Source organism: Fundulus heteroclitus, chromosome 7 (assembly GCF_011125445.2).
Source record: "Fundulus heteroclitus isolate FHET01 chromosome 7, MU-UCD_Fhet_4.1, whole genome shotgun sequence".
In the NCBI taxonomy this organism is placed as follows: Eukaryota; Metazoa; Chordata; class Actinopteri; order Cyprinodontiformes; family Fundulidae; genus Fundulus; species Fundulus heteroclitus.
The window spans coordinates 17,701,180-17,842,553 of NC_046367.1; the positions used below are offsets into that span (position 1 = coordinate 17,701,180).

At 41.2% G+C, this 141,374-nt stretch overlaps 2 protein-coding genes across 4 annotated transcripts; one reads left to right on the forward strand and one right to left on the reverse strand.

Annotated features, from left to right (window-relative positions):
• The first annotated feature begins 47,235 nt into the window (after window positions 1-47,235).
• On the forward strand, window positions 47,236-54,576 carry klf5b (Kruppel-like factor 5b). Its single transcript, XM_012864309.3, is given in 5 exon segments — window positions 47,236-47,660; window positions 50,155-50,586; window positions 50,589-51,030; window positions 51,129-51,188; window positions 51,523-54,576. Coding segments are annotated over 5 exon segments (1,290 nt in total). The 5' UTR covers window positions 47,236-47,483; the 3' UTR covers window positions 51,702-54,576.
• Window positions 54,577-60,962: 6,386 nt separating this feature from the next.
• Window positions 60,963-121,654, reverse strand: klf12b (Kruppel-like factor 12b). Of its 3 annotated transcripts, none has more exons than XM_021317376.2 (6): window positions 121,517-121,654; window positions 95,976-96,058; window positions 86,497-87,055; window positions 78,488-78,623; window positions 64,846-65,003; window positions 60,963-62,391 (listed from the first exon to the last, which is right to left on the reverse strand). In XM_021317376.2, the coding sequence occupies exons 2-6, from the start codon at window positions 96,039-96,041 to the stop codon at window positions 62,210-62,212; spliced, it is 1,101 nt and encodes a 366-aa protein (XP_021173051.2). In that variant the 5' UTR covers window positions 96,042-96,058; window positions 121,517-121,654; the 3' UTR covers window positions 60,963-62,209. The 3 variants fall into 3 exon arrangements, with proteins under 3 accessions (XP_021173051.2, XP_012719764.2, XP_035994963.1); XM_012864310.3 differs by lacking the exon at window positions 121,517-121,654 and adding an exon at window positions 121,252-121,489; XM_036139070.1 differs by lacking the exons at window positions 95,976-96,058; window positions 121,517-121,654 and adding an exon at window positions 121,252-121,490.
• Between the last annotated feature and the right edge of the window lie 19,720 nt (window positions 121,655-141,374).

Genomic DNA, 141,374 nt, shown 5'->3' on the forward strand with positions numbered 1-141,374 from the left:
CCAACAATCTGCATCCTTTCCCACACAAGAAACCAGGACGACACAGGCGGTGTTGAACCCCCCCACCCCCTTTTCCTCCATACCCAAGTACTCCTTTATATATTCAAATTCACTTCAGCAGCATAAAATTCTCCCAAGAGACAGCATTGTCCTCCTCCTTGTCCCTTGGGCTTTCCTTCTCTCAGTAACATCTCTTCACTCCACACAATTTAGCCCTATACCTAGAAGACAGGCCTTTTTTTTTCTCCTCCCTCCAACCCCCCACACAACACCCTCTTTCTAAATAGTTCAGTGCAATTTAATGAAATTAATCAAAACGTCTTTTAAGGCAAGTGCTGAATACTCGGAAGGTTTCAAACACTCAGGGCACATTATTCAAGTTTTCAGGGTGAAACAACTGCAGTGAATGGCTTCGAAAACCCCGAGTAACAATCTCGGTCGTGTTATTATGTGTGAAAACAAAGGTGTACCCACATTTTCTTCCCCCCCTCCCTCTGCATCTTATTGCCTTGGGGAAACTTGGAATGGCAAATTTGACACCGATGGCTGAGCTGCAATTGCAGTTACGAATGTATGAGCACCGAAGTTTTATAAGAGCGCAGACCAAATGTTTCAAAAAGCGTATAGAGGTCTGCTCTGATGAACTTGAATGTGTGATTCTTGGTGCAGAAAGTAAGCATAATGCCAACTCTACAGCGAGGAGGCTTTACTGAGTGAAATGAAAAGCCTAGGGCATTAATACAATCGCACAAGAGAGGAACGGAAAGATAAAGAAAAAAAAAATGAAACACAGAGCTAAATGAGTTGTTCAGCGGTGAAATGAACGTTATTCTTCGTGTTTTTTTTTTTTTAAGAAGCGTTTCATAAAGTGCCTTGTAAAAGTATTCTTGCCTCTTAAACTTTTTCACATTGATCGAAGTGGGAGGGAAAATATACACGAATTCCTTTTTGTTTTTTTTTACAAATAAAATCTGAAAAGGGTGGCAGGCCTTTGTATTTAGCTCATCTTTCACTGCTACTTTTGTTCTAGAGCTACAGGGACCGCAGGGCCATTCTAGCACATCAACATAATCAGATCTAAACCGTTGCGTTGTACCTCTGGCCGTATTTTTAGGGCCGGTCTCCTGCTGGAAGGAGAAACTGAAACCTTTCTAACACACGTTCTTTTATTATTGCCTCTTATTTAACTCCAGCCGTCTTCCTGTCAGCTCCCACTATCTTTCCTGTCCTGCCGACGAAAAGCATCTCCACAGCATGATGCTGCCACCACCATCTGTAATTTTATTGTATGCTCTCTTCGTACTTGGAGGTCAGAGTTTTCAAGTTTCTGGTTGAGAATACAACAAGAATACCTGTGAACGTTTAAGCTCATTGAACACCCCTGACTTTAATGGATATAGTGCTTTTCCTTGAGATGTTTTTTTAAATATTATTGTATTTAATTATTTGCATCCTTTTATTTTCTCTTTGTGATACTATTTTAATGTCAATCTCTTTAGACACTTTGTCAAGCATTTTGTGATTTCTGTCAGTGAAAAATTTACTGACTTGCATTATGGCGGCAGCGCATTTCGCATGTAGTGTAAGCTGTTGCGTAAACTATTTATTAGCACAGCTCAGGGTTCGTATTATATTAACCCAGTATCATACAGTAGCCTACTGGACAAGCTCTTACCACATTTCTCTAGTGTCTGAACACATAAAATAAAGATAAAAAATTTTTTATATTGACTTGTATCAGCAACCCCAGAAAGGTGCTAATTTCGCTGCTTTCTCACTTTTAAGTGAAATCTCCTCAAATCAGGCGTAACATGGTTCCCAGCTCTGCACTCTGACTTCCACGACAAATACTGTCGGTGTCAGTGTTAGTTTTCAGCCATACGTACCATTTTGCATGTCAGCCGTACCTCCAACAAGAGAACCATCCCTAGCATTCTGTGTACCCTCAACGCATCTTGTAACAAACTTTAAACCAGACCTTTTATGCTTTCCTTCTAAGATTATCTTTTCTTGCTGTTATTTTATGAAGGCTGGTTTTGTGGGGTGCAGCAGACACTCCCACCTGAGCAGTGGATCTCTGCAGTTCCTCCAGATTTTGCAGTAGTGCCATTCACATTTTACTTCTAGATGATGGAGTGAACAGTGCCCTGTGACATTTTCAAAGCTTGGGAGTTTGATTAGGAACTTGAACAAACCCCTGAGGCCTCTACAGAACAGCTGTGTTCATACTGAGAATAGATTATGCATTTGGGCTTTTTTTTTTCTTTTACTAATTATAGGTTGCGCAGGATTTCATTCGGCGGTATCAGAGTGAAAGGGACTGAACCCAAATGAATATCACCATTCTCAGATTTTTATTTAGACAAATATTAAATGCCGTGTGTTTCCTTCCACTTGGTAGTTAATGCAGTATTCTGTGTCGGTTTATCACAATAAATTGAGGTTTGTGGCGGTAATGTAACAGAATGTAGAAAGGTCTACAGGTTATGAATACTTTTGCAATGGACTGTAATTTGTAATTGTTGGGGGGAAAAAAACAGATGAATAGAAAACTGAGGAGAGGACTGATATTGTGAGGAGTTCTGCCAAAGGGTGTTCACCAAAGAGGGCGAGAGAGAGAGAGAGAGAGAGAAAAAAAAAATCATTATCACATGAAACCACTTTTGTGTGACTGAATTTATCACACTCTAAATATCCCAATATTATCATATCTATTCACTGCTGGCATGATGCAAATAGGCTCAATGACATGGTTGCCGCTACAAAACTCTCCCACAGGGTTCTAATAAAACAGAACAATTTCCCCACTCTCCATTCTCCCTCGGAAACGGAGCAGTCTGCGAGGCCCTGTGATCTGCCACAGACAAAATGAGACGCAGCAGCTACAACAGAACCGAGACGCAGGCAGAGTATTCCCCCTGCGCTCCCTGAATAGATAATGCTTCCCTTCACATTCCTTTTATTATTTCAAAAAGCAGCGCATCAGAGGCCAAATATTAATTCTTCTCGTCATATGGAGGAGCTACACAAGTGGCGTGCTAGGATGGGGCCTTTTGAATGATTAAGGGAACACATAAAGGGTTTCTTGTGGCGCTTTGAACTTTCCGTGGAGTTCTGAGCACCCTCGACCTATTCCCTCGCTCTGCAGGAGACTTGATGTTAAAAGACAACATTAATGAAAGCTCTGTAACAGGTAGAGACAGAGGGATTAATGCAATCTAAACACAGGAAGCCTCTCACAACTCGCTCCGTCCGGCCAGCGGGCAAATAGAGAAACGCTTTTCCTCCCTCCATGAATCCTTTTTAGAAAAATGCCAATAGATCTGATCGCCTAATTCTCCGTTCCCTCCCTCCCCAGGCCCATAAAGATGCACGCGCGGATGGAGGGGGGCGGCGGGGGTGCCGTAGGTGGGGGAGAAACACTTCAAGGAATGACATTGACAGGGGAAGTGCTGACTTGCACCGCTGTTTGTCTTTTGATGTGAGAGATCAAATCAATGTACACGCCATTCTTGGAGCAACGCGCAGGCAGATTAGCATTAGCCTGAAGGTGCCTGCTCGGCCTCAATCATTAGCATTTACATGTGACTCTCCAAATAAGCAGCATGCACTTGATAGGTGCAAAAAGCGATCGGACCATTCGGGGTGGAGTAAAGTGTAGCGGCTGTCGTAACGAGACCCCAAGCCAGACGCAGACGTTTTAAAAAAAAAAAAAAAAAAAAAAACGGTTTGAGCCGCATTATTTGTCACTGGTCTTGTGTGCAACGGTGCCTTCACATGGAAAATACAATGATGAGATCTCCTGAGTGCTTAAGTCAGATGGATTGAATGCTCTTGAGGGGCTGATAAAGGTTGATTTCGGGTTGGACCAACATTATTGTGGCAAAACTAATGCAGAATAATTATCATATTTTTTTTTTTGCCCTGTCAAAAGCCAGAACAAGGACACTCTTAATGCTCCGTGTGCAAGAAATGCAAACAATGAGGTCATGTCTAAAGATTTAGGTCCTGGTGCTTCATACTTTTGTAGATTTAGCCGACTCAACAACGTTTTGCAGCAGAAAACGGAGCAGTCCTCTAGGTACTGACCATACGTGAGGTCCTTCTGCCAGGGGTGTGTTTTTGTGTATTTTACAAATAGTGATTAAAAGTAAACGTTTTTAGTTTACTACAGTGGAGACAAAAATTGCTCACTTAAGATAACTTTAGCGTTTTACCTACAGACTAGGTGAAAAGAAACGTGTGCTAGCTATGGTCGACATTCACACTTTGGCCAAAGCAACTGAAGTGGGTGTTGAAAATGGGGATATATTTTATTCCCATATATAGTTTATCGCTTCTATGGTATTTTTGGTCACTTATTGCATTGATAAAGATATTAAAAGCAATTTTCCAAGGACAAATGCAAAGATTATTAAAAGAAAAAATCATGTCAATCTCATATCAATCTATTGTACATTGCATGCGTCAAATAAACAGATAGGGCACTAAAACTTGCTCATGCCCAGGGCCCCACATTCTCCTAAATACGGCCCTGGTTGAAGCCTCAAAATTACAACACAGTGGTAAAACCAAAAGAATCTATTAAGAGGTGAAAGTTTTTAGATTAAAAGGGCAAAAAGATCTTGACCGGGTATTTCTGCTACATTTGAATTCACACTGTTTCCCTGTAACTTCATGCTAATGATCAAAGTTGCAGGGGAGGGGGGAATGGGGGGGGGGGGCAGAGTGATTCTCTTGAGTGCAAGTTATGAAGATGAGATGAGGAGAGAGAGGGAACGGGTTAGAGAGAGAAACGGCTTTGCTACCCTGCTTTGAACACTTTTACACTTTCCAACAAGCTTTGTTTTTTAATTGGCTGAAATTAATCTTAGGGATGTAGATGCCTGATTTGCATTCATTAAAACCCAACCAAAAGAAAGTCATGCTTAATTCCAATCAAATTTGCTTAATTATGCATGGCGAGATATTCCCAAATGAGCTGTGGATTTTTTGTTCGAGTCTCTCTCTTTTTTTTTTTTTTTTTTGTTGTTTTCTATAGCAAATAAAATGTAATGAAGCTGTCTTTTTGTGTTTCGCTGAATGTTGAAGAGCACACGAGGAGCACCTTGAGCCCGGGCTGAGACAATATTACTGCTAAAGTAATTATGAGGAATCTGCATTTTTCATTGTTAATTGTGGATGTCAGTGTCATTAATTTTAATTTACGGCGGGCAATAAAATTAAGAATAGTTTGTGCTGATGTTTTAAATCATGCCTGTGAAGGGGACACATAATGCAACTTAAATCTCCAGCAGATATTGATTGGAGCCGATGGTCTTTTCTATGAATCTTAAGCAGGCAGTCGCTGGGAATCTGCTTGAGACTTCACTTTTACGAGTTAACTCCGGCAGCAGATAGCGCGGGCGCAATACAATTAAAGAACTGTCAGTTCGTGCGCACGCGCTCGTCCGCACGCACGCTTAATCACTTAACTGCCTCACAACAGAAAGATGTTGAACGAGATAACAGCCGTCAGAAAGGGGGTAAGATGCAATAACAACGCCGTCTAACTGGGACTAACTTCTTCATGAGGGATTTTTTGAATTGGCCGACTTTCCTTTTCTTTCAGCGACACTCGTCTTGACAGTCGTATTAATTAGATTGTCGGACATTGTCGGAGTGTTTGCGCAGGCAGGGGTTGAAACCCGAACGCGGGAGCTGGAGGTATGCGGCCTACAGGGGATGACATTATGTGTTTCTGCTCCAACACTTGATTTATAGCTTCATTTGGACCGTGCCCGTACAAAACACATCCTGCTGCTGCGGGAGCTTTAGTGCATTGTAGTTTGAAAACAAAGGAAGAATAAAATTGATCTTTGTGGACACACACAAAATCGATGAAGGGCTATTTCCTGTTCCACGGCGCGTTAGTCCGACTGACTTGCTCAATCCTTGAACTTTCTGCTTATCCTCGTCGCTGGAGAGGAAAGGTCCTTGGAGTTCAGAGACAAACTCCAGATGATGTCATTTCAGATGACTTGGATTTCGTCAAGTCCCCTCGCCTTGACCCTGGAAAGACAATATTGGAAGGCCCCTCCGGTTTGGTCAAAATGCATGCAGGCCTTGACTGCCTAAATTCCTCATGCTCACCTTTTATTCCAAAGGATGTGTTTGTACCTGTTGTACAATGTGTTCCCCCCGCAAGGTGATTATGTTTCCAGCGCAGAATGACTCTACGGCGATGTTCAATTGTTCTCCTTCAAGCTGGCTGTTAGCCAACGACTCCTTCATGACACACGGAGCTGGTACTATCAGCCGCCCCCCCGCCCCCTTCTTCTTCCTGCCCGCTTTCCTGTCGGTGACTGAAGCAAGTCACTCTAATGCAACAATGATGGTGATTTCGCTCTGCTTATCGGAGCGAGTAAGTACTTAAGCAGCTGCTTGTACTTTGATCCAATTTACTTCCCGAATGTGTGCTTCCTCAGGCGCGGTAAACAGGCCTGCCTAAGTTGTCGTTAGTTCAAAGCCATAGCAAATAGTTCACATGATTATTGTTTGTGCTTATTTTCGGGGAGCTCTGTTAACAGAGTTGAGCTGATGCAGGCGACAGGCCGTCTAAATTTAAAACGTACGGCACGGATTGTTTTGTACACTGCGGGCGTCGGTCCCGATTCAATATAGTCACTGGCGCTCCTGAGGTTGAACGCAAAGCCACGCGCTGAACGCCCCAACCTTTAACATCCCCGCGCGCACGACTCGTCCCCAAGGACAGGACAGATAAAAGATGATCAGTAGGAAAATTGATAGCACTGATTTAATAAACATCCTCGAAAATGATCTCCGTGACCCGCAGGTAGCGCGGCAAGTCTCTCGTACTTTCCCCCCCGGGTTAAAGAATCAAGCGAGATGATTCATTTGAGTGACTGAGGTAGTTGAGTTTGATGGATCATTCCTAAAAGCATCATTGCTAATCTTCAGCTCCTCTTTTTTAGGTTATTCACAGATCAGTGAGTTTTCCGGCTAATCCTGCACCTGACGCCGCTCTTGTCTGTGTACATGGCATTCATCATGCGCTGACAGGGAGAGTCCTTCAGACGACAAATAACCTTCAGAGAGAGGAGGCAGGCGAAGCAGTAGGTGTGCAGTTATTTTGGATACATTTCACAGCGGAGTGGGAAAAGCTGCACGGGGAGATGTATGGTGTCCTTGTTGGATGCGCAGAGATGGACCCCTCCGCGTTTCCTAGCATAATCATTCTGAGCCTCAGCCATGCCTTCGACAACTCAATCAGACAGCCCTCTACCTGTAAAGTGGCTGGGTTGATTTGATTGCCATTTTTATTGGATCCCGGTCACATAAATCAAACCAATGGGGACGGCTGTACAGACGTGACCACTCGTCATTCGCCAGTAGCCTTGGAAACATTGTTTCGGGGGGCCCGCGCGGCTGTCATCGGAGGTAAATCAGTGGATCTGAAGTTTCTTTCCTCCAACACAAGAGCACGGAGTTAAATCATCTTGAAAATTGATGTCACTGCGTGCAAGTGTTTTCACCTATCCCTTAGATAGAGTCCCATCAACTGGTGACAATGTCAGCTCTTTCACCCTTCCCTCAAAGAAAGGATGTTTCCTGTCTTCGGGCCTAAAGGCCTGTGGTGCAAGATAAGAGCTGTTCTGAGTTTGCTTTTCTGGAAGTGGTCTGTCCTCGTTCCCAAAGATTTAACAACGGCTTTGTTACTTTTCCTACCAGCTTAAAACTCATTCAGTTCCTATTAAGGGTCACCTGTGCTGGCTGTTATAGGGGAAGAAGGTGAGTACACCCCGAACAGATTACCAGTCTACAGCAGGAATGAACAGAAAAGTTGAAAAATATTTGTATATCTATCCACCCACTCACCCAACATGTATTAGTCATCCATCCATCCATCCATCCACCCACTCATCCAACATGTATTATCCATCCATCCTGTCATCCATCCATCCATCCAAAAATTTTTATCAATCCATCAGTGCATCCATCCATCCAGTCACCTATCCATCATCCATCCATCCATCTAGTCATCCATCCATCCATCCAATCACCTATCCATCCATTTATCCATAAATCCATCCACCCACTCATCCAACATTTATTATCCATCCATCAGTGCATCCATCCATCCAGTCACCTATCCATCATCCATCCATCCATCCATCCATCCAGTCACCTATCTATCCATTTATCCATCAATCCATCATCCACTCATCCAACATTTATTATCCATCCATCCTGTCATCCATCCACCCATCCATCCAACATTTTATCCATCCATCAGTGCATCCATCCATCTAGTCATCTATCCATCCAGTCACCTATCCATCAATTTATCCATAAATCCATCCACCCACTCATCCAACATTTATTATCCATCCATCAATGCTTCCATCCATCCATTCTTATAGTATACATATTTTCATGTCATATTTTAACTCTGATCACTATGAAAAAATCCATAAATCCATAGTGAAAAATTAATTATTCAACCCTTCATATAAATAATTTAAACGCCAGAAAACCTATTTGGAAAATTATGGCATTTTGACTTTTAAAAATGTGCATGAACCTTGCAAAAATCAAATCATCTTGACAGAACAAAGCCTGATTCTGATTGATCTCTTATGTCCAACAGCTAAAAGGAGATATCTGGGCCTAAGTGACCTATCAGACCATGTACATTTAAGTAGGACACCATTCTAGGTGGCAAACTCACTCTTTCAGAGTGAATACATTGTCCAATGCAAAGCACTGGTGAGCATTTTGATTCAGTGCGAAGTGATTAAGTATATCATGTCCACCAGCGCTTACAGTGGGACTATATTAGATTAAATACAGGTAGCTAATTTCCTCCTCTGCATGGGTGAGTGGGAGTATGAATGAAAGTGATGTAAAATTAATTTAGACCTCTAAAATTTTGATCGCGCCGAGGCTATTTTGGCTCTCATCATGACAAGTAATAGGGAGCTGTTGCTTTGCAACCTCGCAATATTAACCGTGTTTGCCTATAGGGCTTTCAGGATCAATTTCATTCAGCATAAATATCGCTTGATCTGCGAAACAAATTAGAAATAATAAAAGCCATAAGTGGGCCCAAGCTCTATTGAGATGTCCCTTCCAGCCATGTGTCAGGACTGAAGACATTAATGATACACGGAGGAGAGAAAATTACCATCTAGGATATGTCCGAACCAGTAAACTGGTAAACAAGCTGGCCGTTAGGAGTAGGGATGATTTGAATCAACAAGGGTGAACAGATATGGATACTCGACGCATTAGTGTTAATAGGAATAGATTATGGAGGGATTTCGTGGAGTGACCTTCAGTGCACTAATTGAAATAGTATTCCGAGTCAGCAGTGGAGTAATCAACTTAAACACAGAATCATAAATCATCATGAAAAGCGCTGTCACAACCAAGCCATTAGCCTCGTGTTTTTTCCCCCAGCAACCTCATGAAAATATCTGCCACAACGATCTGTAGGTTAATAGGAACAGAAATGGCATTTAGAGTCTATTTGGATCAAATGTACTGCGAGCTTGAAAGTAGAACTTTGCTAATTTGCAGGTAATGTGAATTGATGGAGTGAGGCTTGGAGATAGTTCAGGCAACGAGTCAACACAATGTATAACTCTGTTGGAAAAATGCAAGAGCTTGATAAAGCCTTGATCATAATACAGCTTTGTGACAAGTCCGCCGCTCCTGTTATGACCAGGGGAGCCAGCAGTAGCCAGATATGTTATCAGGCAGGGGTTAGGTAATCATGTCGGCTTACTGTGACCTTTGTCTTTTGTTATTAATTACAGCTGACAAAAAATGCAATAAATTCTGGGACCAAAGCGCTAGACTTGTTTCCTCTGAGGATGTATAGGGAGCAGCTATGGTGATCACTGCACACTTCCTGACAGCACCATGGTTGGCTGTGTAGGGCTGTTTGGCAGCCGGTTACTCTTGTGGATCTTAAAGTGAAGACTGTGTAATGGTGTAACAAAAGCCCGGCTGCATAGTTGTGCGCACCCTTTCACATGTAGTTTGTTTAAGCACATTTTATTTAAGCATTTAGTTGCTTGTTTCGTTTGTTTTGTTTTTTTGTTTGTTGCCAGTAATCTGTGCACATCCTACATGTTGACTTTGGATGGAGAATATGAAAAAGATATCTAACTGCGACACTATCAAAATCAGTTACAGTTAATCTAAAAAAAATGTCCAGGTATTTTTCTTTCTTTATCATGACACAATATCAAAGCAACTCAGCATGAACTTTAACATCTCAGCTACTGAAAATGAACATCAGGTGTGGGTATTAAAGACTGTTAATGTTCACCCAACAGCCCCAATATAAAAATTTATCAATACTGCATGCAAACAGCACTTTCTGGTTCTGATTTTGCTGTCATTGATGCAATGATGATTGCAATTTAAATATTGAGGAGCTCTAATCTCGAAAAGTTATCCAAATCTGTCACATTGTGAGGACATCTCAGAACCCTCCGGTGGCCCCACAGATTTGAAAAAAAAATAATAATATAATAAAAAAACCTACTGATCATGTCATCGATTCCATCTGCAGAAATGTTTTCCCACAGCATAATGGTTCCACCACCATGTTTCACTTCTGGTATGATGTTCTTTCTGTGATGCACAGTGATGTTTTCGTTCTACAAATACCTTTTGGTAACATGGTCAAAAGTTCAACTTCTTACATTCCCCAACAAAGATTTCAGGAGATTTTGGTCTTGCCCGGCTCTTGTTTTTGGAAGGAACTGTACTTTTTAGTCTTGAGATGTGGGTACAGGGGATTGTGCTGCACTTACAACCGTAAAACCATTGGTTTGTACCTCTGGCCGTATGTTTACGGCCGGTCTCCTGCTGGAAGGTGGAACTCAACCATTTTTTAACACGCATTCTTTTATTATTGCCTCTAATTTCACTCCTTCCATCTTGCTGTCAGCTCCAACTATCCTTCCTGTCCTGCCAAAGAAAAGCATCTATACAGCATGATGCTGCCACCACCATCTGCAATTTTATTGTATGCGCAGGGACTTTGGGCTCTTATGAGCATAATAACTCTAGGAGTCCCCAGGAGAAGATACAAAATGTGGGGTGAATCATTCGATTGCTGTTTTTGCTCCTACGCTCTGAAATTCCTTACTAACAGAGCTACGATCCAGGTATCTGTCACTTACCTGGATGTGTCCATTCTGACAATATCTTTACATTATAGTTTTTATACATTACTCAATGCATTTTTCATATTTTTAGATATCTTTTTTCATTTTAAATTATATCAATATGTTTTTTTTTTAATATTCTCTTCTTCACTTTTATTCTTTCTTGTCTGAGCACCTCCAGCATGTAAAGCACAGTTGAACTGTTGCAAAGTGTTATATAAATAAATCATTTTCATTCTTTTGCTTCAGTCAAGGGATCCATATCAAAGCATATAGAAAAATCCAGTTGGGTTGGTTGAACTGTATTTTAAGTTAACCCGATTAACTATAACTGATAGCAGGTGTTAACTGAATGCTGAAATTGAATCAAACATTGGCTCAGAGAGGTATCAGTTTAAGGGTGTGCACACTTCTGCTACCAGGGGATAGCAGCTATTTTATATATTTCCTGCTTTCCCGTCTGAAAGATGTGTTGGTTTTTCTACTAAATTGTATAGGATATGTGTCATGTTGTTTGGGAGAGGTTTTTAACTATGCATTTTTTGTTTCATTTTACTAAAACCCGGCATTTTAACAGGGGCAAACACTTCTGAGATACACTATCTTCATTAGACATAATCCTCATAATGTAGGTTTTGTTCCTATTATCACTTAATGCCACATCTATTTCAAGCATCGCCACGAAGTGCTTTGTCAAACTTAACAACATCTATATTAATATCAACAAGTGTTCTCACGGTAAATAGCTTTTTAATTGCATCTAAAGTGAGCGAATTAGATACTAAACAGTCGCTTAGCGTCAGTAAAACGTCTTTCACACCACAATACACAGCAAACTTGTCAGAAATGCTGATAAGAGGGCCGATCCTGAGCGCTTACACTGCATTAATCAAATAGAAGGTCTAATTAAAAGCGCTTTAAACAAAGATTTTTTTCTAAATGTTGCTCAGGTATGGCAATAATTTTTGATCAGCCAAGCCTGGAAGACAAATAATTAGAACTGCCACAGCGGCCTGATGAGTGATGTCAGCATCTCCGAGTGACCTTCCCCTACTAATTAATTTTCATTCCAGGGGAAAAAAGGCCCTGTTGTTGCACATTATTAATTGAGTTCATGAAAAGATGCACCTGATTAATTTTTGTTGATAATACTTGTCATTCTGGCCGCCGTTCGTAATCATTTTATGGGTTTTCATCTTAGTGTTTTTCAAAGTTAATCTAAGTCATCTTTGCTGGAGATTAATTCATCCAAAGTAGAGCTGCCCTGTCCTCAGAAGACAGCAGTGTTTCACTATATCTCACTTGGATACCTGCTAAACACATATTTCCTCCTTCAGTCTCAGATTTTTTTCTAATGCTTTTTAACACATTTATTTTGCAGACACTGCCAGGAAATTTTACTCTCACACTACTTGTGATTGTAAACATATTCCATAGCAACGTTTATGAGCACTGGGGTAATTTAAATCAGCTACAGCTTTGAATAAATACCTTTTATGCAATCCAGGATGCCAGTAGCTACAATTCAATAAACAGTGCTTAGCAGAACTTTTCATACCCCCAGAGAATTTTCTCATTTCATGTCAGTATATTTTATTGGGATTTCGTTTAACAGACCAACACAAAGCAATCTAAATTGTGAAATGGAAGAAAAAAAGATGGGTACTTTTTAAAACTTTCTTGCAAATAATATTCTTAGAATGCATTTGCATTCGGCTTCTGTTATTCTTATACCCCTAAATAAAACACACTCCAAACATTTGCCTTCAGCAGCCAATTCACCAGTGAACAAAATCCAGCTGTGTGCAAACAACTGGAGCAGGAAGACCATAAAAAACATGGCAGCCACATCAGAAATACTTTTTAAGGAAGTTTAAAGCAGGGTTAGGTAACAGAACAACAACTTAAACTTTTGAACATCTCACAAAGCACTGTTCAGCCACCTGTTCAGCTGTTCAGAAGCAGCCTGGAGGACCTTGGTAACTGGAGGAGCTGCAGAGAGCCACAGCTCTGTAGCGAGAATCTGCTGAAAGGGTCACTTTTAGTCATGATCGTCACAAATCTGGCCTATAGAAGATAAGCCATTGTTAAAAAAAAAAGCCATAAAAAAATAGTCATTGCCACAAACCATTTCAGGTAAACAGCAAAAACGTGGAAGAAGGTGCTCTAGTTTAGAATTTTACTTTTGGGTTGCATGTAAAACGCTATGTGAGGGGAAGAAACAACAAAAATATGTTGCGATGATTTTCTTCAAAGGACGGGAAAACTGGAAGAAACGGAAAGAAAACCTGTTAGAGGCTGCAAAAGCATTGAGACTGGGGAAAGTATCCCCTTCTTGCTGGATGACCGTAAACATACAAACGGGGCTACAAAGCTTGTTTATGTGTTGGGACGGGATGGCACATTAGTCCAGACCAAAAACCCATAAAAAAATGTGCCAAGTTTTGAATGTTGAGGTCCACAGATTATCTTCATCATTCTAGACTGAGCTTGTTCTGTTTTTACAAATAATAATGGGGCAAACATGTCAGTCTGTAGGTGTGCAAAGCTGGTATAGGCATACCGCCAATTTCCATGCATTGTGATGAAAAGGTGGTCAGTTCAACAATCCAAACTTTTCAGATGGGTCTTTGTAACAAAAAATTGAAAAGGGTGCATAATTTCTCATTTAGCTTTACAGTTATGCACTATTTTGTGCGGCTCTTCAAAATATCCATTAAAAAAATGCTAAAATATGAGGTTGTAACGTGTTGAAATGGGAAACAGGATGCTAAATGAAGATTCTTGGCAGAGCACTTGATTAACGTCACCAGAACTCTCAAGGAGTCTCAAAGGTCTGATTTTATGAATCAGTTTGCCCCTCATATCCTGAGTGAGGTGACATTAGTAAAAATATATGGTGAGGTGTTGTTTTCCAGTTGAAAATCAAGACATTTTATAAGGCAACAAGCATCACTCTACATTCAGCTGGCCTTGTCATGTTATTTTTGGGATAATTAAATAGATGCACAGCTTGTTGAGTTTACAGTAGACAGATTGTATGGTGCAAACGCTCTACACACTACAGTATATTGTTGCATATACAGTATAAAATTATTGCATCTAGTCCAATTAAGCTGGCATAAGAAACCATACATCAGATTTAAACATGTACACATAGACTAATGGCTCTAGTTTTATTTCCTGTTCTCATTTTAGTTCCAACACACAGTGAACAGAAAAGCAGAAAAAGTACTTGCAAACGTGTCCATCATTATAGAAATGAACTGGCAGAAAGGTTAAGTAAAATAAAGAGTACACTCCATAAATGACGGTAACATGAGTGAAAAATGAGGAAATTTATTTACAGCAGCAGTATTAGACAGTATGCTGTAAATATAAAGCCATAGCTCATTGCCCTTCACTATAAATCTGAGGACGTTACAGTGTCTTCATTTTGTCGTTAGTTTGGCACATTGTGTACAAAATCCAATTTTATAAATGCTGCTTTCAGCCAGAGTTGCAGTGTCTTCCGTAGTTCATGTATATATATATATATATATATATATATATATATATATATATATATATATATATATATATATATATATATATATTCGGTTGCTTCAATCAGTCACGTGGCACCAACTTCAGGCGACGTGGGGGAGACAACTTGCTGGAGTCCATACCAAGACTGGGAAGAAAACAGGGAATTTAAGTGACTCTGAATGTGCCATAGGATTTTCACGCACAACCATTTTGAGGGTTTGCAGAGAATGGTCCGAAAAAGAGAGAATATCCAGTGAGCGGCAGTTCTGTAGGCGCAAATGCCTCGTTGATGCCAGAGGTCAGAGGAGAATGGTGAGACTGGTTCGAGTTGATAGAAAGGCCACAGTAAATGAAATAACCACTCGTTAGAACCAAGGTACACAGAAGAGCAACTTTGAATACACAGCAAGTAGAACCTTGAGGTGGATGTGCTACAGCAGCAGAAGACCACACCTGGTGCACATGCTTACCAAAATTGGACAATAGAAGATTGGAAAAACGTTGCCTGGTCTGATGAGTCTCGATTTCTGCTATGACGTTTGGATGTTAGGGTCAGAATTTGGCATCAACAACATGAAAGCATGGATCCATCCTGCTTTGTATCAACGGTTCAGGCTGGTGGTGGTGGTGTAATGGTGGGGGGGATATATTCTTGGCAAACTTTAGGCCCCTTAGTACCCGTTGATCATCGTGTCAACGCCACAGCCTACCTGAGTATTGTTGCTGACCATGTCCATCCCTTTATGACCACAGTGTACCCATCTTCTGATGGCTACGTCCAGCAGGATAACACACCACGTCATGAAGCACGAATCATCTCAGACCGCTTTCTTGAACATGACAATGAGTTTGCTGTACTCAAATGGCCTCTACAGTCACCGGATCTCAACCCAGTAGAGCATCTTTGGGATGTGGTGCAACGGGATAATCATATCATGAATATGTAGTTTTGAAACAGCGCTGCTTTGATTAGAGTGATAGGTGATGTTTCTTTAGTTTCCACTCAGTTACTGTCTGCGTTTTTAACAGTTGTAGTGTATTTAACGTGGAACTACAATGCTTTGGTCTGAATTTCTTGTTAATTTACCCCCACCTTCCCCCTGTTCCCCCTGTTCTGAGGTGCTTCTGTGAGCAACTCGTTTTGGTTTCCGTCTCTAAAATCTATAGGAGGCACTTTACACCAGCTCCACTGCAAGTTCTGTGACAGAATACGTTCAACTTTTATGCACTCCAAGAGACTCCAAGTACACAACAAATAGCATTTAAGGGCTAAAAAAAAGTGGACTTTGCATGATATGTCCCCTTTAAGATGCTGATGACAACCTTGAGCCTAAGCACCTTCCTATTATCTCGGTAACAAATGGCAGGAAGTTCCCCCCTCGGTGTGAATGGCAGCTCCTGGTGTGGTTGAGTCCTTTCACAATCATCACAGTGTTGTAAGATTTAAAGCTGTGCATGATAAGTGTACTTCTATGACTGTAAAGAGAGCCTAGAAAAACATGACAGCCTAGCTACATTTTGCAAAGTTTCATCTGAACTCACTGCAGGGCGTATAGGGAAAAATGCCCCCTGGACAAAGTGAGCATTAGAGCTCACAATGCATGATAATAACCTGAGACAGTATGGCTAAACTTATACCCTAATTTTAACTACTATGCATGTACTGTTGGTGATTGGAACCTATTTTCCAACCACTTTTGTCTAGCAGCTGAAACTTGGTCCAAGGGGTTCATCCAAAAGACCAAGCCATTAAGGTTGAAAAGAATGGTTATATAACAAGAATTCAACATTATAATCATCCAGTCAAAGTTTGAACATCAAACTATAATCACGCAGGACAAATCGATTGAATAAAGTCTATAGCATGTGTTAAATAAAATAAGAGCTTCTAGTACCTTTAGTCTTGCATGTAATTCTAGTTTGTCGTCTCTCATCTGGACTCCTGCCACTGCAGGCAGATCAGTGCTAATGGGTTTAAATCTAACACAACAACAAATAAATGAGGCGAGAAATCTGAATGTGGCCAGAAAAATTAAAAGGGTCTCAGCTAACAGATTTAAGAGATAAAATCTAAAACTGAAACGGGAAAAACAAAAGATCCAAAAAATGAAAAGAAGACAAGATTTGCTTGTGCTATTCGTTTCAAAACTAAAATGCAACATATATTCCACCAGTTTCGCATGTATTCCAAATGCACAAACATTTTGGCACAAATGAAACTACAAAGGGGGTGGCAAACTCCTGCAACAAACAGAATATAATTTGGAGAACAGAGTTCAGGCCCAACAGGAAATTGGACTTCTGCTGCTTTAGCTGAGATAGCATTGTTCCACTCTGTGATTAGACTGCTCCATGGCACATTTTTTTTTTTTAGCTTTTTTATCGTGTTGATGTTGTTGATTTCACCATGAGGTGTGCGTGTAATTGTTTTGGGTAGGTGAATATGTATTGTTATAGTTATTGCTGTTCTGAGCTGTTGGACAGGAAACGCGTGCAAAAAAACAAAATGAGGCTTTAAATGCTACACACAAATGATGTTAATTTGCCATTCCATAAATTATAGAGCCTCCTTTTGACCTTTTACTGGCCTTGCAGGTATTGATGCACATAGCGCCGATTTGCAATACGCTTGCGTTATTGTTTTTTTGTTGTTTTTTTTGTTTATGTGTGTAAAGTGCTTCGAGTTGAAATTATTGTGAACTGGTGCTAAATAAATGAAATGAATTGAACTGAATTCTATTTGTCTTTTCATTTCTGTTCACTTGTGATAGGTGAGATTAACTGACACATAGCTGTATTTACCTGATAGTAAATAAAGTAGTTTGTGAATGCAGTTGGATCCGCTGAATTTCTTTTAAAGTCTAAGTTGCACGTAAAATGTATTTTAACGAAGATGCATTTAAATAGTCACCAGACTAAAGAAATGTATTGCTAATAATAATTATATGTGAATTATGTGCGCCGTTTGGAAGTAATTTCGATAAAACTTGCTGTATATGCGAATGAGCCCGAACATTCCTCAATCGGTCGATCTGGTATGTAACGTCATACAAAGAACGAGTACCGTGCATCCGGCAATAACACTGTCTGCTAACACTATGACTTTCCTCGCTCGTGAAGTGTGAATTGCATAAAACACTTTTGTCCCTGCCGGCAATTCAGTCCTTTCGCGTTTCTTTTACAAATTTATCCCATTTCTTTCAGACCTTTTGATCCACCGGCCAAGTATGTAGCGATACTTTCTGGCCTACACTAGACCGCGGTGAAGTTGGTTTGACAGTGGACATTCAAGCTCCGCGGAGTCAGCGGAGCACTCTTGAGAAACAAAAATCAAATCAGATTTGTTGACGGAGTCCTTCAACCGGATCAACCGTGAGTTAGATCCCGCTGACTCCGCGGAGCTTGAATGGCCAATGTCAAACCAACTTCACCGCGGTCTGCACTAGGCCTATAAGCGACACTACAGCCACCAACTACGCATCTAGAAGGCATTTTATCTTGTAATTAGTTTGGCGATATTTTTTATACGCGCTTGCTCAAAGTATACGTGGATCCGCAGATTTGGTGTGTGAAAGAAGATCCCGGAAAACATGCATATATATCCTGGTTCGTTGTACCGGTTATACAATGTAAACAATGTGTGTTTCTATGCAAGTTCGATTTGCGCGTTCTCGGTATTCTTGAACTGACGTCACACGTCGGAAATGGCCGATCGTAAACGGAGGCAGCACTCAATCACGAAATACCATAATCGGTGTAAAAAATGTGCGATATTTCATATTTAAACTTAATTTAAACACTTTTGATACATGAATATTCAAAGTTTACCTTGTTCTTGAAGTTATTCAACGGTTTTCAGGATATTTTTTCGGTACAAGACTTAGACTTTAAGTGAGCTCAGTGTGGGCAAATTACATCATTATGGCTACCACGCCCCTCCATGCGCCCAAAAGTGTCTGCTCTGTGCACCTAGAAAAAGTTCTAACGATGCGGAAAGTCCCATGTGGAAAAACATGGCAGACAAGCAAATGCTCCTTCTAGTGGAAGATTGTAAATATTGACATGTTTATGATTTGGCTCAAAATCCCCATGATCAACAAATTTGTTAACAATTCCTACACTTCGAAGAATGCAATAGGCTTTAAAATGTTGGAAACAACTGCATTTTCTAGTTCTACATGTAGTGGGGTGTAGTACGCTTGCCGTTGGAGTGCAATACTGCCCTCTAGAGTCTAGGAGGATAGTGCTACTTGAGAAGAAGAACCACACAGAGCATAAATGCTGCAGACATTGTGTCCACATGTCTAATTTCCACGCAGAACGTTCATTCATCAAACATAAAGCAACCTTAAGGGGGGTGGATATAAATGTATGCCACACCTTTCAGATTCTTTGTTTCCTGTTTTTTTTTTTTGTTGCTATATGACATAAGATCTTGATCAAATACATGAAAAGCACCTGAAAATCCTTTAAGCTTTAAACACCTGTAAACATAGACAAGAATAAGTCATATTTGTTGTAACAATAATATTAGAAATTAATGAATAAATGAATATATATCTTTTCACTTTACTTTTTATACCCTGGTTTGTTCCAACAAACAGTTTTTCAAGGATCGGCGACTTACGGAAGCCTCTGAAAAGAACAATTTTTAATACATGACGACCATATACAGGCAGATTTGCATGCCGCTACCGTCTCATAATTTATTGTGTTTGTGTTCTGTGTCATGGTTTCATATTTTAATGCAATAAAAACAAAGAATCCTTCACTTGAACGTGCAGGGTGATTTTATTCATCTTTCACTAAATGGAAAATACCTTTGCAAGCCACAATAGCCTGCTTTTCTGTGATAAGCTGCGAGCAGAGAGGAGTCTGAAAATCCATTTTGAATTAATAGTACCAAAAGCAGCCTTGTTAATGAAAATTTGTAATTGATCTGAAGAGGCACACAGTCATCTTTGAAACGGGAGATGTCACCGAGCTGGTAAAAAATGCAGCTTTTAATGGACACAGTGACAGCGCCGCAGCATTGTTCTTGACACCGGAGTTTTATGTGAATGGCGTCGCTTGTCATTGTTGTGAAACTATTAATAGATCTGTAATTATGGTAGGGAGAACTGTTGATTTTTTTTTCCCTTTTTGTTCCTCTGTGGTATTTGATATGCTCAGCACAACGAGGAGAAGAATTAGTACTAATAAACAGGTCTCATGATTCTGTGTTTAATTGGAGGATCATTATGTCTCTTCCAGAGAGATGCCCACAGCTAAAGCCTTTAACAGCACTATTTCAAACAAGACACAAAGGCCTTAATGAATACTCCTGTGACTTCACAGAATCTTTCACAAAGGAAATCACATATACTGTTTTTTTTATCTTACACGTGCTATAATTGTTGGACTGGGTTGCTGGATCATTCCCTCTTCCCTTGGAAATCATACTAATTACACTGGGGTTGGATTTTTGAGCGACAAAGCTAAAAGCATTTATTTGATGGTGTGCTGGAAACTAAAAATGGATGTGGTATCATAATGCAGTAATAGAACCCTCCATATTTATTGCCACCCCTAGTAGGGTGTGTAAAAAGAATTAGAGTAAACACATCTTTCTCTGCAGTAACATAATTCAATTCAATTAAAATATGTATTAATCCCAAAGGGAAATGAAATAAATAACAAATGTCCTAAAAATGAAAAAAAAAAAAAAAACACCATTAAAAAAGCCTTCAAGCAGTACAGTATCCAACAACAGTTGAGAGAAATCTCTCTCAGCTTTTGATCCACAAAAACGAGCAATTGAAGTTCCTTTAAAATATTTGCAAAATAAAAACAATAATCATGGGGTAGATAAACTGCCGTAGTTCTCTAGCAGTGAATGTTCATTGAATTATTCTTTTTTTTTTAAATCTTCCTTACCATCCTCCTCACTGTGATTGGTTATATGATGAACGTGCCTCCTTGTCCAGCCCAACGTATCGGTTCCAGTTGTTTTGAACTATCTAAACCAGTGTCTTTCAAAGCAGGGGGGCTGCAAATCTCTGCAGGGGGGCCAGGGGGATGAGGGAGTGGGAGGGAGCACCAGGATGCACTAGGGAGGCTTTCTACAGGAAAACAGGACATTGACATGCCTTCTGCCTTTTGCAACCACCTACTTGTGTGAATCTGGTTTTTCAACTTTAAAGGTACTCAAAACAAACCACAGACCACATTTACTCTTGGTCAATGACATGCATGTGGCGCTGACAGACATAAAGCCCCCACTCTCCCTCTACACACACATTTGAGAGGTTTGATTTATTTTATTCTTATCATCAACAGTTTGTTAAAAGGTTTGCTACTGGGAATATCACACAGTGTTGGAAAAAAAAAGTTAGTTGACATTCAGATGCTAAACAAATGCAACAATTATTGAATAGTAAATAAAAGTAAGAAAAACATTTGAAAAGTGGATTTTTCTTTACATATTTTGTAGTGCTGTCTGTGGGTTTGCAAAAGTGGGTCCCTGGCCAGAAGCTAATGCTGTAAATGAATATAAATGATTTAAGCATTGCTTTGACAGTAGATGTAGGCAAATTTAGTAGAGATGCATCGGTCAGACTTCTCCTGACTTATATCAGTTACCATGTTTTTTTTGAAGTCTGGCCTTCTGATTTGATTGTTTTCCTAGAACCATAAAAACCTTGAAAGACGGTTTAGTTTTGAATCAAAAAGAAAAGTAAGGAATTCACTTTTTTCTGAATTTCACCAAAGCCAAAAAAAAGTAGATTTTTATACAGTTTCATTGTATAATTCTTCTTAATTATTCTTAAATGACAGGAGTAGCATGCTGGAAAGGACACGCTGTTGGTTGATGAAGTGACAACCCGAAAATAGCGAGAGCTCTTGTTCACATGAAAAGGGTGAAGAGTTTTTGTATTGTATTCTTGCTGATAAACAATTAGAGCTGATCAAGGATAAAAAGGTTCTTGCGGCCATGCTCTGACTTACGAAGCTCCAAACATATTTTTCTTATATACCATATTTTTCGGACTATAAGTCGCACTTTTTTTCATAGTTTGGCCGATTCTGCGACTTATATCCGGGTGCAACTTGTATATCAAATTTAATGGTAATTCACATTGACCAGTAAGAAACCAAGGGGTAAACATTACTGTCCATAGCCACAAGAGGGCTAACTAGGCTTGTGAAAAGTATCCTTTTCTTGTACCACCTAAAAATTAATTGAAACATTAACTTTTAGACAACAAAGACTAAACACTTGTTTGCATGTTCTTTCGCTGATTCAGTATGCATTCATGCAGCAGAAACGTTGCGTGGTGCAACTCAAAGGGCTAAGATCGCGACAGAACCCCGTTATTGGGCTGTCTGACAGCTGTCTGACAGCTAGCGCTAGCTTACAGGTCTGTTGTCCGGGCGGTTTACATACTTCACTGATGCACATGAGCTTTATGATGCTCTGAAACATCCGTGTCGTACTGTTAGCTTAGCGCGTAGCACTGTTGCGCTCACAGTCTAATTTAGGTGTAATTTTGACAACTTTCAGCATAACGGCCTGTTACGCTGAAATGCGCTGGTTAAAACCTTGGTGGTTGGATGTGCTAATTTACCCACTTCATCCTCCCAGGTATGTTCCACGTCTGGTTGTGGATACTGCTGTGTAATTTAATAAATTGGCTTACCAGATTTAATGTCAGTTTTTAGTCTTGGATTGTGTGAAATGAATGTCTAAATAAATGCATAAAGTTTGGTGCAACCTATAATCTGGTGCGACGTATAGTCCGGAGCGATTTATGTATGTTTTTTTTCCTCTTTATGATGCATTTTTTTAACCTATGTGACGTACATTCCGGAGAAACTTATAGTCCGAAAAATACCGTAAGTGCCATGTTCTCTTGTCTTTCCCATTTTGAAGAGTGGAAAAGTGAAATGGACCTCTGTTTTACTGGATGACGAGAAAGCACTGATTACTGTTAACAAGTTATTTGCTATTCCTATCATTTAAAGAAATTAAAGTGTGCAATGGAACTGTGAAAAAAATGATAAATGAATTTCTTTGACTATTTTAGAAATGATAAAGTTTGGATTAGTCATCATTTTGTTATTTCTTGTTATCTGGAGGTCAACACACATTTACCTTGTTTGTAAGGTCTGTTTTCGTTTTTTTCCCCCATATTGTGGAAATGAGTAAAGGCCCCCTGTGTCACATCATATCAGTGGAAAACAGGAAGTCTTAGGTTACTAATTTAAAGAATCAAGACACTTTAATTAACTTGAGAAAAGCAACACATAAATTACAAAAATCTGGCTTAAACTTTTAATTTTGTTTAAAAAAACAATATATATATATATATATATATATATATATATATATATATATATATATATATATATATATATATATATATATACAGACGTTTGATTTTTTTTCCACATTGTTGATTGTGAGATTATGCTTCCGAAAATAACAATTTATTTGAAATCATTTTACACATCTTCTCCAGGCCAGCCAACAAATGTGGAGGTCCTTGACTGCCTTGTTTTCAAAAACGTTACTAAACAGGACAGAAATCTATTCTTTATTGTTAAAGTGAAATGTTTTACAAAGTGCATGCACGCGCACTCTTGTTACTATAACTTAAACATTTAAAGCAAATATAATGCAAGCAGTGGGAATGTGTTTGAATCTCTCGGTGCCATTTGTTCCCATCAGTGTCACTGATAGAGTCATTAGAGGGCTGCAGCAGCGCGGCTCTGGAGTCCCTAGCTTGTAAATGGCTCTGCTGGATCGGCGAACAACCTTCGCGTGGTTCTGTGGCCTCACAGCACTCCAGCAGAGCTAATAGGTCGTGGCTGCACAGACGGCTGACAGGAGAATGATGGTTAACAGAGGTTAATGCTGTAAAAGGGCCGAAGTTATCCGGAGTTCCCTCTGAACAAAAAAAGGATCATTTGGATTTATGCCACATTACCTTTCTTTTTATATATTTTTCTGTTAAGTTTGTACAATTATACATACAATTATACGTACCCCCCCTCCCTTTCCATGCTGGAAAAAAAAAAAGAAAGGGTCCTTTTTTGCAGCCTCTGACTAAAGTGATTGCTCTTTAATGGCTGGAAAACCAAAAGTGCTGAAATCGTGTAAATGACGAGCTGAAGGATCCGCGGGGGTCTTTGCACATCACACCACCATCCATGGCTTTAAGCGAAAAGGTGATAGAGGTCAGCTCAATCTGCATATAATTTGGGGTCACATTTGAAGTTCGGGTTTTAAGCCTCTTTAATGAAAGACAGCTATGAATAAATGTAATCTTTTTTTGCACACATTTGGTTCTTTTCCAGGAGCTTAGAATAAAGAGAAAGTCTCTACGTTCGCACTCGCTTATCGATACGCATTATGAATGATTCCTTGGCTTTCGCTGTGTTTCATAGAACACTAAATAAATGCATTTTAAGAAATATTTTTCCTTGATTTTAAAGGGGATTCTGGACGAACAAGTGAACGTGAAAAGTTTAGGCCACAGTGGGGGAACTTGTTTGTTAACCAAGGAGAAGAAACAAAAAAAAACAAAACAGGAAGACGAGGGCAGACTGTCAAAGGACCGAACGGCATTCATCTGCTAACCTGTTCAAGGTGTGCCTGGTTGATGTCCTCCTCTGTGGTGGGGAACATATGTCCACAGCAGCTGTGCCACCATGAATAGGCTGTGATTGTGTGCTAGCTAACTGCATTCCTGGGAGCCAGGCCAAGTCTGAGTGGAGTGAGCTGTCCCATTTTTGATACCAGCGCTCCACCTGATTTTCATGTCTCTTTTTTTATACCACACACACACACACACATACACACAAACGCCCACCCTCCACAGAAATAGCGGACATTCAATCGGGCCAAAATATACTGCACCTGACTTCATCTAATGTTTCTCCGAACAAAGATACTAAAAAGATGATTGTGTGACATATCAGATGAAGCTGTTACGAACGGATTTGACCAGCTGTGTTTCTCTACCCTCTCAATGATGCGCTTTCCCAAACCCGAAAAACAGCTTTTTATGGTTAGTTTTCTGTCGAATCCCTTGAAAATCAAAGGGCTTTTCTGTCTTTCCCTTTGTTATTTTTGCCCAGTAACTGTTTTTAATCAGCCCAGTGCTGTGCCATTACGCACAGTTTTAAGTTATTTAATGTTTATTAAATAACCCTCCGTCTGTTAGGTATTGTCCGGTGAACATCAGCCCAAACAGCGGATATTCTGGCATTCTTTTAACATTTACTCATTATTCGAGAAAATCACATTTTATAGAATGATTTGCTCATTGAAATCAATACCTTTAGGACACTTGATTTTATTCATTTATTTTTATTTATTTTCATTTTAATTTATTATTAATAATTTCTCCAGGAAATGATCAAGGCTCGAATTAGAAATTTATTATTAAAACATGAAGTTAATAACAACCGACCGGAGATGAAGTTGTTTGCAATGTTTACATTAGCTTGAGTTTAATCCTAACATTACACAAGCACCATTAAAATCGACATTAATCTTCCATATTAATGCTGTAGTGATACTCATAGCATTATTGAAGCAATGGCAGTGCTAAACGAACAAACATAATATTTAAAACTGTCATGATGCAGCCTGAAGGCTGCATTCTGAACATATTCTGGCTCCTTCCCCAGTGTAGCCTTGATTGGGAACACCTGGCAGGCTGCAATCATCTTGGACTCATTCCACCTGCTCATCCTACTATATATACTCACCTTAGTCTCTCCCTGATCACCGGTTCGTCTGCAGTCTTCTGACCATCATGCCTGTCCTGTTCCCGTTCGTCTCCTGGTCCTGGTCCTGTCTGCGTCGGTCAGTTTCTGTCTGCCAGTTCCTGCATCTCTACAACTCCGTCTGGTAGAATGACTCTGGCTTCATCATCCACAACCTGCTGTCTCAATAAACTCTGGAAACCAGCTCTGTTTGTGTATGTGCTGTGTCCGGGTTCATCCAAGACAAATCATGACAAAAACGAGCCGCAGCTGCGTTTACTAGGGCCATAGCACTAATGTTACCTGGGAAGCTAATAGCGCCAATGCCAACAGACATTGGCGCTAATTTAAAAATACTTATACGCTCTATTTAGTCGAATGAGTGGACCGGAAAACACAAACGTTAATATCCTCTTGGTGTATAAAACCCTTATGGAACTAAAGTTTGTTATGACCGCAACAATACATACAAACACATCAGGAAAGCTTCATTTCCAGTATGATAACAGGGCTACCATGTTAGCTCGGTCAAGCCTTAAAAAAAACTGTGAAAACACATCAAGTAAACCACTTTACTTTCCCTGCCTAACTCTGCCAAACCTGTCTGTGCCTCTGTGTCAGTTCTCTGGAGGCTGCAGCTTTCCTGAAACGGCTGAGAAAAATCATAAGGCTGGTTTCGGTATAGACGGATTCTTTACTCCGGTGTCTGATTACGCAGAAGTTAGGCTGCAGACTTAGCTCCATTCCCAGTTGAGCAACTTTGTGGGTATTCGAACCCCATGCGGATCCTCTGCAGAGGAGAGTGTTCTCCCCAATGCTGCTCCAACGTAGCAGCGGGCAAAAGAGAGCAACTGTGGTCATGGGGCTTTATACAGTGGCCCCCCCTCCTGTGAGAACAGTCACTCGGGAGGGGTGACTGCAACAGTCCCTTACATTTATTGTGACCTTCGATCAGCTTTAGAGTTTGACCTCACGTTATTTTCCTGTTGGCTGATTTCACGACACCAGGAAAAAAAAAACAGTTTTAGTTAATCTGTCCTTACCTAATTTAGCAAAAGATGATATGAAATACAACATAATAAGATGTGGTGTGACACAATATGGTGGGAAAATATGGTGTAATATGGGTTCCTTTAAATCAAGCGTTGTTTGTTGTTGTTTAGCGTCGCCTTTGAATGTTAATGTTGAAGTCCGTAGTCCCACTTGTCTTATATCGTAACCTGCTGCTACTATTCCACAGCAATATGCTTTTCTCTGTAATGTTTTCTCTTTTTATGTTCTGTTCATGTACAGCCCTTTGTATAGTCTGATTACTGAAATGTGCTATATAAATAAACTTGCCCTGCCTTGCCTAAAAAGCAATGTGATACAATACCAGACAATACGACATGAGGCAATATAATGGACTAGACATATCCTTTATTGTCCCTTAGTCTGGCAGTTCAGGTGCACATCCAGCAAATTGACATACAAGCTGAAGCAGGCAGATTCACACAAAGGTAAAAGTATAAAAACAGAATGTAAGAATAAAAGCGTGTACAGTAAGAGCAAATTCACAGCATAAGAAAAACATGTAAGGTGTAATTTGATGCAATAAGTTGAGATGTGATGAGATATGTGATAAAATACTATAAAATTCAATATGATATGATAAGATGATATGTTATGATATACTACTGCACTAGCAAGGAGATCACAAGCAGTTAAGACATCTGCTTATACTTGACGCCAGCCATGGATGACATCAACATTTATTCTTTTTTTTTATGTTTCAAAAGCAAATTATATATTGAATATTCAAGTTCTCTTTAGGTTTAGAAAAACTTTCTAATGGCGACTGAAAGAAAAAAAAAATTTTTTTTTTTCAAAAAGACACCTTTAAGTATGTTTTAATTAAACAACAATAGGTAATAACTTGTTCAAAATTGGACAGTTTATCAAGAAACTTCTGCCATTTTTCCCCATTCTGTTATGTACTTTAATAATTTAAAACCCATTAAAGTACAAGATGTATTTTAATGTGTATATATATATATATATATATATATATATATATATATATATATATATATATATATATATATATGTGTGTGTGTGTGTGTGTGTGTGTGTGTGTGTGTGTGTGTGTGTGTGTGTGTGTGTGTGTGTGTGCATGTGTTATGAATGTCAAAGTCAATTGGTTAAATCGAAACATTGTGGTCTTCATTATTTCATAAAACCCTGTCACATGTGAATCTTTTAGGTTACAGATTAGGAACGGACGTTTTGGGGGAGTATTAAAGAGAAAGTTACTAATATGAGGGAAAAAAAGTCCTAGGACAATAAAGTAACAAAAAAAGATAACAGTGGTAACATTATGAGAAAAAAGACATTATGAGATTTAAGTAGGGACATATCCAGAATATTCAGTTAGATTCACAGTTAGGGCCAGGTTAGATTCTTTTCATTATTTTTGTTCTTTACGAGTATTAAGTCAGGAGAATGAAGCCAAAGGGATACGAAAAAACACTTGTAATATTGCAAAAATAAAAATATTCCGAATATAAAGTATGTTCTGAGATTAAACTCCCTCTGATACTGTTTACATGACTCAGACTAACTGCAGATTTACCACATTAAACATGGTGGACGCTCTGACGCATCCGCAGCATGGCCAGAACCCGTCCGACGAGGCGTCTACGTATATGATGTCTATGTGTGGGACAACCAATAGATAAGGTGATCACCCCGGAACTTGAGGGATAGAGGAGAGAGCAGGAACAAAATTATGACAAATGAAAGTAGTTAGAGTTTTTACAGGCCTGTAGCTCCCACGGAGATCTATTTTTAACCTCTTTTTTCTGAATACATAATGTACTGATTACTTTCAGGATGGAAGAATGATTTTACCCAGTATAACAAAAAGTGTTTCAGAACAGGATCACCAACTATAGCTTTAATTCCTTACTTACTTCATGTTAATCACATGGAATAGTTGCAAAAAGGAGCAGAAGAAAAAAAAGAAAATCCCTCTGCATTCAGTCATTGTTTTCAGGTTGGACATTTATCTTTGGGACAATAAACCGAGGCACCTGTAATTGTTATCAGACAGTTGCACAGGAAAACGGGAGCTGTGAAGGCGCTGTAAGAGCAAACATGAAAAGGCGCTTGCGAAATGGAAAACGTCCTCTCCGGGCTGTGTGGGCTGATGTCTGATCACAAACAAACAATAGACATCTGCAATATTTCTCCGCGTCCTATCACCAGCCTCCATCCCATGAGGAACAAGGTCAACACAGGAGCTACAAATGGGATGGTGATCCCAAAAATAACAATCCCCCCCCTCCCCTCCCGCCCCCCCCTCCTCTCTCTTAAAACACAATCACACAATCAAAGCCTTTACTGCCTTTCCCTCATTGTTTAATTTCTGCTGGTTATCTTTGATATCTCTGTGGCTGTTCTTATCTTTGACCTTCAGCTTGTTGCTTTGTCTCCCCCACCCCATCCCACCACACCCCACCCAACCCCCCCACCCCAAACACCACACACGCTCACCACCCCTCACCCGTCAACCCACCTACCTGCTCCCACCAACCCACCCCGGCGCTCCGCGACCTTCAGAGGGGTGTCATTATTCCCCTGACCCATTTGACGATCCCCTCATGTGGAATGTGCATATGCCGAATCGGCGAGGATCGGCGCAGTATGGGGTGAGGTGAAGTACTTACAGAAATATGACTTGACACGCTTTATCAAATGGGGAAAGATGAAGACGAAACAGCTGCTGGTGCTGTCGTAAGCAATCTGGCCGTGATTGAATAAAAGTGTCAGGAAAAGGGCCGCTTGATGGTCTTTTGTTCTCCCCCCATCCAGCTTGATGTTAGTTTGAGCTGTCAGGAGGGAATCACAGCTGGGTGATTTATCAATACTTGGAGTGACCTTGTAGCCGCACCGCTGTGTGTGTGTGTGTGTGTGTGTGTGTGTGTATCTCTGTGTGTGTGTTTGAACACTCTTGAATCCATGTGTGGCTTTCATGTATTAAAAAGACACAAAGTGGAATATTTTGAAAATAGTTGGCACGCGTAGACAAAGACTTGGCTCGACTTGGAACAGAACTCTCTCTTCTCTTAAACGCAGTACAGTAAGTGGATTGTTCTGCCAACACGATAAGGGTATTTTTCTCAACATCAGAGCAAATGTTTGGTAGAAGTACGTCTCTTTTAACTAACTCTCCTTTTGAACATTTTCTTTACTCTCTTTATGCCCCCCCCCCCTCCCAAACCTGCTCACACTGGCTCCTCACCTCACTACTTTCTTTGAGATGTACTTTTCATTGATATGGACAGCCTGTTTTCACAGCAGCCATTGGCTGTCTCTGTTGTGATTAAGCAGATGTTTTATTGCGGACTGGAACAGTCATTACTGCCATAAACCCATCTGTGGGATTGCTTTTTATGCAAATTTACAAAGCATGTGCATAAATAAAGTTCTAATTAATACCTTTCTGTAAAACCTCAGCGCTCTTTGATTCCAAAGCGTTCCTAATTGTGTACAAGCAGGTAGAAAGTGCAAATCCAAGCTTGCAACATGGGGAGGTTTTTAGAGCGCTTTCAGTCTGATAATACCATTAAATGCATACTTTGTTGAAAATGCGTGTTGCAGATAGATAGATAGATAGATAGATAGATAGATAGATAGATAGATAGATAGATAGATAGATAGATAGATAGATAGATAGATAGATAGATAGATAGATAGATAGATAGATAGATAGATAGATAGATAGATCCAACAGAGGGATATATTTAAGGGATTATCTAGGCTCATTTTTTATGGATATGGATTAAAATTCAGTTTCTCACCTAAATTCAAACATCAAAAAATACAAATAAAAAAGGCTTTTTAATGCACATTTGCATATTTGCACTGAACATGACATGCCCTACACCAGACGTCACCAACCTTTTTGAAACCGAGAGCTACTTCTTTGGTGTTGTGTCATACGAAGGGTCACCTGTACTGACCTTTGAACTAGAAGAGTCACCTTCACCTTAACCTTTTGTAAAATAAAGTAATGTTTCATGCTTTGTTATAGATATTGCCATTTTAAATCTACATCAATGCAAGTGTGAATAAACAGGAAGTGTAACCCCCGAGCACATGTGGTCCTCGGGGGCATTCCACTCCACCCTGATTGGCCATTTTTGTAGGATGCTGGGGGACAGAATGACGAACAACCAGAAGTCCATAACCTTGTTAAGCAGCTCCACGGAGAACACTGTGATGTAATTGTTCAAAAGACGTAATAGAAAACAAAGGAAATTGATGACTTGAAAAATATGGGCCAAGAATGGTACACAGATATCTATGCAGGACCTGGACAGACTACATTCAAATATTCTGCACTCCCAGAGACTCAAAGAAAGTACACAACAGAAGGTTTGTAAGGGCTAGAAAAGGGGGGATTTATCTCCCTTAACACCTCAGCAGAGCCAACAGGCTGAATGCCTTCATGCCATGCTGCATTAATGCAGGAATTCATGCAAAAGGAGCCCTGACTAATTAAAGGGCAAATATACATACTGTATTGTAAATAGACATATTCAGAAGGTCCACATGTCTGCATTGAAGGCATGCCAAGTTTTCATTAGATGTGAGATATAATCATCAAAAATGACCAAAAATAAAAGCTCAGGAATGTCAGTCTGTGTGTAGCGTATCTATATAATAAACGAGTCTCCCTTTAGAAACTAAATCACCGTGATAAATGTACTTTACAATTGCAATATATTAAGACACACCTGTACATGTTAATTATTAACAAACCGTTGCTAAAGAAAGGACAGCCAAGGATTACAATCATGCAAAGTTGCAGTGAGCAGCACTTCGCAGCTCCTGCTGCAGGTTACAGGGGAAATAAAACAAAATCTGCTGCTACCGGTTGATTGGGAACTACTGAAGAGTAAAGTTTCCCCGAGAACATTACGGCTGCTTTATAGATCCCTTTGTTGTGAGGGTGCCAATGGAAGCTCATTAATTTCCCCAGGTTTTTAATGGGGAGTGTTGAACATGTGGCAAAGCTTGTCTTGGTGAGTTGCTCTCCTGCTGCTGAGAGGATGCTAGACTTGTTAATTGTAAAGGCGTCCCTTCGCTAAGCAACGAGGTGCCTTTTATTGTTTTGGAAACTGGACAGCACTATTCCTATACGCCTGATTAAGGATAATTCGGATGTTTTCGGTTTTAACATGAATGATTTTTTTTCTGTCGACACTTTTTGTTCGTGTCGGTTAACCGGCGTTGTAACTGCAAGATAATTATAAAAATTTACACACATTTCCCTCATTTCATCATTTTCAACAAGTGTCACTGTAACAGCTAAAAACATGCATGCACAGATAACCTTTTCCACTTTTTCATAATGACGTAGAACACATAAAAAGCTAAACAGCGTTCAGAATGAATTCATGATACGTCTCTGTAGTCACAAGAAGAAAGGAAATTCCTGAAGGAAGGTTCTAAGCTGTGAGCAAAGAGGAGAATGTGCAGCCTAACACCTGAGAATGGCCCCAGAAAGCAGATTTAAACCGAGGTATGTCTGGATCTGATGTTTATTTCACTGACACTTAGGAAGCTGGTTTTCAGGATTGTACTTCCAAATGTTCCTGTTCAGTGCAAAACAACTAATCCTTTCAGGTTGACTCACTAGATGGCAGTGTCATTTTTTTTTTTTTACACGCACAATTAGCTCTGGGTCACAAGTGAGAAATCTAAGCTTTTATTTGTGTGGCTACGTATCAATGTAGAGGGAACTGAATGTGATAAACATTGGTGCACTAAATCCGTATGTAAAATCTGTGCTCAGGATTTGGTATAAAGTCCTCACTTGCCACCAAGGATGGAAATTGTAAGTTTTCAGTTAAGGTCAGGTATTAATTTGCCTGTCAATAGGTGGGGTAGAGCAGAGAAACTGAACAAGAGAAGAAAAGTGAGGCAGCTTCATGCTTCTGGAGTATAAATATAAGAAATATACGGTGAGTTCTCACAATTTCAATTCATTTTAAGAGAAAACTTTGTTCTTTTCACAAATAATTATCCAACAGGGTTTATCGGGTCTTATGATCAGGGTTGAAATAGTTTTTATTTGCTTGTGACTTATTTGATTAAAATGTACTAAATAGTTTTGAATGTTTACAACCATGCTCCGTTTAATTTAAACAAGGTTCAATGTCATAATTAGTGTTTGGGGTTTACTGTGAGGGCTTTCTACCTCAGGGTCACTTAAAGACTAAATGTTTATGCTGTGAAACAAGAATAACTACGGAGAACTAAGTTGGTTCCTTATAACCTACAAGTTATAACTTTTACAGGTTTTTTTTTCTTTCTTTAAAATTCAAAGGTTTAGAATATTATTGTGTTCCAAGATCACAGCTTCAAGGAGTAATGCACTGTGCTCCAGCATTTTTTTATTTACTTAGCACTTAAATAAATAAGTAATGGTACAAAGATCCTTTTGGTGTCATACATTTAAAAGAAACCCTAAAAAATAACTTGATAAGATGTTCTGAAAACCTCGCATTTAATTCATAAATAGCCACAGGTGGCATGACAAACAAATAGGCATAAGACTGAACAATGTTATGTGGAAATAACACATTTCACAATTAAAGTGTATCTTTCCCCATCATCACAAAATAAAGTAGTGCTTGAAATTTTCTTAGATGTTAGATTTATGTGTGTGTACTCAAAATCATTTTGAGGGGTAATTTATAAAAAATATTAAAACTTAAAATATTAGTTTGGATTAAAAAAAAAAAAACTGAGACCAGTGAGTAGAAGTAAGCAACAACCACAGAAAGAAAGAAAATAAAGAAATGAAACAAGACTGTTGCATTTTAACATTCTTACAGGGAACATTTGTCTTCAAAATGTTAGAGTGAGAGATTGCAGTCTGTGTTTTTTTGCTTTTTTTTGGGGGGGGGGGCGCTGTGGCCCTTAGAAGATGACTACTAAAGTCTTGTTTAATCTAAAGGGTGTTAACTATTATATTTTCTTGTCATGAACCAGACAAGGTGTTTCTGAAATGCACAGAGAAGATTCACCAGAGGCAGAGCCGGCCCAATACATCACGGGGCCCGATGCCCGGTTTGATTCAGGGGTCCACTCCCAGTAAAGGCCAAACCAACCAGCTTCTAGTACCAACCCTAATGTCTCTTTGAAATTGTCCAGGCTTCATTCTTTGTGTGTTGCACATTTAACATTCCTATTTTTTCCATTTACTAGTAATTAAAAAAACGTAATTACCAATATGATAAATGGCTTGTACTTGTACAATGCTTTAACCAGTCCGACGACCCAAAAGCGCTTTACACTACAAGTCATTCACACATTCACACCCTGACGGTGGTGAGCTACGTTAGTAGCTACAGCTGTCCTGGAGAAGACTGACAGAGACGAGGCGGCCATACAGGTCCTCTGACCTCTGACCACCACCAGCAGGCAATTCGAGTGAAATGTCTTGCCAAAGGACACAACGACTGAGACAGTCAGAGCGGGGGATCAACTGGTGGACAAACTCCCCAACTCCTACGCCACTATCGCACGCATATTTTCTTTAACCCAAGAATTAGTTGTTTTATATTATTTACAATGTAAATAGCAGGAAATACGTTCTGGAAGATGGTTTAATTTTTACTGACTTGCTCATGGAGGGTATGTCTGGTTTGCAGAGGAGGCAAAAAGGGGGACAAGTTCAATTAGATGTGCTAAGAAGTGGGACTCCAGAGTAGATGCAAGTGGAAGAAAAGATTACATTTAGCAAATAAAATAATGGCATAACCGCCTAACTGAAGATTTTCTCCCGTACGGTTCCAGCTATTTTCTATAAAATATTAAAAAGACACGTCTTTGACGTGCGTGATGCAGAAAACACAACGGATTTTAACAAAGCGGGCCAAATCGAAACATGGTGTTGGTTACGCTACACTTTCTTCAGCTGGTGAGATCTAGCAACTTTTAGCATAATGAATTTAGCAGGGATCCCTTTACCACACAGCCCATCAGGCCTACCATCTAGGAGATTAAATTATGTCCGTAAGCATTAAAGATCTGATGCTGTATTTGGGCAGCATGCGTGCATCCATTTGCAAAATTCTTTATAACAAAATTAAAAACATGGACACCTATAGAAAATGCATTGGCACCACCAGCACTTAAAGCCAGCCTCTCCAAACAGGCTGCTGACTAATGCATTTCTAATCATTTCTGTGATCAATGTTAGCCACTGTGCAATAAGATTAATCAGCCATATGCAAAGCTGGGATCACCTTGAACAGGGCAAGATAAAAGTTGAAAAAAAAAAAAAAAACAGAAGATAAAAGGAATGAAAGAAGGCGCCTCGCTGTTATGTATGATAAGCACAACATGCAGAGGAGAGGAGCACCTGCATTATTCAGCTTTTCCCCGGTTTTATATGTGTTTCTGCAGCATTACACCGTTGTGCTTCCCTCAGCTGTGCTTTGGCATCTGTGCACGGCCATCTCGCTGCTGAATAGCTGCCTGATTATTCCAAATCGGAGGGAATATTCAGACAAGGCCGATAATGCATTCTTCCATATGATCCTCCAGAGCTGGGACAGCTGTTCACCGGCTTTCAGTGCCGTGCTCAGAAAGGGACAGATTTCTCCGCTCTATTAACAGGCCCCTATTACGAAAATCAGTGGCTTCACCAGGGCATCGCTATATTATAGTTCCCCCCCCACCCCCTTAAATCGACTGTCTTGTATGCCTAATATTTTTATGAGTCAATTTAAGCGAGCCAAACAACAAGCTTAGCTGAGTTGGAACAGTTATTCGTTTATTTATAACAATATCCAGAGGGACACTTTTCAAATGGCTGCCATGCACTCCTGACCTTGCCCTCAATTGACACCAGAACCACATATTTAGGTCTAAAATTGGGGGAGTTACAGAGGCTAAAAACACATGCTGTTACATACAGTGCTGGTTGTTGGATGAACGCTACAGTAGATGAGCCACCACCCATTGTTGCACCGGACATCCTGGTACATAAGAAGGTTGCGTGGTCCGTCTGGTTTAACAGCATGTTTTTTTCCAGTACTCACACTCCACAATACCCTCACACATTTGGTATTGGGATACTACCGTATTTGGCTACCATTGGCAAAGCCAAAAGAGGAAAGGTAAGAAAAAATGAGGCGAAAAGTTGCTTTGTCTCAGAAAAAGTCTCACACACAATACATGGACCGTGGACATTTTTTCACATTACATCCAAAAGTGTCATTCAATTTTTACTGACATCTTAGCTAGTTATACTAAAGTCCCACTAAAAGTGTGCCAAGAGTCAAGTAGTGGAAACCGCGAGCAGGTCGAAGAACAAGACCTGGTCAGAGGAGACCAAAACTGCACCTTTGGACTGCTTGCAAATTGCTATGTGCGGTATGCTAGACACACCCCAAGATTCCCCATTGTGGGACAATAAAGGAATTTCTTACACCATTCTCAAGATGAAACATAGTGGTGGTAGCATTATGCTATGGCAGTGACAGAGAATCCAGTCAGACTTGATGAGAAGATGGATGCAACGAAAAAACATCAAAGTAATACTGGAAGAAATACTGTTAGGGGCTGCAAAAGATTGCAGAGGTTAATCTTCCAGCAGGATAAGATAAGAGATTCATTTATATTGTCCCACAGTCTGCAAATTTGGAGCGTGACAGCGACAGAGTTACACACAATTTTTAGTAATAAAAAAACAAAACAAAAAAGCAGGACAATGACCAAAACATACAGCCAGAGCTGCAATGGATGCATGTGTCAGAATGGCCTGGTGGAGCCTCCAGTCTATAGATGAGCAAAGCTGGTGGAGAGGTATCCTAAAAGTCTCGCAGCTGTTACTGCACTGAAAGGTGGTTCTGGAAAGCACTGAACGCACGATGGAGGCCTCACTTTTTCTTTTTAAATTTCAGACTAAAAACATTGTTGGTATTGGTCTACAAAAAGAATATACCAATATGTTAATGGTTGAAATGTGAGAAAAGGAGGCGAGTTCAAACGACGCGAGTTCTTCCGCAAGGCACAGCAGCCGAGAAACATCTACACGTTAACGAAAACGATTAACGTTTAACCTGATGATCAATGGCCACACAGGACCCCTAGCCGCGCCGTGAGCAAACCGAGACGCACAAAGCCCGCTCTATCCGGGCGTTTACATTTCTGGACAATAACTGTCAGTACGTTTGTCACTTTATGGCCATCGGAATTAAACAGATTACAAGCAGAGCAATTGCACAAACCAGGGCGACAACATGATAAAAGTTTAACGACAAGAATTTGTCAGCTGCAGCGGACAGGAGGAATTACTGGAGATCAGCGTCTCTTTGTTCGTCTCGCTCCGTCCACTCAGGGATCTGAGAGCTCAGGGCGGTGCTGATGTGTGGGTGCCTTGTAAAGTTTCAACTGGGCAGATGAATTCTTTCAGACCACCTCTCCCCCCCACCCCCCACCCTCTCTCTCGAGAACAACGGGGAGCTTGTCTGTCCAAGGACGCACCTGTAAGGTGCAGGCCCTCGCCGGGGCTTACCTCAGAGGCCTCCGCTTCTGTACTCAAAAGGCAATTATTCCCTCCAGAGAAGATATTGCACTGTCAACTTCAAACAGAGGACATTCTTTAGGCAGATTAGGCCAAAATTATGTTTTATTATTTAGGGCCCTGAAGAATGAATTGGACTATTCGGATCGTCTTTGTGGTGAAATCTAAGACAGTTTAAATGGCGGTGGTATGTTTGGAGTCAGGGGGGGTAATACGCCGCTGTCGTTATGAAAGGGCAACGGAGAGGATCAGATTAGAGGCTGAACAGCGAGAGTCTTTCAGAGCGGCTCCGTATCATCTCCGTCTTCTTGTCCCCTGCCTGTAGAGAGGTTAAATTAAATGGCTGTAATAAATGTTTTGGTAATGCTGATGCAGTATGGCCGGCTATCAAAAGAAAAAAAAAACACAGAGGAGAGAGAAGGCACGGTGGAAGATCAGAGACGGGAACAAATGGAGGGCGGGAGAACTATGTCAGCACATTACCAGCATTAGAAACGGACTTGTTTTCACTTAAACCTCAATTATGATGCCGGCTTCAAAAAACAATTATATTGATGAATGCTTTCTAAGTTACTGTAATTAAATTATTCCATTTAATTAACAGATTATATTGAATTTCTCCCCAGAGGATGGCATTAGCCTCATCTGCTGTTTTACAAACAGGAGTCCTCTAATGTTGTGTGCAATTGAAATGATTACTAATGCCTAATGAAACAGTGTCAGATCAGATAAACACCGTCCCGAGTTAGGGGAGCCGAGCGGGTAACTCAGCAGAAAAACTACTTGAGACAAAACAATAAAGTCGCAGAAGAAATTATTGAAATGTGGGTTGTTGTTTTTTTTTTTTTTGGGTGTTGTTGTTTTTTTTTATTTCCAAGGGCAGGCTTTGTGAAGCTGACATCAAATGAATTATAATGCTGAGGGCCTACTTGATGTTTTAAAGAGAACACAGAAAGCTAGATGAAATATGCATTAAGCAGGTTTCAAAGCATAATTGTCCTTGGATCAACCCGTAAGTGCTGATTTGAATGTATATTGAAAATGAGCACTTTAAAAAAGGGGGAATTTGTTTGAGTCGCAGTGGTACATTGGTTTTGAAGGGAGCTTAAAGAAAACAGCATCATGCGCACACTTAGTACTTATAGGAGGTAATTATACTCAATATAAAGCTGCGGAGCACATACAACAGTTTCTCTGCACAGAAGCATGGTTGGAAACTGCGGTGAGTCACCTGTAGCTGACCATTGCCCTCTGGTGGGAGGAACAAGCACCTGCTGGAAGAGGGTTAAATACTGAGATTTCTTTCTACGTTTTGTCACAAATGTCCCAACTCTAAAACTCATCTCTAGCCAAAAAATACAAAAATAAAAACAAACAACAAATATTTTTGGTATTGTTGAAATCTGATTTATTACAATGTGAACAAAGTAAAAAGATATTTACAGATTAATTCTAAGTCGACCCTTTCCCTTGGGATCCAACCAAGAATAGGCCTCTCTCAAAAAGATTTAAAAACAATGTAAAAGGAGTAATAATTTTCAAGAAAAAAAAAAAAATCGGAATATGTTTGCATCCACATTTTCAAAAGAGCAAAACTTAGCAATCAGTGAAAAAATATATCCATTGTTAATACAGCAATAAAACCCTTCTTGCAGCTGCTGACCAGCTTTTTGTGCGTCCCCTCTGGTATTTTGACAATTTATCTTTGGTGAGGAGCTCCAGGTTTTTGGCGCTGGAAAGTCTTTTTGTCATCACTCTAATCTTTACCTCCTTCCACAGATTCCCTTTCAGTTTCAGGTTAACCTAAATCTGCCCAAGGAGTAGTCAAATGTGTTTAGCATTCTTTTCATTTATTGTTAATTTGTCTGAATTTGATTTAAATATGCATTTGTATTATGATCCTTTTTATTTATTTTTATTTACTTATTATCTATTTCAATTTTTTTTGCACCACGTTTGTGTTTTTGTAAACTTTTTGTGCATTGGTGGTCTGCATTTATTGTTCTGCTGTTAGTTTCTTCTTTTTTTGCATTTGCAAGTAGTTCCTCACATAATTGCACACTCATTAATGCCATAATCCATTTTAAGCACCAGTTCTATGTGTACATCAGTACACCATAAAATGACAGGATTTCTTGAATTTGTCTTCTTAATTTCATAAAAATGTTCACAACCAGATCTTTTTTTTTTCCTTGAAACTGCCCCCTCTCAGAAGATGAAGCAGCAGCAGAAGCACCGTCCTGTGGGTGGCGTTTATTGTCCAGGGCCCTTCTGGCCAGACCATATTAGTCCATGTGAGAGGACGGATGAGTTGTGATGCTGTAAGCACATACCGAGCATTCTCCCTCCTCTGCTGTGCAGTTGTTGGGCATATTGTGAGTTTTTAAACGCGGGGTGGGGGGGCAGATATGGAGGATGGCTCAAATCACACTCACCGTACAGGAACGAGCGGCGGCCAAGAATGGCAGTTGCTTCTCCGGGGGTTGAGACCATGGCGGATTTAAGTTGCACTCTGAAAGGTCAGCACATGACAGGGCGGTTGGTCTGCTCCCAACGTGATCATCTGAACTCGGCGGGATTTATTTCAAATCACTTTTCACTCCATTATGGGAAAATAGGAACAAGCGAACGTCTTACTGGAAAAGAGTCGGTGTCACGGCGTGGAGCGCTGGCACGTCTGAATTCAAAGCACACGTGTTCCACACCGGAACAACTCAAAATACGTTGGCACCAAAAAGCAAACAAAAAAAAAGGCGTTGGCATACAAAGTAGTAAAGCTAGTAAATTAGTAAGAACCATTGAAGTGATTATTGGCAATTTGCTGTTTAACTAAAACAAGTTTTCCTAGCAAAACTCCACCAAACCAAACACCGCCTTTACTTTACATCGCACGTGTCGACAAATAACCGAGGAGCAAACAAAGGATGAGAAACTGCTATCATTCAAAGACAGGACATATTGTGAAAGCTGCAAAGATGTGGATATCCCCGTCTTAACAGCCCGTGAGCTTCACAGTCCTAATAAAACTGTCCGATGTGTTGCCAACAACAAACTAAAAGAGAGAAACCTGTAAAGGTTGCCAATTGTGAGAGAGAAAAAAAAAGGAAAGATAAAAGGAGAAAACACCAGCAAGACATGTGAAAAGCTTCAGGCTGAATGGAGCGCTGCTTTTTACTGCAATCTAACACTTTGCATCGTGTTGAACCGAGCAGGACCGTGTAGGTGGAGGCCAGGCAGGAAAACACTTGAGAAGCAGTTTTATTTTATCAATAGACTTTTGTGAAGGGAGTTCAGTGAATGGAATGAACCAACATATAGACGCTGTGCTCCCTCTGAGATAAAAGACGAGTAAAAAGTCATCATCATTGAACTGGACGAGACATTTCAACAGAGCTTTTTATCATATTAAGAGTGCCATTTAATAGCAAACTATAGGCACGCATTAAATATACTTTTAATTACAGACTCAGTTCTTTATCAGTTTTTTTATTGGTCCAATATCTTTCTCTTAAATAATCTTAAATGTTGTGTCGTCTTTAGGCATGTGTGTGTGTTTAGATAGATAGATAGATAGATAGATAGATAGATAGATAGATAGATAGATAGATAGATAGATAGATAGATAGATAGATAGATAGATAGATAGATAGATAGATAGATAGATAGATAGATAGATAGATAGATAGATAGATAGATAGATAGATAGATAGATAGGTTTTTCTTTTAAACCCTCCTCTCTCTCATCCACCCTTTATACTCCTGAGCAGGGTGGGTGGCTCTCTGTTTCTCAGGCTCAGCTCCTCAACCAGAAACCTGGTAGCTTGATGGCACTATTCTGGACTGATGTTTTTATCCCAGCAGAATCTGAAGTCTGCTGGGACAAAAACAACCCAATTTGGGTTATTTTCATTTACAAATGTTGCATTCCCTTTGCAGTCGGAACTCGGAAACCCCGGCCTCTGATAGGAAAAAAATCACCTGTAATAGCTGCTATAGGAGTTTCCCCTCAGAAAGCCGGAGACATTTTTCAAGGTCGATTGTTGGATCCCTTTGGCAGCTGGCAACAGTAAGCTGTGATAAAAAAAAACGTTTATTTTACAAGACACGGTTGTAAGAGTGCGTCCAAAATCAATGTGACATGTAGAGGCTGCAACTTGGAACCAAACACATTTAGAAGTCTTCTTTGCACATGGAAAGTACAGCTAGAGTCGGCGATTTTTCCCGAAGTCCATCCGTCCCTTTTTGAAAACAGCACATGCGCAATACCGTCTTACCTTGCTCCTCGGCTCTTCAGGGGATCGCATGAAAAAGAAAAATTCACTCTAGTCTTATTTCTTTTTACTGAGGCCTTCCTCTTCTTCTCTTAAACATGAACGTGGTTTGGTTCTTGCTGCTCTCAGCCACGTTCAAAGTATAAAATGAGAGCATTTGAGCTATAATGAACGGCTAACACCGGAGCTAACCATTAACCTAGCTGCCAGCAAGCTTCCGCTTGCACAGCCAGCAAGCGGAAACTAACAAGGAACGTGAACGTACAGTGGCAGTATGTGAGTGCATCAGAATGATTGGCATGTGGGACAACCAATAGATAAGCGGATACCTCTGGAACTTGAGTGATAGAGGAGAGAGCAGGAACAAAACTATGACAATCCCAGCTCTTCGGTGTGAAGAGCAGGGATTGGTTAGTTTTTACAAGTCTGCAGCTCCCACAGAAATCAATGTTTTAACCTCCTTTTTCTGAATAGATAATGTATTAACTACTTTCAGGACAGAAGGACGATTTTACCCAGTATAATAAAAAGGGTTTCTGATGTCTATAAGAGGCACTACGAACAAAACAACAGCTTTCCTGGCCGTCGCCATATTGTTCTTATAATTATAATATATTATTATTATTATTATTATTATTATTATTATTATTATTAATAATATTAATATTATTATTATTATTATTATTATGGAATCTTGACTTCTCCAACTTCATTAACTGGAACGTTTTTACCTGGGTTTCACCCATTCCCAGCTCCTGTTTTAAATTTCTGAGACAAATGGAATTAAGCAGCAGTCTTGGGACAAATATGAACCAAGCCTGGGGAGATTTAAACACAAAAGGGTTCAGTTGTCGGCTTGACCCCTTTTTGAGGGCTTATTAAAGGGAAAAATGTCTAACAGTGATGCTGTTCAAGAGTGAGTTGAAAATACTAACCAATAAGATGAATGACTAAACTACGTATTTTGCGTTCAAATTATTCAAATTGCGTTCATTATTTTTAATTTTTTCTACAATCTTTCATTTAAAAAGGGCTTATTAAAAGAAGAACAAATCTAAAAGATCTGATATGACTTTAATTGATAAATGATTAATTTTGAAAAGCTTATTTCATAAAAATAAATAAATAAATAAAGCGTGTAGATGTACAGATCAGAGCTTTTGGGCCGTTCAGTCCCAGTGTGTGTTTTTCTTGGCTCGTTTTTTTTTTTTTGGCTCGTTTTTGAACGTGCAGTTGCTTATTTGGGCTCTAAAAAAAGTGACTATAAACAGGAGTAAAGAGACCCCGTCTTGCTACAGACAGTGAACGGCTGACATCCCTCTGCTGCTCCAGTACACATACACACATAGAGGGATAGAGAGACGAACAACTGAGCTATCTCTGCCTACCAGTAGGACAGAGCTGTTTCTAACATGATGCCAAAAATAAACTTCACTGTTATATTGAATTAACTTACCTGCTGTCCAGCAGAAAGCCTGCATCCTCTGCATCTGTTTTAAATCTCTGCCCCCTCATGAATTATCTCCACCTGGTAATAATAGCTGCGCTGATATAGACTCTTGTTTTCTCCCGGTTATTACTTCTTTTTCCTTTCTTGGTTACTTCCTCTTCCCTGTCGCTGGAGAGATGGTCCTCTATTACAACAGAAAACAGCACGTAGAATGATCCACGGTCATGTTTGCTTGTTTTCTCCTCCTCTACTGACGGCACGTCTTTATATAGGAGACGCAGGGAAATTGTGTATGGCTCACAAGTTTGGCCCCTTTTGCTACTAAAATCAGAAATAGCAGCGCAACATGGCGCCCCCCAGTGGGTGGGGTTATAAACTACTAATTCTAAGTTATGAGAACGCTTTCATTTTTTGATGTGATGTTATTAGACTTTGCCAGGGTATGTATTTGTAAAAGCAATAATTAATTGTTGCTAGTTAAAAGCCAAATTACAGTAGTTACACGCTGCCCCTTTCAGTTTCTGTAAAGCTTTGACCTGGCAATCCAGATTTCAGCTCATTCATATTTCTATCAAACATCCTTTCTGTTGCAGCCTCTAAGTAAATTGACATGGCGATTTATGCGTTTTTAACATAACTAACTTTTAATGTGTGTATGATCAGGCTTGCCTCACTGTGCCCCTGAATTGCCCTTCAGAGACAAAAAGAGCTTTATTGAATTAAACTGAATTAAATTGAAAAGAACTACAAAGGCCAATATGTACTATTCAAGGACAGAGAAATATGTTATTTTACCCAAGCCTGCAAGAATTTGAGCAAAGTTCCCATGGCCTGGAGATTTCATACTTCTCATAAGCTCAAGTTCAGGCGTGTACTGCAGGCCGCAGCTCACAATTTTCATATTTCTCTGACATCAAACATGAAAAGAGTTCTGCACAGAATATGCCTCCAAAACAAGAACAGAACGATATCATTTTGTTCTTGCAGCCCTGGGAGTGGGAACAAATCCCTCTGTTATTGCAGAGCATATTGGCCTCAAAATGAGAAGATATTATAACTTTCTGGCAGCAGTGGTCATGGTGCATTCAGTGACTGGAAAAATTATTGGAATTTTTATTTCCCTGCCTGCTGTGCACTACCGATTAGGCCTGAGTAAAACATGTCTGATTCCAGTTACCAGACACTTTTGCGTTGCATCTCCATGCAACATCATGCAAAATATCGTCTGTGAATATTGACCAATCCTTTGATTAAAAGGGAAATGTTAGCCTGTGCTAACTACTTAACAGATACATGGCTAATGTGATCTTAAGTAAACAAACTAGCTCTCTGGTGTGAACTACAATCATCAACACCCCCCACGGACATAAACATTATTACACAGCATCATTTTACCATCATACCATTTCCCATTTCCTCCTGTGGAAGAGATTTATTGAAGTCTGATCAGTTCAAAATGACGAGATTCCCTCTGGGCTCTTCTCTTATCCAATAAATAGGGTTATAATTTTTGACCAAATGTTTGGTTAAAACAGCCCCACTTCTTGTCTAAACAAAATAAACCCGGAATCTGGGTCAAAGCAACAACCCGGTTTGACTTCAGTTCCAGGAACAACTGAAACTGAATTACAGCAGATGGCAGACAATAAAGGTGACAGGTGCAAAGAAAATTTTAGATGACCACAAAAAAAAAAAAAAAAAAAAACTGTTGATGCTGGATGTAATGCCAAAAGGCCTGCAACCATAATCATAGCGTGCAAAGCGATAATTTTCACCAGGGTACATTTTGTTCTCAAATCATTTAGTCCACGCTCATTTAGGTGTTTCATAAATATTGTTTCTTACCATTTTCCAATCTGAGTGGTTGGAAAAAAGATGCTGCTCTTAAATCAACTCCACATAAAAAAAAATAAATAAACCTATTCCCACACTTTTCACGCAGTGTACGTTCGCACGTTTGACCTCAGATAACTCCAGCGACGCTGATATTTGGAACATGTTCATTCAAGCCTGCAGTGGGTGCAGTTCCAGCATTTTAATAAGAGGACAAGAAGTGCCCGGAGGAGCCTGCAGTTAAGAGCGGCAGTATAAACGTCTCGTGAAAAATATCCCCCCCGTACACACCGAGTTTTCATATATGTACCCGATCAATTAAACCTGGCTCGGCCTGTTTCCTGTCTTGTGACACGCCGTTCCAGATTGTTACGCCGGCGCGTCCTGATACTACACACGGTCGCACGCTTCTGTGGAAAATAAACAAGTCAATTCTGTTTGGCTGAGCTGTGTTACAAAACTCCTGTCAGTGGGATCAAAAGAGGGATAGAGGCTCATTACTGAGCAAAACCCACAGATACAGAAGACGGCATACGGAGACTTTTCTCTGAAACCAAGCAGTCGGCAGAAGGAGCACGTCACGCTGCCGTTCAGGGTGACTTATTAAAGACAAAGTTCCAACAACTGCGCGCGCAGATCAGATCAGATCAGATCAGATCATAACTCCCGAATGTAAGAGTGAAACACAATGCATTTCTGTGAAACGGAGAGCTTCGCAGCAGGCTCAGGAATGCTGGCATCAAGTATGCAGCTCCTGACAGACAGCTGCACCACTGTGGCGTTTTTAACATGCCAGACCAGGGATCCGAGGCTTGCTGGATCATTAAAAGGAGAAAAAAAAAAAAGAAAGAAGAAAACTGCTGAGGTCTGGACTAGCATGATTTGACCACAATGTGCATGTTGAGTTATTATTTTGAGAGTAATTTGAAGGGGTTCTAGCGTTCAGGGTGAAACAAAGGAGTAAAACTCCCAATTTATGGAGTTGAAAAGAGATGCACAGAAAGCGTGAATCCACGTTAAGGTGTCAGAGAGGAATGCAGAAGCGGGGGGCACGAGACAGGCAGGGCAGCTGTTACACGTGGATCATATGCAGAAATATTTTGGCACAATTGACCAAATAGAAATTATGTTGGTACCATCTATGCAGACTAAGAGAGAGAAGAAGACAGGATGTATCACTTCCTTTTTCTGTCCCTTTCACTGTATCTGGATGTCGCTACAGTGCTCTGCAAAAGCATTTATACCCATTGAGCTTTTTTTTAAAATGTGTTGTGTAAAACATTTTTTTTTAAGTTCTTTACTTTGACAAAGTAATGCATAACAATTGTGAGCAAACACTTTTGAAGATCCACCTGCAATTACAAACGCAAGGCTTTTGAAAGGTGTCTCCATGATTTTTTTGCTCATTCTTCTTTACAAAGAAGCTGAAGCTCGATCAGATTGGATGAAGGATGTCTGTGAACATCGATCCTCATGTCTTGCCACCAAGTCTCAAGTGGATTTACCGTTCTTTCGCTAGGCCATTCTAACATGAGAAAATGGTATGATCTAAACCATTACATTGAATCTGTGGCTGCATTTATGTTGTTGCTCTAGATGGTTTTAGAAGTTTTTTGGAGCCTCTTACACAGATTTGTTATTTTCCAAGATTGCTTGGACTGTATTTATGTCCATCCATCTCCCCATCAATTCTGAACTCTGTCGTCAACTCTTACCTGTATTTGCTAAAGAAAAGCTTCCCCGTAGCATTGTGCTGCCACTGCTGTGCTGCTTCATGCAGGGAATGGTATGTTCAAATGAAGTGTTTCCTCCACACATACTTTACATAGGCTAAAAAGTTCCATTTGGCCTCAGGCTGCCTGCCTTGACGTGCTTTTAATAGTTGTTGAGGAGCAAAAGGACCTAAATAAAAGTTGCACGCCACACTTTTTGAGATGCTCATTTGAAACAGAAAATCTTAAAAGCCAATCATCCCTTTCTTTTTGAGTCAAAACTTCTTAAACATGAAACAAAATCCCAGTAAATAAAAAAATAAATATGTGGTTCTGAAAATAATTTAGATGCTTTTGGAAAGCAGTATCTATCTATCTATCTATCTATCTATCTATCTATCTATCTATCTATCTATCTATCTATCTATCTATCTATCTAAACACACATGCCTAAAGACGACACAACATCTATCTATCTATCTATCTATCTATCTATCTATCTATCTATCTATCTATCTATCTGTTTTGAAGCATAGAGAAAAAACATATTTCTTCTCTGTAAGTATATTGTGCTGGAAAACAGATCAGGAAATCATCAGAATGAAAATGTGGGGTTTTTTTCCACAAAAGGCAAAAGAGAATAATTTTGTCAATACGGAGTTTTGAGCCCAAAACTTTCAGCTCAAACGGGGGACTTATAGAAACCCACAATTGCTGTGAAAATGTAACCAAAATAACATAAAGCTATGCCTGAAAGCGCTGCCCTGCACTGTTTGTGGACAAAACCGCTCCATTGTGAACGCAACTCAACCTCCCTGACTTGGATTGACTCACCGTGAACTTTTTAAGTACCCAAAAACCTCCGGTTTATTGCCCCTCCTATGCACCAAACCGCAGCATTCATTACACTCGGTGTGCCAAATGCCGCCTGGTTGCCCTGTTTATTTAACACATGTTCGGCGCCGCCCCGCAGACGCGCTGATATCACGCCGTTGCGTAATTTGACAAGCCACTGCAAACCAGAGGAGGATGAGCGTTTGACAGCTGGGTCGCGGGGGATTGTTGTCGAAGCGAAAAGAAATCATATATGCGGAATTTATTTAGAGATTTTTTAATATTTCTTAGCGATATCGGGAGCGTACAGGGGTATCTGATCTTTTAATGGCCGCAGCTGTGACGAATTCGGTTTGGGTTGCTCCGGGGCAGGACGCGCAGTTTCTCCACAAAACCCACCCAGCAGCGCCGCTGACATCATCCGACGGTCTGAAGGGTGAGGATCATGGACAAGTGCTTTGTAACGCCATGCTGGGAATTTCATCTTTCCCAGATTATAATCTGGTAGGTTGGCTGGATTTTATATTTATTTATTTATTTCCTTTTGCATTTGCCTCTCGGCGCTGTCGCGAATTATTTTGTTGTTGTTGTTTTCCCCCCCGTTGTTGTCGTAGATTTGGGTGTTTAAAAATAGATTTGTTTTCATTAAAAAAAGGTCTGGTCGTTTATGTTGATGCTTGCTGATGTGAGATGACTGACTAAGAACGAATTTGAGATCTCTCTTTTTGGTGATGCTGGCATTCACTTGGCGCGTCGGGATGAATGGGATGTGCAGCCGTCCTGAAACTTGTCCTGCAGGAGCAGCTGGATGTTCTAATTTCAGCAGTGCATTTTGGAAGCGGCTCACATGCAGGCTGGAGCCTTTTCGGCGGAGCTACTTGTAAATCAGCGCTGTGGTTCAGTTGACTTTCGACAATATGTCGTTGGTACCCATTCAGGGCCCCATCTGTCCCAAAAAGTAGCCTATTTAATAGTTTCCTGTCCAGAATCACGACGTGTGGTACAACGAAGCAAAGTCCAAGACAAGAAAGAGCATATAGCTTTCATCCAGAGGTGCATTTCTTTAACTTTTAATACCACTCTTTAAAGCCTAGGTTAGAGTAGGGGCTTCGTTCAACTTCTTCATTCATGAAACTGTTTAAAAAAATGGGTTTATTTTGCAAATCCAGTCCAGGGTTAAATATGAATCAGGTAATAATTTAAATCAAAATTAGTTTGATTCAGCCATAGTTTGACATTGTTACCCCAGAATTAGGTGGAAGCAACCGATTTCTAAAAGAGGTCTTCAACCCTGCCTTAAGACCCACTACCCTGCATGTTTTAGGTGCCGACCATCAAGAGTTGCAGAGACCTGTTAATCGCACATGTATTCAGGTCAGGAGTGTGGAGGTAGGGAAACACCTAAAACATGCAGGACAGGGTTTAAGATCCCTGATCCAGTTCAGGATTTGTTAAAATGAGGTTCTGTTGAAAGTTTATGAACAGTTAATATCTTACCTGCAGTACATCTCATACATTCTTCATTTCGTATAAATTCAGATTAGCTGGTCCCTGAGCCTGAAGCTAACAGCTTACTCTGAGAGGCGCGGGCAACGACAAAAGCAGACTTCTACCATCTCAAAACAACCTCAGTCTCAAAGCCTTATAGTGGCTTATGCTAGTTCTAATTAACCAACCTTTTTTTATTTTCATTTGACTATTATTTACACACAGAAGTTGATGATTTACACAAGAAATGCTGGTTGGTAGTGGTGTGCCACCAATGATCTTCCTGTGTGAAACATGTCCTACGGAACATGTAACGCCTTGTTACTGTGATCAGAGAACTGGCCAGGGTAACAAATAACCTAGATTATTAAACAAGTAATAGTTGGGTTAAAAGGGAAGATTCTTATCCTTCCTTAGTTCAATAGCCTCATATTATCTAATAAGATGTTTAGTTGATAAGAAAAAAAACTGAATTTGGATAGAAAATTTGGTTCATACATATAACACCAGATGTTCACTGATAAGACGTGGCTAATTCCCAGCCAGTATCAATGTTACCCGTTTCCAATTTCTTTCCATTAACAACATTTAAATTATAATCTTTGTCGTGACCGGTCATTATTTTTAGATCTTACTATGAGTGTGTGAAAGAGAAAGAACATACACTCTGACAGGTTTTACTATTAGCTGAAAAATAAAAATAGAAGAAGTTAGAGTTAACTTTTTGGGTCGTAGCATCCTATATTAGTGTTTACAATGATCCAAGCATTTAGTGTAAGTTCCCATAAACGTCCGCCTCCGTTCGTTTTCTCACATTTCCAGGAAGCAGCTAAGATATCCGAGTCCAGCATGTTACAGTTGAAAGTTTAAAAAGGATAAAATAGTACAGCTTTGTTGTCCATTATTTAGCCATTCAGGTATCTGCTGAAGTGGGGTTCAATGTTTCCCTTCGCCAGTTCCATGAAATGACCCCAAAGACGGCCAAACTGATATCCTGCGGCAGACGGTTCCTTTCCATGCCCCACAAAGGTTGGTAGGAAACAACCGACGCTGCAAAAGGTCCAAAACGATTGAGCATTAAATGATCAGAGCAGGTCAAGGTGAACCACACACAATGTTGCCTGTTGATATTGACCTGATGACCACTTCTTTGGTCTAAGTGACTGCTGACCATGGCTAGCAAAAGTTTGCATGAACTATTACAAAAAAAACATGTTAAACTTGTTTTTTTTTGGCTGTGAATCAAACTCTTTAGCACAACCCACTGATTACCGTACAACATCATTTTACAAGATTACCATTTCCCTTTGGAAAGTTCAGAGAAGTGTCAGGGGGTCTTCGTCAAAATGGCCGCCTGTGAAGATTGATGAGACTTCTGGCTCTTTTCAGTCTCCCTAAAAGGAATAGTGGATCACATTTTTGACCCACTCTTTGATTCAAACCCTGCATTTTTCTTTGTGTGTGTTTTTATTTGCCAAATGAGTTCCCTTCTACTCTCTTTCTCTACCAGGGCAAAGCCGAGATGGACACGTATTTACTCCACGAGGCGGTGAACTCGAAAATGTTTGACCGGGACGGCGCTCCCACGCTGGAGCCGCCTTTCGCCGAAGACTTCGCCTCCTCTTACAGCGTCAACATGAGCCTGCTCCTTCCTGATTCAGCCTACCTGCACCCTGGCCTCTGCCGCCCTGCGAGGCAAATCAAAATGGAGCCATCGCTGCACTCCGCCTGCCACGGAGACGGAGCACCAGCCACCCTCCCGGAGTACCTGGGAATGTTCAAGGCAGCTGACCCTCCAGGTGGCGGCTTTTTCATCAAGCAGGAAGTGGAGGAATTCCAAGAGATTCCCCAGAGTCAGATGTTGAACACCGATTTGGAGCAGAGCTCTTTCCCCCTCACCCAGCTAAGCCTTCCGGTTGGGAATCGACACGTAGGCGAACTGTCGCACATGTTTCACAGACTGAATGTTTTCTGTTTAATCAGCACCCCGGCCATCAGTTTAGACCAACCTATCTGCCACCATCGCCGCCAAATTCCGAGCCCCCCAGTCCAGACAGGAGCAAGGAGCTCCTCCACAACGTCTCTCCTCCTCCCTCCTACGAAGCCAGCATAGCCTCCAAGACAACCCCGCGGACCCACGGCTCCGCTGATCCCAGGCAGACCTTCAGCGAGCCTTCGATTCAACACCACGACCAAAACTACGCTCCTGGGTTTTGCCAAAGTTCAGCTGGCGGACCGGTTCAGAACGCCAGCCTGGCACCAGCGCAGGCGACGTCAAGCGTCGGGCCACCGTCTCCCGAGCCGGCCCAGTCTGCTCCGGTCAAGTACAACCGCAGGAATAACCCGGATTTGGAAAGGCGGCGGATTCACCACTGTGATGTTCCAGGTGAGTCTGCCGGTCTGCACGGCAGGCGGGTAAAATACGTGTTTGTGTGGTTTACGCCTAATAATAACTTTTTATTGTGTTGTTTGTTTTGTCCTAAGGCTGCAAGAAAGTATACACAAAGTCGTCTCATTTAAAGGCCCACCTACGGACCCACACAGGTAAATTCCTGCCCAGTTGTTGCTGGGCAAAAGTTTTCTTGGCTTGCATATTCATTCTGTCTGGCCCACAACTTGCCGCTGTCAAATCATAGAAACCCTGCAGCTCTCATAAAGGTGGTGGGGGGGGGGGGGGGGGGTAGAAACAGGCAGTGATTTATGGCCCACGGATGAGGCATGCTATCCCTTTTTTTTTTTTTCTGCTTTTCCAAACTCTTTTATTAGAAGTCAGCTCTCAACAAGACTCTTAAATGGTGTCCTTTAGGGAGGGTGGGAGTATTGATCCAAGAAAGTTGTGTCTGCTTCAGCTTTACTGTGTGATTTCTGTCCGACGAAGGTGAGAAGCCGTACCAGTGCTCCTGGGAGGGATGCGAGTGGCGCTTCGCCCGCTCCGATGAGCTGACGCGGCACTACAGGAAGCACACCGGGGTGAAGCCTTTCCAGTGCGCCGTGTGCAGCCGGTGTTTCTCCCGATCCGACCACCTGGCCCTGCACACCAAGAGGCACCAGAGCTAAGGAACCCCTTTAGCTGTACCTGCCCAGTCATGGAAAAAATAACGAGGGAAAAAAAATAGACTGCAGTTCATTCTAATTACTCTCAAAGGATATAGTTTGATTTGCTCTGATCTGACACCAATTCTTTTTATTTTTTTTATTCTGAGAATATTAAATCTGATTGTTGCCTTACTATTATGTCTCCTCAATGTGAGATCTTGTCATTTTTTTCCCCAAGTGTTTTTTTTGATAGTATACCATTTTTGAACATTTGACAATTTCTTTTTTTATATATATATATCTGAACTGTTGATCGTGCAGATCATATCAGCATTGTTTTAGTTTATTTATGAAGGTTTTGTGATGTCAGCTGAAGGGAAAAGGATGTTGTTCTAGCCTGAAGGTTAAAGCGTGGTTGCGTATGTGAACCATGGAGGAAGTCGGGCGGTTGGGGGGAAAAGCTGCGCACGCAGGATGGATATAAGAGAACGTGTTTTTGGTGTGATGAGCACAGATTGTGTCATGCGCGGCCTGTGCATTGCTCATAGCATTACTTTAATACTGCCAGGTTCAAAATACTTTGAATCGAAAGAGCGTTGTTTGTGAGAAGATCCATTGTTTTTCTCTCTCTCTCTCTCTCTCTCCTGTAATAAAATGCTGATGTTTGGTTTTGGTTGCCGATGGTTTCATTTAGTAAGCGTGAGAGCAGCAAGGGAAAAAAATATTTGCCTACTCAAAGATTGCTTCCACTTATTTATTTATTTTATTTTTTTTGTCATACTTGAATGTTTCAGATCATCAAACAAATTTTAATGTCAAAGGTAATCTGATTAAATACAAGGAGCGTTTTTCAAAGGTTAAGCTGTTTTCGTATTTGTACCTGCTTTGCCAACACATATTGCCAGTTCATCGCAAGGCAGGGCAGAACGGAGACACACCAGACAAACAGCCGTCCACGTGCACACTCCCTTCTAACGGCGATTTCGAGCAAGTTTGTTGCTCCGTCTTTAGAGTAAAAAGTGCTGAAAAGTTTCATCAATTAAAGTAACACTGGTCCTAGCATGATATGTGCATCATGTTGAGGCCTGAGCTTTTATCGGTCCATCCGATCTCCTACCCGTGAATCTGTTGGAGTAACTTTTCTGTTACAGGATCAGCTTTTGGGGAGGCTTTAGCTGTCAGGCATATGACCTCACTCAATACAGGGGCTCTAAACATTTAAGAGTTTAAAGCCAGCTCAAAGATTGTAAGGTGCCTTTGGCTGCAAAACAAGCTACAGCTTGATATGATGCGTGTGTTCTCATCAAAGGGCTTTATTTACCTGGCTATGTGACCAAGGTGAGCATCCGGTAGTTACTTATACACTGCTCTGATGCACGAAAACAGAAGGATGGATTTGTTCTTTAAGGTGACCTGCATCATGTCAAAACGAAAGTACGCAACATCATCTTGTCTGTTCAAGTCTTTCAGTTTGAGCTGGAATTTCCTCCACGCCGCACCATTATTAGAACCAGTTTGATAGCAATTGTGGCAAACACAACAAGATGTCCTCGTCTTTGTTTACAGTGCGTGGAAAGTGTGCTTGTGACATGAGTCATTGAGAAGGTGCCGACAAAGGGTGCCAAGAAAATCCGCTCAAGCCTCAGAAGGTGCCTGAGCTTGTTCTGAGAGTGGAGAAAGTTGCCTGCATGTATGGACGACTCAAAGCAGTTTTTTTTTTAACCATTACCTGAAACTCAACATGATCTTTACAGCACGTCTAGGAGCTGGTAAATCGTAAAGGTGAAATACTACAAGCGAGAAGTATTTGTGGGTTTGGAAGAGTTGGTAATTATCTTATTTCTCTAGCGGTTGACAAAGTCACTCCTCCGGATCCAATTATAAAAGAGCCTGGTACAGGATGTTCAGGGTGTTTCTTCTAAACTGTACCCTGTTCTTAGAAACTGCATTCGCTTCATGCACGGGTAGGAGCATACCAGGTCTCAAAATATCCCTCTGTTGGTGCTGGATTATAGCGACAAAGCAATGCGGTTTTATTCCGGGGAACACCGTGTTTTCCACGGAAGCTTGAAAACATAAAAGCAAGAATGTGACATCCAAACAGTTTTTGCTCTCGTGCATTAAAAAGTAGACAACACCTTATGTCAGCTATAGTTTTAGCTTTGGTGGCAATGGTGACCAGAAGCGGACGGATTTTTCTTCTGCCATTTCCAATTCTGATATTTAAGATTCAGGCTTGCTGAAATATTTGCCTTTTTCTTTTACTGTTTAATCAATTTATGCAATATTACTTTTTTGTCTTTTGCAAGTTTTTTTTCTATCCGTAATTGAAACGTCTTTCAAATGAGGCATGTGGAGTTGTCGGCTGAATCGTGCTGGTTGACCAGTAGCTTGTGACACACCCAGAATTAATGTGCTTCTTTCTCTGAGTATATTTACTTGTAAATTTGGACATTTCCTTCTCTGGGTCGTTTTCCTGCTGTTACAGTATTATTGCACAGTCAAGATGCCGTTGATTAGGACCGACATAAGATCTGTTTAATGTATAAAGCTCAGTGTACCAAAGTGCTGTAAGTGGAAAATATTCAGCCAAACAGTGTAACGCTCGGTATGCATCCCGTTGCATTGGACGTAAAACTCACAAACCATTTCAGAAAAAAGAGTAGCATGCAGACATTCAAACACGGTGGTGGTTGTGGGATGTCCTAGCTCTGGTTTCCCGCTTTAGGAACATGAAAACCAGCAGGTACACGTCGGACTGGCTTAAAAAAGGAGCTCCTGGTCTGGTCTGGCCTAGTCAAAGTCTGGAATTAAAATCATAGAGTCAGGTGTTTTTGAATAGTTTATTCCTCCTAATCAACAAAGTCATAAATTAAAACCTGCTTTTTGTATTGGTGGTCTGATGTTAAAATCTGTTGAAAAGTCTGAAACATTTAAGTGTGTGTGTGTGTGTGTTGGGGGGGGCTAAAACAGAAGGAATGTTTTTTGCAGCACTGTTTATGCAGACTTTGCTGCAGCTTAAATCTCTTGTCAATTTAAGCTGCCGTATTCTTCAGCTGCCACAGGGGGGGCTCTTCAGCTCCAGCATCCCGCTTGCTATGCTCCACACTAATGGTTTCCTCCATATCCAGATTAGGTTACTGGATGCCAGTGTGAGCACGGTTCTCAAATGTCACTCAAATGTGTCATCGAAACCACATTCCATCCATCCCAATCATAGATAGCAAGGGGCTCCATCCCAGTAGTGTTACATACAAAATGCAACTTTATTAACCTTCATGCCTCCATTCATTTCAATATACATGTATATGTTTGAACTTATCTTAATTTCACAGCTCCATCCATATGAAAAATACAGGGGGGAAAAAAAAAGGCCAAACACTGACTTGTTACGGAAACAACTTTTGGAGAAAATAAAACTGTAACAGGAAAGAAAAGAGAGAACAAAGGACACCTGTTTTTAAAAACACCAGGATTAAAAAGGTCTTTTTTTTCCCATTAGCAGACTCTCCCTTTTGAAGCAATATCACATTTTTTTTTTCTCACGGTAAGAATGAAAAGATCTGAATATATTTACACAACACTCACTTTACATAAATACAGGAACGACAATTACTGTACGTAATATTAGCAAACTTGAAACATAGGCATTGGCTTCACTATAAGTTTTCAAAACCAGAAAACAAAAAAAACAAAAAAAAATCAGATGTTACACGGAAAGTAAAATATTTAACTGATCGAACGTCTCAAATTTTTAACAAAGGCATCAAACTACCCAGCCGTGCGTTTGATTCCTCATGGCCTAAAATGAAACCACTGCGCTGAAGCTGAAACACCCAGAGGCCTTTGTAACTCAGGTGTATTCCCCTTATGGAGGGGGACTTATTGCAGCCAGAGTACTGATGTGTGCTTCAAACTGGTGAGTGTTACGGTGGGACGCTGCATTTGACACAATATGATATAAGGCTCAGTGCGAAGAGAAGGTTCAACGTTAGAGGTCCGACTTGCATATTGTTGTCTGTGCTTTTTATCCCGAAATGATATCAGTAATAAAAAGAAATCATCATTTACCCCTTTTTTTGAAATGTAGCAATTGAAGAACACGTGTTGGAATCGAAACGCTGCGCAGAGCGGGCGATGGTACAACCTTGTGATATGAGGCACTATTTATCATTATTGCATAACTTTGACCCTGGTTACCGTAACAAAATTATGCTTTAAAACGAGGAAAGGGATGTGGTGTGTAGGGGAGAGAGAGAATAAAATACACCCCGTCTCTGTGGAGACATTGTCTTCAAGTCTAATTGAATTGTTTAATCACTGGTGTATTAAGGCATCCGACGTCATAGATAAACTGAATAAAGCGTACACATGTTGTTGATATGTGATTGATTTGCGTTTTCTTCCTTATTCTACTTCTTGTCCAGGTACAGTTGAAATCAGATGTTTACATAAATTGTATTAAAAGATACAAAAACAAATTCTTCACTGCCTGCGATTAGGTCAGACTAAACTTTACCTTTTTTTTAGGTCATTTAGGATTACCAAAATTTTTTGTAGCTTTTTTCATGCATTGGCTCCATCTGATTACCCTTAATAATAGCTCCTAGCTCCTGTTCCTTGACCTTTCATGGGGTCAATAGTTAGAACTCTATCATGGGGAGGAAAGGATCTTTGGACTCCTGTACCGAATTCAGACAGCCTTTAACTCTGAAGTCATTACATGATGGAAACGCTCATGGATGTTGCGAGTCAAATCCGGTCCTACAGCTTTCCAAAAATGAACTACAACTATTCCTGACATTATTGTTGATTTCCGTGAGCGGGGCTGTGCTGATATGTCATGTCACCCAAAGGATCGTGGGATACCTTAAGGCTTCTTAGCACCAGTTAGGGACATCACAGAGTTCCTTAGCAAAATTAACCACAGTAGGGAGCATTCAGGCTTCTTTTCCTCCGTCCTTACTGACTGCACTATTCGGACAGCACTTATCATGGCGACCGCTGACGCACTTCCGCTTTGGCCAAGAGTCCTTACTCTAGTGTGGCCTCATTGAAAGATCAAAAGTAATCAGACAAGATGTCTAACAGTCTGGTTAGTCCCCAGGTACAATGACCAGATGCCTGAACGTCCATTTTTTTTAATTTTTCACACGTTTAAAGCGCAGGTGAACGTCCAGCCATCATACTGCTGCGAGGAAGCAGGTGCCGTGTCCCAAAGATGAATGTGTTTGGTGCAAAGTGCAAGCAAAGCAGTAGACAGTATGAAGATGCTGACTGAAACTGAAAAGGTGTCATCATCCACAGCGAAACAAATCCTGCGTTGACATGGGCTGAAAGGCCACTCGGCAAAGAAGAAGCCATGACTCCAAAAGCTACAAAAAAGGCTGTATTTCGGGTTTGGAAATGGACACAACAAATGTTTCAATATGAAAAGGTGTGCCCTAAACTGAAGTGCTTGGCCATAATGACAATTGTGACATTTAGCGAACCAAGGTAAAGGGTTTGTTTTGCAGGTAGGATCTGTGACCTTCACAAAATAGATGGCATCATGAGGAACCACCTTGATCCAAACGACATATTCTCAAATATCTTTTTGAAAAATCTTGATATTTTTAAAATGTCGACATATTGCCCAGCCCTAACTAGTTGCAATGTGGCTTAAAGTCAACAAAGGCCAATTAGGAGTGTTGCCATCACAGAGCGCAGATCCGAGTTCCATAGAAAATGTGTGGAAAGAGCTGAAAAGGTGTGTTTGTGAAAGGCAGCCTACAAATCTAGTTCTGTCAATAGTAATTGGACTAGGAGACTATTATAAAAAGGTTTTGAAAAGTTGACAAAAATGTTTGGCCCAAATCATATAGTTTAAAAGGTAATTCTTTCAAATACAAAGGACTTTTAAACTTCTGAATTTAAGGTAATGTAAAAAGAGAATTAATAAAAATGTTCTCTCTCATTATTCAGGCGTTTAGCAAATAGAAATAATTATGTTAACCCTAACCGATGTAAAACAGGAAAGATCTTTATCTTATTTAATATCAGAAAGTGGGGGAAAAACATCTGGTTTCAACTGTATATTAGCTAAATGGCAACATGGGCAATAAAGTATCTTAATATGGTCAGTGTACATAAATAATTTGTCCTTTATAGCAAACACTGATTCAGCCTTATAAAATAAAAAATAATGATTTCCTCATGAACTCGTTTAACCCCAAACCAGAACAATTAAAAATCAAACTTTTACATAACATCACATATGATCATTTACATGATGAACACCTTTAGCCCATTTTCGCTGTATATCAAATTAGATAAATTACGGTCTCAGAAAAAGACTTTACGTGTATAAATGTATCTCCTGTGTCTACAAATCGAAAGCCCTATTTCTCCACTGTATATACAGGTTGTAGAACTTTGTAATAGCTCGTATCTTCACTATCACATATATTACAACATTTCAAAAGTTCCTTTTTTTGATTTTGTTTTTGTTTGTTTTTTTACATAAGAGAAAAAGTTACAAGCCGTCACATGAAGTGCCCCTCGATCACAAAAAATGTCCTAATACATTATACCGATGATAAAATATGATGAATATTTGTTTATAAATTGACATCTGAAATAAAATTATCTGGAAATCGTCTCAATAAACAAAGAAGGTGCTAATATGCTTTTTGCCAAAACGATAATACAACTGGGCTTAATGACATGTGCGCAAACAATATACATAAATAAAGGTAACGTACTAGAAGACTGCACAAACTCTGCACGTGTGGAAACTGTTCCCTGGATTTGGCTTCTTTACTGAAAGTGAGAGATTTAAAATGTGCATTTGCCTGGGTATGTGTGTGTGTAGGCGTAAGTGTGTGAGCATATGGATTACAAGATACCTTAATCAAAAAAGGTTGCCATGTCTTTTTACTGGCTTCTGCCCAATAACTGCATTTGGCAGCGCTATCGTATAACATCGGTTGGCTCTGTACCTAAAGTTTGAAGCTTTTAAACAGCATCAAGAGTGCTGGAAACACACGCAAAAAAAAAAAGTCCGCCTTTAGTACTATAAAAATATACTTTTAATTGAATTCCCTGATTGAGGTCAAGTGATGTTTTCTGAGAGATATTTCTGCCAGTAACTGCATCTAAACTCTTCTGTGATATAATGTAAAATTTAATACCATCTGTATTATGTGCAGTGCTTTGCAAAAGTATTCAGACTCCTTGAACATTTTCACTTTTTACCACATTACGACCACCTACTTGAATGTGTTTTTATGGGGATTCTACGTGAAAGGCTCACTCAAAGTGATGGGTAATTGTGAAGTGGAGGGACGGTGATAGGGCGCTTCCAAAAGGTTATCCCATCAAACCTACTCAGCTTATGTATTCAGCTGCCTCTGATCTGATTCCCCTAAATAACATGAAGTGCAGCTGCCTTCAGAAGTCGCCCAGTCAGTAACTAGAGTCCACCTTAATGTCAGGATAAATGTCGCTGCTGTGTAAAAGCCTATAAAGTTTGTTAGACAACGTCAGTGAACAAACGGCGTCTGGAATACCGTGTAACGCAGCAGACAGGTCAGGGATAAAGTTGTGGAGAAGTAGGGTAAGATTGGAAAACAACATCAGGAGATTTGGATAGCTCAAAAACTGCTCAATCTATCATCTGAAACTGAAAAAGAGTATGACAGAACTGCAAATCTACTGTCAAAGAGAGCCAATGTTTTCCACCAGCCACGTAGTGGACACAGTAAACATGTGGACGAAGGTGTTCTGGTCACACGAGTACAAAATGTCAGCTTTTGGACATGTGTTCAAAACACTATGTGGAGGTAAACTAACATGGCACATTACACTGGACAAACTAGGTCTTCTTCGAAACCTGGTGGTGGGAGTCTTACGCTGTGGGTTTCTTGGACGGGAACGCCGAGACCAGAATGAAAACTTTTTAGAGGCTGCAAGGTCTGGGGTGGAGGTTTACCCTCCAGCAGGATACTGATCCCAAATACCCAGTGAGAACTACAAAGTGATGGTTTAGGGTCACCAACATGGTGCCTGCGGGCACCCAGTAGCCCCTGAGGACCACATGTGGTGCCCACAAGCCTGTTCTAAAGACAGCCCAATCCACCAGTGAGCTGCATCTAAAGCTATTTTTTATTCTGTTACTGTTCCTGTTTATTCACACTTGCGTTCATATAGGTTTAAAAAATGCCAATATATAACGAAGCATGAAAAATGTATTCATTTTACATAAAGTTTAGATGAACTCTGATTCTTCTATTTCAAAGGTCAGTAATGGTAGCCCTTCGTATCACACAGCATCGATGAAGGATCTCTCGGTTTCAAAAAGGTTGGTGACCCTCGGTTTAGATCAAAGCAAATGCACGTCAGAATGGCCTAGTCAAAGTCCAGCCATGGATCCAATTGAGGATCTGTGGGAAGACTTCAAAAACTGATATTTACAAGTGAAATCGGAGCTATTTTGCAAAGAATGGGCAGATATTTGATCCCATAGATATGCAAAGCTGGTGAAGAAAATCTCAAATGCCTTGCAGCTAAGATTGCATTAAATAATGGTTCTACAAAGCAGTGACCCAGGGATGCTGAAGACTTGTGCCCTGTACTTTTTAGATTTTCATTCATTTGCAAGCAAATAAAAAAGGATGCATCAATGCCCTCCCACTTGACAACTATGCGCTTCACTACTATCACACAGAGTTCCAACAATACCCATTGATGTTTGTCGTCGTAATGGGAAAAAATGGGAAACAGTTCAAGGAGTAAGACTTTTGTAGAACGACGTATGCAAATCCTGTATGTAACGAAGTGTGCAACTCCTGCATTTTATTCACCAAAACGTCCGGTAATAACCCAAAACAAAACAAAACAAAACAAAAAAAAAAAAAACGGCCCAAAGTGAGGTGAGAACGTTTCAAGGGATGGGTATGAAAACTAAAAACAAAAATGTATGACGATGTGGAGTGAATGACCAGCTGAGACGTCGCCTTGTGACTTGAGGCGTCAGAAACAGAGCCGGGGTCGACCCGGACCCTCTGTCTCTACGATTTGGACATCAGCACACACTTTTACCCGATTGTATTGCTCTTCTGTGCGCACAGTTAGCTCCGTAAGCCCTCAGCTGGTGTCAGGGACAGCTCGCGGTCAAGGGCCACCTCGCTGTATAGAAACTACAACACAAATTTTCTCGTTTCGATTCAATTTCGGTTGAGGTAAAATAAGTCGACTGGTGAGTATTGGTTGATGGGGACAGAATGAAAGTCTCTAAGGTGCCTCTGTTGTTGTTGTTTTTTTTATTCTTTTCCACATACTCTCTTCTGATTGTTTCAAAGATTGCTGTACATGAGGGGGTTGTATTTGTCAGAATCAAACATAAGCAATAAGTAGGTATTTTAAAAAAAAGCAAGATTCAATAAAGAAAACATTTTATACTGAGAGTTTATATATATATATATATATATTTATATATATTCTTTAAGATTGCACTTTACTGATTGCTAATCACAGCTCAAAATCCACATAAGATTCGCTTGAAGAATATGCTTTAAAGAGGCTCAAAATAAAGAAAAGCACTGATGAAGTATGGGGGTTGTCTGATGTCCATGGGATAACACGGCGCTTCTTTGCTGGTGTGATGATTAGGCATGTCCAGTTTCTGCCGTTTTTCTTTTTTGTTGTTATTGTTGTTGTTTTTGTTTTTCAGGAAAGCAGCTAATGGCTGAGAGAGTGGGCGTGGGGATAAAAATGGATCCATCCATGTGAAGGTATTTGCACTTTGCTGGCTGCAGAAAACGGTGAAAGTCCAACCCTCATTTAGCCTCTCAAGGAAAAAAAACGCCTTGGGTGTGACGGATAGGTTCGTGTAAGCCCTCCGTGATCAAGCACTGCCCTCTGCTGGTCGTGTGTAACACTCACAGGGAGGCAAAGCAAAAAAAAAAAAAAAGAAGAAAATACTGTCTGTAAATCCAACTCAGGCCGAGTCTTTTCCTGTAAAAATCCTCTCCAGGTCGAACTTCTTCCGGCTCTGAATTCAATGGGGTCTTTCACATTATCAATGCTGGAAAAGCAGCTGTAATGTAAAGTGAGTAAAATCCAAATTTAAAGAGTGCCACTTCATCCTAAAAAAAAACAAAAAAAAAAAAACTATAATAATAATAATAATCAAAGTGAAAGATCAACAAACAGTGCTGTTAAAAACAGTTCCCTATTGTTCGAAAAATGACGGTTAAAGGTCCTGCCATTGATCCAAAGAGGATCCAGAAGTCACCCTGTTTTCGGCTCCGACCGTCCATCCAGCTTCCCCGCCTCTGCTTGTGAAGGATGAGAGGGTGTGCGTGTGTGTGTGTGTGAGCGCGTCTGTGTGCTTGATTCTGGGAGTCCAGGCCAGCTGAAGAACATTCAGAGGGAGATCCCGCTCCCTTGGCTGCCTGTGTGTGTGTCTGAGGGTGTCTGCGTGTGGATGTGTGCGTGCGCCTGCGTCTCCTTCACTGACATCTTCTCTGAATCGCTCCTGTTGTGCTTCACACCAGCATGTGTCGCCGTCGGTGCAGGGCTAAGTGGTCGGATCTGGAGAAGCTGCGGTCACAGTCTGCGCATTTGAAGGGCTTCACGCCCGTGTGTTTCCTGTAATGCCTCGTCAGCTCGTCGGAGCGGGCGAACTTCCAGGTGCAGCCGTCCCAGGTGCATTTGTATGGCTTTTCCCCTGCGGAGAAAAACAGGAGACACGGCCGTGGAATCTTGCACACTCTCACAGACACAACGGAAACACCGATCAGGCATAACATTATGACCTAATTGTGTGTCAGCTTCCCTTTTCCTGCCAAAACAGCCCTGCATGTAACTCCGCTAGGCCTCAGAGGGTGTGATGTAGGATCTGGAACCAAGACGTGAAGCAGCAGATCCTTAAAGTCCTGAGGTAGGGATCTCCATGGATCCAACGTGTCCAGAAGATGCTTAATTAGATTGAGATCTAACTGGTTTTGAGGGAAAGTCAACACCTGAAACTGGTTGTTCTGCTCTCCCTGAACCATCTTTGCTTTGTGGCAGCAGTGTTGACTCATTGTGTTTGTTAACTTGTTTATTCTGTTTATTCTGAGTCAAAACCCACACAAAAATTACACTGGGAAAAGACGGACATCTTTATCAATTACTAAGAATCAGATGAAAGTGATGAAGGGAGAGCAAATCCATTCAAATTTCCTTTTAGTCACGTTGAAAGGCGGGATGACTTCTAAATGTTCTTCCTAAAGTCTCAATCTTCAGGATTCAAGTCTTTAGGAAGTGAATATATTATATATTTTTTGGAACATTATATTTCCCCCAAAGAAAATGCTAATGTTTCATTTTCACAGCTAAGTCCAAAGGTAGTTCTATTACTGATAGATTTTGGTTTCAAGTCATCTTTATAATGTTACCCTTTATATTTTTTCCTCTGAATGTGGCAGGGGAGGCAGCCAAAGATTAGGGTGATGACACGGAGGCCTTGCAGTCTCAAATCCTCACAGATGACTCATTAAAAGGTCAGTGAAAACAAGCAAAGAGGTGGCCAGTAATTATTAGAGGGGTTTGATTACTCCAGTGCCAATAAAGATTTTACCAGTGGTTATTGAGAACGGTATGAACATGACATGCCATTAAAAACAAACCAAAAAAATAAATAAATTAAATATAAACAGGTGAATTATTTGTTTCAGAATGGATACTCCTTTTCGTTTTTTATTTTATCGTTATTATTGTTTGAGAGGTGCCTGCCTCGTTTTCTGTCCTATTAGATATGCGAACAATATGTTAAATCTAAATTTGCCAGGGGTGTGAATAATTATGCCAATGTTGCACTTCCACATTTTTTTTATCTGATCATTTTAGTTTTTGAAATGATTAATGCTAACTGGAAGCTTCACATATTTGCACCGCTTTCAGGATTTTTACCTTAACACAGAATTTAGCGTGTATTTTGTGTAAGATGTACATCCTCTTTGGTCTTTCTTGGATTTCAAAAATATAAAATACAACATTGAATTGTAAATAAATCCATAAATGTTTCCATAGATATAAGTCATTGATGTTCCTTAAAGATACAGGAGGCCCTAAAACCGTATGCTTTGCCGAGTTTCTATCTTAAACGATAAAACTAAGGAAACATATAGTGTCCTGTAATGCAGTGCAATGTTTAGTGGACCTAAACTGGACTTACATTAAAAGTTTAATAGATGGAGTAAGTAACACTTTGAAACAAATTAAAATGTGCTGTGAAAATGAACACTGTGTGGCAGAAGGATGTACCCTGCAGAGAGAGGCTACCACCATCAGGGGTCAGCTTTTTTGAAGCCTAGCTTTAAACCTGCGTCAGTTGTTTAAATAAAAAAAACTTTTATTGGGTGTTTGTACCTAACAAAGATGTCAGCGGGAGTAAAAAAAAAAAAAAAAAAGCACTCACGTTACTAACGAGCAAACATCCCAGTGACTAAGATTTCTGAAAAACCCTGTTTCTAAAGCCTGGAGCGACTTGAATAATTTACGAGGACAGCTTCCTCTGACCCACTTTTACAGAAGTCGTTGCAACTGGATACCAAAGAACTTCCTAACGGTTTGAATAAAACTGCTTTAAAGTATTTTTTTTTAAACAATAAAGAATAAAACATCTGTGTATGACTCCTTGGTTGAATGGACATGGAGTGTTTCAATTCACCATTAGCTTTTACAGCTCCCTTCACATATGCTCTAAGAGGAGTAAAAATCTGCAAAACAAATGTATTATTTATTGTTTTTCTGTCGTCTTATGGTGCATTGTTAAATAAACCCAACTTAGAATTTGAGTACATTTATTCAGTGAGGAAAAATAAGTTTTCAACTTTATTCTCAATATTTGTTCTCACGTTGTTGGAATGGAAAAGCAAAAAAAATAAGAACCTTGCTCCCTTTTTTAGTGACCCTAGCACTCTTTCGCTGATGTCAATGAGCCTTACTGTAAGGAGCTTTCCTAGCTTCTTACAGTGAAGCAGGCTGTAGTTGCTCTGGGAAGCACAAATTACACCACGGTATGACTTTCAGACATTATACACCTCAGAAATGTTAATCCCTGAAGTAAAACAACAATATTCTGTAAAATGACAGCATGTAAACTGTAAACGGACACGCCCAGACCCAGTGAACTGACCTGTGTGCGTCCTTCGGTGTGCTTTTAAATGGGAGCTTTTGGTGTACACTTTATTGCAACCCTCGAAGTCACATCTGTGGATTCTCCGCTTCTTGGAGTCTGGTGACTCTGACCTCCGGGGGCGTCGGATGCTGTCAATACTGAACGGGGACATGGAGCTGCAAGACAGAGAAAACCCCATACGCCCCCCCAAACAAATTAGCATATAGAAATATAAAGCTGTGGCAACAAAACCAGCAGCACTGCGCTCCTAAAGACTACTGAGTAGCGATCCTTGTGTGGATTAGGAAAGCAGCACACAACTCCGTTTCAAGTGAACAAAAAAAATGTGTCACTTTTTAAATACCATTATACGGAAGCGTTTAACTGCCAGACGTATTAAATAAATTCAGGAGCTGTATCCCATTCTTGCGAGATAGTTATCTCGTAAAACGAGAATGTTTTATGGCATTTCATGGACGTTTGACTTCCTTGATGGAAGGAAGTGAGATTGAGCCAATGTTATGGATGTTTACTAAGAAGACATCTGCGCGAGGACAGGTACATAAAAACTGAGAAATGACAAGGCAAGTCATCGAACGGTGGATGATTTTACGATCCGGCCCTGAAGATGAGTCTGGTCGCAACGAAAGTATCGACATCCCGAGGAAGAGGAGACGCCTTATGTCTTCTGACTGGTATCACAACAGAAATGTCGGGTGAGCTTTTTGCTGGCCTGACTATAAGTGGTCTGTAGGCTATATCAGCAGGTTGCTGAACAATAATGTTATGGTAGAGGCTGAATTATCACATGACAACATTTATTTATTTCAGTTTTATTATCATGTAGGACTTAAAAGGAGCAATAAGCAATATTTCACCACTAGGTGGATCTTGAGCACGGTCTGTAGACCAGAACAAGATGTGTATCAAGCCACGCCTTTCTCTACCTCACTCCAGCACTCGACACACCCATGTGCTCATTCTCACCCATTGGCCATTTGGAAAGGATAAATAGCTACACGGCAAAACAGCATCGCCTTTCAGAGGAACGTGTCTAGTGAAGAAGTAAGTAACTCATAACTCTTTACTCATTGTAAAGAGTGTAAATAGTTGGAGTGACATAATGTTCTTGCTTTTATATCACCCTTTACTGACTTCCGACATCCAGTTTGTGTTCTCTCTTATTCATTTCATACTTGTTGATTGCCGTTTATTAAACACTATTTAGTAATATGAACTGAACTGGTGTTCAGATTTAATTTGTGATAAAGGTGTCTACTATTATGTTGATGTGTACTATTATATGTTTCTTATAGATATCGGTCATATTGTCTGGCAGGATTTGCTCTTTTTCTTCTTGGTTTAATGATGACGATGAAGTAAAAGCTTGATACACATTTGAATTCCGTCCGGTAAATTAAAAATACTCTCTTTTGGTGTCGTTTTATTTAATAAAACATTGTTTGGCTGAATAAATTTAGTAAGTCATAAACTTACAAGGTGAATTAATTGTGGTTTGTATGCAGCAATAAAAAATGACCGCTAGGACAGTGCCTGTTAAGTGTTAAAACAGATACAAAACAGAAAAAGATCATCTCGTTATAACGGGAAACTGCTCCTAAATTTATTTATAACGTCTGGCAGATGAATGCTTTCATACCATTGTGAAAGAAAACTGTTCTACCTTCCATGACTTATTGTCTGCCATCTGAAATACTCTGCAAAACGCAGCACACCGGCATCCATCCAAATGCATTGAAACATGAACAGATCAAGTCTAATCTAACTAATTAGTGGGAAGATTCACGGCTCTGTTTGGAATGTGACCCAAAGTGGACGCCAACCTTTCCTGACAACAGCAGCTTGTTAGTCTCACTGGCTTTATCTGTTAGGTGCTGAAGATTTCAAAGTTAGTTGCTCAAAAAGACCAAAAGAAGGCCGAAGAGAGAAGCTGTGGGACGAAGATTATCCTTTCAGCTGCAAGGTGGGGCATGTCACTCCTCTTGAGCGAAAACCGACTGAATAAAATGGATTAATAACAAGCTTGACAGATAGAAAATAAAAGTTACAAGCATCAAATTCTAATAATCTATCAATATATACAATTTAATTGTCATTCAAATGTGATCTTTCCGTCAGCTGTCAGCTTGCACTCCTATATTTCTTTCTCTAATTCAAATAAAGTGCTTTTTTCCCCCTTCCCGGCAGAAGAAAACTGAACATTAGATCCTAAACTTGAATTAATGGACTTGCTTGATTGACACTAAACGCCCGCACACAATAAACACTCGTCAGGAATCCATTCACACAGCTGGAGGATTTTGGTTTAAAGCCATCTTTCAGTTTCATCCACACATTTCTTTGGACTGGAAGCAGTAGTAACATTTTAGAGGAGTCAAGCCAAAGTCTTAAACTGAATTTGACAGAGAATCTGTGGAGGGAGCTAAATATTAACGGCAAGAGGTCCTCCGACCTCAAAGACTCATCACAAGATAAATGTTTTAAAAGAGCAGTGGAAACCTGCGAAAAGGTGACCAGCAATTATAAGCGCTTTGATAGCTGTAAAAAAAAAAAAAAAAATCCATTCATGATTAAAAAGGGTATAAATAATTCTCCATATCCCATCTTTCAGTAAAATGAAAATAAAGTGGCGACCTAGTGGTTAGAGCAGGGCGCTTGCATCCTGAGAATGCTGCATGTTCCACAGCTCATGGATTACTCGCTGATACTGTGGGTCCCTGAGCATGACCCCTGGCCCCAGAATGCTCCCCGGGCGCCACACTGTGGCAGCTCTCTGAGGGACGGGCTAAATGCAGAGGACAGATTTCAGTGGAATGTAAAGAGAAAGTCACAATGACAAATAGGGATGATCCTCATTAAAAAGATTTTCTTATCTTTTAAGAGATGCCTGTCTTATTTCTAAATCTGCCTGGGGTGTGAATCGTTTTGGGCTTAACTAGATCTACCTAGAGAGTGAGCACAGTTTACTCCATCAGGCTGGTCAACCAATAAAAACGAGAGCTGTTTCAAACTATTGTCTTAACCTGGTACATGTCATTTGAAATAGGTCAATATGAGCTACAGAGCAGTGTTGATTATGTGTGGAAAAACAGAGTTCTCATGTTTGTATGAGTATTTAAAGCATTTATTTACACAGTGAATTTTACATTTTAGGAGCAAAGGAGACCTAATAACAACAAAAATAAGTTAATGTGATAATAATCCATTTAGATTTTTTTTATCTAAGCTTTCTTTAAATACTGCTTTAGTTTTAAACACTTATAAATTTTAGTTTCGGTTGTAGTTGAAAGTGTTGTTCATTTGGATCTTTTTAAGCTGCTGCTTCTGTGATCTTTTGTAGCCTCGACTATCTGGAGTTGTTTTAAGCTGCTTTGTCTTGGCCCAGAATTGTTTGGTGTAAAATATTTCCACTCCCAATTTTTCATTTCCTGGATGAACAAAGGTTACAAAACAACCATAAACATTAATAAAAAAAAAGAAGAAAAAAAACTATTACAGACATTGAGTATGACTAATTAAGAAAAGGAAAGAAATTAGATAATAAAGTTCATTCCAAATGAACTATGTTATGGACTTTCTGTTTACATCCAAAACTTTGTTTGCTTATTGCATACATCGATGAGAGGGTTGGAGAATTCATTCTGTACGTTCAACAGTACAGAGATGCAGAAACACGGCGTTGCCAGCAGGTGGCAGTGCAACTCCGCAGAAGGGTGTCTGGTCTGTGAGGCAGCAGCTGAGCCGAGAGGCTTTATGGTTCATCAGAACTTGAAAAACGAAGTGTTTCTGTCAAGTAAGTCAAATCATTCCCTGGTTAGGTAACAACACTACATTAAGTGTTTATTTTATCATTTCTTACTGCCAAAAAAGGGAAACCCTGATTGGAAATTGCATTTGGGGGAACGTTTTAAACTAACGACTGTCTAAGTACACTCCCTTTTTGTTTGTGGGCCTCATAAAAACTCTCCTAAAAAAACAATAAATTGTATCAGAGACCGGCGGGTTGTTATAGTTGATGAGGACTTCATGCCTTGCCCTAGACTACTGAAAGCAGAACAGGGAGCACCTTTCACAAAATGATAAACACATGACTGCATCACACACCCAGCCCTGTGCCCATGAGGCAGGAGATACGCTACAGAGAGACAACAAGAGGATCTCTGTTTACTTAGCGGAGGAGGAGCAGTATCTGCGAAATGCGTTTAACAGGGTTCTTGTGGAGTTTGCGCCGCAGTTACACAGGAACAGGAACAGGTAAGGGAGGGGGGGGTTAAGCACAGCTCTGATTATGTTAAAGGGATTTGAAAGACGAGCAGAAGCTGCCAGACAGGCCCTCCTGTGAACTATCGCTCCACACAACCCACTTCCTGTCTCGCTGTCTTTCACCAAAAGCATGAGCTGTCAAACGCAGGCCCAGACGCCCTGCACAACTTTACAGCGAGAGAATCACACACACACACACACACACACACACACACACACACACACACACACACACACGCATATACGATTACAAATCACCTGTTAATGTTGGCTTCCTCCCAACCAGAAGCTGTACAGGAAATGAGCACACGGGTCAGATATGAAGCGAACTCATACTTCCCTCTCCCTTTCTTACTCTCTTAATCTCCCTTAGCTCGCATAAGAGCCGGATGTTAAAAGCGAGCATTCGGACAAAGAAAAAAGAAAAACAGAAAAAAGAAAAGTGAATTTATAAGGTTATTCATAAGCCATCCAGTGAAATAACCACCACAACCTTTAGGGTTTTCTTTGGGGTTTTATGTGATAGAAAAAACACAGGGTAGTGCATAATTGTGAACTAAAAGGAAAATGATTGCATCTTTTTGTAAATCTTGTAAGAAATCAAAAGTATGCATTTAGCTCCCGTAATCTCTTATTCAGATGCCTCTCAATAAAAAGGTTTACCTTATTGGACTCCACCAGTCTCTCATTTAATATTAGCATAACAGCACAACTATTAGGTGGGCACTCCACAGATCTGGCATCCGTGGAAGAGTGACAATAGAAGAAAGACGTTGCAAAAGAAACAAAGAAATCCCAGTTAAAGTTTGCCGCAACCATGAAGGGGACACAGCCGCAGTAACATGTTCTGATCAGATGCAAAATGGTCTGTGTGGCAGAAATCGAAAAAACTCATGACCCTGAACGCACCATTCCCTGTTGTGGGAAACGGCGGCAGCATCATGCTGTGGCATTGCTTTTTGCAGCAGGTACAGGGAAGCTGGTCCGATCTGAAGCTTTACTGAGCTCGATACAGAACCGTCCTGGAAGAAAACCTGCTAGAGACCCAAATGTCCCCGAGCCTATAGCCGGAGCTGCAAGGCATATCCGTGTGGTAAAAGGACCTGGATACATTCTGGACCAAGATTCAATCGAGAGTCTGTAACTACATGTGAAAATTGTTGCTTGAAGATGCTCTCCGTCCATTCTCACTTAGGTCGAGCAGTTTTCCAAAGAGAAATGGCCGAAAATGTCACGCGTAAAGCTGGTAGAAATATACTCTGAAAGACTCGCAGCTATTCTTTTCAGATTTTTTTTTTTTTTTTAAAACAACACACGCATATAGATAGACAGTTCGTTTTTTTATCCACCTCACCATCATGTGACCAAGCGTAAACAAGTTGACGAGGTCTGAATAATTTTGCCAGGCGCTGTGGACCAACATCTAAAGTGTCCTGGACTCACCGAGCATGCGTGTCTGCCAGGGAAAAGGGAAGCAGACAGCCAAGGATTTACAGTGGAAACACTCCGGGCTCAGACATCGAACAGATGAGGCAGATGTTTACATTCTGACTTCATCCTGACGGTAACGTCATGATTATTATACGACACAAGAACGGTCTAAATCTCTCCGTCCCGCCAGTTCTCTCTTGCAACGAGCAAACGCAGCAATTAATGAACGTCTTTTTCTGCAGCTGATTCTGTCCATCGTTGCTTCTATATTTTAAGAGCCCGTGTTCGCTCATTTTAGATATTGATGAACCCTCTGAAAAAAAAAGCGTAAACTGCTGCAAGTCCTCGCTCAGAGAACAGCTGCTTCTCCGCAGCGCTTAACAGGACGGTATAACGAGCGCTAGCGAGGAAACTTCTCGGTTCTTCTAACAGGCTCGGCAATTTCCTGATTTTTGTTTCATATGCTGGAAAGTAGAACATTTTAATGGTTTAGCATTCCTGGTCAGACCAAGAAGTACTCTGCTTGATATAATAACAAAGAGTGGAAAAGTTGTGCAATCCCAAAAGAGGATGATTTTTTTTTACTCCATTTTAAGTATGTCAAAGTCAAATTTCACAATCTTAGATGACATGATCAAATAATTTGAGAATTTCAATAATTAATTGTCTAATAAGTATTGAAAATAATGTGTATTATGTTCAGATTAAACGTAAGAGTCCAACACAAGGGGGGCAATTATAGGTATAAGTATAAGAAAGGTTTCACAAGGTTTTCTAAAAAAAAAAAAAACTGAAAACTGAGGCACGCATTCATTGGGGTGAAGGAAGAGAGTCCCAAGCAGGGTGTTGTTTTCCTCACACTCATGCAGTGATGCCAGTTGTATAACATGTTAACTTTATAAGAGCGAGGGGGTCTTCTGCAGCGGCAGTCTGTTACGTTTCTTAGAGAGACGGATGCAGATCACCCAGACCTGCTTTTGCCACTCCCATGTCCGCTGGCTGAGTTCGAGGAAACTATGTCAACGAGTTTGGGAGCTTATAAAGGAGATTGTCTAATGTTTTGGAGTTTCTTGAGAAAGTGCAAGATTTTCCTGAGCTAGGTGACACGGATCGGCCGCGTGATTCAGCATTTGCCCAGGACATCCTGGTCACACAGGAATTAACTGAACGCGAAGCTAAAAGGGAAAGGCCGATTTGTTCAAAGCCTTCAAAGTTGACTGTTTTGAGGACGAACGTCACGTAAATCTTTGCTAGTTTCCCTCCACTAGCGATGCTGACACGGCCCCCTTGGCATGTGAAAAGATGCAGGACATCACTGGATGATCCGTAGGGCCAATTTCACCGTTGGTTCTCTCATTTTGAAAAGAAAAATGTTAACGTCGCTTTGGCCGGTAGCGTGTCCCTTCTCACAAGATCCCAAAACAGCACTTGAGGAGCTGCAGTTCAACCAGATCCCGTCTCAGAGGAGACGTTCAGCTCCCTTAATCTGGATGAGTCAAATTTCCAAACATGCAGAACAAAGCAAAGAGGATGCTGGTAATGTTTGGCTCTACCTTCGTGTGGGAGCAGATTTTTTAGCGAGATGAACATCTGCATACCTCTCCACACATCCTAACTGACCCATGAACACGTCAGATCTGTACTAAGAATTGCAACGACGAAAACCGACACCGGACTTTGTTTTGCTGGTAAAAAAAAAAAAAAGGGTTATCAACAACACAGTGAAATTAAGAGAGATTGAAATGAGTTTTACATGTAATGTATGTGATTGTCCCCATTGTGTGGACTGATAAAGGAAAGTTCTGTGCATGTGAACTAACATATATTGGGCAGATTTTGTGTGAACAAAACACTTTCCATCCATCTGAGGCTGGCATGGCCCCATCTGTCGAATTTTAATGGTGTATGTCACCCCTGATCCAAAAGGTTTGACCACCCTTGATTTATATAAATAATGCCGGTAAAACACAGTAAAGTTTGTGGATGCAAAGTGAAAAAAAGGAGGATAAAGTTGAAAGGGTGTTAATAGTTTTGCAAACCACAGTATGTAAGAATAAGTTGCATTTCAAAGTTATACCTTCCTGTTTTCGATCGCAAACATTAGCTGTGTTTGCAGCTCCCCAGCAGCCTGAATTTGATTCGTTTTCTCGTGAGATTCCAGACGCAAACCCCTTCGCTGCTTCCAAACTTGTGTCAGTGTAACATTTTTGCGTGAACAAATGTGTCCGTCTGCATCGCTCATAGCGACCGAGAAAGACGGGAAGTGCAGACGAAACCGATTTCGAACAGAACTGACCTCTGCTTTAAGTTCCCTCGCCAGCCTCTCCCCATCACCTCCCTACAAGCACGACAGAAGCACAGAGAAGGCGTCACACCTGTGTCCTCACAACCCAAACACGGCCCTTCGGTTTTTTCTTTTTTGGGGGGGAGGGGGGGGGGATTTCTGCTGGGGTCACAACACTTACACGGCTCCGACACAGTGACTCCTTTTCAAACAGATTTGTGGAAAACGGGAAAAGGAGGCTCGGACTCCATGTGTGCCTTGGACGACAGCCCGCCGGGCATTCCTGTACCTGTCAGAGGACACTACCCCACATCTCAACAGTCCACCTGCTCTGCTGCGTGGCCCTGGGTTCTTGGGGACCAGCCAGACTTCAGGAGAGGCTATTCCTCTGAAACGCATTCAGTCGCACACCTTTCTCTCTCTCTCCCTCTCTTCCTCTTTCACCCTCACTTTTCCACAATAGCCAATCCAGCCGTCCCCAAGGAAACGCATGAATATGGAGGAGGCTGCCCTAGAAGAGCATGATCCACACACACACACACACACACACACACACACACACACACACACGCCGTAACGCTCTCCTTTCACTCATTTATTTATTTATGGATACCTGGATTGGAAGCTGCAGGCAATCCCATCCTCCACCCTAACACCTCTCCTCCCTGATGCCCTCTGAGCGACTGATTGTGTAAAAGCGGGGGCCAAATAAAAAAAAAAAAAAAAGAGGGTTGCTCTTCCTGCTTTCAGCGCAGGGCGTTCTGAAGGAAATGAAATACGGTGACACGGCGTGGGGTGGGTTAAAAGCCCGGCGGAGACGTCCTCGTGGCTCGGCGCTGCGTTTCAGAACGCAGCAGCCTTTTCCCCCCAACCCCGACGCCAGACCGGCACGTAACTCAAGAACACTTTCAGACTTGCTTTGTTTTGTTTGTTGTTTTTTTTTTTTTTCGCAGACAAACACGCGAGTCTGTGTTCCTGTTGACAATGGCAGACCTCCCCGCGGAACCAGCTGTCCCGTCCACCGCGCTGAGCCACGTGCGCGCAGACGGCCCCCGAACGCACACATATGCCAGAGGATTAATACTTACGAGAGTCTGTGCATACTTTTTTCCCCCCCGCACACACACACACACACACACACACACAGCATGTACACAGTTTCCACACAGTCTGCACTTTGCACTAGGCGAAGTGAGCGTGTGGGCAGGCCCTGGCAGGGTATTGCTTTTCCAAGGTGGTGATTTATCTCCATAGTGAAAGCTTGGGCCGTGCAAGGTTGGGTTCTGCCAACCTCTGTTGTCCTCTGACCAACCGGTGCCCACGTGTGGCACTCCGGGGCACGCCTGTCTCTTTCAATAGCCTGCACTGAAACCTGAAGCCCAGAGAGTGAGTCCCTGCACGCATCAGAGAAATGGCAACCTCTCTGAGCAAAGTGACCCTGCTAGTGTTTTTTTTTTTTTTTTTTTTTTTTAAGGCCTAATGTGTCGTACAAAAGCTCATTTGGTTTAATTAGCGTTCATGTTAATAGAGCTGGTTAATAGAGCCAGTGTACAAACAAACGGCGACCCTGTAAGCGTTACCACGATAAAAAAAAAACAAGCCAAGCTGGGCTCCGGGCCTGCTAAAGACGTCGCATCATGAGTCGAATTCTTCACTAATTAAATCTTAAAAGGTGGCTTTTGAGGGTTTGACTAGGTTGAAAGTTTGACTGCTCGGGGTTTTCTGGGCAGCGGTGGCGGATGGCGCGGACTGAGCCAAATGGGTCTGAATGCTTCTGATTTCCTGCTTTGGATCAGAACATTATGAGCTGTCATCCACTGGAGAGGAAGTCTTTTCACTTCAACACAGATGGACTGGCACTGCAGGAGCTGATGTCTGCAGGCCGCGCGGGGCACAAAGTACGTCTGAGCCATATGCACACAGGCATATAGATTGACGCCCACACAGATGCATCGGCTGCTGGAGGAGCGCTGGCGCTCAAAGGTAAATCTCTTACTGCAGGTGATCAAGGGGAACGTTTAAACTACTGTGATGCCTCCTTATATCCATATTTTTGTTGTTTTAGTTGAGGCAGCAAGACATGTCTGGCATATAATAGCGTATGGTCTTATAGCCTATTAGATATAGGGAAGATATATGAAAATTCTTCTTGAAGATATTTCTTTTTTTTTTCTTTTTTTAGACAGGAGCTCATGTGGAAGTCTTAATGCTCAACAAAACTCCTCAGTGACATGAATGAAATTACGTTGTTAGACCCTCAGATATTTTAAAAATCTTATTGTGAAACCCCACCTCCTCGTCTCTGTCTCTGCTGAAGTCCCTTTAATCTAGAGCTGCACCCAATACATTAGCTGATGACAAAAAGCAGCTTCTGGCTGGTCAGAAACTGAAAAAAACCTGGGCCCGTATTCACAAAGATTCCCCAGAGTCCTCTCAGAGAGCTCCTATCTTAGCTTAAAAATTCCTAGTCTTGGTTTGGGAGTGATTCAGATATCTGCTGAGAGCGACACTGAATAAGGAGATGACAGAATTATTTTTTTTTTATCTTAGTGAGGAGCTGTGGTTGACCCCACTGCTAGGCGAGGCTGTCTTTTAAGAGCTGTGATTGGTTGCTAGTACAAGGGGGGGGGGGACACACGCACACACACACACACACACACACACACACACAAAGGAGAAACAAATTAACCAATCAGATGGGATTAAGAAATCTATGCCATAATTGTCACCACATCAGAATGTTTGAACGCACCTTATTTATGTCCTCATCATTTTGATTTGCTTGTTAAGTTTACTTTCCATAAAGATTTTATTCGTAAATGAGTCAATTATCATCAACAAAAGCCAGAGAGGACATGGCATCGCACAAGTGAATTTCTAGATGACCATTTAGGCTACTAACGTCATCATTTACAATACAGAAAATACTTTATCCCCTCTTTTGTTTTATCTAGAGTGTGTGTTTATGTATATTTGTTTCTGTGACTTTTTTCCATTTCTTCTAAAATGTTTATTATTGAGAAAATGTTCTGTAAATAAAAGAAGAATTCCTCAGTGCTATATTCTTTTTACATTTCTCTGATTTTTATTCATGATGATTATTCAATATTTTTCCTATTTATCCTTTGAATTACATTACTAGAGCCGCACCTTTAACCTGCTGGGCCAGTGGAACTAATTAAATTCTCTTTATGGGGATGATAAAGTTTATCTTATCTACATATAATAATTTTATGACTGTGACAGAAGTTTATATGCTCATTTCCTCCACTGTTTAGGTGGTGGATGAGCCAATCAGCTCTCTCTGTTTCCACCATCTTCCCTGCTTAAGACACTCTTAGGTTCACTAAAAGTCCTCCTCACTACTCCTAAAATTTTTCAATTCAATTCAATTAAATTTTATTTATATAGCGCCAATTCATGAAACATGTCATCTCAACGCACTTTACAAAGTCAAGTTTAATCATATTATACAGATTGGGTCAAATTATACAGATTATACAGATTGGTCGCTTTATTATATCTCTTAAGGCCTAAGGTGCTTTGTGAATAACTTTTATCTTACCGACGTGAAATTCTAAGAAAAATCTTAGAATTCAGGAAATTCTAAGATTGTTCCTAACATGACGTCACTAAGAGCTGCTTTTAGTCTTAGGACTCTTTGTGAATATGGACACAGATCTATTCCGATCAGACAATGCAGATCTGAATTGACTGATCAGATAATACAACCCTATTGAGTGTGGACACTATTACAGAGTGAAGAAGAGTCAAAGTTAGTGCTTTTCAGTTTTTATAATGGGTTTAAATAGGATGTCAAATGTTAGCCCAGTCAGCCAGACGGATTTAAGACATAAGCACAGCATATCAGTCTGGAAAGCCACCGGTAGAGCCTGATTTCGAAGGTAGGACTATCAAGGTCAGCGGAAACAGGTTAGAGAACTACGCAGAGAGCTACGCATATGACGCAAACTCCAAGCAGCACGCTCTGTTTTGCCCTTAGAGCAGCCAGTTGTTGAGGTATTAAAGATATATCCAGCTCATTCAGGAGATAATAAAGGGCATCATTAAAATACCGCTCTGTTGTGGCCACCGTCTTAACTGTTATGGTTACAAAAAAAGTGCTGCTGAGAGTGATGAATCGCAAACTCCCGCCTCCCGCGCTGTGATTGGTGCGGTCATTTTCAGACCGGAAAGTCTGATTGTGTATTGAATACACATGCATAAATCAATCTGGATGGCTAGGCCAGTCATATGCAGCGCTAAAGCAAATTTTAAAAGGAGGGTGTATTTCATAGGAACGTACAACAGAGATATGCTAATATGCTAATAGCTAAAACAGAACGCGCAAAAAAAAAAGTTTAAAATGAAAACCTTTAATACTCAACTTCATTTGAATACAGTAAAACACTGTTTTACATTAACTACTCTCACACACAATGTGAGAGAACGTTAATTATCAAAATAAGCTATTGTCGACAGATTGAAGACCTAACAAAATCAAATACTGTTATTTATTCTTGTTGTACGTTAATCTGTATTGTTGTGTGGGTTGTCCAGAGCATTTTTGAAGGAAAGAAATGTTTCAAAATCTATTTAGCTTTTTCTGCGTTAAATAATAATAAATAAATAAAAACATGTAGTTCTTAAATAGAAACAGGAACCAAATAAAGGGCCACAAATCTTTAAGCAGTGCAGCTCTGCTTGTTAGTCCTGTTGTAGATTTTATGTACCAGGTTCTACACTTAACTAAATCTTAGTTCAATTACACAAAATCCGTTGCCACAGATTGTGGAAACTCATAAATTATTGAACAAAGATGAAGACGCAATGGAAAGGTTGGTGAAAAATTGAGGACCCCCCCCCTCCCTGAAACTCTAGATAAGAAAAAATTTAAAACCCTAGAATTTGAATGGGGTGTGCCCTCTTTTGCACTGTCAAGGCTGGTGAAATGCACCACTTTGTTCTCTGAGGTATTTCTCCTACACTTGATGATGCCATGCACTCTAGGAATGTGATGTGAAGAAATCACACGGGCATCGAAAAAGGTGAAACCGTGATGCAACAGGCTCTCTACGCAACCTTGGAAGTCATTGTCGTTATTGGAATAGTGAAAAAGTGTCGGGAGGATGGACAAGCAACAGTGCGAGAGTAAAAGTTCACCCTGAAGGCAGGAATTAAAAATGCATTTTGAAGCAGAAGTCAAGAAGGAAAATAAAAACGGTGGAGACGTCTCGCTTGTGTTCATTCTATGTCAAAAATGAGCTGAAACTGTGCTCATTTGTAAGGTGCAAAGAAAAATCACATTTCAACCAATATATTTCCAGGATGATTAAAAAAAAGCACCGATCTGTAAGCCTTCTATAAGATATTAAAATGTTTTAAATAAAACGTTTTTAATCACTTTTGGTTGCCTGTTTTGCTGAGGCTGTTGGAAGAAGGGCTATAACAACAGGCATGTCTGGGCAGGTTCATTGGGAGGACACCACTACCTTGGCCCAATCTCCTCTATGGCTCTTTGCTCTTTTACCCACACTTTTCTTTAAAAAAACACACAACATGGTAACCTGACTTCACCTTTAATTTATTTATTTTTTATTATTTGTTTGTTTGTTTCTTTTGCAGAGCTTTGCACCTTTCAAACTAGACAACGATACTCACTCTTGCACAGCTCGGGCTATAGACAGCGCCGTGGAGCCGGTCTCGTTAACACTGTCCAGGGTAACGTTCGGCAGGTCATCGTCGTCGCTGTCACTTTTGATCTGCCTCGGTGACAGGCCGTTGGGGTCCGTGTGTGCTGCAGGGACGGGGACAAAGACACGGGAGTCAGACACATGACACTGGAGCTGTAAACTTATAAGGCGTATCACGTTGTCTCTGCTGAAAAGCCTCACTAAGTGTAATGAAATAATTCAGTTTAAGCAGCTCCTGTCATTTATATTGCCGTCAAAATGTGTCTCTTACAGGCTATATATTCCTTTTGTGCAGCACTGTGTCCTCAGCCCTGGTATTTTCCAATGCCAAGCTTGCGGACAGAGCAGCCAACCATGACACTAAACCCACTGGCTGCACACTCACAGAGTAAAGGGAGCGCATGAAAATGGACACACACATACACACACACACACAAACGCACACACTTGCCCATATAATCTACAGCCTGAGAGATAAGAAGCTGGGTGGAGCACTGTTTGGCTGTGGCTGCAGTTGTGGAAACATTAAATGCATTTGTTGTTGTGTGTGGTTGTGCAAAGATGCATCACATCCAACTCAAAAAGTGCATTTGACGACATGACTGTCACTTCACTGAGTTCCTGTTTTCCTCAAACATACTGTGCCTTGCAATAGTATTCGGACCAATTCCTTTTTGTTTTCTTTTTTGTCATATTATAACCTTAAACTTCAATATATCTTTTATTAGGGTTTTATGTTACAGTAGAGACAAACAAAGCACTTTATTGCTGTGAAATGGATGGAAAAGTACGGTTTCCAACATTTCTTTGCAAAATATTGCGAAAACTCTGAAAAGTGTGGTGTGCATTTGTATTTAGAATCGTTTACTTTGTTACCCCTAAAGGAAGTCAAATGCAACCAGTTGCCTTCAGAAGTTGCCTTATTACTTAACGAAGTTTGTCTGTTTGTGACGTAATCTCTGTAAGATGCAGCTGTTTTGTGAAGGACTCTGCGGTTTGTTAGAAAACATTGGTAAACAGCCAGTCATGTTGACCAGAAAACACAGCAGACAGGTTGGGCATAAGGTTATTAATAAGCGAAGTCAGGTGGTGAAACAATATCCTCAGCTTTGAACATGGACTGATGTCCTGCTTGAAAACAGAAAAGGTGTGGCACAATTAAAACCTACCAAGACTAAAAACTTCAACCAAAATGGACCATTTGCATTTAACCTTTGTATACATGTATGTTGTAAATTTTTCATGTGTATCTTTTGATCTATAAAACTTATCAACTTATCCGAAACGTAACATCTTAGCCTTTCCGCTGATATCATCGCATAGTTGTTTGCGAGGAGGTGAAAATCAGTATCTTCTAAACATTTTTCGGAAAAGGAAAGTCAAGAGAACATGCAAGTCAAAGAAGACAGATCTTCAAAAGTCAAGTAAATATCTCATTGCCTAAACTAGCTTTTATCCTCTGTCAGAGTAATAATTACAAAATCTAATACCAATGGGACCGTGGCAAAAAGTGCTAGACGAGGACCCAAGTTTATTCTACCGTCCACTTACAGTAATGAGGATGGGAAAGGGGCTAAACGAATTCTCCGAAAGTCATTATTAATGAACTGCTCCAAAGAGCAGCAACTTGGGCGCACTACGTTTTCACAATAGCAAATTATTTCACCGCCTGGGTATGGTGATGCGGCGAGAAATTAGCTGATGATTGAAATTAGATGATTTTCGCCTTGACAGGCCCTGCTGACCAGCTGGTGAAGAGGGTCAGTAAGGTTTTCAAAATTAAGCCAGAGGTGAGAGGGAAACTATCACGTCAACACGTCTCTAATTCAATCAGGCTGTGAGAGACAGCAACAGAGATAGAGAGAGAGATTTTTAGCTGATAACAGGAAGGGTGAAGGTATTTCCTTTCTTCATGTTAAGGTAAAGCTGTGGAAAACACCGTTCCCACAGTGAAAACGTAATGGTGAGAGTATCGCGCTGTGCTGATGGTTTTCTTTATGCAAGGATTGGGAAACTGGTAGTTGATGGGAAGATAGACAGAAATAAATACTGGGCAAGAAAACTAGTAATAGACCCTAATGACCCTGAACATACAGTTAAAGCTACAATTGAATGATGTCTTAGAATAAACCAGGAACAGTTCAGAGAATTAAGGACTTGAATTAAAGACTTGAAGACCGATGCTCACCATGCAGTCACACTAACCTTTAGTTGCTATGCTGTATGTGCAACATTGGCATAGACAAACCCAAAAAGACTTGCAGCTATAATTTCATCAAAATTATTGTTGCGTTATTGTATTATTGTATTAGTAAGCACGTCGTGAACGCTGAACAATCCTAAATCAAATCCCTTGAACGTGTGGACATACCTGGCAAATAAAGCTGATTCTGATTCTGTAGATGAATACAAATCCATGCCCCCCTTTAAACATTTCACTTTGCAAATCGTTCTTAAAACCTTGAATTCCTTTCATTTCACTTCACAGTTATGCACAGATGTTGGTCTGTCACATCAAAGCCAAACCAGCCAAGTTTGTGGTTGTGTGATGTGACAAAATGTGAAAAAGTTCAGGAGTATGAACACTTCAAGGCATCCTACAGCTGACCAAGAAAAAAACGCACATCCATATAACCAGCCAAGTCCGCAAGCTCTAAAATCTAAGTAAGATGATCACACTAGTGGAGTTATACAAGAAAATTACACCATTGTGGCAATTTGTCCCTTGGGCAGAAATTTGGGATCTTTGCCAAAGCTCACACAGATACTGTCCCTTCTGTCTCCATGCACACAAGCAGGGAACATCCTGGAGTACTCCAATAATCATTGTCAAGAAAAGAAGAAAAAAAAAAACATAAATACAGACCTGCTGGAGAGTACTTGACAGAGAAAAGGTGCTAAAATCTGCAGCAATGGAGCAATTTCACAATTAGGCTGAGAAAAAAAATCAACATGGCAAAGATTTTATGTCTGGAGATAAAGCACCCAGCAGACAGAGCATATATGGAGATATACAGTGCTGCTCACTAATGTCTGCAGCATCTCCAGCTACTGCGAGCTCGGAGCTTTTATAAGCTATCAGGACTTCACCTCCTCTGCCCTCTCAGCTGAGACTGTGGCCATAATGGTCCATAATAATGGTCTTGAGTTGAGAGCAGACATGGTGTTATTACTCAAGGGGTGTAGAGGGATGGGGGTGTCGGGTGTGGGGGTGCCACAGAAATAATCCTCAACTCGGCTGGACTTTTGCTTTTAAAGGTTTTGTGCTGTTGCCACATATGAAGACATGCAGAGTGGTCAGCGGCCCCGTCAAAAACATGTAATTAGTTCAAAATGCATCACTGGAAAGGAGGGGGGGTGGGGGGGCATTATGAACGACTGACACAAAGGAGGAGTGGTGAAGAGGTGGGCAGAGCAACGGATTTCTTTCTTTCGCTCCTGTTGTTTCCAGTCAAGCCCTGTTTCCATGGAAACCTCCTGCCGGAGACGGCAGTGAAAGAAAAGGGTGCCCACCCTCACTGAAAGCGGGTGGCCAACCTGCGTGTGCGTGTGTGTGCGTGTGTGTGTCTGCACAGGAGCTTGGATGTGAGCATGCGTCTATAGGTCCGTGTTGAAAACTTCAGGAGAACAATGCAGTCATTAAAGTTCTTCTAAGGGAGATTTGTTTTATCTAACCGTTATTTAATCAGGAAAAAAACAACTGAGATTTAGAATATTATATTAGGATTGACCGGACCAAGTTGACAGCGAATCAAAAAAAAAGCACTAGAATAGAATCAATACATAAAACGCACATTAAAAACATCTAATATGACTATTAAAAGCCATGTTCTGTGTCAAGACCGACATGTTAGCGTTGATGTTAACAGTTCTTTGAATCCTCTCATACACGCTGCAGTAGGTGATTCATATGTAGCCGATTTTGGATTGTATGTCACAAGTTTGTGTCAGAATACTGGAATGCTTTTCTCTATAAATCCATATAAGAACCTTGATACTGTTATCAAGAACTAGTTATGCTAATGAATAGTCTTAGTGCGGTATAAAATGTCAAAAATGAAGGGTAGCATGCAGAGAGTGGTTTTATAAATCTGCATGCCATTAGTGTGACTCTCACACCCACAGACCCACTAACACTTAGGTACAACTTATGTCAAGATTTTACATTTGTTCCATATCTCGACACTCCGTGATAAACTGGATCAGGAGTATGTAAGCAATGTGATGATTATTTTGATATTGTTATGTTTAATCGCAATACTGGTCATTTTGCTTCTTAGGAGAACAGAGGAGTGTTGAAAGGTAAATTGATCGCGGAATCAATTTGGTCTTAGAAGCGCATTGCCGATCATATCAATGCGTCTTTTTCTCTGCTTTTACGCGCTACGTGCAGCAATCAAAAGCCAGGGAGGAGAAGGCATCACACAAGAGAATTCCTCAATGACCATTTAGGCTATGATACTGACATCCTACAGCACATACTTTCTCACTTCTTTTACGTCTTCCCTCTGCATAGCGTGTATATTTTCATACTTTATCTTGTCTAGAGTGTGTATTTTTGTATATATATTTCTGTGACTATTTCCATTTTTTTTTTTAAATGACATAGCGGCTACTACACTGAGATACTCCCATTATATATCTGATACTGTCGGATAATTCAGGTTATCTTCTGTCGTAACAGGCCTCCTTGAACCTGTCTCACAGTGCGACGTGAGACCATATATTTAGATCCACCATCAAAGATTTCTCCATGATTTTCCTACATTCCTCGTCTTTTGCGTCTGGCAAAAATCTCAGCGGGTATACAAGCCTAAAATGATGTCACTAAGAGCAACTTTTAGCCTTAGGATTCTTTGTGATTACGGCCTTAGACTTAATCAGTTAGAAGAAACCGGCTTTAGCTTTGGTATTTGTACCAACTGCTTCATATGAAGATTAAAAAAATGTTGAGTTACCTAAATATTTGCACTGTAATACTAACTCAGTCTGAGAACTATGAAGTATAGTGACAAAATTAATCCTCAGAGATAGATGTCTTTCCTTTTTTGCATTCAAAACTAATTTGTAGTTAGCTTTCAAATTTCACTGAACAATACAAAAAACAAAACAAAAAATCAAAGAGATTTTTCAGGGTATTTCACAGATATTAAAACAATGTTTAAGGTGGTACATTAAGGTGGACAGCAGGCCACTTCTGTCCTGGGCTGCTCTCTGGACTCTGTGGAGGAAGTAGCTGAGAGGAGGGTGTTGTCCAAGTTCACATCCATCATGGACAACACCTTCCACCCCCTGCACCAGACTGTAGAGGAGCTGAGCAGCTCCTTTAGTGACAGACTTAGACATCCTGTCTGTAAAAAGGAGCGTTACCGCAGGTCATTCATTCCTGCTGCTATCAGATTTTACAATGCTGCACTGTAACTGCAGCATTGTAAAATCTGACCGGTGTAATAAGTAATGTGCAATAACTAATGTGCAATAATCTAATTAATACACTGTCCTACAACCCGTGCAATAATCCTGATGTAGTGACTTCTGCTGCTATCAACACCTGAACATAAGTCAGTACACATGTATGTATGTATGTATGTACAAATGTATACAATGTATATGCACATATATACGCGTAGGTACGTATGTATGTAGGCGCATAGATATATGTATATATTTAAGTGTATAGATATGTTTATATATATATATATATAGACCACTAAGAATGTAAATGAGACATCATATGCCCATTCCTATTTCCCTTTTTGTATTTTTTGGTATTCTTTTTGACCCATTGTATATATGAAGATTCACTGTATATAACTGAATGCACCTTCCCTACTCTGCACCTTCTTGTATGAGCCGATGTGACGAGTGAATTTCTCCATTGTGAGATCAATAAAGACTATCTTATCTTATCTTTTACCCTCATAAAGTGTGGAATCTACATAATACATCAGTGGTACAAAAAACAAAATACCCATTTGATAGTACTAAGTTCAAATATTTTCTAAACATAAAGAAGAGAAGTGGACCCAAGACACATCCCTGATGAACACCTCTAACCACATTGAAAGAGTTGCCTGGATTTCAAACACTTAGTTGTTTTGAAAACATTATCAGCTATTCCAATTTTCTTGTTGTTGGCACTTTACTCAGCTAACCGATGTTATGCTTTTGATATAGAAAGATGGACAAAATCTCTAATTCATCCAAAAGTATCATCCAATATCTGTCCGTTCAATCGATCCATTGTCTATATCAGCTTGTCCCTGCAGAGTCGCATCAGAGCTGGTGCCAATCTCCAGAAGTCATTGGGCGAGACGCGGGGTACATCCTGGGCAGGTTGCCAGTTCATCACCATATCCAATATGCTGCTGGGATTTTAACTGTGAACTTTTTCTACATTAAGTCTTATGTGACACAATAGCTCAACAGTCTGCTTGTGTTGTTGGCCTACTACATCCACCACACCCAACTAACAACACTAATTCTCCCTCTTTCCTCTGCGTACGGTCCCATTAAAGCCAATGCTGAGCTGCGCATGTGTGCGCGCACGTGTTTGTTTAAGTGCCACCCATCTTCAATATCCATCAACATCCACACCCTTTTGTGCAAGTTTTGTTTTTCCAATACTTCCCCCCCTTTTTTTCCTCTCCACTCCATGGAAGCAGATAGACAGCTTTTAAAACGCTCATCTCTAAGGACCACCCCACCCAAGCGGCCAAGTGTCTGTCTGAGCACATGCTCTAATTACATATCTTTGTTGTTTTGCTTGTATGTACAGAACATACTGTACATGGGCGTGAGTGCAATTCTAAATGCGTCTATCCGTTTTCTGCAGGGAGTGACGAGGAGGGACTTCTTTTGCAACCAGAAGCTGCCCTGTGTACGGCGCGGACTTGGACTGAAACACCTCCAGTAGGCTTTCTTCCAGCGGCTGGCAGTAAAACCACACCCAACGAGAAAAACCAACAACAGTCAAGGCTGTGCCACAGAAGTCAAATGCTCACACTATCCAAGATATCTGCGCTTCAGTGGAGGAAAAGAAACCAGCATTGAAAGACTATTTAAGCTATAAAAGCTGCTCAATCTGTAAACCTTATCTTTACTCAAGACAGTGAAACATCTTTGCATCCAAGGGCCATATCTAAAAGCATAGCACACTTCACAACAATGGATCTGTAGGTAAACTCACTACAGACCGTTGTTCACACCTTAGGGTGGATATCCAATGTATCCATCCACTATATGGTTTCTGACCCACAGTAATTTGATATACTCTATGTGTACATAATGTTTTCTCTATTTGAATAATCATACCCAACATAGGTGCCTTTCAATAACTCATGATATACTTGAAATGTCTATTTGATAGCGATTTACTTCAATGCCAGAAAAGAGCATTTTTCTGACCTACCATCACAAACGTCAATACGTGGGGATTTGCAAACCTCCACTCGGATTTTATCTGGGACGGTGTTCCTTGTTCAGACGGGACTAATAATACGTTGAACCTTTCAGCATGAAACACTACATACAGGAAGGTCTGGGTGAATATGGAGCAAGGATGAAAAAGCACCTCATGTCAAGCATGGCGAAATCCTTGAGTCGCCATCTCTTCTTTTATTTATGTCAGTGCCGTTAGTTAGACTTTGATGTGAAATATCTAAGTTGTCTGTACCAACATGGCTTCAAACTATGTGGGGGGAAAGCAGCCAAAGTTGAACATTGAACTTTCAAAGCCCTTGAAAATGTCTGAAGAAACTGATCAAGACTCAAGTTGTATTGACTCAGTTCTACATGTTTAGAACTACAGTACTGTATATGTGATATTATAGCAGTACAAAATCGGAAGTTGTCTCTCTTTTTTTTATATTCAATAACAAAAAGGAGAACCACAGTGAAATTAATTATTCTTTAAATTCCAAAAAGAACAAAGCCACCCTCATAAATATGCAGTAAATCCTAAAACCATGTTCTCACCTTTGCCCTGGCTTTTGGCCTCTTCCAGCAGAGGTAGCATGATAGCGTTGTTGAGGCTGGAGGGCGATCGCACTGCAGTGGTGTACATGAGGGGCAGTGACTGTACCACAACCGGGATGCGGTGAACATGGCCGGCCAACTTCCCGGCTCCCTGCAGGCTCAGAGGGCTGGACGGGGGCGGCGGCACAGACTGCAAGATGTGCAAATACGGCTGACCTCTCACCCCGCTACCGGGGGCGACCAGGGGGCCTGGCGTGAGCACCGAGGAGGCCGAGGTGATGACCGACGGCGAAGACGAGGAGGAGGAGGAGGATGACGACAACGAGGACGGGGAGAAGGCGGATCTGTGGGGGGGCGACGAGGAGGAGGAGGTCGTGCTAGTGGCGGTGGTGTTGGACAAGGGCGAGGGGCGGGGCTTGTTGATCGACAGGTCCACAGGTTCTGTCTGCGTGTGGAAGTGCAGGTCGTGGGCGAGCAGGTCTTCGGGGGGTTCCGATTTTACTCTGGTGAGGATGAAGGGGATGCCATCCATCGCAGAGTAAGGTCGAACTTTAGGTGACTGTGGGAGCAAAAACAAAAAGGACGTTAAGAGTTGTGTTATTTCGAAGCCGTAAAAATGCATTAACCTGCGACACGTAGGAGGGAAAAAAAAAAAACAAACAAGGGAAAACGCCGGCATAAAAAGCAGCTGAAACCTAATCTTCAACCATCAGCGAGGCCAAAAAAGGTGCGCATTAACGAATTAGGGTCAAAGATAATTGTTTCTGTTGATATTCCTCTCCGGAAATAGTTAGTCAGCACGATAGCACTGTCAGAAAAGGCATACGCAGTGGCATTTACATAGAAAAGGCGCAGCGTTAACTCTAGGAACATAAAATTCTGGAGTGAAGATAGTGTCGCTCATGCTCGCCTCCTCTTGTCTTTCTTTTCTCTTGGCGTGGGCCGCGCTCTCTTCCTCCTGTTTTCCATGACTCCCACTCAAACGCAGCTCTCTTGGCTACCCACGTATCTCTCCTAAATCTCCCTTTTCGACTGTGGAAAAACATCATATGGGCTCAATTTCCTGACCGTCTCCCTCCGTCTCTCTCAGGGGAAGGGCCTCCAAAGGCCGACGCTGGTGGCTCGAAGGAACCCTCGCCGCATCTTTTACTTAATGCCAAGCAGACTGGGACATGACCGTCCCATCTGTCTGCGAGTTTCAGGGAAAGGTTTAAATCTGAGAGCAACTGCCCACTCTGCTATCCGTTCCTGTAAACGTCCAGACTTTAGCTCCACCTTGATGTCCCAGCTTTGGTTAGGAAATACAGTGGTTTCTTCTAACTCTTTTTTTCTCTTTGCTCGATGCGTTTGTGCAGAGCACTGAACAGAAAGCGTATCACAAAGTCAAGCTCCTGAAGCAAAAATAAAGTCCAAAATCGACTACAGCAAGAGACATCTTTGCACAGAGTATTTTTAAGCCTGTTCGTTATTCTCACATTTCTTTCTCCGTACACACATCTTCATTTTTCTGAATTTTATCACACTACAACCAGAAACTTAAATTTTATTAGGATTTTATTTTATATATCAAGCATGATCATACGGAGCAAAAAAAAAGGATGCACCTCTGTCTTAGCGCAGATTCCCTTTTGGATTTAGGCCTTTGACTGGCCCATTCTAACACATGACTATGCTTTATTTTAGATATTGCTGTTCTGGCTTTATGTTTAGGGTCATTCTCCTGCTGGAACCTGAACCTTCACCACAGTCTCAAGTCGTTTGCACCCTCTAACAGCTTATAACCCACGGTTGCAATTTACTGAACTCCTTTCATTTCCCCACATCGATCTGACTGGCTGTCCTGTCCTTACTGAGTAAACAATCTCCACAGCATGATGCTCCTACCACCATGTTTCATTGTGAGGATGTGTTGTTTACAATAATGTAAAGAGTTCTAACACAGAGGTTGTTTTTATTTTTTACATGTACGGCAAATTGTTATTTTTTTGTCATTTGAGCAAAGCACCTTCCACATGTTCCTTCCTTCATGACCTGTGGCAAATTGTAAACAGGCGGTCGTCTTGACACACTTTCCCAAAGGCCAGATTTGTGGAAGGCACCACTGACTGTGTCGACGGATTCTCCCACCTGAGCCGTAGGTTTACGCAGCTCCTCCAGATATACCAATGTCCTCTTGATCCCTTCTCTGATTAATGCTATCCTTGTTCCGCCTCTCATTTTAAGTTGACGCCCGTGTTTTGGTAGATTTGCAGCCGTGGCACACTCTTTCCATTTCAGATGATTTACAGAAGAGCGCCTTGTTTTACGACCTCTGCTCTAAATCTCTCCACAGCTGAGGCCTTCGCAGAACTGCAGCCTCACACGTGCGTTTCTTGATGAAATTAAAGAGAGAAGAACCAAAATGTATCATTCAGGTGACAGACAGTTGGTTGCACATTATTCTGTTTAAGGGTATCAGGAGTAAAGTGTGCTGAACACAAGTTAATACCACCCTTATAAATGTATTATTTGTAAAGAAAGTATGAAAATCGGGTACCATTTGCTTCCTCTTCTATGGAATACACTACTTTCTATGTAGTAGTTTCTGTTGGTCTATCACAGAAAATCCCAATTAAATATAACAAGGTTTGTAATTGTAATGAGACAAAATAAAAAAAAAAGTTAAAGAGGTGTGATCGCCAGTGTCCAGATTTGTAAATTTGAACAATCATTCATGGTGAGGAAACTGCTGACGCTCCTCGCTGCATAACTCGTCCCCAGTTGTAGAACAAATGGTGCCCTATGAAATCTGCCCTCTGATCTGCCTCAGGACCTTTGCAGGGTTCAGCTCAGGATCACTGCTGTCAGGTCAGGATTCACAGTACATGACGGTCTGGTTCATATTTACCACCCACACAGCACTTCCCAAAAGGAAGCTTACAGCCCCATATTTACTTGACTTTGTGCTAAGCTAAACTACAATAAACACAGCATAGATTATTTTAAAATTAAACGATGCCAAATCCAGACCCCTCTTCTCCTGTGAAGCATGTTCTTTCCTTGCAAAACAGGTCAGTCAGAGGCTTCCCCTAAGGAGTTGACCATTTATAGACAATAGTTATTAAGTCATACTAGGAGGAGCAGACTCTTCCTTTCAGAGAGACACTCTTAGAAAATCAACAATGAAGATTTGACTGGGAGAACAAACTCCCTTTAACAAGGCAGCCCTAAGAATTAAATCAAATGCAGACAAGACCTAAAGTTTCAATGGGATAAAATAAATTGAAGGTGCTAAGGATGTCAAATTAATGCAATAGTGAGAGCTTTTATGTTACAATTTCAAAGATTTCTTTGAAAGCCAAGCACTTCATAAATGAGTAATCTGTGTTTTTGTTCCACCTATAAAAAAACAGAGTTTGGTGTTATTGGTTCAGTCACACAGGAATACCATGAGAGGCAGTTGGGTAGCTTTACAGATCCAGGCATATTGTGACCCCACTTACTGTAAGTCCCCTTTAATCCAGCTGTAAATAAACGCCACAAATGCATTTTCTTCATACTTTCCTCAGAAAAACTGTAATTAATATAGAGTGAATCTTATGTACCGTGTGTGGCTAGACTGATATAACAACTAATTGTAATATTTCATCTATCAAGCTGTATTACGGCAGATTTCACAACACTCGCAAAAATTGCACCAGACAGATGTAGTTAGAGTTTACTTCTTCCAGTTATAAAAAAGGCATTACAACAAATTTATCTTTTGTTGCAGCGGATTAATCTCACAGTCAAAAATTTCAAAAACACCGCTTGTGATTAACAAAACGTATACTTTCATAAATTCTTGTTTTTAGCAATGTCACCCGTGCCCCAAACACTACATAAGATAAATACAACTAAAGGATTTAAAAAAAATTATGCCAACGTTTTCTTTCCATGTAATTTTTTTAATCATTAGTCAGTTACTCCCTGTTTCCCTGGGCTATAAATATCACATGGCACAGTGACCCGTATCTTCTAACTGTTTTTTTTTTTTTTTTCAGAAAAGGAAATTCAAGAGAACATGCAAAGGAGACTATCACGTCAACAGGTTTGTAATTCAATCAGGCTGTGAGAGACAGCAACAGAGAGAGAGAGATTTTTAGCTGATAACAGGAAGGGTGAAGGTATTTCCTTTCTGCATGTTAAGGTAAAGCTGTGGAAATCACCGTTCCCACAGTGAAACGTAATGGTGGGAGTATCACGCTGTGCTGATGGTTTTCTTTATGCAAGGATTGGGAAACTGGTAGTTGATAGACCCAAATGACCCTGAACATACAGTTAAAGCTACAATTGAATGATTTGGATAAAGGCATATTTGTGTCTTAGAATAAACCAGGAACAGTTCAGAGATATGAGGAAAGACTTGAAGACCGATGCTCACCATCCATACACACTAACCTTTAGCTTTTATGCTGTATGTGCAACATTGGCATAGACGAACCCAAACTGACTTACAGCTGTAATTTCATCAAAATTATTATTACGGTATTGTATTATTGTATAAGTAAGCACGTTGTGAGCGTTGAACAATCCTAAGTCAAATCCCTCGAACGTGTGCACATACCTGGCAAATAAAGCTGATTCTGATTCTGCAGATGAATACAAATCCATGCCCCCCCCCTTTTAAACATTTAACTTTGCAAATCGTTCTTAAAACCTTAAATTCGTTTCATTTCACTTCACAGTTATGCACAGATGTTGGTCTGTCACATCAAAGCACATGTAAAGTATACATGATGAGTTTGGAAATGTTGGCCCCCTTTTGGAAATCTCTGAATAAGGGTATGAACCCACAAAGTCGCTTGGGAAGACACGTTGTAATTGATGTTTTAGGGATGCTAGATTAAAGGTAGAGTCTGCAATTTTTCCAGAAGTTTCCCCAAGCCTCTTTTTGAGTAACTGTGCATGCGCACGACCGTTTTATCTGTTCTTCTGCTCCTTAGGGGGATCGTGTGAAAAAAAAAAATCTCCTAAACAAACTCTGGTCTTATTTCTTTCCACTGAGGCCATCCTCCTCTTCTCATAAACTTGAACGCTGTTTGCTTCTTGCGACTGTCAAAGTATACAGTGAGAGCAGCAGAGCTACAATGAACGGCTAACACCGAAGCTAGCCGCTAAGCTAACCGAATAATTTAAGTATTCAGGTGCAGCCAGCTAGCTAAAACTAACAAGGAACATGCATGCACATTGGCGTTACGTGAGTGTGTCAGAATGATTGCCACGTGGGACAACCAATAGATAACCAATAGATAACTAGAGGGACATAATGTATGTATGTATGTATGTATGTATAATGAATACATAATGTATTTACTACTGTCAGGACGGAAGGACCACAAAATGTGTTTCTGAACAGGATTACCAACTATAGCTTTAATAATACATTTAAAGACAGTTTAATCAATTTGTCTTTGTTTTTAATCAGTAAAACCATGTTTTACAGCGACTGCTCGCTCACAAACACAGAGTGACATAGCGTCTGCTTGTAATAGAAATAATTAATGACAGCTGGAAAGCTAGCTAAATACCTTGAAGGTTTTTTCTATATCTTCTTATGTCATAGCCCTTAAAAACAAAGGTAAAACTGATCTAAGCAGCTCAAGACTTTACAAACACTACAGGCCAGAAGCTGGCTACAGATTTATGGTCAGTGCATCTCCAGGTTTTTACACATATTTACCACCAGTAACAGCAGTTACTGGTGGTAAATATGTGTAGAGCAGAACTGCTCTACACAATAGGAAACTGATCCTAATATGGTATTAACTTTTTTCTGGGTTTTTTTTCTGCTTTGGTAAGTTTTGAAATAAAAGCCGAAGGGACAAAAAGGCTGAGGTATTTTGTAATACTCTACCAAAATCCCAAAGTGACCTCCCTACGCAGTGAATCTTCTTAACCTACTGCATGCGATGTATCCTTATCTGTTATTGGGATTAAGGCTGTTTCACTAAGACAAAATAGTGAAAGACAGTCAGCTGTATCTGTTAATCATGAACTAAAAAAAAAAACTTTCCGATTTAGGACCATAAATGGAAATATTGGGCAAGGCTGACTTTGCCTTATATAAAGTGAGGCAGAGGAAGAGAAAGAAAAAAAAAAATCAATGCCGCTGTAACTCGGTTTAGGTGAAATCAAGCAAATAACGTGCAAGTTAAAATTCAACTGGGTTCTGTGAAAAGGCCGCCGTCCTACTTCCCAATCGGGACGTACCGTGACGAACAAAGTCTGGTTGTTTATGCCTTTCGTTCTACTCTTTACTCTCAAGGTTTAGTGTTATTTTCCCGTCATGAAAGACTGAACAACAGCCAGTCGCCGAGAACGTCTTCTCTGTCCCTCCTGTAGGATATGTAAACAACAGCAATGCCGCGTTGCACAAAACACACAAATCAGAAACTGGTGCTTTTTCGGGGCTTGGTTCACAAACAACTCTAAACCGACAGAAATGGAAAAACTGAAGCCACCTCCAGTCTAGTTTTGACAGATGCAAACACACACACACACACACACACACACACACACACAAAGCTCAACCCTGCGCACGCCCTGACACACATATAAAGATACGGCCGACCTGCCCGTCTGCCTCTGTCCTCACGCATTGTCTTTATTAGGGGATACTGGTTAGCCGGGCAGATTTTCCAGCCCCTTGCAGGCGAATCGTCTAACGAGGCAGACCATTTCCAGCAAAGGCTTGGCCCCTTGCCACTCAAATGAAGACCACATTTCTTGAAGCAGTCTAAACTGTCTGCGTCTGCCATCTAAAGGGGGAAGCTCAGTCTGTTAGGGCAAGATTGGATCTCGGAGCACTTCAAAGCCGTGTGGGCTGCAGCGCTCACATCCTGTCTATGACTGACATCACTACAGGAGGAATGATTTCAAACCCCAGGTATTAGGTAGCAGCACAGAAGCACAGGCGCTCGAAGCCTTGAGCCACAGCTGAGAGCAGGACACCCAGAAAAGCAACCACCTGCCGCCCCTTTTTTTTTTTCAAACTTCTCAGATGTGGTGAGGCAGATGAATTTCTTATCAGCTCCAAGGCACCCCTATAGCCAAACAATTTCCCTCCGGATTTGCGATAACCTGATTGCTTATCAGAAGCTGCTATTTATCCTACACACAGCAAAGTGGTTGCAACGTTTTCCCATAAAAATCCGATGGTTATAAATGAGAATTGAAAAACGCCATTGATATTTAGCGATGGTAAATCGATCTTGCCTAATCTATCACAAGCACAAATATGAAGTGGCCTGCGCACACTGAACACAGCTGTGGCAGCAACACAGAGCCACACGGACCCGGTAACCAGGCAACAGCTTCACAATAACAAGACCACTTCATTTCTAGGTATGTCAGCGCCGGGAGTGTGGAGACTGTACAGCGTTGTGAGCCATAAGAGCAGAGCTAAAGGCAGTACACACTGAGAAATGACATCAAATTCAGATATGTACCTCGGCAGCTGAAAACTTGTGATAGAATGTCATTATTTCTGCATAAATATACCCATCAGCAGACTTTCTTTGTTCTCCATCCCAGCGGGCTGGAACCCCCCCCACTGCGGATCCTGAAACACTATTTCTTCGTAATTATTACAGGAGATAAAAACAGGGGCCCTAAGTGGATAAAATTAGATCAATGGTTGTACAGTGTGCTGATATTGCCACTGTGGCCTTGCTCAGTTAGCTTAGCAGCATGTTTCTGAGCTGGACCCTGTGATTTGTTGGGGTCAAAAGTCTATGTCATTGCTGTTTTGTGGGCCACAAGCCTCCTATCTTCATTTCCTGTGTAAATAATCGTTATCCTCTGTGTTACCAGCTACCAAACGCAAACCTGTCTACAATTAAAGGGTTCGGAAAGTCCGCTTTGGTCTTGGCTGCTGTTGGACAGGCGGTTAGCGCCGGCCTCCAGAACCACCTAATCTAAACTAAATGAAGATGCCAAGAGAGCTATCGACAGCAGGTAAGCTGTGAAAAGCGGATAATCTTTTAAGATTTCATAAATCCTTAACTATCGCTTGCATAAATGTAGACATTGTAGGACAGGAAGAAACAACATTTTCTAAAAACAGCGTTGCTGCCCATTTGCAGTTTGTGCCAAATCGGATAGGGTTTCCTGGGAGATATCAGACAACCTTTGTGGACAGAAAAGTACCTAATAGAACTCTTTCTGTTCAAAAATACATTTTCAGGGGAATGAGGACGGTATTTGATTCATGAACAGCGACATTTTCACAGTTTAGTGGTAGTAGGATGGTCAGGGCTTGTTCTGCTGCATTTCCTCCAGGAGTTATCGGCGGAACAAAACTGTCAAAAATATATCTGAATCTAGTCAGAAAGTTTGGGATCCATAAAGACAACGAGCAAAACCACACAAGTCGGCATCCCAAATTCAGATTCAGACTTACTTTAATGATCCCAGGGGGAAATATGGGTTAATAAAACTAAAGTTAATGTTTTGAAATGACCAATTAATTAGGATCCTGGAGCCCACTCACGCAGAACCGCCGTGGAGTAACCTGAAGTGAGTAACTCGTGTTAAGATTGGAAGTGGCTCTGCATGAATGAGCTCAAATTCTTTCAAGCTGATACCCAGCTCTGATCAACAGTTACAGGAAACATTTAGGTGGAGTAAATCGTGCATAAAGGAGTCATGCCACGTACCAAAAGGATGAAGCTGCATCTCAGGCAATCATCTGTGTGTTATTAACTCATTTTACGATCCACACATAGATTTTATTTAAACATCTGAGGTTTGACATTTCGGGATTACAGAGAAAGCGCAAAAAGTTCACAAAACTTCCTCGCTGTCAGCACCCCGGAGACTTGTAGTGAGAAGAATCCTCTCTGAGGGACAAATTTGTACTGAGTGATAACAGCGATACAGAGATAACATACATCGCTTTGAGTAAAGTACATCCAAGACCAACAGTAAATAAATATCTAACTAGAGCTTCTGAAAAAAAAAACGCAGAACATGTAGTGTTTGCGCAGATTTGCGTGTAAGAAAAGGATATTATTCATGTGTTTGTCAGAAGGCCTGGCAAGAGAGGACAAAAGCAAACTGATGTAAAAAAAAAAAAACAGCAGGGACAGACAAAGCCAGATAAGATTTGGAGTTTCCCATGCAAAACCCTCCTCCCCAGAGCGAGTGAGTACATCTGCACACTAACCCCCCCGCCAATCCCCACCCCCCTGCTTGCATGGACTCTGTTGGCCCCAGTCACCTCCCAAAAAGACCCCACTTGCATTCCTGCTCCAGCTGTAGCTCTCCTCCTCTTTTCATGGTTTGTCTCTCTTCCCTCTGCCTGCCACCATGCTCCCCAACCACACCTCGTAGCCCCCACGCTCACTCGCTCGGGCCTGGGAGTGATTATCAGCCCATTGCCAGGAGGAGGAAGAGAAGAAAAGGAAAGCAGAGGAGAAGAAAAAGAGGAATTGTCTGGAAAATAACTGCTCTCTTACCCCTTGTTCCGATTCCAGGGGCTCGGCTTTGACTCGGACTGCAGGCATTCCGTCAAGCATTAACATCCTGTTTCTTGGGCTGCCTGTGAAGGAACACAGAGGAGGTGTAAGACGGGTGTTTTGGCATGACTAAGCAGGGCCCGCACTCAGTTGTTCACACACGGACATCGAAAACGTAGCGGCTGCAGCCGTTGGGAGACGGGCACCTTTTAAATAGAAGTGGATTCAGGTTGAACATTTTTACACCAAACATGTAAACAAACGGGGGGAAAGTCGGAACGCGTGCAGTTTCCTAATCATTCTTAATATCCTTGTTTGCTGCTGTGAGGCTTACGCAATAGCACACTGATTACAATCCCCTCTAGTTATTATTGGAATACAAAACTCATGCGGTGACATCATCTAAAAAAAAAAAAAAAAGCTAAGTTTCATTGACCATTAACTTAGACAAAATGACTATATACAGTAAAAGCTCTCGTCTGAACCTTCCCCTCGTACCTTGTTGTGGACGATAATTCCCACGCAAACACAGTGTTTGCACATCATTTCACCATTTCACCCCTTCTGCCTCGTCATATCATTTAAAGCGGACAGCGGTGCCCGCCTCCTCAGTTCCACGCTGCAGCTTTAAGAGGGATACTCAAATTGAGCCAATGACAACAATGCACGTTCCGTATCCCCTCAGCTGGAGCCGACCTGAGGTAACCCTCCCTCTTATTATTTTAGCAGCTCTACATGGAGGAATGCAAGCAAGACAAATAGACTCTAAACATCTCTATTACTCTCCACTGCTGGCACCGCCAGCCGCAGTTTGTGTCTCGGCTTTGGAGACAGCAGTATAGAGCCCATTGCGACGGAGAATATGAAACAAGTGATGGAGTATATATATATATATATATATATATATATATATATATGTATGTGTGTGTGTGTGTGTGTGTGTGTATATATACAACCATACCGCTTGATGATTTTGAAGATTTTCACAGCACAAACTTTAAAGTGTTTCTACTGAGATTGTATGTGAAAGACCAGCACAGATTGCTGCAGAATTGTGAAGTGGAGGGAAACAGATAAATGCTTTTGAACATTTATTTCAAACCCAAATATCTAAAAATTGTAAAAAAAAAAAAAATAATAATAATAATAATACCCACAACAAAATGCAAGACACGTGCCACAATGAAGTTGCAGAAGCAAACAGTATGCATGATGGAACATATCCATCAGGGGCTGTAACATTATAAATATTGTATATTTTTCAAAAGAACTTTACTCTTTAAGATGAAGCAGATTTATGTATGACAAATGTGTTAGCGATTGCTTTGTTTTTACCATCAGTCTGACTGAGGAAGGATAGAAAAGTGTAACGCTGATTGTTTTGGCCTGAGGAGGGTGTGATTTAGCTTCAGTGCTGCTGCCACCACTATTGGGACTTTTCCATGGACTCCGCTTCACCTTGCTCTTCCCTACAACACTGGCTTTTCTAGAAGCTAGTCAAGATATAGTACCGCAGGAGCAGAGTCGAGAACAGCTGTGACAAGAACAAAATGCTAGTCAGTGGTTGAACATGGGTGTGGCCAGCCGAAACTGGACCGAGCCAAAAAAAATACAAATTAATCTCAATTTGCCGACTCGGTAACACAGAGAGGAAAGCATTGGATTCATTTGATACACTGCAAGCTGTTAAGAACTCTAAAGAGTGTACGGTTCAAAAAGTTGTTCATGGCCACTGACCGAATCACTAGCTGCGTTTACATGGACAAAAGAAATCGGAATAAAAACGCGTCATGTAACCAAGCCGATCGGAATATTGTGATCGGATTAAGCTCAGTGGGAATGATTTTTGTATTCTAAATGAGAGTTGGATGGTTCACGCCGATTGATAATCTGATCAGCATGCATGTAAATGGTTGTCAGGGTCAAATTATTCTGGATGTGGCAAACTTCGAGAGAGAAAGCTGCTGGGCTCCACGAGAACAGCGGAGCCTTCTCTCTCGGCAGCCACTGCGGTGTGGAGCGAAGCCCCAGCAGTGCGAAGGCTACTGGGGCTTTGCTCCCCACCGCAGCGGCAACCGAGAGGAAGCTGCGGCCAAGCGGGCTCAACGACGTTGTCCGTAGTATGGAGCCCACTGGAGCTTGCTCCGCCGCAGCAGAATGAATCTAACCCAGAGAAGACTCTACCGAGTCAGCGCAGCACGGTGCGAATACCTAACCTGACTCTAGCCAGATGTATGTCGCTCCGCCTAGCTTCACTCACATCCATCTGGGACCTCTCCATAGGAATTGCCTTTATTGAAGGCATATGATTGCATATGATTGGATAAGCCACTTGTCTGTCATCTTTATCGACGTGCTATTTCAACCACTCACACCGAAGCTAACCCGTGACGCTGTGAGAGCGACGCATGTGTTTGCGGCTCTAGTGGCACGCGTTTTATTGACAGTGAGCTGACAGGAAGAGGGGGGAAGACAGGCGGCAAAGCGCCGCGGGTCGGAGTCGAACCCGGGCCGACCGCGTCGAGGACTAAAGGCCTCCTAACATGGTTCGCGCTAACCGCTCCGACACGTGCCCCCGAAAACAAAACTTGCCAAATCCGGTCGGGAGAAAGGCGAAAATATCGTTTCCACCAACAAAAGCCTTCAGAGCCGTTCTCTGATGTTCTTTTAATGAAACAATATTAGGTAGATTGGACAACACGGAAGAAATAGCAGCATCAATGTTAACGCTTGCTTCCTCGATGCAAGCCGCCATTGTTTGTTTTTCACAGTCGCTTCTCCACTACGTCACATCTCTGAAACTCCAGCCCTGCGTCCTGATTGGCTGGACAGTAAAATTGGTTGGAGAAATCACTTTCCATGGGAGATGTCTCAGATGGATGTGAGTGAAGCTAGGCGGAGCTAGGCGGAGCTAGGCGGAGCTAGGCGGAGCGATATCAATCTGGCAAGGGTCAGGTTAGCAAATACCCACTATGCAGCCTATAAAAAGCAAAAGTCTTAAATTTTAACTCCATAAGGCAGTTTGGAACATTTAAGCCTCTTCTGTCTCACACACACACACTAATACTTGTCTGGGCAGAGAGAGACTTTGCATCGTTACTTCTGCCTGATTTGTGATACAGATATTTATTCCGCTGATTAACATAATTTATATTTTTAGTTTTCCTTCATAAGAATGTCGTTATGTTTTTATTCTACTGTCCCACACAGATTAATTTGGAGTTAATGCCACACAGTAATACTTAATAGCAGCAGGGCGCAAAAACACTGACCGCTGACGGTGGGGCTTAAAGCCACCGGCAGGAGGCGTTCACCAACCTTCTGGCCTTACCGGGTGTGTGGGAAACTAACAGGAGCATGGTGGAGGGGGGGGATGGGGCGGGGCGAGTAGGGTGCTGCAGGGGAGACGACGGCAATGGAAAAGGGGCGTGTCAACATGTGGACGGCATGTTCAGAGTCCTGCATACTGTGGATTGTTAACAACACTTAGGGTTTTGCATGTAGACCAAAAGGCCTCCTCTGATCAAAGCACCTTCTTACATACTGGATCTGTGCTGATGTCCTGAACCACAATCCAGACTATTTTGTGGTTATAGTGACTGTCAGCAGGTTCTGTCTCCTCTTTTATTCAGACGTATAACAGTAAAGGGGGGGGGGAGAATACCAATGCATAGCACACTTTTCAGTTTTTTAGTTGTAACACGTGACGAAAACCATTTAGCATCTTTAGATGTTCACTTCATCTTCACAATTATGCGCTACCTTGTGTTGGTCTATCGTAATGTCAAAGCACTATTTTTACTCTGAAGGAGGAGATGCTGGAACGTCTGCTTTTGAATGGAGAATCAGCCAAGTTATTTGCAGCCTTTTTTTTTTCTCCCTAATATTTCAATCCAACTTGGAACTTCTAATATATCGACCTGACAAAGATCCAAGCTGGATCACAACATCATTAAAATTGTGTAAATATGGAGCGTGCAGGCTTATCTCTGTTAATACACTGCAAGGCTTTTTAGCCCTGCACCTTTGTCTGCTGATGTCCGCGTCACTACCTTCCTTCAGTCGGGATCATCTATCATTCCCAAAGATCGCAGTTTTTGTATCTTATTCATTTTTTCATGTGATTTTTTTTTTAAAGCCATCTAAGACATCCTAAGAAAAAAACAGCTACAGGAAAAATAAGCAAGAGCTACAGATTGTTCCTTTTCTTCTCAGATTTTCAAACTGGAGGCTAATCCTGACCGTTTGTGCGTGCAGGGAGGTGGAGAAAGAGGGCGGATTTACTCCCTCAATCTGCCCCCCCCTACCTCCCCTCCTCAACCCACCACATTCACCCCAACCCCCCACCAGAGAGCTGGCCTCCCAGGTCTAACTCCCTCAGGTACCCTGGCTGTGCTGCTATTGTGTTGTTGTCCAGGATGTCCTTCGGCTTCAGGTCTTGGTAGGCCCAGATAGCGTTGCCATGGTAACAGTTGGCGGGTGGAGCAGCAGCCTCAGTCCAGCCTTAAGCCATGGGTTGAGGAGAAAACAAAACGGGGAGTGTGCTCAGACAGGCGAAAGTGGGATTAGTATTTCTTTCTGTTTCTTTTTTTTTTTTTTCTTCTCAATTTCATGCAAAAGTGTTTTGTCCTCATTCGAACATCAAGTATTTTTTTTTCTTCTAAAAAGGAAACTTCTTTTGACAGTTAGCAAAAGTTTTTGTTTTTCTATTACATCTGAAACGTTCACCGATTTAGTCAAATCCCCCAATGCTCATTTCTTGAAAAGCAACATGCTTTCCATTAGCGCCTGAAAGTTCAGTTAATCCAGTGGTGTTTAAGCGCCTTCCTAATGAACTGGCCTGCAGAGGGCCATTCATAGGAAATCAATGGCAGTTGCATAGCTCTGCTTGTGACTGCAATGACCAAAGAGCTAACAGCCTTAAAGAAAAACCGAACACCGTGTAACGAGCTAACAGAAGTGGCCCCGAATACAGTATCTTGAAATCAACAGCTTTTGGCCTTGTAAAAGAATCATATTTGCCTGCTGAGGATCACAAATCACACAGATTCAAGTAAGGCAAATGGCTGAAATGTTTATTATTACTGCTGGACGACAAACCCGTTGCATGTCGAGTGTTATACATCAGAATTTCTTGGGCTTAGGCCACTGGCAGCGAGTTGTCCATCAGCGACTTGAGGCGCTGTGTGTGGGAGATAGAGCGGTGGGGGGAGGGAGGTGGAAGGAAACAGGGCAGATTAAGATCACCTTTCCATTTGCTCCACTCCATAATGAAATGGCCATCCCAGGTGTGTGTGGGGGGGAGTCGGTGGAGAAAGGAGGGCAGTGAAGTGTTGAGGCATCTCATTTCTCCCTCCAGCAAACTCTGCTCTAACCTCAAATATGGTTTGGGGAGCGGTGGGGAGGGGGGGGTGGATGAAGATGAAGTTAAAGGTAGCGGATAAGGCCTGATGCCTATGTCAGTCGTAAAAGTGCTCTGGGCCAGAAGTTTTTATTTTTTTATTTATTTTTGTACACCTTTCTGCTAAAATTCTGGACATCCCGGGCCTATACATGGGATTGGGTTGAGATGGATGAAAGTCAAGTACTGATGCACGTTCTAGGTCTGCAGCTTGTGATTGTGTCAATTTTTTGTACACAGCTTGCAAAATAGTTTTTAAGGCTGTGCACATTGTTTTGTTAATTTTGACAGTCCAACAGAGAATAAAAAAAAAAAAAAGCATTGAGTAGCTCCTCTGGACGGGTTCTTCTGTGTTGAAACGTTTCATTTCTTCTCCAAGAGACTTCTTCAGTCTGAAGAGTTTTAGGTAAACTCAGTCTCATCAGCAGTGCCTTCGCAAAGTGGATCAACAAGTTTAATGGTGACAATCAAAACCAGTTGCTCACATGCAAAAGAGGACCATCAGGCTACCAACCAATCATTAGTAGTGGTCTTGTTGCTGCAAAGTGCTTTATAAATAAACTTGCATTACCTTGTGTAGTACTCTGATGGCCTCTTACTGTTCTCTGGGGGCTGAATCAAATTTGCAATAGCAGCATTTTAAGAGGGGGACAATTGGACTCTGAGGCGTCCACCCTTGTCTAATGTTGGACAGTTTCTCTTTACAAAAATGGCTTCCTTTACTCCTCTCTCACACTAAAGTTCTTCCATCCTTGTTCTTCCAAGATAAGAACATCTTTTAGGGACGGCGGCCCCTAAAAGAGTGGCCGCTGACCTGAAGTGTAAACTGCAGAAACGCGGTCTGCTGATGTTTCTCTTCTGTGCTGGGCCGTTACAAGTATGACTGTATTGGCCCCAACTATCTGTGTCATTTTTATTGCATTCAAAGCAAAGCACTTGGTATAAAGCAAGATAACAACTTCTCTCTAAGTTTTGTCCACACACAATAAGCAAACTGCGCATTGCATTTGCGCATGCGTGGGTCAAACCAGTTAAAAATGATTAGCTACCAAACAAGCTCCGCAGTCACTGTAAATCTTGTGGAGCGCAGGTAGCGGACATGAACATAAGGCTCACAGGCGTTGGTTTTAAGGCTTTAAAAGCCTTAATTTGCATGCCATACAATGATTGGTGCACTTTGTGCCATGTTCAATTGCTCTAATATAACTTTACAGGCTTTAACGGGGGCGTAAAAAACACGATAGCTAGGCTCCACCGAGTTCACCCAAAGACAGAAAGAAGAAATGTGGTTGTAAACCTTCATTCACTCTTCGCAATTTTCGCAACAGAAAATATAGATCCAGACGGTTTTGAAAGATGGAATAAAATTACACGCATTTGAGTCAAATCATCGTCATGTAGGCTAGTTAATCTTGAAGCCGAGGATGCTGTCAGGCAGGGGGCGGCTGTCCTGCAGGCAATAGCCTACAGAGGAAGAGAGTACAGAGACCGAACAGGGAATCAGCCCAGCATACATTTTACTTTCCTCATTGTTAATATTTAAATGTGTTCAGGAATAACAGAAAAGTTTATCTATATAGTAGATGAACGCTCCACGTCTGACTTAGCAGCACCATACGCAGTCATGTCACTTCACACACGTTAATGTGGTCAAAACAATCCTTTATTCAGGGCAACTGGATTTTATTGCGAGTGTCCTTGGAGTAACACATTACAAAGGTAGCGGATTACAGATATATAATACGGGTTACAGTAAAACATCATATTGCTTTAAATTCTACAATGCATTCCTCTTTATCCCCGTGCCCTGGGGCATCTTGAGACCGTTAACTCTACAGTGCCTCAGAGGTGCTTTGTGTTGCCGAGAAGCACTGCAGCTGGTCATGGACCTAAAACCTAGAACTTGCTTCCAGCACCTTCAGTGGGGCGACGCTCACTGAAGAAACATCTGTCTCTCCCTTACGCTACAGTGTCGCTTTCGGTTTCGGGACCCACTCAACATCTCTTAATTCGCTCTTTCTCGGCCCTAGTGCGGCTCGCACCTCCAGCCAAATCCGTGCTTTAAGCACTTAACTAATCTCAACTTTAGTGTCCCAGCTTAAAACAGAGACTATCTATCCCTGCAGAGGATAGATGGTGTCGTTTGACAGTCAGTGTCTCGAAGAGAATCAGAGTTCTCGTTGTTGCTTTCCTCGATCATTGAATTCTGTTTGGTAGCCAAAACAACTTTCTGCATGGAGTTTGCATGTTCTCCCTCTGCATGTGTGGGCTCCAAAAAAACAACAACATGGTTGTTAAGTTAACTGGTCTTTCTAAATTGTGAATGTGTGCATGCACGGTTGTGTGTCTATGCGTTGCCCTGTGATGGACTAACAACCCTGTCTAGGATGTACAACCCTACACAGGGTTGTACATCTTAGACCCCTGTATGTGGAGCAAATCCTGATGTTCTGTCAGATTTGGGGAAACCCGCAATGAATATCTTATGCATAGTGCTCTGGGAAATTCTGTGGGTTTTCGTCTACACCTCCTTGGTTCTGCAACACCATTTTCTTAGGGGTTCAACTAGGATTATGTGAAAAGGAAAAACTGGTTCATTATGGAAGGTTTGTGGTTGTGTCTTTATTGTGGATTTGAGATCCAAACTGGTCAACTGAAACTTCTGGATCAGGTGTATTACCAGCACGGGATATCCTGGACTGTACATAACTGAACCTGATGATGCAACTGACCCTAAAATAGGATGAATATGAGTTTGCACACGTGCCGGCAAGGTGCCAATCGCTCACACGTGTTGACAGGACATGGATGGACATGTCAAGCTCCTGACAAACTCTAATGACAAGTTTAGGTGCCACAGAGCAAGGTGCCATTTTATATTTAGAAAGTATCAATTTTGGCTGGTAAATAACTTGTTTACTTCCCTTGTCAAAGCAAGAATTCATTTTGACCCGAATCACACAGAAAAGAATAGTTTATGTCAGAAAATCCTCTGCTCACACGATGCAGTGTTTAAACAGATGAAAAAGAGGGTGTGTGAGGTTGTGCAGTGGGTGGTTAGCGTCACTGTTAGTTCATAGGAGCATGAAGACAGATCCTGTTTCTAGATGCTCCCTCGTAAGAGAAATGAAACACACTTTTGCCCAAATAAAAGAGCAGCTTAAACAGCCCTCTGAAAGCAGACTCGGTAACTGGCTGATCTTACTGTCCTTGCTTTCCCTCTTATCTGCTGTTCTCATGTGGATGTACTTACACATAGAAACAGCAAAAAAAAAAAAACGACAGAAACCCGGCGCAACAGAAGGGCCCCGCCAAAGCTTTGTTCCCGTGCTGAGTGCCCACAGCAACCGCTTGCATCTGTGTCACAGAGGCCGGACCTGCTGCCACGAGCTGGGCCAGAAGAGGGGATGGGAAGGGGCGGGCCTAGCGAGTTCAGGGTGATACATGAGAACCGATTAGGGAAGGTGATAGGAAAAGAAGCGAGCGAGGGTGGGGGCCGCGTTGAAGAGTTGCTGGCAAGGGAAGTGTATACGGGGAGCAATCAAGGAGAGTTGCAAGGGCTAGGATGGGGCTGGTTTAGCAGGAGGAGGGGGTAGAAGTCAAAGAACTGCGAGTGGGTAGAGAGAGGATATGGAACTGAGCCAAGGCCCAGTCGAGCGCAAAGCATACAGTGCAAAAATGCCAACAGACCCCCCCCCCCCTCCCTTCCCGATACAACACTAGCCCCGCCCGTCTCCCTCCCTGTCCCCAACCAGAGAGAAGAACTAACAAATAACAAACAGAAAGGGGAAAAGCTGCAAGCAAAAACGAATTCATCAGATTAGAAAATGTGAAGAAACGGTTATGCAGTGCTATGAGTGCTAATGCACAAGAAACCACAGAGGTGTTGGATGAGATGAGATGAGCATTTCCTGTGTTTTGCTTGAACTGTCTGATGCTGGCCTCTTTGCAGCAGCTCACTTCCCTCTTCTGAGCCCCTGGACACCCCGATGTGACCCATTGGCCTGATAACTGGCCTACAACCGCTAGCTCACCAGCACACTATTCTTACTTCTCTTTTCAGTCGCTGAGTGCAGGAACTTTTAGAAAAGCTGTGAAAGCTGAGTACATCCACGATTATGCTCCTTCTACAAAGGAAAGCAAAGAAAACGTTGGGTGGACCTTACTGAACGCTTTTGAAGAAACTGTAAAATAAAACTTCAACAAAAGCACTGAAACTGCTTTTTGTCTCCAAAGCAACGGAGTCACAAAAACATCTGTTTTTCAGTCTGGACATGGTTCATGTTTACCACACCATCTATTTGGCTGAATAACTTCACTGAGGCAAATACTCGTAGTCTACTTCGTTTGGTCAAAGGTTCAGCAAACTTGTGACTTGAACCTGCTCTTGGCTGAATTGCAAAGCCAAAGGCTTTCTTGCATCACATAAAAAAAAACCTTTATGCTACAAACTGTCATGGTCTGAAAGGTCCCAGTGTTGTCTTAGTATGCTTCTCTTGTTTTGTTTTCTGAGTAGAAACTGTCAGTCCTTATGTCTATAGTTCATGCTCCTCGTTTTGTCTAACATACGCTGCTTGTTGTCTTTTGCCATTTGTGGATGTTTGCTGATGTTCAGTATTTGGTTTTGGAATAAACTGTTGCCATAGTTGGTCTATAGTGTAGATATGGGTTTTGAAAATCCCTTTAAATCATTATATTATCACCAAGAGACCACAACCAGTTCCCTTTTGTACCCTAAAACGTTGGGTATAAAATGACAAAATGTCCAGAGACGCGTCTCAACGCTTTGTCAAGAAGCTTTTAAAATAGTTTGTCATCTGTTGTGATGTTTTTTTTTTTCTTCTAAGATATATTCATGGAGTAAAACTATACAGCGCATCATTTTTAAACATATCATCTAAAATCCACCTTTTTAGCCTTTAAATACATTTTGTTGTGTACCTTGAATCTCTAGGAGTGCAGAAGATCTTTCTATTCTATATGGGTCATATTTTTCAAACCGTTTAGTTTTCTCTGTATTACATTTTTTTTAACTTTTATGTCACAGTATTTGCTACGAAACTGCGAAACAAGGTCATGGACTTCCCGCTTACCAGTCTCACGTAGCCACCATTTGTATCTTTGTATCTCTGAGTGATTTTGTAGTCCTACCTGAAGAACGCCGAAGCTACAAGTGGATAGGTGAAAATGTTCAGTTGTTCATTACGCCATCTCCCAGCATCCCCCCCGTTCAATAAAAATGGCTGAACAGGGTGGAGTGACCTGGAGGGGGGGAGGGGCATGAAGGGCCTCCTTTAGATTTAAAGAGACAGTACCAAAACCAGTTACTCTCAGATGCACCTCAGAACAGATGTGAAAAGGGGGAACGTGTGGGTAAATTCAGAAGGAATTCAGAGCAAAGCATTATAACCACAACCGAATGATTTTATGGCAACAAAGAAGGATTTAAAAGCATGATATGTCCCCTTTAACACTTCAACCCCATAGAGAAACAGGGTGGTGGTGGTACCACCTTACTTTACTCTGTGTGTATTAAAACCCGGTTGTGTAAGAACACATATTTCCTGTGACACAACTAATAGGGCTTTTTGACTTCCACATCAGGTCTGATGAGTGTTTATATTTCACTTTTGCATCTTAGGAAATTGTCAGAACCTTGTATAAAAATATGCCTCCAGCCGTCAGGAAACATCACCAGGGCGCACAATGCCACATGTAAACCTTCCTCCAGAGGTACAGAAGGCACTCTCAGCATTTGTTTTCACACGCCGAGTACAGTAGCACTCCCCATAATGAGATACGTGACCTTTATGTGAAACTGGTGGAATTCCCCTTTTATGGCTTTCCAGCCCATGAAGAGAATACCAGGTAAACGGCGCTGATGATGCGTGTTGCTCTCATCTCTGTGACAATATATGTGTTTTCCCTCAGTCTAAGCTTCTAGATGTGCTGACATTGACATAATCTCATTTTTATATAATTCCTGGCACTCTGAATGGTCTCAGGATTTCCATTTCATAAGCTGTATTTTCCTGGGCAAGAGTAGTGAGATAAAGTCTTTCAGATGCTTCTGGGAGATTTCTAAACAGGACTCAAGAGAGCAGAATCCTTCTATGCAGCTACTTATAAAAGCGAGGACTTCTCTATCAGATGACAAGCCCAATGGCATCAAATTGCAGCTGATAAGCACTGCACTGTTAAAAAAAAACAAGAGATGGAGAAAACTTCCCTTTAGGGTTAAAACTCCCTTAAAAAATCCACTCAGCTGATGCTTTTACCTCAAAACACTCTGAACATTTCCTCAAAGAATAGCTGTAGTCCAGAGAAGACGAACAGAAATTTTGACATGAACACAGCTATTAATAGAGAGAACACACTTATCATGTGTTGGATAATTTAATCATACAAAAATTGGTGGGAAGTTTTAGGGGTGGGGAGTTTGGGGACATTCTGAATACAGTTTTAAAGGGCAGATAAAACTTTAATTGATTGCCTGACTTAATCTTTAGGCAGACTTCCAATTTTTCGTCGGCATTGGAACCCTTTCAGGTTGTGTGACAAGTAATCAATTAAAGTAGCAATAAGTAAGATATTTACTGTAGAATCTGTGAAAAAGTCTGCAAGAAGCAAGTTTGACCAGACGCCGCAGCAGAATTTCACAAGCTAAACAGGAAACTCTAGACAGGATAAAGTTCTGGTGAATTTCATAATAAAATCACCGCACTAACTTAGGTAGCTCGACTAGTGTAAACAAAACAGCAACACAGAAACACGAGGAAACAGGGAGGCTTATGGAGGATGGAATAGGATGTTTAAGCACAAGAGTTTTGCCCGAAAAAATTAAAACCACGATTTTTAATCATTTATGAGGGATAGCAGCAAAGACGACCACATGAAATTTTGTATTGGCAATGTCGTTTCCGCTACTGAAGTCGCAGCTGGCCTAGGAGCAACGGAAAACCAGAACTGGATCAGGACCGCAACCTGCACCACATTCAATGTGAGCCCCGGGTTAAGATTACATTTCTGTTAGTGGTTTCGTATTATTTTCCCCTTTTCTTTCGTCATTTTCTGAAGTCAACAGAAAGTGCATGAATAAGCACCAGTCAAAGCATCTAAACATATTTCCCTAACCGTTATGTGAGTTAATCTAAACTCAAAATGTGCAGAAAAGTAAATGTAATTGGTTGATATCTTTACAGACCAAAATATAGAGAGTTCTTAGTTTTGCTGTATTTGCTGATTTTCACCTGCTAAACATTGATCTAACAGAAATCTATTGCACATTGCCGTACTGCATGATCTGGTAAAAATATGCAAGAAGACACATTCTTCCTGCAGGTGATCAGGATTCTGTGACCAAACCTGAAGCGTATTTGGACAAGAATTTCACTGACTAAATGCATGTCAGAAAGGCCCTTGTGCAAGGAAAAGACTAACCATTTATTAAAAAGACATGACCTAAAATAGACTGAGACAGATCCAAAGATGAGCTCAGGGTGTGGATGGCTCTAGGCAGAATGGTGAAAAAAATGAGTATTGATTTTATTGATTTCTGCGTCAGAATACACATCAAGTTCCATTTTGATAAAGTTCAGCCCCGAGGCAACCTCTGACTATTTCAGACATGTTCAAGTATTAGTTTTTTCTCTAAAGTTTTATATGGTACACTAAATAAAACTTATAATCGTGACAATATCCATCTTCTCAGACTTCAAACTTGGCATTTATGGACAAGGCACAGTTGCTCTAAACTAATCAGGATCTTATTCTTATAATACAGCCGGTATGACAAAAGCCAACACATGCAGGACTTTAAATGGCTGAATCATTTTTTTCATCGCTTGAGAGCTACCATTATCAAAAGACGGGCCAAGAAGTAAACAGAAGTCTTATCTTAACTCGCTTTAGCTTGAATACTGGCTTACTCCAAACACTGTTACGGTTTCACTGATATTGGGACAGACTGGAACTTTCTTTGGGCTTGATTTTCTATAAAATCCCTGGATGTTTTGGGAAACATTTACTCACAACAGATGTGTAATCAACCATGCATCACACATCTTCTACATAGAACCACAAGCACCTATTTTTGTCCAAAAGAGCATCGTGTCCAACACAGAACTGGTAGGATTAAGGTGGAGTAAAGTAAGGGAGGATTAAATGGGCTCATCAAAAAAATTGGGGTGCCATCTTTCTCTTATCCATTCAAAAAGACACATGGATGGTAACTTAAAAATATATATATTCCAATCACAAGAAGTGATATGTTATGTTTGAAAAGAAATTAAGAGCTTTGACCCATTGAGCGCAGAAACTGAGAGGAAAGCAGCTCCATTTATAGAGCTGATATTGATGTAAATACACAGATAGCTCACAAAACACATACACACACAAGACATGCTTGTACAACAGTAAGGCCCACGGAAGTTCCCATATTCTGGTGGATTGCCCTTGGGTCCGTGCTATTTCTGCCGGGGGCAGGGGGATCCTGTGTCAGTAATCCTGTCAGGATGAGGGGGATGAGGTCGCCGGATACAGCTCGGGTCCGTTGCCTTCATCCTCACAACACATATGCACAGACAAACACAGAGAGAAAATAATCTGAAGGAACATGGCGCCGAGTAATGCGTACAACATATTATCTTGGACAGCTTTTCAAACGACGGGGGGAAAAAAAAAAAAAAAAAAGTTTTGTGGCCTAGCTCTTTGTTTGGTTTTCACTTGAAAAATTAGTTTTTCTCTTCTCTGTCTTTTTTTGACATTGTGAAAGGTCCCCACCTCCACCATTACCACCTTCTACCGCTTGTGAAACTGTGGGAAAAGAAGAAGCTGTTTATGCTGAGAGGAAACACTCAAAGCGAAAAGAAGAGTCGGTCACTGTCTGGTTTGTCTGTCTCCGTCTGTGTGTCAAACGCATTTCTTACAAAGCTGACTTCCTGCGCTGCTGTTCTGTTCTACAATCTGGCGAACACACACACACACACACACACACACACACACACGCACGCACGCAAACACAAATAAAAACCTTGTGACCTCTTCCTGCACCCACGGTGAACCATACTTGTCTTAGAGTCGGAGACAGACTCAAGCATCCACTCTAGCATGTATCGCATGTATCGCGGCTCAGAAGAATATGGATGCTCATTCAAAACGAAAAGCCACCCACACACACACCTACAGTGCACACGCAAACCGGGGCGCAAGTGCACACGCATGCACACTCCTCCACAGCGCTCCAGAGAGAGGTAAACAGAAGAGTCTGACATCCTCTTGCATCATGTGCCTCAAATGCAGCAGAGAAGCGGCTAAACAAGCTGTGACTGTGACAGCTCTAAAGTGAGGTGGCTCTGCTCGAGCGAGCCTCGGCTTCCGAGTCAAAGCGATTTGCGACACCATTCCAGACAGTCTATGGTCAATTGGCAACAATTTTGATGTAAGCAAGAGAAAGAATGAGTTTAATGTTTAGCACGGTTACAGCCGGAGAGAACCACAATCGGACGAAGCTAAACACCTCATAGAGAGGCGATTTGCTGAAAGGTCGTCTTGCTTTAAAATAGTTTGGTGACCTCTGAGAAACACAGGACACACACAATGATCTTTTATTACTAAATAGATACTAGAGTAAGTGGCAATGTGTCTAAAAAAGCCTTCGACACAGAAACCTCACTCGTAAGGCAGGAAGAGGAGGCAGAGACATATACACCATGTCCGAAAGTCTAGATCTTTTGCCACCAGATCTCACGATGATAAAACGTCATTGACATTTCTCAAACTGAGGTCTGTCTTGCAAATGTTATTATCACACTGTCAGCATATGGCACTGTCTCTGCAAGCACGTGTAGGTTGTTGTTATGGACCCCTGTTATAAATGCGAGTGCTTTCAGCTTGACATATCATATCGATGTCTGAGACAAATATGTTTTTAAAGTAGGAAAGGAAGTACTTCTTAAGTTATTTCATTTCCAAACTCGGCTTTATGGCTTTCAAAGTGTTATTTTCATGTCGTCTCACCTTATATTTGAAAAAGTGGTTGGGTGTTGCTGTGTGTGACATCCATGCTGACTGTGATTGGTGCAGAAGTGGCTAACCTTGATTGGTCCAATATGGCTAAGATTACCAAAACAAGAAGTCTCCATGTGTATTCCCTAAAAATTTAGATACAAGACATTTATATGAGATAAAAAAAAAAGATGCTGCTAGCATTTCTAAATTCAGGGTGCTCTATGACAGAAAGAGGTTGAAAGCTCAAAACCATGAAAGAGCAAAATTTTGGACTTCATCAAGCCTTCCTGATATTGGCTGAAAAAGTCTAGCCCTCTCTCTTTCCGGCTCTCTTGCAGCCTGAATGATTAGCAGACATGCCTCAACATGTCATGAGATATGTTTTCTACTTAAATAGGTTCTTACACCCTTCCTGTTGACTCTAAGTTAAACACCCCACTGATTCTTAAAGTAGCATTGCGCAAGTTTAAAGGCTAAATATTATTATTTTTTTCTTTCCCATGCATGCTCTTACGATTGCCCAACATGTAAAATGAGTTTTCCTCTATTTACCGCAGTTGCCTCTAAAGGCTCCATTACTCAGTTCACCAGAGAGTGATTTGGGTTGTATTCTCTGGGCGTGCACCTGGCTACTTTGTTGGGTTTCTGCCACCATTGACAAACTAGCAAGACAACACAGGCTAACTTCAAAATATATATAACTTTCTTACTTCAGAGGACATTACGCCTCTAAACAGAAGACCTGTGCAGTCGCAGCGGCAGATATGGTCCTCTCTTGCACGTGCACAACACTGGTGTCATTTCAGGTAGTTGCCAGAGGGGGCACACTTCTGCAAAAACTCTGGAACTTGCGCTATGCTCCTTTAAAGTAGCTAACTTTGTGTCTTCCTTCAGGAATAACATGACCTGACAGAGTTTATTGTATAATGCGTTCACTGATCAGAATACGATCAAATTCGAAAGTTTTCGACTGACTGGAAAGCTAAAATTATTCCAACTTCAGTTGCTAGTCCATTTCTCAGTGCATCTATGAAAATACAGCAACTGGCTGACTGTTAGCCACTGACAATGCTAATGTTAGCATCTCCTTCAAAGCTTCCGGCCAGTGCCAAACTAAATGACTATTTAATCGTTTTTTATGTGCCTGGATCGCGTTTAATCATCACTGGTTCAAAATCTAAAATTGTTAGGCAGATCAAACCTTAACGAGACATATTCAATTACTCAGGCTCTTTAAAACAACTCTTTTATTTTGTTTGTGAGAACCAAAAAAAAAAACAAAAAAAAAAAAATCTTATAGTTTTCCCATACATAATGCTGAAATACTGTCTGGTGTCGTTAATTGAATATAAGGTTAAACCCCTTCTACCGTCCTATAAAAGTAATCTTTGTTGGGTACTTAGTTGCACCACTTTTCACAGGGACACTCTATTACTCTTTGCATCTTTATAATGATGTTTTCAGACCATTGAGGTAAGCTGTGCACAAGAGACAGAGAGAAAAAGGTTAGTGGCAGTGGATCGATAAAAAATGCACTCAGTGACTCAGTACGAGTCTTTTATTTACTCTCAGATCACAGGTCCCCAACCGAGGTGACTGCAGTGCAGTTCTTAATAGTCTTGAACTGACACAGCAGCATTGTAGAAAGAATTCTATATAATGTATAAATACTGCTTAAAAAATATGAACCCTAGTGAAAAAAAACACATCAAAATCAGAGCAGTATTAAATATTGACAGCGCGAGTTAAGGATATACCTGCTATTTAGAGAACATGTTGTGATGCAAACGTAGCTTCATCTTTTTGAAGCCTCCCCACAGACCACCCCCACCTTCAGCATCAGGGCAGTTCTCTTACCCTACTGGGGCATTCTTAGAGCAGGTTTCAGCCTCCCCCCCCAGCCTCTGATCCTGTATGTGTGCTCTCTTGTGCTCCACCATCTACGCCTGACTGCGATGCCCCTTCCCCCAACATACGTAGTGTGTTTATATAGAACTCACAATACCTTGTCGTCCGCATGCATCACGGCACATGTGCATCCAAAAGAACTCTCAAAGATCGACCTAGATGTTCTACATCAGCTGTACAATGCATGCGTGAGCAGGCACCAATACCCTGACTCATCTACAGTATTCCTTGTGAACAACTCACGGAGAAATGATATCGACTCAAACACTTCTATTTCCCCCCGTTCCCTTTCTCAGTTTTTTTTTCCTTTCACTTGGTATGCCTTATGATATAAACAGTGGCAAACGTGAACATTTCGGAGTCCAACAGCCTCACAGACTCCTCTAGATTCAGCATCACATCCTACCTAACCTTACGTTGTGCTGACACAACCAGAATCCGATCCAACAAGCTACACATGGAAATGGACAATAACGACCCAACCAAAACATTCCAACACACTGACACTTATTACATTGAGCGTGTGCAGTTATTTTTTGCTCAGCAAGTTTTTCCCTTCAGTTTGACCCGCGCCAGAGCTCCAAAAGCCACTCCATGAAAGCCAGCAGCAGCTACGTTTACCTCCGTTACTCATCCGCTCACGCCTTCACTTCGATTATTATTTTCTCTCTTTTCAAGCCAGCACTGTGGCATGTTGATACCGGGTTGAAAAAAAGGGTACGAGATGGGCAACATTGCTCATAGCCCGTACCTACGTTTGCCTCCGCTTAAGTCAAAGGGCTGGTGAAAATCCTTCGTAAATAATTTCCTCTCCAAAGAGCTGACCGGCTGTAACCTAAGTCTAAAGACAAACTGTGCTGCATCCTTACGCAGGTCTGCAAAAGCCATCTGCACCTAGGTTAGAGAGAGGAAGCTCCCCGAAGGTTTTGTTGGGGGGGGGGCTCTTTCAGTAAAATGATCCAAAACAGTCTGGAAGCACTGAGGTTCAATGGCCTTCCACGACTTTCTTCTTTGGCTTTCTGTCTTTTCTGCTTCCGTCCGTCATTCAACCATATTTGGTAAAAGTAAAACTCCCCTCTGGGTAGAGGGAGGAAACGTCGCCACAGATAGAAAGCCCTTCCGCTGGCATACCTTCATATCCTAGCCGAGAAAACATGTCAAGCAACTTTAAATCAGAGTCTGGGGGCAAGATCTCTGCAAAGTGAGTCACTTCCTGTTACATCTGAGTGTGCAACCCTGGAGAGGGTGTCGTTAATGGAAAAGAATGACTGTATCAATGTTTTCAGATTTCAGATTTTAGATAGATAGACAGATAGACAGACAGACACGTATAGAATTTGTCAGCTGTTCGTTCTTTTGCATGTTTGTTTCACAATTTTTACTACTGTTTGACACCATTTGTTGTTTCGCAACACTCTCTGCACTTTTTCCTCTATCTCGCCGTCCCTTAAAAAACACACGCCCCAGAACTCTGTGGACAGCCTTAACTCAATTTGGTAAACAAACGTGGACTGGAGAGCCGGGTCAAAGGTTGTATCCACAAGAGAAAATGCCAAGAGAGGGAACACTTTGTCTTTTTCTGACGTGATGAAATAACAGCTCAGGGACTTCAATTTGCAGGGCACAAATATTGTTAAATCTTACAGTACCCTGTGGAAATTCCAAATAAGCAGACTTAAATGGATTATAATTCCATATGCAACTAGATAAAATGGAAAACATCCTCTCCATTTTTATATAGACGGTTAAATTTTCCTTCTGAAAATTAAAGACCAGCTTTATATTCAGGGACAACAGTTGCTGGGAGTATCCCTCCTCTTTTATTTTACTCCACTTTCTTTCTTCTTCAGTCTTGTCCTATAGTTAGACACGGACCCAGCCATATACTGTAGTACACTGCAGTCTATCTGCAGTCGATGCAGATACGCTCCATAACGCCCCTTGGATCAATGTGCAGTCACTCAATATGTCAGTAGTTAACTCAGCTGATTAAGGGGTAATTCGGGGAATTTAATCCCCATGAATATGAATTGGTCCCTACAAGCTGTTGGCATGAACAAACCATAGTATTTTCCTTGGAAGATTCAGTCTGTCAGCAAGAGCTGCATTTATGTGTTGTGCTCTGTGACCAATAGAGGATGCCTTCAGTTAAGGAATCTGACCCAGTAATTAAAAGTCCAAGGAAGAGCAGTGTTGATGGACCGATAAAGTCTATCTGTTAGTGATTGGCTTTCATAACTGACATTACCACACACGCACACACACACACACACACACACACACACACACACACACACACACACACACACACACACACACAGGCACACACAGACACACACCTGTACAGATCTCTATCATGTGTCCTTGGACAGTGTGGTGATAAAGCCAGCAGCAGCTAGCGAGATGAAGCTGTGGGGGAAAAGCAATGGAACTCATTGTAATAAGTGTATTTTTTTCCACACAGGTCCATAAACTGAAACCTATTAAAAAAGTGTGTTTAGAGGATAATATAAAGTCTGCATTGCCATATGCATAAAAAAAAGACTAGCTTGACCAATTTGTTAAGCCAAACATCAGTAAACTGCATGCAGAGCTCCTAAAATGAGTTCTACATATTAATAAGATTTCAATAAAAGTGTTGTATTAATTTAAAAGTGTTAAACGCTATATATATATTGTTTCCCTAATGCATAAATGTTTATAAGACTCTACACAATTCATTAAGCAGCAATGGTTTCAAGCACCATAAAATACAGCAATCTTTCAAATTAATTGAGTGTATTAATGTTACTGCTAACTTTGGACCAGCTGCTGCTCAGCCGGAGACACGGCAGACAGGATGCTCAAACCTGCTATCAAAGAATCCAAACTGAAAATGATGATGTTAATAAACATTTCCTTATGCTGTACCTGTTCACACCAGTTTGGCTCTGTGATCAAGACCTACCCCCCTTATATGATTCATCCGGAGAACCAAGACTTTAATCTGACCTGGTTCTTCTTCAGTGTCTTCCTTTATATTTACCCTCTCTGGTTCCAAATTACTCATATCGTCGTATTGCTGATCGTGGTTTCCAGTATCAAGGCGCCGTTCACAGGGGCACACGGTCATTTCAGATTATCTCTGCAAGCAGTTATACTAGTTGAATCTGTACATTGATTCAAACTTCACAAAGTATGTAGGCTTCTTCTGGAGCAGCAGATCCTAGATCAGCAAACAGATCCTTAAATTAGCGTAAGGTGAACAGATTTAATGGAAGCTACTGTTATGAAAACGACAGCAACAAGCAACTGTGTGGTCAACCATTAGATTTGGCCACATTTTGAAACTGATATGCTGAAAAAAACTCACATCATGAAAGTAACGGGTGAGAGTTTCAGATGAAAAGTTATTTTACACAGTTTCTGTTAATGACTTGCAGTTTCTAACATTGTGATTTGTCTACCTTTTCAGTTGCAAATTCGTTACTGAATTGGACCATGGAGATTGACACGCAAGCTCAGTTGAAACAGTTCTGGGCTGTTTTTGTTGTTTGTTTCTAAGAAACAATAATCATAAGCATTGCGATAAATCATATTGTTGTCATTTGGAAACTTCTCTCAACTAATATGATAATGGCATTTGCCAGTTGAATGTCTTTTCAAACTAATGTTTCTCTGGCTCTTCCTCATGAGGCTGGGTTTCCTCCACCTTATTATAAGCCTGGCTGGCCACCAGGCTTCACTCGCCCCCCGCTAGGCTAAGCGTTGTTTGTTTATTTTAAAAGCCTCAATGTTTGAGAGCAACATAAAAGGGTCAGTAAAGTTCTCGTCTGGAAGAAAAACCTCCCTGTCAACTAACCTAACGCGCTAGCTGTTATTAGCTTGACGCACACTACGGTACCCGGTTAAGGGCTGCACCCCTCCTTCGAGTTGCAGTGCCCTGTTGCGCATGCGCATCCTGCAACCCACCAGACTACTACTACCTATTTTCTGTGGGAAACCCTGTCAAGATTTAACCCCTCCTACACTGAGGAAACAAGAAGGGAGGGGTGAGCAGACACCGGTGCACCATACTGAAACCTTTTTGTTATCTGGCCTCAGAGAGAGAGGAGACGGAAACACAAGGGGGGAATAAGCAAGCACGCATACCCAAATCATCGCGCTTATTTTAATTAATCGTGCGATTAAAATTTATCGCGTGATTAATTGATTTACTGATAATTGTGGCGGGCCTAGCTAACCGTTTTATGTCTTTACCATAACAGACATGCAAGTGGCGTTCTCAGCCTTGAAGATTGCCCAGCTTTGTCACCTCAGAATGAAAATAGCCTTTGAATAAACTGGAGGACTCTACTGAAAACTTTATTGTACTGACACACCGTTTAATCAGCCGATTTTTACTTCACCGGCACTGATTGGTGGTTGAGTTCTTGTTTATTACATGCTACAACACTCTGAATGAAAAAAATAAATCTCCCTCATATTAGATGACGCCCAACACTGGGAGACGATTTGTTTTCACAAACTGAGCAAATGGTTAACAAATTACAAACTGTGTTTTAAATAATCTGTACCCAATTTAGAATAATTTTGTCCAAGTTTCCCGAATGCATATGCTCCAGTTTTTTAATGGAATTTTACAGTGGTCCTAATACCACGAAAAGTATTTCATATTCTCCCTTATTTGTCTTTTTTGAAAACCGAATAAAGTTTTCCTCCATCTCAGACTTTGTTTTTAAAACAAAGTCTTCTTTTATCTGGAGTGTTTGACCAAAGAATTTTAAGATTTTGAACCGGTAGATGATCGGATGAAGTATTGCCTATTGTTTGTAGAAAGCACTGAAACAGGCGGTAGCTCTTGCGTTGTTTGTTAGCCAGCCGCTGGATTCTTACAGCGGCCATGCACAGAGATGAACTGAGCGATTTTCAGCTTGTGCTGCCCTGATCAGTAGCCCGCTGTGCAGAATCTTTTTACCCCCAGTAAACACGCCATAGCAAAGCACTATCAGGCCATAGTAACAACAATGGTAGCTGGTGTGGAAGCTGTGACTGCCAGAACAAAACATTCAAGAATAGCAATTTCCAGTATCTCTGCTTACATATCGCTTATATCTTGGTTGTCTGCTAACAAGTACCTCAAATGTGGCCTCAAAGACAATATAAAAGTGACGGAAGCTTCTCCAATGCTTGCGCTCGGCTACCTTGACGATAAATATGTTAACGTAACATGGCAACTAATGGCTGCTACTTCCATTTTTAGTTCGAGAAAGGGGTCTGCAACATAAATGCAGGGTGTCGAGCACTACAAGCATTTAACACACTCACATTCATAGACTGGGCTCATCATGAAACTAGCTTACAGTTGATCCACCAGATGAAGTCCCATGTACACAACAACTGGACAAGGCTTTGTGAAACAGACTTCACTTTGATAAGAACATCTGGAAACCTCCACCTCTTTGGTTATTAAATTCATAATTTAACACGGCAATCTTTGAAACCGATGCGCTTCTGAGTTTTATGAAAATCAAGAAAATATTAGGAATATATCCTTTTGATGCATAAACCAGGAAAATCTCACTACTTCCTGATTAATTCTATTCAAAACTACGACCTCTTTCAAGGAATCTGCAGGGCATTTATTATATGTTGTGTTCTTCTATATGTAATTACTCAATTAAAACAAGGTTTACACAAAGGAGACCGGCTGTGTGTTATTGAAGTCCAGAAGAGATTGAAAAAAAAAAGAAAATTGAAATTGGCATGTCAGTCCTTAAAGAGAACCAGAAGTCCTTGTTAACTAAACAGGGGCCCATTTCCAGTGCCAAATTGTTAGCTTCACAACATCGTTCCTACTGTCCAAAGTCCCTTCTAAGTAGATTATCAGGGAAAGTACTGAAATGTGGGAGCTTTCAAAAGCTGTATTCACAGCGTTCATCCACCACCTGTCACTGCGCACTGCCGGTCAGCTTGCTGACAGAGGGCGTCCACAGTTTTCTCAAAAAAAGACAAATCTGGTTGACTGAAAATACTTCTACCCCTTAAAAACACAGGCATCCATGCTGTATACAGTGAAGAAATTCCACCCATCACTCTTGCTGAGTTTTACAAATTTGTCGGCAATAATATTTAGACCATGTCGTACAAGTACCACCATACTATGAAACCGAGATGTCAATGTTATAATACCATGACAATCTTACGCCAACCCATGCTCAGCATTGACCAGTAAAAGCCACATCAGGACATCTCCACATAATGACCGTCCTTTGACAACAAAAAATTATCAATGTTGCACTAATTTGCAACGAATTACATTAATAGCTGACATTTTCATAATTCCCTTAGATATTCTTATCGCCACTCCATGATAAACAGACAGAATCAGACACTTACTGATGTGACCGCCAACCCTTACATATTTGAGCAACGCATTATTTCAGGAACTTCACCGTGCATCTTCTTCTCCGCTCCGTCTGAGCCACACTTGTGATATTATCCGCGTGTTTATTCATGCACAAGAAGGAGGCCTGTTTGTGAATGGGTTCAAGTGAGACTTTAAATGGGCGCTAATCTCCCTCCCTGAACATCCAAGAGCAACGGGGGGTCCGATCCACTCCTGCGCGCACACACACTCCCCCGCTGCGGAGATAGAGGGATAGATATATCACTTACAAAGCGTACAGGGAGAATTTACTCAGACTCTCGAGTCGAACGGGAACATTTATAGGTTTACGATACCAGCAGATGAGAGATTTTAGCCTCACCGAAAAAGGCACACAGATATGCACAGCGCCTTGAGCAATTGACTTTCTATGAATGCAGGAACAGTGGAACGCAAACACCTGACAGCTGACACGCAGATAAAGACAAGTCGGGGCCTCTCTCCGCATCGCGTGGGTAAAGTCACAGAGGTCAGAGCCTAGTTTCCACATCAAGCCCAGGAGCAGGGGCCAGAGTCTCGGCCCCCTCCAACCTTCCTCTCTCCTACCCACCCACTCTCTTCTGCCCACCCACCCCCTTCACACAGACACACACACACACACAACCCACACTCTTCTCCACCTCCTCCTCCTCTCCCTCCTCCCTCTCTGGATGTACAAATGCCTTTGCTGTCAGCTCTGCCCTGGACCCCTGTAATTGAAAATAACAGCTAAGGGCCAGCCCCCGGCCACTCTCCCCTGCCCGCCGGTTCTCTGCCGCGGTGACAGCCCCCCATCAATACCAATGACTATTACCCTGGAAGTGAGAGTGCCGCCGATGACATCCAAGACACCACCTCTGCAACACTACCACCCCTCCACCCCCCTCAAACCCCACACACACACTTACCAGTGTCCTTCCTCCGCTACCCGAGCCTCCTAATGTTTAACCCGTTGCTAACATTTGGGTTGGTTAGAGTTCAGGCAAACAAGCCCCGTCTCTCGCACATCCACAGAAATGACACGATCAGGCGTAAACAACTCTAAGACTACGCGAAGAATAACGGTAAACTTTTTCCACTCCCATCAAGAAACTGAGTCAGTGTTACTGTACAGCGTTTGAACTCTGTTGAGCCGATCCGGACTCAAGGCAGGAGAGAGGCAGGAAATCTGAACCACCAGCGGCACCAACAGCACCAGCAGCAGCACTGTTAAAAGTCCGGCTGCTCTTGTTCACTCTGGAGTGTAATCACTTTTTTGTTTCCTCTGCCCATGACAGCCCACCAACACGCACTGACAATAGAGGTTTCAGTTCCCAGTGACCATCACTCAGGGAGGGGGGGGTCCTCTTGTTCCCCCCACGACCCAAGCACAGACGGACACCAAACACAATGCCATAGGTGATCCGAGATGTCATCCGCTTTGACAGAGCAATGACAGCTGAATGAGGTTGCGTTGAGCGCACACAAGCACAAAGCACAAACAACGTGACGAATGAAACAGACACATCCAGAGAGACAAGCTCTGGAGCAGATGACGAGAAAAACGCACAGACCTTGTCAAAAGCTGCAGGACCGTGGAGACTAGGAGACTGCTTCCCTTTCCACAGTCCTCTCTGTCTCGTCTCCTCTCCCTTTCCTCTTCGCTCCTCTCACTCTGCGTGAATGTGCGGAGTGTGAGCGTGTGTGTGTGTGTATATGTGTGAGTGTGTGTGAGTGGCTCCCTCCCCTTCCCTTCTGCCTCTCAGCTGCTCGGCTCGGGCAGTTCTCAGGAAATGAATGGGAGCGCACAGAGAACTGTTGTACTTGCAAATGACTTACCCCGAGTCACATGATCCGCTAAATGTAGGGTGGGCCGGTGGGTGGAGGCTTCATAAGCGAAAAGGGAAGACAATATACTCTAAGCTTTAACAGCGTGCATCGAATTACATGGGGCCCCTCCGGGGAGGTTCCCGACGCGTCCGTTCTCAGCCAGACCGGACTCCCTCGGTGCGCCCCGGGCTACACCGCTGCGCCTCCCCAGCTTAAAAGGGGTGGGAGAGGAAAGGGAGGCAACAAATAGACTCAAGTTTTAAACTGTAACATGCAAAGGCCGCTCTTCCTAAACTTTCATTAGTTGATTTAAACGTGCGCGCTCAGGAGCAGCGAATTAACTGTTAAAATGAGCAGTAAGACATTTTAACCCCAGTTTTATGAAACAAAACTGCTTTTCAATTAGCAACAACAAAAAATTGTTGTTGCAACATTAAAACAAAATGAGACAAAAATATGGTTATCTGTATTTATTTGGATTTTTGGCTTGAATTAAGTCAAATTATTTAAATCAAGTTTGCATTTTGAACGTGATGAACTGATTCATTGTGAAAGGTAACTATTAGAATGGCTGGAGAAAAACGCTGCGAGAATCAGCTCAAACATGATAGAAATAATAAAGTGTGTAAACAATTTGGCTTTTTACTAGCAAAACTCAAGTATTGTTCTCGTAAATACGTATTTTGCCAGTCTAATAACAATTGCATCAAAAATGAAAGCGTTCTCACAGCTTAGACCGAGTTGCTTATAAATACATCTGTGGCGATGCACCCGATGGAAGACGCCATGTTGCGTCGCCATCTTTGATTATAGTACCCGAAAGGGGCAAACTTGTTAGCCTTGTGTATTTGACCTTTATATGAAGAGGTGCTGTCTGTGGAGGAGGAGTATAAAACAAGCGAAGACGAGAAAATGACCAAGAAAAGAAAAAGAAAGTAAAAACCGTGAGAAAATGAGAGTCTACATCGCCGTAGCTCTTACCGGGTGGAGTGGAGACAATACACGAGGGAGCGGGGCTTCGGTACGGATGCGGAAGTTACAGGCTTTCTGCTGGACAGCAGGTAAATTAATTCAAGATAACAATTAAGTTTTTTTGCCGTTATGTTAGAAACAGGGTAGTGTAGTCCAGCAACTACTCTGTCCTCTTGGCAAAGACGGCTAGTTTGTTTGTCTTCGTCTCCCTCTCCTTCTCACTTCATCGGATGATCTCTGAGTCTGCAGGTCACCAAAAACCATTTCACACGGTGACCATAGCTATTAGCAGTAGTTTGGTACCAGATACACGGATGACATACTGTTGACATTGTCACATTTATGACACTCCTCTGCTTCTGTAGTAGTTCTTATGTGCTTAACAGCAAAGTTGTTTGTCTTTTCTTTAGTGCACCACTAGATGGGAGTAAATATTACACACTGGCTCTTTAAAGAAACAATAAGTAATAATGACACCTAGAGGTTAAAATCGGAACAACACATACACAACGCGATTCATGGAGACCCACCTTTTACCCAATGGTCATGCAGCTGTAAAAGCCTGACTGATTTTTTTCTTCTACTAGATAGATAGATAGATAGATAGATAGATAGATAGATAGATAGATAGATAGATAGATAGATAGATAGATAGATAGATAGATAGATAGATAGATAGATAGATAGATAGATAGATAGATAGATAGATAGATAGATAGTAATATTGTCGTATTCTGTTCCATTTCTTGTCTGCTTCTCTTACTGGCTTCCATGTTAGCAGGCTGTTGCTTTTTTGCCAAAATAGAATATCAAATGCTGCGTTCTGTTTTGCGAACCTTGGGAACTTTCACATGATTGGCTCAGAAACCAGGAAGTAAACACGGGCTGCACTCTGAACAGAAGTAGTTCCAGACCGCACCTCTAGGTTTGAAAGGAGAAAAACATGACTGACAGTGTTGATAATAAGGACTTATTGTTTATAGGAAATGTTACTTCCATCCTGGGTGACATATGAGAATGATTTTAGTTGATTTTACAGTAAATATCTTACTTTAATCTTGTCGGTTTAAATTTTAATTACATATTAAATGTACTTTTATACCATATCTTGTGTACTGTGTAGACGTTTGGGACAGTATATATAAAACAGATGTTTTTCCTTGTTAATACATTTCTTAGGGCTGGGCAAGTTAACGCGTTAATTTCGCGTTAATTCATTAGACTATTAACGGCGATATTTATTTTATCGCGCATTAACGCATGTTGCTCACATGCTTTCAGTCAGTGTCAGTCAGCACGCGCTGACTGCAGCGCGCTGTCACGGAAGCACTCTCCCGCTCCCCCTCCCCTCTTGTACATGGCTCAGCGGCGCCAGCCAATCAGCACGCAGGCTCAGCCTGGCCCGCCCGCTCAGCTCTCACACAAACTTAATACACAAACAGCTGAGAGAGACCGCAGCAGCGAAAAAACATGAACAGAGGAAGTAGCACCGTTTGGCTTTATTTTAATACCGTAAATGAAATCAAACTGTATGTTTTGTAAAAAGCCGGTTCATTTCAGTGGAAACACAACAAATTTATCTAAGCACGTGAAAAAACATGAAAACGTCGAGCCCCAGAAACGGAGAGAGGAGACAAAACTTCTCTCACTGCCCCGACAGACCCACAGACGTATCTGACTGAGGCGTTTTAGTCCTCCAGGGAACATCCAGGTAGATCAGTGGATGGATGGATGGATGGATGTTACTGGAGCCCACACATAACATGTAATTAAGACCATGAAAGAACCCAGTACATATATTAAAAAGTGTTATTTAAGATAAGATAACATTAGCTAATCCTTTTTTTATCCCACGACGGGGAAATTTATAGGATTAAAGCAACAGGCAGGTGCACACAACACAGACAAAATTACATAAGGATTGAAATATATAAGAGGTGGATTAGCGAAAAAACACTGAACATAACATTATTATTATTATTATTATTATTATTTAATTGTAATAATAAAATAAAAACCACAAAACCCAAAAGGTTAACAGTTTCATGATACATAGCTTAGGGATTGGCTAATATACAGCAGGTCAAAAAAGGCCATATTTTGGCTGCAGTGCTTGCTGTTCTCTTATGAAGAAAAGATCAACTAGTGCACTAAATTCAATAGATGGGTTGAAAATATCCAGTATAAAATAAGTGCTACAAATGTTACAACACTTTTGTTCATATGGCAGCAGAACATTAAAATAAAAGTGCTCTTTACACTACTTTTGAATTCATTCTTGGAGTTTGTAAATACAATGCGATTAATCGCGATTAATCGCGATTAATCAGGGCGATTAATCGCGATTAAATATTTTAATCGTTGCCCAGCCCTAACATTTCTACATTTAGAGCAGCGCGCTTGCACTCAGAGAAGGATGCAAGTACCCGGTTCGATCCTCAGTGCCGGCACTCTGGGTCCCTGAGCAAGACCCTTAACCCCTGATTGCTCCCCGGGCGCCGCACAGTGGCAGCCCACTGCTCCCCAAGGGGATGGGTTAAGATGCAGAAGTGAATTTCTCCATTGTGAGATCAATAAAGTTCAATTATATTAAAATGAAGAGCTAACCTAAGCCTGGGCGCACGTATGCTGCTTTGCTGCGCTTACATGCCACAACACATCCGGTGTATTTCCTCCTTCAGATTACATCATCTCCGCCTTTTTGCGTTCCAGTTTCCCTATTGCCGGGCAATAGGAAAAAATATGACACTTGCAGAAAAGTCATTATTAAATGTATAAAAACAGCCAACAGTCTCAGAATGGGTTTTAAAGTCAAATTTTGTTGCAAAACTTTTGTCTTTTTTTAAGCCGTGCTGAACTGTTCAACTGAACATGAAACATTAAACAACAATAGGTGGAAATTATTCAGTGCTCGTTTAGCTACTATGGCCACTGATGTTAAAACAATGACAATAATACCATCTATGCTGTGCTTTTTGCATGTAAGCAGCACTGAAACGTCTTGTGAACATTGAACTTTGAAATATAGCCCGCGTACCACTGACTAAAATAGAGAACTGCTAAAAACAGTCATAGAACAAAGTTTTAGTTGACTGCTTCTTGCAGCGACTACAAGAAGCAGCCATCATGAAAGTCGAGTATGATCCGCTTGCACCCACTTTTCTACTCGTAACTTGGACTTTAAGGGTCGTTCCAGCTGAAATTTCCGACTCGGAGGTTGGAAATTCCAACTAACAAGCACAAATTGAACATAGCATCAGCCTTCTCAGTTTCATTCAGTCTGCCTGTGTATGCCAGTCAGTCTTCTTGTTTTCACCCGCACCGATCGATATACACTGGTCAGTTTTAGTCACTCAGACATATCACCGCATTTGGATAGTATCACATCTTTATGCTTTTAGTCCAGTGTGGATCCTGCTGCTGCATTTCCCAGGAGAAAAAAAGGATGTAGTGGTAGTGTGACGGATTGTTGGAAGATGGAGGTAAGTGAATGAAAGGACCGTGGTGTGACCCAGAGGCAGCGTTAGGGAGACTTTACAAAGAGAAGGACCCAAGGGGTTCCAGGAAACTAGGTAGCAGTGAACTGGAGACCAACAGCATACAGCAAACTGGACCTGTTTGTCTTCCACGGCTAGAGTGAAAACTACCTGGTGTCTATTCTAGGGAATCCACTCCTCTCTAAGCTCTTCCTATTTGGTCCTAAAATTCTCAGCTTTGTGGATTGGTAATTTTATTTTATATAAATGTTTTGTTTTCTCTTATTGCTATTCTAAAACAACACTACCTTGTTGGGTCCAAGTTGGGTCTTTTGTGTCTGACTTAGTTACACTTGCTGTAACTAAGTCAGCAAGTTTCAAACACCAACCTGTTAATCTTTCCTACAGCAGCTACCGTCTGAGTCTATACCAAACACACTTTAGCTGGAGGGCATGGTACTGTCTTGGGCCTTAGGACTGACCTTTGGCTAAAGAAAATTTGCTACAATCAGAGATAAAACCAAGAGGTTATGGTGTGACACCTGGCTATCATTCAGCACACTAGTGATAAATGAAATAAGCAGGCAGCTTAGCCTGTGACAAGACATCTCTTTGGATTTTAACTCATGTTGCTCTACATTTCACAAAAATGTAAAGAAATATGTGTAAAAATTTTCAGTTTTATCTTATTTTCTTTACTTTTATTGGAAATGTTCAAAGGTCATCCCTGGTCCTAATCGAAGGTGTTGTAAATCAGGTTTGGATAGCCCATTTGATCAACCCAAAAAAACTTTTAACCAGTCTAAACAATCTGCTTATGTAGAAGTCAGCTTTTACTTTTCAACCACATTCTCATGCTGTTTAGATAACTGACAGGGTAGTCAGACAATCCAGTTGGAACATGGTTAAATTGCATGTGACTTTAATCCCAAAACCTTTGTTTTGTAAAGTGCATGAAGCTCACCAAAAAGACACAATATTTCAAAGAAAAATAGCTATAGCTATGTTGTTAAAAGGAATTATTACTTTGTTAGAACCATCCTTAAAAGCAATTTTTAATGAAAGAAAAAAAAAAGAAATTCTTTGGACTATAGTATGAGTTAAAATAAATGTAAACATTGATGAAGCCTATTAATCTTAATTAATTTTTCTTCAGAAATTGTCCCATTAACATTCAATCAGTAGTTAATAAATTTTCCTGTTTATGTACTTGATTGTTTTCTGCTATATGTAAGAAACTTAATCAAATAAATTAAATGTGTCAATTAACAAAAAGTGAATACATTAATAACATTATAGCCCATGCAATTTGTATATGCAATTCAAGACCATTCTGTATCTCAAGAACCAGTCCCTCTAATTTTTCTTACTGAAATAGTAGTTTCTTCTCCTGCAATCAAACGGCACATTTCTGCCTGCTGTGTGTAACTGCCTGCATGATCAAAAACTCCCATGAATATTTCCCCCATAATGACAATTTCGAAATTTTCCTCCACGAAATCCCTGAGCTACTGTGCCGATGTCAGTTTTCCTCCTGGTGTTGCCGGCCTTAATGAAAGGCTTCTCCGTGGTATGTGGGACCAAGGCTTTCGAAGCTTAGACCCACTCCCCTGGGAGCTCTAATTAAGGTAAAGGAAGCAGGACTTATCTGCATGGCTGATGGCGCTCATACCACTTTAAATTGGTGCTAGCCTTAGTGTGCAGTGAATTTCAGGAGCCAGTCATGGTAGCGAGTGCAACAAAGGACAGGATAGAATAAAAACTATCCAAATATTATAGTAGGGTGAGCTTGATCAAACTCCGGCCCTCTTAATCTTCATTCTGTTTCACCCAAAGTACTATGTCTTCTTTTTGCAATCGGTAGAGAATAAAATTCCAGTATGAAGGTAGGAGGATTAGAAAGAGTTGTGATGAGGATGAGCTGTGATGTACATTTTAAAGCTACAGTGTCCTCCACACAATGTTTTGCAACATTATCCTGCTGCAATACACAGTAATGAACTGTTTAATGAACTGTTTTCAGTTTACTGGCAAAGTCTGACAGATTTAATTAAAAATCAATAAAATTCAACGGGGTCATGATGCCTTGAGAATTGAAAAGATTATGGGGATCATTGGAAGAAAGAAAGGCCCACAGCATCACAGCTCCTTCACCGTAGTCCGCTTCATCCCATACATATGATGTGGGCATGATGTGCTTTCTCAAGATTATTTTTTCTTCTTTACAATAGACTGTAGGGCCTGTTGTGAAAAAGCCCCATCTTGTTTAACCAAAGGACACAGTTACAGGTAGAGTCCTTGTACCATTTAGGAAACTCAATACAGTTAGTTATCAACAATTTTATTTTGCTTTTGGAATAAATTAAGTATTTCTGATTTAAACAAAACTAAAAGGCATGAGCTTATTGGCTCAAATACTTAAGTTTGTTATTTTGACTTAACTTAAAATGCTCTGCCTCTTTACTCCAAAGTGATCCGTAACCCTAACGTCAAACAAACAAGCCAGAATTGCAGAATAAATTTTTTGATGTCTAATTCTTCAACCCAGTGAGCAGTATGGTACAAATAAATAATGAAAAACCCCAAAATAATATGACAATCATGACTATGATGACAGCAAGAAAGCTTCTGACTGATATATGCATACTGCACCCACTGAACACGTGAGGTTGTTCTCTAAAAATGAATGAAGCTGATGAAAAAGGTACCCTGCAAAGTACAACAAAAGATTTCCGAATAAATTTTGTTATATTTATTAGTGCACCAGGGACAGGTGGTTTGGCAAGTAAAAAAAAAAAAAAACATGAGCAAGACATGAAATGGTATACAGAGATGTATATGCAAAGAAAAGAAAAAAACAAGTAAACTAGGGAACCACCAAATCAACAGGTAGTTGTGGTAATGATATTTTACCAAGTTTTAAAACAATTCAAAGGAATGCTGTATCCTCATCTGTTTTGCTTAACAAGGTGCCCTCTTATTGCTAGTCAAGAAATCCAAGGGATCACTGTTTTCATAGAATCATTTATAAACATACAAGGCAATTCATATCTGGTTTACACGATAACAAAGGAATAGACCAAAGAAAATCATGTAAAAAATAAAAACATGAAAATAGAAAAGAAAACCCCATCTTCATATACTGTGAAAATGCTAATGTTCATACATACGAATGCAAAGACATGAAAACAATTATTTAATAAATAACCCTTCACCTTAATGGGAAAGTTGCAATAAACAATATTTTTAGTCGTAGCATTAAGGACCCAACAGTTTCTGCACACCTCAGGATTTAGGGAGAGTTTGTTGTAGTCAATGACTATGCAGTAATTTTTCCTTCCGAACCATCAAATGCCAACAGTGAAGTGTTGGCTGTATTAAGTCATTAACTTTGCAACCATGCCTTGTACTGAATATTTATCTGGTGACTATGGAAAGGAAAATCCCCCTCTAACAAGAAGAACCTCCAGTTGAACCTGAGTCCGTGTCATCTACCGTGACTGACTGGAGGTTTTTAGAAGCTAGAGAAAACTTACAAAAAACAAAGTACTGGTCCAGGAGTACTTTCTATTTTTAGAAAGAAGTGAATGGTAAAGGGTAAGAATGGTTCCTTTAGTAGCTTTATCTAGAATAACAGTTTAACATAAACTCTAAGCCAGTAGTGAAATCTCTGGGATAGCAAATAGAGTAAATCACAGCAGTGGGTCATTCGATGGACTTGTTGAGGACAGACACAGCTTAAATCTGGAAAAACAAGGCCAAGTGGATCATATATAGAGAGAAAATATGAAGATGTTGGCATCAGTAGCTGCCCCCTTCAGGTTGGTGTCAGCTAAACATTATCCTAAACCAGGTCTAACTTGAAAAGTGAAAAGGAAAAAAAAAACAAAAAAACAACAGAGATAAAATATTTAGTTAATGTCAGCAATAACTGCAGAAGATCAATAATTGGAGAGAAGTAGCAGAAAGTAGAAAAGTGAGGAAAAGTGGTCACAATGTATTTATGCAGCCTTAGACTATAGCAGCACAATTACAGGGATAGCTCAGTATAACCTAGGCTACTCTAACTGCAAGCTCTATCCAAAACCAAAGTGTTAAACCTTGTTTTAAAAGCAGATAGTGTAACGAACAGAACAAGAGGACCCAGAATTCAGCCAGTCAAACAAACAGGTAGTGTTTTAAGACAGTTTATTGGTCAGGAGACAGGCAATGGGTCAGAGCCATGATGACAGAGGCAGGCAGGATGATCGAGGGGATAAACCAGAGTCCGTAGTCCGAGAGTCAGTCGTGAGTCGGAGCCAGGTGATCAGAAATCCAGAGACAGTCCAAATCAGAATCCGTAGGGCCAGGGATCCAGGTAGCACGGATCATCAGGTCCGACAGGGGAATGGTAGGCTCTGACAATCAGGAGGCAGAAACTGGTCAGATAACAGGCAGGCAGGCAGGCAGCATACAGAAAACGCTGGATTAGACTCATCGGTGGCTCGTAATAATCTGGCACTAGTGACTGGTTTGAGAGCTGGTTTTATAGTCAGTGGTGCAGGTGGATCAGGTCAGGGTTGATGAGAGGCGGGGCGGAACTGAACAGGTGTGTCAGATGATAATCAGACCAGCACTAGTGCCGAGATCATGACAGATAGGGTGCCTCACAGACAAAAACAGAGAACTGGTTTCACAGTAGAAGAGCCTGATAACTAAAAAGTTTGCCTGCCATTGAGCTGTTAGATTGGCCAGGAAGAGCAATGTCTTGGTGAAATATCCTCTGTTGGGAACATATGGAACAATCAGAGCTCTAATATGAGATGTAGTTATTATGGATTTAACAGGGAGCTGATGAAGAGAAGCTGAAATTGGAGAAATATAATCTTTTAAGCCTCCTCAGAACTCTTGTTGCAGTCTTTTGTAGACACCGAAGGCTCTTACTGAACTTCTTCAGTCACCTGTCAGTGACCGATTCTGGATGGCGCTGCCTGGTGTAATATGATGCATTGTCTGTCAGAACTCTGATAGCAGTATTTTGGATGCACTGCAGCTACTTGAATTTTTTGTTTTTAAGAATGTAAAGACACAGGCGCATGGGGTAGCATGCGTGGCCCATGTACGCAGGCCTCAGTCCTCGATGTGCCTGACCCACGTTCGACTCTGGTCTGCGGTCCTTTACGACATGTCCTCCCCCTCTCTCAGTCCCACTTCCTGCCAGCCTACTTTCAATAAAAGGGCCACACTAGTGCCACAAAAAATCCTTTAAAAAAATAAAAAAAAACAACATACAACATAAAGAATGTAAAGACAATATTAATATTATCTGGTGACACATGTTATCCAATGACTGGTAAATATATGTTGTAATACGCCATTAACTGAGCTTCAGAGGAGCATGAAGATTTTGAATAGAAGTGGCACAAGAATGGAGTCACACGTCATCTTTGTTTGTTGAAATTCATAATTGACAACACAAAAAAAGTGCCAATCTGCCAGGTGAGTAATTTTGCAGGATAGAAGACAGCACTACCCCTATCTCAAACTAGCAATTATCATATTGCGATGGGTTATATTTAAATGTGCTATATCCTTCATAACTGCTTTAAATGCCTTCAACTGGTGCAAACGAGTGATCAATTACAGATTATTGTGACATTAAACATTTCTGAGAATTTTTGTATATAAGCCTGATTAGAGGGCTGGCTGAGTAATACATGCTGCAAAGGGGGAGTGTGTGAGATGGAACTCTGATGTAGCGTCATTCTCAGGGATGATCTTTATAATCACGACCTGAGGAGCTCTTTTAAATGAGGTCCTAGGGTATGAGGTTGGAGGGAGGGAGGCAGAGTTGAGTGAAAAAGGATGCTTCCAACAAGATGAAAGAGGGAGGATTGTCAACTGAAAAATGAGGTTGGAAGGGCAAGAACAATGAGGGAAGGTGTGAGAGATTGATGTGAGATGGTCTTAGGGACATAGGGGGAGGGGTTTACATAAAGATGGAAAAAGCAAGCAACAAAGGAAGGTATCTTTGGAGGGGCCAGGTGTTGAAATCTGCACTTTAGCCTGTCGCAGGGATTATTCATCACCTGACAAGTAAGCACATCTCCTGAAACTATGCCAGCTTCCAGGCAGGTTGCAAATGTGCCACCCTGGGGTGGGAGTATTTCAAAGAAGGCGTGGGTGCCTGGGAGATGGTTTGTTGGAGCAGCATAATAGGCTGTAAGGCATCAAGAAGAGCATTATGATTACACCCCTCTCCCTTGCATCATCTGACCCAATCTCATCAAATTATTGTAACACCATTCATCATTTAGTCACACGCTGTGAAATCTATGCTGAGGAGGCGCGCATCTTACTGCTGCAAAGGAAGCTGGAAATTAATGTCTGTTTTGTCTACGGCAGAGAACACTGTCATTTCTGTTTTTCTCAGGGGATTCAGCCTGGAATAACACATTTCACGTCCATTTTTTTGTGTTTCACAATAGGTTCTTATCCATTTAAGTGAGCAGTCCAGTAGATTATGATTCACTTTCAAATATGTTCTTTACAGTGGCCGACAGGGAGTAATGCGCAGCAAACACCGGAACACTCCACAAATGGCCAAATGCGCTGCTATAGAAAAACATTGCAATTAAAAGGGCTGCAATCACAGAAAATAGGATGATGCAAACTCCAAAATACACAAATAAACAAAAAACAAACAAACAATGGAAGGGGAAAATGCTGCAAAAGAAAAATGCTGCAAGTGCCAAATACAACAGTAAGTTAAAAAAAAAAAAGCTGCAAACTCGCCCTAAACAACAGACGTGTACCAGGGGGAGTCAACTACCAAGTCATATGTGACCAGGTCCTCGGTAGGTAAGACATTAAGGTGATCCCCAGAAGAAGAAAAAAAAAGAGAATATACATTTTTGTTCATGTCTTTTTTAACATGTGGTTGTATTTTTTCACAATATTGTATAACATTAGCCTGTTTACGTAGGTTATATCAGCATGCCTGTCTTTACTGCGTCCCCTTACTTCCCCTAATGGTGTGGCAAACTTCTGCTGTTTGTTTGTTTTTTAACGATTTTACAGCTTATTTTAAAGGGGCTATGGCATTAGATTGAATTTTTATGAGTTTTTGAGATTATAATATGATCTGATGTGCACTGATGAGGCCATGGGAATGTCAAAAGTGAATACCAAACTATGGTTTAAAGATTATGTGATAATAATAACGCTATTAAGTGGACGCACATTTACTGTATACATATCTAACCCCATAAGAATCTGCACACTTACCGATTGTCAAGTGCATCCTGCACCCAAAAGACTGCACTAACTTCCATCTATAGTGCTTGACAGCTTTAACTATTTTTGTGCTAGTAGTTATACCAACAAGGGCCTGTTCCTTGATGTCCTATGCAAACAGCATTGTGCTTAAACCTTGTCCGACCATCTACCAGTAAAGGCTGTAAAATATGCTGTCTTGGCACTCTGTTGCACAGTTTCCATTCATCACTGATAGAATGTACAGTCAGACTAACGTACAGGTCCATCGTGTGACTGAACCAGAGATCAGAAGTGGCTGCAACGTACCGGACAGCTGCTCCTTTTTCTCCTCAGCTGGCTCTACCGCTGCTTCCAAATTCCAGTTCTCCATGCAGTCACCACAGTGAAGAACTGGATCCCAGCTGCATAATGTTCCTGTGTTGCGGCTGTGCTGCCACAACGTTCTGCGGTACCACAGTGGAGCCGGAGCCACTGTGCCACGGTCTATGTGGCTATTTATTTCAGCCCCACTGAGTTGAATCACCATGCCAGGTTAAAGCCTTTGGTCAGCTTGGCCTCGCCTGTCCGGCACCTGCAACACAAGCACTTCCACTAGCCGTAATGGAGGGTTGCACCGCAAGCCAATCTAAGTGAAGTCAACTAGGTAGAGCTGCATAGTATTACCATATCCAACCCTTTACTGAGGAGGCACATTTGGCCTGACAAATTTGATGGCAACTTTAACTTGCTGTTGTTTTCGGTCCTCGCAGCATTTCACGTTTTGCTTCAATTTTCTGTGACACCAGCATTTTCCTTTTACAGCGTTTTTCTTTTGTATTTATTAAGTTTTGAAATTTTGCATCAATTTATTTTCTGTAATTGCAGCATTTTGCTTTTGCAGCATTTTTCTGTTGCATTGTTTTTTGTGTGTTTTGGAGTTCACATAATTTATATGTCTGCAGCACGTTTGGACGTATGTTGTGCATTTAACCATTTGCTGTGTGTTTTCCCCTGTCTGCCATCGTAGTTGTTCCAGGCTTCCAGTAGAGTGATAAAATACAACTCACAAAACATGAATAAGACACACAAGAAGTGGCCATGAGAGAAGTCAAAGTGGAAGAATTAACTTGTAACCTTGAAAGTTGGATGAACAAGAACATATATTTATGTATTTGTCAGAAAAAGATGGTAGCTTGCAGAAAATTCTGTGCTAGAGCTTTTCTTCATCGCAATAACCTCGCTATTCACAGATTGTGAATGTGCAACACAAGATGAAAAACTTGTCACTTGGCCATTACAAGTCAAGGTTTTTCTATGTACACTCAGGAATCTGGGAAGTATACAATGGACTCCATACTAGTAGCTGTCAAACACCATCACTTCTTCCTCTCTTTTTTGTTATACTTTTGCACTACTTGGGTAATGTCCTGACTAAAAGTTTTGCAGAATGCAGAGCATCTGTCAGAAGCTTAGTTTTTGGGGGAAGTAGGACTCCTGTGCTAACAACATCATGGGATGAGTGATTATTTAAAAACTCAAAAAACTTACTGCAGGATATTAACACATAACAGAACATGGGCAGAATTAAAAATGAAAGAATAGAAAATCACAAGTATGGCAACAGACATGGTAATGGGTAGGGAAACAAAAGAATCTAGTGATTAAAAAAATGGACGTTGAACTTAAATACAGAGGGACTAGTGAATAATGCAGTTGAATGCAGGCGAAACAGGGGAGGGGCATGAACAGGGTTGATCATTGGAATGGGGAAACAGGGGTCACAGACAGAGCAGAGCAGGGGACAAAGTATCAATGGGAAACGATAGAACAAGATGAACAGGAATAATTCTAAAATTAACAAAGAAAACAAGAATGAACTAGAAGACATAGCACAATAAGGTAACACCTATGTAATAATAAATAACCCTGTATATGGAAACAATTAAGAACATAACATGGTTATGATCAAAATGTACACACAAATGAAAACAAAAGCCGAATACCTCACGCTCAATACATAACATCCCCATCACCTCCAAGACGGATACCAGATGCTGTCAAAGAGTCCATAAAAACCTAAAATACAACCCAAACCAGGTGTGTGGAGGGTCCCTCGGAAGGAGGGCAAGAAACTATAAACAACAAAACAAAAACTGAGTTCAGGCATTAGGGGGAACAGACTTCTGGAGGCTGACCAGAAGGTTGTCCAAAGGAGGCACAGATTCATGCTAGATAAACTTGTCCCTCGTTTTGACTCTTTGGTTCTTTTTTGTCTAACTGAAGAACTAAAGAGTCTCATGCTGGATAGGCTGGGGCTTAACATAGAAGAACCCGAGGAGGCACTGGTGCAGGAACCTTGGAGACCAGGATTGGCACAGAAACCTTGGAGACCAGCACCAGAGCAGGAACCTTGGAGGCCTGGAGGTCGACCAGAGAGCTGGGAGAACCCACAAAGAACCATGTCTAGAGGTTGACCAGAGAACTGAGAGAACTTATAAGTAACCTTACCCGGAGCTTCACCACGAAACCGGGAGAATTCCTATAGAAACTAGAATGAGAACCTTGTTTATTAGGTCAACTGGGAGGCATGGAGGACCCACGGACAAGCTTGTCAGGAGGTCAGCCAGGATGTGTGTAGAACCCACTGAGAACATTGCCAGGAACTTGGCCAAGATGCTTTAAGAAACCTTGGAGAAGTTCTGGGGAGCTTTGCTGGAGCCACTGGAACCCTCAACAGAACACTGGGGAATGGTGTTGAAGCTGGAGGGACCCTCAATGGAGCTGGGAGACAGGATTGTGAGATGAAGGCAAGCAACCTGGACCATGTTGATAGAGAACTCTGGAACAGGAACTCAAGGCAAACCCACCTGGACCCCCTTGTCTGGGAAATCTGGAACAGGAACATAAGGTTGGACTTTCTTAAAGCCCTCTGTAAATTCAGAATCAGTAACATTAGCCAGGTCATCCTCGACCTGAGCCCTCCTCCTCTGTTTAAAGTTATCTTTTCTTGCTTTATGTAAATGGATTCCTTCACCCCTCTCTCAAACCATGTGTCTTGTCTGTCCAAGATGTGAATATTTTGGCCCCTTAAAAGAGTATCATTTCTCCTTGAGGTGCAGGTGGATGACTGAGTCTTGTCCGGAGGAGGTAGCTGTCCTGTGTTGAGCCATGCATATAAAGATCAGAACATTCCTCACTGCACTGAACTGCACACACCACTCCGTTCATCTTAGGCTTGGGGGTTTTGTCCTTAGGATGGACCAGCCTCTGTCTGAGGGTCCTGCTGGGTTTGAAGTGTACGGGGATCTTTTGTTTAGAGAAAATCCTCCGGAGTTTTTCAGACTCCAGCAACATATGGGATGACAATGTTTCTTCTCTTGTTCTTCTCCCCATTTTGTTCTGCAGCGTATCTTTTGGATTTCCTTGCTGATTTGACAAAACACCAGTTAGGGTATCCACATGTTTGGATCTTTGACGTGTTTCTGTTCTTCCCTTTTGTCCTAGTGGGGACATGTTCGGCTAAATGGTGTAAGGTTCTGATGACAGAAAGTTTGTGTTCTAGTGGATAGTGAAAATCAAAAGGAAGATACTGGTCTGTGTGAACAGGTTTCCTGTAGACTTCAATGTTGAGGCTTCCATCTCTTTCAATGCACTCCAAATAGTCCAGAAAAGGTAGCTTGTTGAAGTTGGCATTCTCTCTCGTAAATTTGATGCTGTTGTCCACTGAGTTGATGTGTCTGGAGAAAGCTTCTACTTCTTTGCCTGGATTTTTACCGTCCACATATCTGAACCAGTAGATTGGTGGTGTTCCTCTGAAAGAGTCCAAGTCTCTCCTTTCCATTTCTTCCAATTTAAAGATTAGTCACAATTGGTGTCACTCGAGATCCCATAGCACAAACATGCTGCTGTCTATAAAAGTGATCATTGAACTTGTCGAAAGACAAAGGTCCAGCAGGGTACAGATTTGGTCCGGAGTGAAAGTAGTCCTGTTGTTCAGGTTATGATCTTATTGAAGACGTCTCCTGACTCTCTACTGCCTCTGATGTGGGTATGCAAGTGACATCAAAAGATACAAACATTTCTCCCTATATATATATATATATATATATATATATATATATATATATATATATATATATATATATACATTCAAAACAATCCAATCATACTGGAGTCAATTACATGCATTCAAGTTTAATACTAAATGCTTTCTAGGAAGCCCAGCTAATTGCATCAAATGTCTGTCTTTGCAGCAATCCCTTATACTAAACATGCATATGGTGAAGGTGGAAAGGAAAATTCCCCTTTAACCAGAAGAAACCTCATTGAGAATCTGGTTTAGTGTGAGCGACAATCTGCCAACATGAACTGGGTCTGGGAAGATAAACACACTAGTCTATAGTGCTTTCTGTGTTAAAGAAAATGAAAATGAAATAAAGCTCCTTTAGTAGCCTCATCTAGACATAACATACCAACAAAAATAGCTCCTTTAATGTCCAGAAAAGAGGCAGGGTTAAAGACAGAAAAACAGGGCCAAGTCCTACAGGTAAAACATGTGAAATAATGGGCAGAAACAGCTCAGCTAGTGAGCCCCTCTGGGAAATTTGCACAGCTAAATAAAATAGCCTTCAGAGAATAGGGGGTTGCAACTCTACGGACATTCAAGGGGTTGTGTCTCCATGATGAAGCCCTCTGATCTGAAGAGGAAACTTTTTTTACCCTAATACGAGGCACTTTAATTCATTTATATTTTTAAGTTAGTTTGAAGTTACACAAGTAAACCAGTTCTTACATGTATACTCAAAACTAGCTTATTGTGTAATACCACTGGCAGCAAACAATGTGTTATACTTTCATTGTTTACAAGTGCAGTGCCTGCCATCTTGTTTTACAAGCATGTTTGACAGCATGTATCTAGCTGCACTTTGAATCCAGGTCAACTCACAGGTGAGATGATTGGAATAAAAGAGTTTTAAAATAATTTCTGTAATTGTTTATGAAACTAAAAGAAAGAAAAAATAGGATTTGGTATAATAAAGTTGGAGATTTTTAAGCAATATCATCCAGCCCAACTTTAGTCTGAACCCATTTAGGTAATGTATAATGGGAGTATTACATTTTTATTTATCTTTTTAAAATGGAAAAATGTCACTATGGTAGCACATAATGACAAAGCTTCCTGATTCTTGTAGGAGCTCTCTAAACTTACCGCAGCATAACTTTTGAGATGGTGCAAAATAATACAGTCTAGTCTAACTAGGTCTCCTGGGCAACTCCCTTGGAGCATTTCTGGGCATGTCTCACCAAGTTGGACAGAGTTGTTGTGGAACTCTGTACCTGTTGCCATCCGTTGTGAGGGCAGTCTTACTCTAACCGTTTATTCAATCATGTAGTTTACAATTCCAGGGAAGAGGCAAGACAAACAGTATGTGCAAAGATTTTGAATAGGCTGATTAGCAATTAGATACTTGTTCAGTTCCGAAAAATGTTTAAAATAAAATCTTTCACACTTTAATTTTTATTTGAAGGGAGTTTTGTGCAGCCCACTCTGCAACCATATAGCAATGACCTGCACCACCTTTAACACCACCAGCTGTAACAATTACTTGGCTAATTTTGGTTTGATCCTGTAATTGATAGTGTTTGGACCGAATGAGACAGCCAAACACATAGAGCAGGTTTAAAAGATTTATTGAAATAACAGGTGTTGCCAGATAGAACTGCTGGCAAGGACAAAGGAACCGCTGCAAGGGAAAGGGATAGGTTAGTGGCTGTAAAACAGACAGCGGGAGGTGATGTGCACTGAATAAGAGCTACTAACCTTTCTTGAAGCCGGAGCGTGGCACAGAATCTAAGCTGTGGTTCCAGGGGGGTCTTGTGTTGTCCTTTGCACCCAGAAGCAGAGTCCAAAACACGGCTTAATGCTGAGGATAAGGTCAGGGAACAGTCCAGGGTCATACATTGGAAACCAGAAACAGGCTGAGGCAACCGAGGGGAAATCCAACAGGCTTTGTCAAGAATCCAGTGCAGGATCTTGATCCACAATCAAAACAGAGAGGCAGAACTACAGGAGGTCTAGGTAGAGTCAGGTACTTGCTCAAATCGTTCAGAATCTGAAGACCAAACGAGAGGGTCCAACAGGGGCGAGGCAAACAGATAGAAATCCACAGAATGATCTGAGGCTCTCTCACACACACAAACACACACAAACACAAACACACACACACACACACACACACACACAAGAAGGCATTCAAGGACTGCTGGAAGGTCTACTCACGCAGTGGTTTTTGAGAATCTGGCAACTGCACTCTGGGGAAGCTAGGTATAAATAATGCTCCACACAGGTGTGGCAGTGGCAGTAATCTGAGCTGTTACAAGTACAGGCAATCAGGGGATATTTGCTAGAGCAGCACGGGTAGCAGGGAGCGGCGTAACAGTCAGCGGCAGTGACACAGAATCACAGCAGACGCTGTGAAGGTTACAGATCCTTTTTGTTTTTAACCCAAAAAAGTTCTGACCCTTCAAACCATTGACCTCACTAGATCTTCCATGGGTGTACATAAATATCTGGCAGCAGATATTAAAGTCCTCTAAGGTGCAAGTCGGTGCCACTTTAAATCTGATTTGTTTGCCCAGCACATCCCACAGATGCCCAGTTGGAATGGGATTTGGAGTACTTGGAATCCAAGTCAATGCGTCCAACTCAGTGCTTTGCTTGTTATTCCAAATTTTTTGCAGTGTGGCATGATGCATAATCCTGCTGAACAATTGACAATATTGCTGGCGTCTAATAAACCTGTGCATTTCCTTCTTAACACAAATGGGGAATGAGCAATTTATTCACATGGAAGCAATTTATTGCAATTAAGCATGTAGAAATGGTGAAGAAGACTTGCTAAAGTACAAACTAAGCATTCGGAACAGGGAAAAAAGGGAATACAAGTGACTTTGAGCATGCCATGGTTGTTGACGTCAGACTGGCTTCTCTTAGGATTTTAGTAACTGCTGATCGACTAGGATTTTAACACACAACCAACTCTCAGGCTTGTTTGTTGGGTTGGTCGAACAAAGAGAAAATTCTGCAGAGCTACAGTCATGTGGATGAAAATGCCTTGTGTATGTCGATAGTCCGAGGAGAATTGGCGGACTGCTTCTGGTTGTTAGCACGGTAACAGTAATTTCAATGATCCCTCCAAGTGCCACTCTGGTCAGCCAGGAATTGATACCTAAGGCTACAATTCACAAAGGCTAACCCAAAGTTTACAATAACAGATTGTATATAAAATGTGCCTGGTAAGTGAAGTCTCAAACTTCATTAAAGCATGGATGTGACCTGCCTTTTATAAAATTTTGAGGATGTCAGTAGTGGAGTGTTTCTGTAGGGGGTACAGTGGAGTAACTGGGCGAGGATGCAGAGGATGCCAACAATGTCAAAGGAGCGATAGAAGACAGGACTACCAGGAAGGCTCTTAGTATCCGGAACTGTAACTGACACAGAGCATCTTCTGCATGGAGTGGTGGCAACGGTCCAGGCCAGGTTCCAGACAGGAGTGGCAGAGCTAATGTTCTGATGCCTTACTTCTGTCTACTGTTTCCTTAAATGATCCTCTTAAGATGGGGAACACCTGTAGCCATCCACCTGTTGCACCCTGCAGGAAAAAGCTGAGAAAGCACCAGACAACCACCAGACAACCTGTGCACAGAACTGAATACCTGACACCAATGGCCTCCACAGTCACATGGCCTCAGTCTAATTGAGCACCTTTGACACGTGGAGGATCAAAAGATTCACATCATGGGTGCGCAGACGACAAATCTTAGGCAACTGAAGGATGTCATTGTTTCAAAAGCAAGAATAATCTCAGAGGAAAGTTTCCAACACGTTGAATCTATGCCACAAATATTGAGGCAGTTCTGAATGTAAGCGGAGAATTGGACCCAGTGCTGGGAAGGTGTACCTATTAAAGTGTCCTGTGAATGCACATTAAAAATATAAAATTAATCTGAACCAAATGTTATTGATGAAGTATTTTGCTGGAGCATTTTACATTTCCTGTGCAGCCTGGTGACATGTCTTTCCTTGATATTCTTATATATAAAAAAAAAAAACAGTTTTTATAAGACCTAGGCACTTTCTGAATCTTTTCTTCCAACTACAAAAATCCCTCTGTGACCTCACC

Excerpts from the sequence above, each read along its gene's own strand:
- klf12b (XM_021317376.2), bottom strand. The coding sequence starts at position 96,041 with ATGTTAATGCTTGACGGAATGCCTGCAGTCCGAGTCAAAGCCGAGCCC. Across the intron at positions 87,056-95,975 it reads CCCTGGAATCGGAACAAGGG|TCACCTAAAGTTCGACCTTA; the intron begins GTAAGAGAGCAG and ends TTGCTCCCACAG. Across the intron at positions 65,004-78,487 it reads ATAGCCCGAGCTGTGCAAGA|CTCCATGTCCCCGTTCAGTA; the intron begins GTGAGTATCGTT and ends TCTGTCTTGCAG.